The sequence below is a fragment of the Mesocricetus auratus genome, unplaced genomic scaffold (genome assembly GCF_017639785.1).
Source record: "Mesocricetus auratus isolate SY011 unplaced genomic scaffold, BCM_Maur_2.0 Super-Scaffold_100008, whole genome shotgun sequence".
Classification (NCBI taxonomy): Eukaryota; Metazoa; Chordata; class Mammalia; order Rodentia; family Cricetidae; genus Mesocricetus; species Mesocricetus auratus.
In genome coordinates this window covers 77,269,633-77,412,464 of record NW_024429192.1, presented here as the reverse complement: position 1 = coordinate 77,412,464, position 142,832 = coordinate 77,269,633, and the positions used below count along the sequence as shown (strand labels likewise).

Genomic DNA, 142,832 nt, shown 5'->3' with positions numbered 1-142,832 from the left:
CTTTTGGGGGTCAGCGTGCAATGTCAGCAGTCAGCAGCCTTAGTGATTAAGCTGAGGCAGTGTGTGGGGGTCCTCTCTGCTGTTTCTTTCAGCTTCGGTCCTGAACCTTGTCCTTGGTGTTTGTTGGCAGGTCCAGGCCAGGGAAGGACTCTGTCTGTCTCAGCTCTGAACTCAGTGCTCACAGTCTGCTAAGGACCTACCTACCACCCAGGCCCAGGGGGTTCCTAGACCCCAGATACAGTGCAATGCATGTCCCTAGTAGCCATACCCAAACCGGCCTTTTCTGTTGTCACCTGTAGAGAGCTAGAATCCAGACCATTGATCTGAGGCTACTCCTTGGGACATGGCAGTGCTGTTTGTTCAGTTTGTTTTGTTTCTGGATTTTTTTTTTTTGAGACAGGATCTCATAAGGACCAAAGTAGTTGTCTTAGTTAGGGTTTCTGTACTGTCCAGCCGATTTGTCCCAAAAGGAGGAATATGGATTGAGGAAAGAAATAAACAAGAAACATAAGATAGAGTCTGGAGGGCATCCAGTAAATACTGTGATCCACCCCAAGTTTATTACTCAAAGTTCTTATATACCCCAATCAAATGGGGGAAGCAAAAGACTTCCTTACCATGCATGATACAAGGAACAAACAGATGTAATTACCTCCTTAATACCCAAAACATCAAGTAACCACACCCTAAACCAAATACCTGTTGTCAAGGTGAGAAATCCATTAGCTACACCTCAGGCCAGATATCCTGTTGTCTAGGCAGGACATCCAGCAGCTACACCGTAGGCCAAACATCCTGTGGCTTAACCTTGAAGGAGCAATAACAGGCTCGAACTCTCTGACCTTATGTCAAGACAGAACAGAGCCACTTCTATGGGCCTTCACAGGTTTCTATTGCTGTGATGAAACACATGACCAAAAAGCTAGTTAGGGAGGAAAGGGTTTGTTCAGCTTTACACTTCCATATCTCTGTTCATCAAAGGAAGCCAGGACAGCAGCTCAAGCAAGGCAGGAACCTGGAAGCAGAAGCTGATGCAGAGGTCATGGAAGGGTGCTGCTTACTGGCTTGCTTAGCCTGCTTTTTTTTTTTATAGAACTCAGGACCACCAGTCCAGGGATTGCACCACTCACAGTGGTCTGAACCCTCTCCTATCAATTATTAATTAAGAAAATGACCGACAGCTGGATCTTATGGGACCATTGTCTTAACTGAGGTTCCTTACTCTCAGATAACTCTAGCTTGTGTCAAGCCAACATAAAATTGGCCAGCATGGAGGCCCTTAACTCACTTTGTAGCCAAGGATACCTTGAAATTTGAATCCTCTTGTCTTCACCTTCCAAGTGACAGGACCACAGGCATGCATTTTTGTACCTGTTTTGCATGTGACTGGGCATGGGACCCAGAATGTTTTGCATGCTAGGCAAGCATACTGCCAGCTGAGCCACATCCCCAGCCTAGGACACATTTCTAAAGATTTAGTTTTGGTTATGCGCATGTGTGGGTGTCTATGTGTGGGTATGTGTACAAATGTGCAGGTGCCCTCAGCAATCAAAGGCATTGGATCCCCTGAGTCTGGAGTTACCAGCGATTGTGAGCCTCCCAACACAGGTACAGGAAACCAAACTCGGGTCCTCTGTAAGAGCAGCATTCCCTCTTAACCACTGAGCCACCTTGCCAACACTCAGAGATGTGTTTTTAAAAGTTAAATAGTGTAAGTCAGGTAGGGAAGCCTGTACTTATAATCCCAGTACACAGGAGGCTGAAGCACGAGGTTGCTGTAAATTTGTGCCCAGCCTGGGCTACATAGTGAAACCCTGTCTCAAAAAAGACAAGTGAAGAAAAGCCAAGTAATTGCACTGGCAGGTAACAGTTATGTGATACCCAATTCTGGCTGGGGTGGGAATTGAGAGGCACAATCAGAGGAAGTCGTGATAAATAAAATCCAGACATGAGACAACAGTGCTGGGGTTATATTGGATCATTCAGTCTAAGAAATCTGTTTGGTTATATAAGTTTTTTCTAGGAGAGAAACCTATTCTCTCCTCTCCTCCAGATAACACCCCAACAACAGGCCAAAGTACAATTCTACCCAAGTTCAACCTGGAGAACCAATGAGTTTATTGGTGTTATTTGCAGAACATGCACGAAAGGGGTTACTTGCAGGACTATGGGTCATCCCAAAGCAGCCACAGCATGGAAAGTCTCCCCCCAGCGTGGGTGACGACTTCTTCATTGTTGCATAGATGGAGGCACCCCCCCCACCTCAGTTAACTGTCTACTCGTTATATATGCCTTCACCTTCACCAAAGCAATCGGGACAGGATTGAATACAGGAGCAGTGAGGGGTGGGAGGGAGTGGTTAGTATCTCCAATGATCCCCCCCCTTGCTTGCCAAAGATCTCAAAGGTCTCAGGAGAGCTGTCACAGCTGCTTCTGAGGGAGACAGTGGCTGTTATGTTTGAAAGACAGTGTTCTGTCAAAATTCCCATGTGAGGTGCCACAGTAGGGGGAACAGGACTTGAGTGTCCCGGAAGTATACCATCTCTGAAAATGGAAAGGATTCTAGAATAACGGTTTCTTGTAAAAACTTGAAAGGAAGTGACACAGGGTCTGGTGGGCCTCACTGAAGGTGGGAACTGTGCTCCTGTGTTGGTGTGATAAGATTTTACTACAGAGGTGCAGACCAGTGGCCGTGGCCACACCCCAGGAGAGGATGCTGAGGATGGGGACCACAGTGGGGTCCCTGGTGTGTCTTGAAGGTGGAACCATTGGAGTTTCTGACAGGTTGGACGTGGGACACATGGAGGGACAGGCCAGGCAGGTCCTCACCTGCTCCACAAAGGACAGAGCTGTGTGAATTGGAGGACAGCAAATGGGCGATAGATGGGGAGGTGGCATGTTCTTTGAGCATGCACATGTGTGGGCACATGGGTGGGGGTCACATGTACATGTGGGCACAGGTGGAGGCCAGAGTCAACCTCTGGTATTATTCTTCAGATGTTCACTTCATGTTTCTCAGACAGGGTCTCTCTCACTGAATCTGGAGCCTGCTCAAGTAGTCTAGGCTGGCTGGCCAGTAAGCACCGGGGCTCCCCCTGTCTCCGTCTCCCCAGTGTTAAAGTCACAGGCATGCACTGCCGCATCAGGCTTTTTAAACATGGACTTTGGGTCTTCACGCCTGCTCTCCAAGCACTTTACCAGTTAGCCATATCTTACCCCTCACCCCCAGTCAGGCTCATGCATTCAAATATGGAGTTGAGGTGGGAGCCAATTTTTGGGTGTGTCCCAGTGGTTTCTGGGAAGGAAGAAGACAAGCCTGAGTTCCTGCCTCTACACCCATCAACTCTTTGTACTCACCTTATGTTATGGTCCATCAAACAGGTACACTGGTCTGTAGGGTCCTCTGTACCCATCCTTCAGCCCCGACCATGGGGAGCCAAGGCCCTGATCCTCCTCTCCACAGTATTGTAGCTCCTTTGGTACTTTTTCTGCAGCTCTGTTTCCTGATGCCAGCTATTGCCCCGTGTCCGTTCCATCTCTGCAAACTATGGACCTTCTCGGTTGCAACAGTTCCCTGTTGCCTGTTTTTATCAACAAATACATCTTTACTCTTTTTTCCCTCTGTCATTCTTTTCCCCCTTTCTTAATTTTTTGTTTTTGAGATAGTGGTTCATGTACCCCCAGCCTGGCCTTGAGCCTCTGATCCTCCTGCCTCAGCCTCCTAAGGGCAAAGATCATAGGCACATGCTGCCGTGTCCAGCTTTCATTCTTTATAAAGGTTGCACTTTATCCAGATGTAGTGGCTCTTACCGCAGCCCCAGCATGCAGAGGCTGAGGCAGGGGGACTATCATGAGTTCAAGCCATATGCAGGCTTCATGGAAAATGCAGACCAGCCTGGGCTACAGGGTGAGACTGTGTCTCAAAACCACAATGAAAAGGTTGCATGACACCATATGACTGTTAGAAATTGTTCACCAATCTCCTGCTGGTGAGCTTCTAGAACATTCTAAATGTGATTGTGCATTCTTGTAGTGATACTATAAGGGTGCAAGACTTTGTTGGGGCAATGGGTATGCATGCTATTGACCTTGCTTGTTGATTGACCATAAATGCCACATGGTTCATCAGCTGCAGACAGCGTCTATTCCCCACTGGCCTGCCATGTGCAACACTAGCCAGTGCTTTGCTTCCTGCTAACCAGGCAATAAAGTGGATCCCCATTTCCTTCCTGTTCACATTTCCTGCTCCAGGCCAGGCCCCTCCATGGATTTAGCAAGATGACACTACTTCCTGAGTATCCTTGAGGACTGGGCACTTCCTGGGCTCTCTTTGTCATGTGTTTAGGATGTGAACTCACTGTCACTTCCTTTCTTGGTGGCTGTCTGGGTTTCAGCTTTGGCTTGTGGCTTTCTGACCTTGTCCAGATGAGTATCACACATTCTCTGCCTGCTGCTCTGCCCCACTTCAGAGTCTTCAACCTCACCACATCCTGAGTCCAGCAGGGCTGAAATTCCACCACTGTCCCAGCTGACCCGGCTGATGGCAAGCACACACGTATGTAGCGACATCTGTAGAATATACAAGACACTCTTTATTTTTGTATGTGTGCATGTGTGTGTCTGTGTGTGCACACATGCATAAAGGTGTACTCACCAGCGTGTGCAAATGGAGGCCAGAGACTGGTATCAGATGTCTTCCTCAGTTACTTCTCTGTCTTACCTTTGGAGGCAGAGTCTCTCACTGAACCTAGAGCTTGCACATTTGGTTAGTCTGACTGGTTAGAGAGCCCCTGAACCCCTCCTCTCTCAACCTCTCCAGCACTGGAATTACAGGTGCTTGCAGCTATGTTCAGTTCTTAAACCTCAGTGGGTGCTGGGGATCAAACTCAGGTCCTTATGTTTGTGTGCAAGCATTCTTATCGAATTGTCTTCCCAGCCTTTGGAACATTATTGAAAGGAAGGGAGTCTTAGTTGCTTTCCTATTGTTATGATAAGACCACATGATGAGGGGCTAGAGAGATGACTCAGTGGTTAAGAGCACCCACCACTGCTCTTCCAGAGGATCTGGGTTCAATTCCTAGCACCCACAGGGTAGCGTACTGTCTGTAACTCCCAGTTAGACACCAGACAAGCCTGTGGTAGACGTACACACAAGCAAAGTAATCATACACATAAAATAAAATATTAAAAAAGACACCATGACCAAGGCAACTTCAAGCAGAAGGAATTTATTTGGAGCTTACAGTTTCAGGGGGTTAGAGTCCATGGGCATCATGTCAGGGAGCATGGCAGCAGGCAGGCAGTCAGGCATGGTACTGGAGCAGTAGCTAGAGCTTATATCTTGAGACACAACCACAAGTCATAGAAAGCTAACTAGGAATGGTGTGAGCTTTTGAAACTTGAAATTTTACCCAGAGTAAAAACTTAGTTTAGTAAGTCCCCACTTCCTAATCCTTCCCAAGCAGTTCCAGGGGATCAAGCCTTCAAACATGTGGGCCTTTGGAGGCTACTCTCATTTCAACCACCACAAGGGCCACACAGGTGTTGGAGCAGCGGGGAAGGAGATCCTCAGCACTCAGTTGTTCAGAAGGTGCTGGAAAAGACAGGAAGACACCCAGATGCACAGCTGAGGACTGCGGATAGTTGTCACTGGGTGAGCAGTGACAAGAGAGTGAGTCACGCCACAGTGAGCTTCACCCTCAGGATCCTCAGGTTAAACACCACCCCCACCCCCATGGAAAAGGGAGGATGAAAGAAAACAGAGAAGTATAACCAAATAAGGAGGGGATTAAATACCATTCCCTTAGGCTTAAAAATGTGACACAATATTTTAGTCAAGAAAGTCACCAAGATTTCTTTGGGGTAGAGACAAAGTAACTGAGAGGTTGGAGTTGAAGGGACTGGAGTCATGGAGGCTGGGGTTAGAGAGAGAGACAGGTCAGGGAGGCTGGGGTCAGGGAGGCAGGGGTCAGGGAGCAAGGGTCAGGGAGGTTGGGGTCAGGGAGGCTGGGGTTAGAGAGAGAGACAGGTCAGGGAGGCTGGGGTCAGGGAGGCTGGGATCAGGGAGGCTGGGGTCAGGGAGGCAGGGTTCAGGGAGGCTGGGGTCAGGGAGGCTGGAGTCAAGGAGGCTGGGGTCAGGGAGGCTGGGTCAGGGAGGCTGGGGTCAAGGAGGCAGGGATCAGGGAGGCTGGGGTCAGGGAGGCAGGGTTTGCTCAGGCTGATCCCCTTGGGGGCTGGGATAAGGCTGGTCACTGCAACCTAGTGGCCTCCCCTCTTGAAAGTCTCCTCAAGCTCTTGACCAGAGCAGGGTGATGTTGTCCCAAGTGTTCCGAGTTCCCTGAGAGCCACCCCATTAGGTCAGTTGGCACCTGTTCTGGAAACAATGCCAGTGTCACTCAAACAAAGACAAACACCCTGTGTAAAGTTAGCACACAGATAGCTAGGGGCATTCTTTCTGCCTCCAGGGAGTTGCTGTGTACCAGAAAGGGTCAGAGTGCCACGGAGGCTCTGGCTCCATACTGACCACTCATGTTTAATGCGGGAGTCTTTCAGGCTTTTAATGAGGCTAACATGTAAGTGCAGGTGGACAGAAGCTTCCAGAATGCTGAGCCCATTTGACATAAACACAGGAGGTCAGGCTGGCCTCTGCGGTGCTCCACTCGGGCCTCAGGGCATCGGAAGCCAGGGACTCTAGAAAGTTCCCTATGTGCTTGTGGCTTCCTGGGATCTGGCTGTTCTTCATGTCCTTCCCAGGCCTTAAACTCTTGCATGAAGATGGGAGAAAAGAGAGTAAAACAGAAGTGGGGGGCCTTGAGAGCCCTGGGGCCTCTGCTGTCTGGACTGGGTCCGTATGTGGCAATTGGCTGGGATATCAGGTTCTGCTGAGGACAGGGACCCTCTCCAGAGCCAGTCTTGCTCCGAGACTCGGTTAAGTGTAGGGTCTGATGTTAAGAGAGCGGCTGTGTATGTCCGATGACCAATCAGGGTCTGGAGGGCATCCTAAGGTGGGATGGCTGAGAGAAGCTGAGTTGAGTCAAGTGCTTAAACAAGGAGAGGACAGGCCACACATAAGACTGTAAGGCCCAAGCACGGTGGATTTTGGTTTCAGTGGCCCAAGGATACCATGAAGGCCCTGATTTCTTTTTATGTCTGCCTTCTGCCTAGTTGGCCTCATTCCAAATCAAGCTGTCCCCCACGTATACACAAAAGAGCGGCTGTAGTTCCAGGTTTCACATCCAAGTGCCACCCCGCCCATGAGGGAGAGTTTATCTGTCCCAGCTGTTCACACAGAGACCCGGAAGGGGCCCCTTAGGTTCCATGCCCACCCTTTAGTGTATTTGTGTGTCGGGGGAGAGGAAGATGTGAAGGGCATGCAGGCGAGGGATGTGGGCCGTGGGCTGCTGGGTACATAGTGGTGACCTCTGCTGCCCAAAGGTTGGGATGTGAATATGGCCTTCATTGTTTGAACCTATTTCTCAGACAATAGTTTAAAAAAATTAGGGCAGGAGGAATCTTGTGTTAGCCAGTGCAGTAGAACTTGCCTGACACTAGAGCCTGGACATGGGATGTGGGAAGACGGAGGTGCTGACAAAACTCTAGCCATCTCTACTCAAGACATGCAGAGAACACACTCGGGCTGCACCCAAGACCCGAGGGGTGTGTCTCAGAAGACCTGCCCAGGTCAAGAGGTTTCGAAAGACTTTGACATGGGCGGAGTGATTGTGCCCGCTGCCTTCAGGGCCCTTCCAGGCTACTGAAGCCACTTACCGAAAGGTGATGACCCGGGGATGATTCATGTTCTTAGAAGCATGTATGAATTGTCTCTGGTGGAACCCTATTGATTGCCATTTGCGGACAGATGGCCGCATCATATCTAAGCTCACCAGGGCATTCCCGTCTCCTCCGCGCTGGCAGTCTGAAGTTTTACTGGCTTCCTCATTGCCTTGTAAGTTCAACACAATCTCCGCATGCCAGCCCCGTCCACCTTCCCTCTGCTATCTACCTGGTCCTCTGAAAGGTCCGAGCTCTGGAGTGAGCGGCTGGGGAACCTGGCAGGATGCCAAGGAAGGGCTTGCAGGTGTGCTGGCCCTGCCCTGCTGTTCCAAACACCGAGGCGGCCTTCTGGAGACACACCGCTCCCGTTGCTCACATAGGCTTCAGTCCTCTCGGGCAGGCTTCTGGCTAAGGAGTTCTTGCTACAGTGAGTGGCTGTGGGTGGCTTTCCACGGTATTGCTCAGGCATTTCTGCAGGCATAACTTCAAAGTCAGAGGACACTGACTGTCTCCCGTTTCTCCCCTCCCTGCTCCACACACCTTCGGCTCGTCTGTGGACGTGACCTCAAGCAGCAACTCTCAGGTTCAAAGTTTCTTCAGCATTTCTGTTTTCAAGGAAATTTTATATCCAGTGTCAGAGTACATTTGTGTGTTAGTACAAGACAGCCTGTAAGTGACTTCCCTCGGAGTGACATGGGTAGTCTAGGGACAGATTGTCTCTGCTTTTCCAAACCCTGTGGCTCTCTTAGGGGTCATTGTAGAGCAACAACTCAGCAGGAGAAGTAGGGACTTCCAGTCCCTCATGGCCAAGTCAATAGGGATTGGTCTCAAGGCAAGCAGAGTGTGGTCCTGAGGCTGCGCTGGGCTCAAACCTGCCTCAGAGACCCTAAGTGAGGTTCAGAGAGGCACAGGGTGTGTAAAATGCAAAGATGAAGAAGCCGGCAATGCTGTGAGCCTGCCATTCACAGCCTCCTCGGGACAGCGTCCCCTGGGACACCCCTCCTAGAAAGCCAGGGAAGTGGGAAGAGATCTCCAGAAACTGTGCAAGTCAAAGACCACCTAAGCACGGTTCAGAACCCAGTGGGTTCTAGGGTCAGCTCAATGCCTACCAGGTCCTGTGGCCAGATCTCATCTAGTGGTGAGGTCAGGTCTCCTGGGACTAGAGTCAAGGGCCAACTTTAGGATGAGTACCACGGTACCTACTGTAGTCACTGTTTCACCTTGGAAACTCAGGGTGGATATTACAAACTCTGATTCTACTAGTGTTTCATGAGAGGTGGCCTCATTCCATTACCTGTGTTGCCACAAGACAGCTTTGGCTGGTTAGGCTCTCTGCAAAAGGCCTGCTAGAAAAAGTGAGGAAGAGGGTGGGCTTCTGGGCCCACCCTGGTGTGAGAGCCTTCCACCCTCTCCCCCTCCACTATCATCTCATCCCTACTGGGTCACTTGCTGACTGACCCCAGATCATGAGGGTCTGGCTTAGGATGTGGGTTCTAAGGGGTCAGGGTGTGGCTTGTTTTGTGGGCGTGGCCTTGCCATAGGTCTGGGCAGTTACTGTGGCTGGGGCACCACGGTGTTGCTGCTCATGGCTGGCCCTCTGCTGCCACCTGGTGTCCAGCCGCGGCAACGTACCTTCTCTACTTTGGTGCGCGCTAGTGCGCGCATGCTCCTGGAGTGTGGACTGCGCAACAGGAGTCCCTGGGGTTACAAAACAAGCGTGTGTGTGCTGAGGAGGATGATGGGTTCTCTAAAGATCTGCTGGTCCAGGACTTGACGTTCATACACGGACAGTGCTTTATTATGGGTGCATGGCAAACTGGCGGAAGCTGCGCTGCACCTGGAGAGCCCGCCCCCTCGATCACAATGGGGGAAACTGAGTCCCCATTCCTCCTCTGCCTGTGGCCGTTTCCCTGGAGGCATTTTCGCCAGCCGTTCCTGGCCCATCTCGGAGCGCACCAGTTCCGCTGAGAGGGTTGCGGAGGATCAAGGTCGGCCTTTGGGTGGAGTTGTATTCTCCTGGGGAGGAAGCCAACGCAGAAAGTGCGCTGTAATGAATGCCCTCATATCCTATGATTTAAGACCACAAGTTCCTCACTGGGAAGTAGAGTTCAAAAGAAATGACAGGATGTGGGGAGTCGGGGTGCCATTCTGTAATCCTCCGGGATAGGAGGATGGGGAGCTTCAAGCTAGCCTGGGCTACCTAGCAAGGGCTGATCTTAAAAAAATAAATAAATAAAAATCAGAGTTTAGTGCTGTGGCTCAGTTGGTAAGGTACTTAGCACGCAGGACATCCTGGAGCCTGCAATCCCAGCACTGGGACCGTAAGGCAGGGGAATCAGAAGTTCACGGCCATCCTCAGTTACATAGCAAGTTTGAAGCAGGCCTGGGCAACATGTGATCCATTCTCAAATAACAAAAATAGGTCAGTGTCATGGCACATGCTTTTAATCCCAGCACTGGAGAGACAGGGGCAGGAATGTAAATTTCTATAAGGCTAATCTGGTCTATGTAGCAAGTTCCAGGCCAACCAGAGCTACGGAGTGAGACTTCGTCTTTAAAAAAATTAACTAATTAAAAATAAAGTGACAAGACACAGGGTGCTTCTGCTGCCCTGGGTTTATGTTGTGTGACTTGAAGGCCAAGTGGGTTGAAGGTCCTGGAGTCAGAACCTTCACCCTTGACACAAAACAGAGGGGGAGGAGACAGAAAGAGGCAAATGCCAGGGCCCAGAGCGGGCAGAGCTGCAAAGATGGGCTTTTATTTTAGGCACCTGATAGGATTTTATTATGGGGGCTGCGAGGAAGGCATGGGGCATGACTGAGTTCAAAGGTCCCCTGGCAACAAGAAGGCTGGCGGGAGGGGACACGTAACAGGTGCATGGCCTTGGTGAGCTCTGGGGTGAAAGGCCCAGGAGAGACTGGAAGAGGCTTCATAGTTCATCATAAAGGCTGGGGATACGCAGGGAGTGGGAGCCAACGAGGATTAGGGCCAACTGCCAGGTTTGAGTTGGAATCACCCACAGGTGTGATGGGATCCTAGCCAGGACACTGTTTAAATAGGCCTGTTTTTGAGCTTGGTGTTACATTCCACACATTATCTCAGTTACTGAGCATAAAAACCTCGGGCAAGGCAGTCCTTATCTCTTTCCGTGGCACGCTACCAGCTCTGTGAGTAAGGCTTTATTGCCCTTGTTGAAGGCACAAGGAAGCAGGGTTGGAGGTGACAGGTTTGCTGTTTCTGCAGCAGCCAGGGGCAACAGCAGTGACTTCATCCTGGGTCACCCAGCACAAGTGTGGGGTGTGTGCAGTTTCGGTATTAAGATGCAACTGGCTTTGTGGATGTTCGACATTTCAAAGCGCATAATCCAATGATGTTGGGTGCATTCTCAGCGTTGCATAACTATCACCACTACCTCACTGTGGAACATCCACACAGCTTCCAAAAGAAACTACGGGGCTAAGGAGATGATGACTCAGTCAGAGAAGTGCTTCCCATGCAAGCACAAGGACCTGAGTTCGGTTCCCAGTGTCTGTATAAAACCTGTGTGACAGCACATGCTTGTAATCCCATCTCCAGGGAAGCAGAGACAGGAAGATTCCGCGGCTCTCTGCTTAGTCAGCCAAGTGCAGTGAGAGATCCTGTCTCAAAATCCAAGGTGGTTAGTGTCTTGAGGAGCAGCACCTAAGGTTGGCCCTGGCCTCCACATGTACTCACACACACACACACACACACACACACACACATACACACATACACACACACACGTACACGTACACGTACACTTTAGCAGTTTCCCCAGCCCCTGATCAGGCTTTGATCTCTCTGGCCACATCCCGTAGCTTACACAGCGCACAACCCTTTGCACCTGCACGATGTCCTCAAGGCTCACCAAGCACTTCTGTCTCGTGAGGGAGTGGCAGGCAGTCTGAGGTGTGGTGTCATGTGCCATTTGGTTTTCCTGGTGCTCAGTGATTCCCTACATTTGTACTACTATGGTGCTTCTCTATTTTCAATTCTTGTGGGTGTGCAAGAGTATGAATTGAGGCAGTGGGGTCGTATATATAAAGTGCATGTTTGGAGGCCAAGGTACAGACTGGGTATCCTTAGAACATCTTCTACTGTTTGTTTAAGACAGGGTGTCTCACTGGCCTGGACCACTGTAAACCACACTAGCTGTCCTTCAAGCTCCATGTGTTCTTTGACCTTCCAGGTACCCTCCTGCCTCCACCTCCCATCCTGCTGAGCAGTGATTGTAAGTACATGCCACTTTATCCAGATTTTACAAGAGTTCTGGCTGTCTAAATTCAGGTCCTCGTGCTTGCAGGGAAAGCCCCTGTTTTCAGTTCTTTGGGTGTATCCCTAGGGGTAAGAATTGTTGAGTTATCAGCGAATTTGGGTTAGTGTTTTCAGAAAATGCAAATACAGTTTTCAAGGCAGTGTAGAGGGTTTCAATGTCTCCACAACCTCACCAACTGTTATGCTTATTTAAAAAGTTACACTCAACCAGGTGGTGGTGCACACCTTAAATCCCAACACTCGGGAGGCAGAGGTGGGTGGATCTCTGTGAGCTCTAGGCCAGCCTGGTCTACAAAGCAAGTTCTGGGACAGCCAGGGCTGTTATACAGAGAAACCTGTCTGAAAAAAAAACAATTACGCTCATTTGTTTATGTTGTGGGAAAAGCAGGACTTGCATTTTCCCTGGCGTTCATAGGAGACAAGTCCATTCTATCATGTGGGTCCCAGGAGTCGAACTCACATCATCAGCCTTGGCAGCAAGAGCCTTTACCCACTGAGCCATCCTCCTGACCAGTTTCCTCCTTCCCCAGCAGTGGTTCTCAACCTTCTTAACGCTGTGGCCCTTTATACAGTTGCTCATGTGGTGGTGACCCCCAACCATAAAATTATTTTCATTGCTACTTTGTAACTGTACTTTCACTACTGTGATCAGTTGTAAACATCTGAAATGCAGGGTATCTCATATACAACCCCTGTGAAAGGGTCATTTTCCGCCCATTGTGGTCATGACCCACAGGTTGAGAACCGCTGTCCTAAAGGATGTCCTAGGTAATGTCTCATGGTGGCTTTGAGTCATTTCCTAGTAACCAGTGACCTGGACAGTCCTCATGAGCTTGCAAATCATTTGTGTATCTTCTTTGGAGAAACTTGTAGTCAAACCTTTTGCCTGTTTTTATTGACTTTGGCTTGCATGTGGGTGAGTACATGTTTGTGGGCACAGGTACATATGCACACATGTACATATGTGCATGCGGAGGCCAAAGTGTCCTTCCTCACCTTGAGTGTTCTTCCTCACAAGATTGGAACTCATGGACTAGGGTAGCCTGGCTGACCAGTGAGCCCCAGGGATCCACTTGTCCATTCCTCCCCAGTGCTGTGATTAAAAGTGTGCATTAGTGTTTTTTAAATAAACAAAACAAAACAAACAAAAACCCCAAACCAGAGGTTTTGGAAACTGAACTCAGGTCCTCATGCTTGCAAAGCAAACAGTTACCAATCAAGCCATCTCCCCAGCCCCCTATGCGTGTGTGCCGGGGGAAGGGGGGGTAGGGTCGTGCTGGGGCTCACCCTTTCAGGTGACACAGGCTGTCCTAGTGGGGAAGGTGGGGGTGGGGCAGCAGTGGCAGGTCCTGTGTGTGGTGGTGGGAACTTGCAGCTTGGCCTGTACCTGTCAGAAGATGAGGAAGCAGAGGCTCCCAACAGAAGCTGATTGGCCTGGAAGATCATACTTAACAAATAGCAGCAGCCTGAGAAGTCTCTAGAAAGAGCCATTCTCCCGGCAGTCCTTGCTTTTTGGCTTGTTGTTGTTGTTTTCCTGCTGTAACACCCTGGAGGAAAACTTGGGGGTAGGAAACGGTGAGGGTGGGTGGCATCTCACGGACAAGCTCCTTCTCTTTCTCACAGTCCTCAGTGCAGCACCCATCCCTAAGGCACGGGTGCCTGCCCTTGCCCTCAACTCCTGCCTTGAAACGGGGCTAAGTCCCCTGCTGAGTTCTCCTGCTGTTTGTTGTAACTGGGGTTCCCTGAGTCTGGAACTGGGGTTTCAGGTCTAGGCCTGCACTTGAAGCAGGGAGGACACTGGCTCCCAGCAGCACCCACAACCACCTGGCTCAAAAGAGGCGCTGAGAGCATGGGCTGTGACCACATAGGGTGGCCTTGGACCACAGCTTGGCCTCTCATCGCTCTGAGATACAGACATAACTTTTGGCTTCTTTGTGTGCCCTTGACTGGATCGTGTAGTCAGATGAACCTCCAGGCTGGTTGGGAGCTCATCCAAGATTGGGCAGGTTCCAGACCTAGGACACTGTAAGAGCTCAGTGAACAGGAAGGTCTCACAAAGGCAGAATGTTACTAAATTCTCCTAGGGGGTGGGGGATGAGGCAGACCAAACTGGGGATGCATGCTGGGTGCATTCTGGGAATGTCAAGATGTGCCTGCTTCTGGCACCTCTGACTGCTAAGCACTGAGTTTGAGAAATGATTAGAGTTTGGTAAACATAGGCTGGGATGTGCAGTGGACAGCTAGGGAGGAGAGCAGTGCAAAACAGAATTACAGACTGCCTGTAGAAAAATGAGGGAGGCATGCTGTAGTCTGGGTGGTTGCTTTGGGGGTTTGGTTGTGGACCATTTAAATTGTTCAAAGATGTCTGTGGAAGCTGGTCCCACAGCTTTAGCTCCAAATGAACACACAGAGGCTTATATTAATTATAGACTGTTTGGCCAATGGCTCAGGCTTCTTATTGGCTAGCTCTCTCTTAATTATTAACCCATTTCTATTCAACTATGTATTGCCACAAGACTGGGCTTACCTGTAATGCTCCAGTACATTACTCCTTTGGCAGCTCCATGGTGCCTGTCTCTGGTGACTGCTCAATGCCTTTTCTCTTCCCAGAATTCTCCTTGTCTGGTAGCCCCGCCTATACTTCCTGCCTCGATACTGGCCAATCAGCATTTATTCATCAACCAATAAGAGAAATACATATTCACAGCATACAGAAGGACATCTGCCATCGTTGTGTACTGCTGTGCAGTCTGCCTGGTCACAGAATGGCAGCACAGAATGGGGTGCTGTGCAATGGGCCTCAGAGTTTTATACCTTTCAAGGCAGCATAGAAAGGCTCTCCCATAGAAAACACCTCCCACAGCTGGGTCCTGCCCTGAGAAAAAAAGAATGTTAATTCAACAAGCACTGCAGGCTCTGAGCTGAATCCAGTCCTGACCTGCCGGTACTGTTCAAGACATTCAAGGTGTGTGTGTGTGTGTGTGTTTGTGTGTACATGCACATGTAGGTATGTGTGCCTGTGTGGAGGTCAGAGGTTGGTACTGGATGTCATCCTCTGTCCCTCTCCATCTTAGTTTTTGAGAAAGGATCTCTCACTGAGCCTGGAGCTCACTGCTGGGCTATACTGCTGGGCAGTGAGCTCTGTGATCCATCTGCCTCCCTCCTCCCTAGTGCTAGGTTACAGACGAGTGCCACACAAGACTTTTATGTGGCATCTGAGGATCCGAACTCGGATTTCCTGTTGCTTGGCCATTGCTTTACTGATTAAGCCACCTTTTCAGTCTCTTCCTTCCCTTCTTTCTTTCTCTATTTTGAGACAATCTTAATGAATAGTCCAGACTAGCCTGGTGCTTACTTACAATGTAGTCCAGGCTAGGGTTGAAGTTGGACTCACAGAAATACCCCTCATCACTTCCAAAGTGCTGGCACGGCAGATAATAGCTGCCATGCCTGGCCCCAACTTGTGTTTCCACCATCTTCCAATGCCTCATCAAATTATGCACCACTGATTTATATGAACCTGTCAATGAAGTCATATCCCTCATGATCCAATCTCCTGCTCAAGGGCTCCCTCTGAACAATGCAGCATTGGAGACCAAGCTTCAACACAAGAGTTTGGAGAATATCTCAAGTTCAAACCAAAGCATAAATCATTTTTTCAAGTTTTTTTTGAGACAGTTTTTCTATGAAACAGCCCTGGAAGTCCTGGAACTCCCTCTGTAGACCAGGTTGGCCTCAGACTCACAGAGATCTGTCTGTCTCTGCCTCCCAAGTACTGGGATTAAAGGTGTGCACCACTACCATCCAGCATTATCTAACCAAATTTGGTGAAGGCTATAAATTTGCCTCTAGGTACTGCTTTGGCTACACCCCCACAAATTGTGCTACATTGTGTCTTCAGTATCTTTCAGGAAAAAACTACTTTGATTTCTTCTTTGGATCATGGATTAATGGTAATGAAGCTTATATTTTTCAGTCAGATGGCAGTTGTTCATTTTGAGATTAGTTCTATTGTATTTAGAGAATATGCCTAGACAGCAATCTTTTGAAGTGTCTAGAGGCTTTCTATGGCCTAACATATGGTCAGTATTGTAATGTTCTCTGTAAATTAGAAGAAATCCTGGCTCTGGGTCTTAGTACCTCAGGTTTTATGACAATCAGTCACCAGTGCTGTTCCATCTCCTCTCTCATCTGCCCATTCTCTAGTTGAGAAGCCAATTAAAACCTCATTTTAAGGTTGGGGAGGACAGATGGCTCAGTGGGTGTCTTAGATAGAGTTGCTATTGCTGTGAGGAAACACCATACTAAAAACAAGTAGCTCGTGTCAAGTTGACATAAAAGTAGCCAGCACTGTGGGTAAAATGCTTTCTGCACAAGCATAAGGACCTGAATTTGATCTCTGAGAACCCTCCTTAACAGAAAGGGAGAGAGGCCAGGTAGTGGTAGTGGTGCATGCCTTTAATCCCAGCACTCTGGAGGCAGAAACAGGCGGATCTCTGTGAGTTCAAGACAAGCCTGGTCTACAGAGTGAGTTCCAGGACAGCCAGGATTACACAGAGAAACCCTGTCTCAAAAACAAACAAACAAAAAACAAAAAACCCTCAAAATAAATAAGTAAGTAAGTAAATAAGTAAATAAATAACCAAAAGGAAAAAAGAAGAAAGAGGCTAGGTGGTGGTGGTGCATGCCTTTAATCCCACCACTCAGGAGGCAGAGGCAACTTTGAGAAGGAAAGTGTTTATTTGGTATATGTGTCCTGATGACAGTTGATTATTGAGGGAAGCAGGGGCAGGAACCTGGAGGCAGAAGCTGATGCAGAAGCATGAAGGAGCGCTGATTGCTGGCTTGCTCCTAGGGCTGTTCAGCTTGCATTTCTTTCTTTGCTTTCCTTTTTTTCTTTTCAAGACAGGGTTTCTCTGTTTAGTCCTGGAACTCACTCTGTAGACAAGCCTAGAACTCAGAGATCCACCTGCCTCTGCCTCCTGAGTGCTGGGATTAAAGACATGCACCACCGCCGACTGACTCAGACTGCTTTCTTCCTCAGCTCAGTACGTCCTGTGCAAAGGTGGCCCACAGAGGGCTGGGCCCTCCCACGTCAATCATTTATCATTAATGCCCCACAGACCTGTCTACAGGCCAACCTGGTGGAAGCAAGCTCTCAAATGAGATCCCTCTTCCCAGATGACTATAGTTTGTGTCCAGTTGACAAAAACCATTACATCACAGTCTGTATCAAATAGATAATGCAATTGCTCTAGCTGCCTGTTTATTATGTCTTGCACGGTATGATTTCCTGTCTTTTTATTTTAGCATTTTTGTGTCCTTATAGTTAAAATATATTTCATATAAGCAACATTTAACACCCGTGTGTGTGTGTGTGTGTGTGTGTGTGTGTGTGTTAGGGACAAGGCCTCATGTAGCTGTCCTTGAACTCACTTTGTAGCTGAGGATGACCTTGAACTTGGGCTCTTCTTGCCTCTACCTCCTGAGTGCTATGATGACATGTGTGCACCACTAGAATTGACTATGTAGTTCTGCCATGGCTTCTTGAATGTCAGGCAAACACCTTACCAACAAGTCATATCCTCAGCCCCAAGGGCATTCGTCTTCCAGTTGGACAGCCATTGTTTCTTGGAGTTTCTCTGATTAAAAGTTAAGGTGACAAATAGCTCCCATAGTGAAGAGAGGTGGGCAGAGCTGGTTGGCCCGAGTACCGAGAAGGAATGGCTGGACCCTTTCATCTTGAGTGTCAGAGAGCAGCTGTGGCCAAGATGGGAGGAATGGGGACGCAAAGAAAGGTCAGTTTGGGCAGCTTCCTGGAGGAGGTGGCCTTTGAGCTGAATCTTAGAGCTAGTCGGGGGAGGGGAGGCATCCTACCCAGTAGCTCTGGAAGTGACAGAGGACCCAGAGGGAATGCTGACCTTGGGAAGCTCAGGATGAGCAGGTGTAGTCAGGGCTCTGGAGGGGAAGAAAAGATGCGGCCACATTTATCTGCTTGCTGCTAAACAATGCAGAATGATTTTAAACAAAGAATTGGTCAAGCATGGTGACAATTCTTCAGTCCTTAATTTACATATTCAGTAGTCAAAGAAGTCTTAGTGGTGTGATGTCATGATTGGGTAGGTGCCCTTCCTGTGGGATTACTGCAGTCTTATGTGCACACATGCACATGTTAGTGGTGGCCTCGAGGTCAAGGCAGTCATCTTCCTGTGTCTATCTCCGACTTGCTTTGTTTTCTTTGTTTCGTTTTATGTGTGTGGTTGTTTTCCTTGTATGTTTGTATGTGCATTGCCTGTGTGCAGTGCTGGAGGAAGCCAGAAGAGAGCATCAGATCCCCTGGAACTTGAATTACAGACTACTGTGAGCCACCATTTGGATGCTGAGAATAAACCCAGGTTCTCTGGAAGAGCAGCCAGTGCTCTTAACCACTGAACCATCTCTCTGGCCCCTCCACCTTACTTTGAGTTTCTCACTGAACCTGGAGCTCATTAGTTGGGCTAGACTAGCTGGCCAGTGAGCCCAGGATCCTCTTATCTCCACTTGCCCAGCGCTAGGATTACAGACATGTACCACCATGCCAGGGTTTGGGGGGATTCTGGGGATTGCATGCAGCTCCTTGTGGTTGTGTGGCAAATGCTTTACCCAATGAGCCATCCTGCCAACTCCCACATTCATATGAGCACCCATTGACATATTGAACACCCATGTGCCGTGTGCACAGTCTCATGAGGGTCAATGCAAAAGGTATGCTCGTCATAAGGAAAGGCCTGCTCCTAAATCCTGGTGGGCCTGCTCAGATGGAAGTAGCATTCATTGTCTGCCTATGTGGAGAGAGATCCTGGCCTCTTGTGGAGCCCCTGCTGTGACCCAGGCAGGGGGCTGTGTCTGAGGGCTTGTCTTGGCCAAGCCTCTTGTGGCCTGGGACTGCCCTGTCGTGTGAGCTGAGCTCAGCCTCAAGGATGCCTGTGGACCAGCTGTTCTCCTCAGGGTACTCGGAAAGTTCTCTGGGATCCAGATGCTGTGCCTGTCAGCACCAAACGACTCCAGACCCAGCATCCCCCCATAAACCCATCACTGGCATGCACAGAGCAGCTCAGTGCAGAGAGGAGGACCGTCCATTCTGATGTGATTATGGACCATACATGTACAGACGATAATTTCTTTTGCAGCCTGCTCCGGATCCATGTGGGTGAGCCCTTCGCACAGCCCCCACCCCAAATTACATCTCAATCAGTGTTAAAAGCTGCCTGACATTTCCCTGTGATTTATGTATTAACCTTTACAGCGAGCGCCCAGCGCTGATGGCTGTCAGCCAAGCGGGGTAGCAGCTCCAGGCCCTCCCTTGCGCTCCTACAGCACCTCTCCTGAGAGGAGCCTCAAGGACAGGAACTCACGGGTGACTCAGGCCAGCAAGGGGAAGTGTGAAGCCAAGTACTGGGGACGGTGCCCCTGGGAGGTACTGGTGCTGTAGATTCTTGCGTTCCTTAAGCCAGAGGCTGTCAACCTTCCTAACGCTGTGACCCTTTAACACAGTTTCTCGTGTTGTGGTGACCCCAACATACAACTATTTTCATTGCTGCATCATAATTGTAATCTTGATACTGTTATGAACTGTAATGTAAATATCCCATATGCAGGATATCTGATAGGTGACTCCCAAAGGGGTTGTGACCCCACAGTTTGAGAACTACTGCCTTGAGCTTATGTCTTGGACTGAAGGAGACTGAAGACACTCCCTCTTTGGGGGCGTATCAGCCGCTGGAAAGCCAATGGACAGAGGATCACAACTCTATAATCCAAAGCCATAGTTGGGGTTCCCAAGACCGCCCCCCCATGTCTGACGTCCCCACAGCGGTGCCCCACAGATGTCACACCCGTCATCATTCACCCGCGCTTGCCACACCCAGTCAGACGTGAACCCTCAGCCCTGCCTGTGTGGGCACATGCAGCCGAATAGACCCAAGTAGTGGCAGGTGCCAGAGTCCAGGTCTCCACGAAGGTCACACCCTGTCACAACTATTTCTATAAGCAGAGAAGCCAGGGACATGGTCCCCAAACTGAGTTGTGCGTGAGAAGCTTGTGAGAGGCATACCCTGGCACCCAAAGATGGGTCCACACGGTGCTATTCCAGGGGAATCTAACTCCATGGCCTGTAGGCCTCGCTTCCAATGCCACCTTCTCCTGAATCTTCAGTATGAGCCATAAGTCCTCCGTTGAAGACATTTCCCTGACAAACACTGAAACTTTGGCATAATATCCCCAATTCGAAAACTGTGGGCTGTGACTCCATATGCAGTTGTGTAAATAATATGGGGTGAGGGTGTCCTTTGGTAACAAGGAAGATTTTGGATAGCCACTGTATAGTGACCCATTGGGAACCTCAGAGCATCTGACGGCTCCTGCCCCTGTTGTGTGGAGGGATGTCACTGCAGTCACTGCAGCCTTTCGGCTCTGAGCACACAGCGCATGCCCTCTGCACCACACACCGTCATGCCACACAATGTAATGAACACAGCCTGAAACAGCCGGTGTGAGTGCTAGACTTCCCTTTAATTCTTGAATGTCTTCATTCTATTGTGTGTGTATCAATTATTTTGCCTGCATGCGTCTGCGTATCACATACATGCCTGTTGCATCCCCTGGAAGTGGGGTTAAGGATAGCTGTCACCCACCATGTGGGTATTGGAAATGGAACCTGGGCAGGCAGAGAGCCTCCTGCCTCTGCCTCTGAGTACTGGCATTAAAGGTGTGTGCCACCAATATCCGGCTCAGAAGAGATTTTTAATGTTTCCCTTCCATCATTCCTCTGGTGCAAGTATCAAATTAGCGTATCTTTTGATTAGTTTGTATTAGCATATTTGATTTTTAAAACTCCCATTTGAGTTTTTGACTTGAGTCTCACCTAAAAACAAATCCATTCAAAGAATTTTGGCTTGGGGTTAAGACAGACTCTGCATCAATTTCTGGAATGTCCTTCAACACACATCTGCCCCCTTGTGCTTTATACATGTGTGACATACTGTCCTCAGCACAGATGATTCTAAAATCAAAATATTGACTAACTCTGAGAATGTTAAGGTCACTTCTGTATCTTGAAGTGTCAAATATTCCCTCAAGATTTTATGTAAAAATAAACATAGTTGGGTACGGTGGCACACTCCTTTAAATTAATCCCAGTACCCAGGAGGCAGAGGCAGGCCCATCTCTGGGCTCAAGGCCAGCCTGGTCTACAGAATGGGTTTTAGGACACCAGGGTTACACAGAGAAACCTGGTCTCCAAAAGCTAAACCAAACCAAATTAAACTAAAAAAAACCCCAAAAACCAAAACCACATTTATTTCGTTAGTATGCAAATTTACTTTAATCTTCAGCAAGAGGTAAATGATATATATACCAAAGAATTGTTTGAGAATAAAGTTACCTATGATTCATTATCCATAAATTTTAATTTTGTGTCTATTTTATGTAATTTTGTGTCTATTTTATATTTTATATACCTAGACTTGTATAAAACTTCTTGGACCTAAGGAACTCCAAGGGACTCCTTCAGCTGGAGGTGTCAGAGTCCAGTCACTTGCCATAAACACAGTAGAAAATGACTACGGGACAGATAGCTGGAGAGTACTCTAGTGTTGGCATGACTGGATTAGGGTATTTCCATCACCCCATCTAGCATCTATTCCCATGCTGTTCATTTTCTGGCAGGCTTTCCCTGTGTAGCCTCAGCCAGACCCCAGTCTACCCAGCAGGAAAGCCTCTTTCCCTGTCCTTACAGTAGAAGCCCTGGGGCTGGGGTCTAGTCTGCTGCTTTGGGGTTATGTGACTATCAAATCACCTGATCACCTTTAAGTCAATCTGCATGTGTGTGTGTGTGTGTGTGTGTGTGTGTGTGTGCAATCCCTTGTGCACAGGGGTGGGGACATGACAGAATGACAGATCAATCAGGGTGGTCATGTGCCAGGATGGGGGCTGGCCTGGGTAGGTTGTCACAGAGGATGGCAAAGTTATGTGACATTTGACTTTAGTCTTGTGGCCAAAGCAGACCCTCCTTACATGTAATTCAGAACAGTGGATTACAGGAGTGAATACCCCAGGAATGGGGACTGTGCCACTGGCCCTGGCACCCAGACCCCTCTGTTCTGGGGAAAGAGGCCTAGACACAAAAGTGCCAAAATGAAATGTCCTTTGAGGTCACTGAGCGGATGTCTACTGAGCAAAGCATCCAGGAGAGATGGGGGACATGACCAAGAGACAACTGAAACCGGATCTTCCACCTGCAGAGTGGGCAGAGGGCCTAGGAAGTTGGTGTGCCCACCCCAGTGGCTGGCCGGCCAGCTGGTCTACCCTGGACAGACCTCACCAGCAGAGTGGGGACAGGTCTATCTCCCTTTTGTCTCAGAGTCAGAGTGAGAGCTGAAACGTCCATGTGCTTCAAAGTCTGAGGACATATTTAGGGGGTTGAGGTTTGTGGGAGCTGATGGGATTCCTTATTCTGATGGGAGCTGATGGGATTCCTTATTCTGATGGGAGCTGATGGGATTCCTTATTCTGATGATGGGATCTGATGGGATTCCTTATTCTGATGGGAGCTGATGGGATTCCTTATTCTGATGATGGGATCTGATGGGATTCCTTATTCTGATGGGAGCTAGGGTGGCAAGGACAGGAAGCTGGGGCAAAGATGGCTTCCGCTAGGCAGCTAAGGGGCCACTCACAGGGTCTAGCATGGCTCCTACTCTAGCCTGGAGCTGCCTGGGCTTTGACACAGCCTTAGGTCTGCTCTCCTGATGTGGCTTGGGTCAATCTGTACCTCAAGGGGACTTTCAACTTCTGTGAGTTGATGGGACAGTGGGAGCCTGCAGATTCTTGGCCAACATCTGTCCCAGTCAGTTTATCTAAACAGAAAACTGAGAAATCATTCCAGACGTCTCAGAAGCTCTGGACACATGTGGTTTGTTCTGCCTTCATGTCTGGAAACACTGACCCACATCTGTGAGCCCAGGGTTTTTGAGGGGAAGCACGTTCCAGCACCTACCCAGTGCTGGAACAGACCTAGGTCCAGGAAGTCCGGATGGCAAGGATGTGGAGTCTGGGTCAGTTTGTTCCTGGGGTGACTCCTGCTCTTCTGTTAGCCTGTGTCCCCTGTGACCTGGGTGGGTGGTGGCAGGAATCCTGGAGCCAATGTGAATTGCTTGCCTGGATCTACAAGTCCTTGGGCAAATCTCCATACCTCTGGAGACAATGAAGTACCCTGCTCCCTACAGTTGCTCTTCACTGCCTGGTCTGGGCTGGAAGCTCTGCCCTGCCTGAGGCCACAGAGGCCTGGACTGAGAAGGATGTGTCCCTTCACTTAAGAGCCACAGGGGTGTTTATGAGGCCAAGCAGAGGAGGAAGGCATTACAACAAGGGATTGCATGTGTGAGGACAGGAGGCGTGACAGCAGCAGGTCAGAGAGAGCCAGCAGCCTACCCTGGACCAGACGCCATCTCCCGAGTGCTCAGGCCAGGCTGGCATCCTTGCTCTGCCATGCATATTTCAAACACCATATGCTTGCTCTGGTATGTGCTCATATGTGTGGCATGCACACGTGTGTGTGTGTGTGTGTGTGTGGTGTACATAGGTATAGGTGTGTGATGTGCATGTTTTTGCTGTGTGTGTGTGTAGTTGTATGCTGTCACACCTCCTGTCCTCACACATGTAATCCCTTCTTGTAATGCCTTCCTCTTCTGCTTGGCCTCATAAACACCCCCATGGCTCTTAAGCACAGGGACACATCCTTCTCAGCCCAGGCCTCTGTGGCCTGGGGCAGGGCAGAGCATAGCTGTATGCTTCTGTGTGCCCTGGTGTACATGCCTTCACATGTGTGTCCACACAGGCGTATCCATTTCCACTCGTGTGTGTGTCCAAGTGTGTGGACCTGCATGATTGTGTCAGTGCACAGGTACATGAATCTGCACCCCGTGTGCATACCCGAGTGTCCTGCCCTTGAACTCCAACTGTACATGCAGAGCCCAGAAAACACTTGCTGGCTGGGGACAAGTGCAGGTGTTGGCCTGGGTGGGAGAGAACTCAGATCTCTTTCTTCCACTCGGATGTAGCTAGGCTGGGAAGATGGAGGTCTGACTGCTTACTGTGATCCTCAATTCGCCTGTCTGAGGAGACCATTCATTCAGGGTGCTAGGTGAGGACACTCTTTGCACCTCACACTAGGGTCCTTTGCGCTGGAGAACGCTCCCGGCCCCATCTCCCCCTGACTGATGCTGCCTGAAGGCTGGCTTTTGTTGTTTCACAAACCTTCCAGAGACGCAGAGGCTAACAAGGCCTTCTGGCCGTCTTGCTGGAACTCTCAGGGTCCTGCAGTGACCTCCGTACCCAGTGTCCAGCTCTTCCTCCAGCTGTGTCCTCTACTCAGGGCTCAGCTATTTCCTGGTGTGTACAGAGCCCCAGCCACTGCCCCTGCCTCCCAAGTTCAGAGGTCACCCTGACCACAAAAGAGCTAGCTTGCCCACCCAACTTTCTGTCATGGAAGCAAAGCTAGCCAGGCCTTCCTGTCACTCTCATTCACTTCTACACCAGAGATTTGTAAGAGGGGGAGGCCTTGGTGCTGATGTGTCCTGGAAGGTAGAGTAGCCTTTCATAGGGCCCTTCCCACCAGCCCAGGGATTAGAAGATAATGGTATATGTGGCCTCCAAAATACTGTAGCACATTCCTTGTTCCCTGGATCAGAGTGGGTACATCTCCATCAACACCTACAGAGAGAGAGTCTGGGAGCTGGGGGCTCAGCTCAGTGGCACAATACTTGCCAAGCAGGTGCAATGCTCTGGGTTCCATTTTGAGCGCAGGTAGGCACAGGGGGACACACAAAGAGTCTGAAGTGGTGCACACCTGTACTGCCAGCATTTGGGAGGTCAAGACAGGAAGGTCCCAAGTTCAAAACTACCTCTGTCTCAGAAGCAAATGTAAGCCTAAAGGTAATATATCAATCCTCTGGAGGCTGAGACGAGATTGCCTCAAATGAGAAGCCAGACTAGACTACACAGAGAGCTCCAGTGGCAGAATCCAGGGCAATGCAGGTGCTCCAAGCTGGGTCACCCTTGGCCAATGATTCCTCTTTGCCACCTGGATTCAACACAGAGCTCAGGGCCAAGCTGAACAAAGTCCTGCCATTCCCATTCAATTTCCTTTCCTCTTGAGAAATGGCAGTGCCATGTGACCTCTCTGTGTGTTTATTATAAATCTAATACCCCGTGTTTCAGTTCAGTGAACGCACATCTTATTTGGAACCTGGGTTTGAAGTCGCCTAAAGCTGGCCTGAATGTAATTGTACTGGTGCATACAAGATCCTGTTAATTTCTGTCGGGTCTCATGAGCTCCGCACTGGTTTGGGGATTGTCCCTTCTGCACAGTGGAGCGTGAGGACTAGGCACTTTTTGCCCAGGATGTGACTGGCATTTTGTACAGAATGAAAATGGAAATTCAGTTTTGTAACTGTTCACAGATTGGACAACAATGAAAATAATTACATCACAGGTCACAGGCCATGTACTTTCCCCTTTCTTCCTTCCTTCCTTCCTTCCTTCCTTCCTCCATCCCTCTCCCCTCTCCCCCTCCCTCCCTTCCATCCTTTCTATTCTTTTTATGTAACTCCCCCAGAGAGGGTGGGCATTGGTGATGTCCCATTAGAAGGGACTCCCAACATCAGCAACTCAGCAGCTGGGCCACAGTGAGGATGCTGGGCTGTTATAGGTCACCTTATCCCTGGAACAGTACTTCAGTTAGTAGATAGTCTACTTAAAAAGTATTACATTTATTTATTTTGTGTGCTCATGCATATTTAGGTAAATTGTGGGGGTATATAGATGTCACAGAGTGCATGGAAGTCAAGGGACAATGTTTAGGAATTGATGTTTTCCTTCCATTGTGTGGTTTCTGGGGACAAAACGCAGGTAGCCAGGCTTAGTAGCAAGCACCTTTAGCCACTGAGCATCTCAATAGGTTTTTGTTTTGTTTTTGAGGTAAGATTTTACTATGTAGCCCTGGTTAGCCTGGAACTCACTGTGTAGACCATGTTGGCCTGGAACTCCCTGAGATCCACCTGCCTCTGCCTCCCAAGTGCTGGGATTAAAGGTGTGCACCATCAAGCACAGCCACAGGTTTAATTTTAATTATGCAAATGCATGTTCATCTGAGTGTGGATATGGGTACAAGTCTGAGTGCCCATGGAGGCCAGAGGAAGGTATGGGGTCCTCTGGAACTGGAGTTACAGGCAGTTGTGATATAGGTGCTGGGAGCTCAGGTCCTCTAGAAAAACTGCAGGCTCTTAGCCTCAGAGCCATTTCTCAGCTCAGTAGACAGTATTTCTAACTCCAGTTTACTATACCCTCAAGGAGAGACTCTCAGAGAAGTTCCAGGCAGAGAGAAAATGTGGGTGTTGGATCTGTGATTTGGAGACCTGTCTGCCTGTCCCTCAACCCTGTTGCTGGGTTTCCAGGCTCCTGTGGATGGTTGATGCCCCCTCATTGCTCTTCCCCCCAACCTGTGTGCTGGATGCAGTACCCAGTGCTGCAAGGGGCAGCTAGCTGCCCAGCATTCCCATTCCAGGGGTGGCTCTGTCACCGTGAACCTGGGCAGATAGATGTCTTTGCTCTGCAGCAGCTTTCTTACAGGTCCTCAGCCTGATAAGAAGGGACACCTGCAGCCTCTCTCCAGTCCAGCCACTGCCTTCTCTGCTTCCCATGAGACCTTTGATGGCTCTCACAATGTAGGAGACACAGATCAGCTGCCCTGGGATTGTACCCCAACATCTGCTCAAAGGCCAGAATCCCAAGCTATAGAAGTTGACTTCTCAGATTCGAGTCAGTAAACACTCTATATGGGGCAGACTAGCAGATTTCAACAGAACATGCAAGGCCATCAGGAAACTGTCTAGGTAGAGACAATGACTAGTAGAGGGGGGTGGGGCATGCATTCAGGATGGCGGGAGTCAGACAAGATGGACCTGACATTGGAAGGGACACAGGATTGCCATGGGTCCCATGATACCTATCTTCATTTTTACACTTTTGAGAGAAACAGCTTTCCAGCCTGTGTTCTAAGCTTAGCATGCTTGTGCTGAGACCCTCAGGCTTTGAGATGAGCACACTCTAGGCTTGACCTCACAGCCCAGGTCTGGGGGTGGGGTTTCCTTGTAACATCATAACTCAGGAGATGGAGAGAGAACCTGGCTTTGGTGAGGAAACTGAGGCAGGGTGAAGCGGGGAGACCGAGAACAGGAGGTCACTGCAGACCATTCCACTCTTGTCTCTCTGTCTGCCCCAGATGCCCTGGGAACACTGCAAGCTAGCCTATGTGAGGAGTGGGAAGTGGCTTCAAGGACGTGAGGTGCCCAAAAGTGCAACGGGGAGGCCACTCAGTCCTCAGCCCAAGATGCAGTCCTTCCCAGCCTCCTTCTCAATCCTGGGTACCAGCAGTGCAGAAAAGGGTGGATGTCGAACGATTGAAGCCAGAGTGTAAGGGGGAAAGATCTGGTGTCAGTGCAGGAGGAGTCATCCCAAGGTTAAAGAAGGGCCAGTCTGTGGTAAGCATGGTGCCCGGGCCAAGCCGGGATCTGTTCCTAACCCTCCCTGTAGCCACATTTGTTATCTGATCTGCTCCACAAGCCTCCATCTTTCCAGCCTGGCTGGGCTCCCAAAAGCATCCCTTTTCTCAGGGTCTCAGCTGTTGGCAGTGTCCTGTGCTTCTGTAGGCCATGGTGGTGGCTATCGTAGCGTGGAGTGTTTGCTACATCGACTAGTCAATAGCTTCCAGGAGGCAGGCTGCACCTGGTGGGCAGGGGAACCCAAAGGTACATTCTGACTTGCTGTGGGAAACGACTCTCATTCACTGCCAGCTAGGGAGGTTCCTGGGCCTCCTACTGGATCCCACATGGAGAACTACAGTCTGGATTAGGTGTTCTGCTCTCTGAAGCTGCCTGTGCTCTCTCCACTTTCTTCAGGGGCTACAGACATTTGCAGATCAGCCCAGGAACTTTGGTTGGGACCATGCTAACTCCCATACATCCCTCCCCTCCCCTGGAGCTTGTACTTGGCAGCACCTCCCAACTTTGTTAATGGAAACCTACTGATCCGTGACACGCGCGTGGCAGACATCTGCTCGGGGTAATGCGCTGGTAATGTACGTATCGATGATCAATCTGTGGATTTGCAAGAGCGGCATAAAGTATTTAATTATAATCACGTTGGGCGAGTCTGCATGGTGGCAGCGACATTTGAATAGGTCACGGCCAGCCCTCACCCCTGTTATGTTATCGGTATTAAATGCCACTCACTCCTGACGTCCTGGGATAGCATACGCTGGCAAACTGGAAATGTCCCTTTGCTTCTAAGAACATGACTGATAGCCTCTGCAAAGTGACCACCAAACCTCAAGGCACACCAGCCTCACCTGGTACCGTCCTCACCTTTGCCATCCGTGGCTGTGGAGATGGTGTTTGGCAGTGAACCCCTGTGCAGAGGGACTGAGTCTCCCTAAGCCCCTCTGTCTTGCTCAGGGCAAGGGGCTTTCTGCTTTCAAATTAGACTTTGCTAACTAGAACAAACTGTCAGAAGCAAGCAGGCATCCAAAAGATGAAACAACTTTTATTTGCTCAGTTGGTAGCAGAGAAAAAAAGTGTATCTTCAGACACTGTCGGAACCACCTCTGAGATGTGTACCATCTGTGTCATAAGCAATCTCGAATCAATGCTTTTAGCATGCCTGATGGACGGATATACAAAACAAGGACATAGACAGGAGCACAACAATAGCGAACATGTACACACACACACACACACACACACACACACACACACGAGTGCAAGTGCATAGGCACGTGCAAACTCACAAAGATGACCTTGACAGAACAGACAAGCCAGGACAGAGGAGAGGGCCTGCGAGGAGCAGGCACAGGTCTGGGTGCCATGTCATGCCTGGCCATAACATGGCAGAGCCCACAGGCATGCTGGACATGTCAATGGCAGCCGCAGAGTTCTGGAAAGCCACAGGGGGTGTTGCAAAGGGCCCAGGGAGCTGCATCTTTGGAAAGGGCTTTGCAGGAGGGCTCCCTCTCCTCTTGCTGGACTGGGCTGGGGAATAGTTTCTAGGCAGAGGCTGTGTTCAGCAGGACAGAGGCCAAGCTAACTCCTTAAAGGAGACCCACAGCAGGGCCCCAGAACCCCTTCTATTTTCCCAGGCCAGTAAGGGCCCTATGGAACAGGCGTGGAAACAAAGGGATCAATTACTCCATCAGGTTGAAGGGTAGCTAGGCCTAAGAGATCTCTCCTGTGACTCCATCCTGCCTCTGCCCACCTTTCTTTACCCGAAGCCTGTCTCTAAACCAAGCCAGGACTGTAATTCTCAATCGAGACAGTCAGTCTGGCTGGGGAGTGACTTTGTCATTCAAGGAAATAGTCACTGAGATTGCTAACGTTCAAATTAAGTCACAGCAAACAGTTAATGCAGCGAAAAAAAGCAGGATGGTGAAAGATGGGAATGGTGGGTATATAGCTTCACTGTGCCTAATTGTGGTTTTTAAACTGCCCATCTCAATGGTAATACAATCATTTACATTTCAAATGGAGTACACCTCCACTCCGGTCTTAAGCACTGCACTGTGCAGTTCGGTGGTACCATTCCCTGCTGGGTCCCTGCACGCAAGGAAACTGGTAGGACTGAGTAGAGCCAGGATAAAGTTCCTTTCCCTCTCCACTTCCCCTCCTTTCTTCCTCTCTTCCCTGCATAGAAATTACACTTACACTTCAAGTTTTTTGTTATCTTTTTATTTTGAGGCAAGACCTCACTGATATTGCCCAGGTGGGCCTTGAACTTGTAATCCTCCTGCCCCAGCCTCCTAAATGTTGGGATGACAGGCCTGTGTCCTCATGCCTAGGCAGGGAGGTATGTTTCTTCTGAGAACACAGGACACTTCTGATTATGCTTGACATCATTGTAAGCCTTGGGGTAAGTAATAGACACAGGGCAGATTAACATCTGTCTTTGCTGTTTTAAACCTCATTATTTTTACTGGGAAGGCCTTAGCCAGCTTCATGAGTGAGTTACTGAGCGCACTTTAACTTTGGAATGGGGGTGTCTACAAAGCCACTTGTCACATGACTAAAAACAAAATACTACCTGATTCCAGGGAGTCTCTGGTGGTTTTACAGCTTTGTGTGGTGAGGTTCAGTGAGTCCCACAGCGAATCTTGGAGTGGAGCTGAATCCGAGCCAGGTTTTCCTGTGAGAGAACTGTTTTTATTCACATCACCACCATAAATACCTTTTAGAAGGTCTCCAGATCTTCCCTCCAAATGGAGAGCTGAGTCCCCGGGGCTGTCTGGGACGAAGTATGCAGATGTGGCAACATCCAGGGTTCTTGATTCAAGATGCCCGGTTCAAGTCCTGCCTTCAGGGGAGGATCAGGGCCCAAGTCCTCAACTGGCCACAGAGCTCCAGAGGCTACCTTATGTTGCCCAAAAATGGAAACTCATTTGCTGGGTTTCCAGAGCTGGATACCTGGCTTCCTGGGAGTGACAGTGTGACCTGAGCGCCGGGAAAGGGTCCGGGGAAGACAGGATATAGTCGATGCTGAATTTGATGTCTCTGTGTGTGGCAGGGCTGGCCTGAGCCCCGCGGTCTGGAGCTTGTGCGCTGTCGGGGCCCGGGGACCTGCGCTCTGTTGGCTCGAGGGGACCCGGGGGGCCCTCGCGCTTGGGGCCACGTCGCCTGCGTCGCCGACGGAAGTTGCCATTCTCGAAAAGGTCCAGGAGGGACTCGCAACCGCCCGCGAACGTCCAGTAGTTGCCTTTGCCCTTATCGTGGCCCTCGGTCCGTGGAACCTGCGGGAGTGTGGGGCTCAGCTAGCGTCCCCAAGCCCGGGGCAGGAAGCCCCTCTGGCAAGTGTGTCGCGGGTCCCCTCGGGTGTATGCTAGCAAGGAATTTGTCCCTCTGCAGGAGGTGACACTCCTCCCCCCACCAAGGATGACTGGGGACACCTGAGGGTCCAGTGAGAGCCGTGGGCGGGGGAGGGGCTCACCTTAACGAAGCAGCTGTTGAGCGACAGGTTGTGGCGGATGGAGTTCTGCCAGGCGCGCTGGTTGGCGCGGTAATAGGGGAACTTGCGCATGATGAAGTCGTAGATGCCAGACAGGGTCACGCGTCCCGCGGGGCTCTGCTGGATGGCCATGGCGATCAGCGCGATGTAGCTGCGATAGGGGTGCCAGACAGAGGGGCTGCATCAGGAGGGGTGGTGCTGAAACCGCAGAAGCGCTGGTGAACTCAGTCCTGCCCTGGGGCTGGTTGGACTCCTTGAGACCAGATTGACACTGCCCCACGCCCCCATCCACTGGGCTCCAAGGACCTGCCAGAGCTCTGCAGCTAGCCCAAGCCTCTACCGAACCTCTGAAGCCCTCTAAGATCCGTTAGTTTCCCGGACACTCTGAAGCACCCCTTCCTTCTGTAAAACCTTTTACCTTCTGAAGCCACCCAAACCCGCTTGGGACCCCCAAGACTCTCTGGACACTGAGACCACCTGGAACCCCCGAAGCCTTCTGGAGTCTCCAATACCTTCTAGACCCCGCAGGACCTTTTAAAACTGCCAGTGGCCTGATGAAATGAATCCCTTTCAGCTCCCCAGGACTCCCGCGGAGCGTTGGGGTGCAGAAGAAACTGCATAATCTCCTTGCTGCTCCCTACTTCTATCCCCACTAACCTGCTCCCCTCTTGGTGGACCCCCCCACTGGCTATCTCCACAGTGTACTGGAACGTGTGTCCTTCCTCAAAGACCCGCAGAAGGAAGGAATCCCACCTCTCCCTAGTCCGGGTCAGGTCCAGACGACCCAGCCCTCTACCGCTTCTGTGGGCCCTGTCACCTGCCCCGGGGTCACCTGTATGCTGGCCTCGTGAGCCGTTTTTCCTCGTCGGAGCTGCCGGCAGGGTAGTCGTCGGCGTCATCATTGAAGCAGTTATATGGGTACTGTGAGCTGTCAAACATTGTGGCCACCCTGTGCTGGCCCGCGCTGGCGCCGCCACCGCCTCCGCCGCCGCCTCCTCCTCCGCGCTGGCCGCCAGCAGTGGGCCCGGCACTGGCACTGGTTTCCCTTGGCTGGGCAAACAGCGTCTGCGTGCAGGACGCGGGGAGCCTGGGCTTCTGGGGTCCCCGCCCGCTCCGCCTGGCTCTCTGGCGTCCAATCCCAGTGCGGGGGTTGTCCCCAGCCACCACAGTGTGGGGAGCGCAGAGGGGGGCGTCGCTACCTTCTGACCCGCCAGCAAGGGAGGCCTGGTCCCACAGGCAGTCTCTGTCTGTTCTCCTCTGAGTCGAACCCTGAGCCTGTTGCAGGGCCCAAGGAATCACCATTCACAGACTCTGGGCTCATCGCTGCACTCAGAGCTAGAGGTGATGGGGCCAGTCCCAGAGAGCTGAACTGCTGTCCCTCCCTCATAGGACATAGGCTGGCTGCTTTCAGCCCTAGGGCACAAAGCCTGGTCCAGGCAGATGGGAGCTCCTGCCCCATCTTGGCTTCCTGTTTCCTCATTGCACCAGGTGGATGATGGCACCAAGGCCCAGGGTTTCTAACAGCATCCTGAGCCCTCCTCCCGCTGTGTATCCCTGCCTAGAAGTAGCCTCCCTGGGTGCTCTGGGTGGCCCAGGACCACAGAGATTCTTCTGAGCTTCCTACTGGCTCTCTGGCCCCGGGAGCGGAAATTGCCGACATAGTGAGGGGGCATCTGAATCGGAGACTGGGAAACCGTGGTGAGGTGGGATGTTTTGGGGGAACCTTGGCATTCTTCTTTCCAGTAATTTGCAGGAATCAGACTAGGAGCCATGTCTGTGAATCCAGAGAGATGAGAAATCAGGGCAGCGCCTTCAAGGTTACTTCATTGTGCTACCTAGTGCTACCTCTCTTATGGTAACGAATGGTCATCTAGGTGGATGATATTGAGGTTCTCTTTGGAGAAGCTTGGGTGCAGCAGGTCAGGCTGCTTTGTGCCATGGTGGCACGGCTACTGTGCCAGTCCAAGCTACACTCAATAACAGAACTCAAGAATTTGGGGAAATAGGGGCTGAAGAGACGGCTCAATGGTTAAAAGCACTAGCTGCTCTTCCAGAGGACCCGAATTCGATTCCCAGCAACCATATGGTGGCTCACAACCATCTACAATTCAACCTGGTGCCCTCTTCTGGCCTGCAGGAAGACATGTAGGCAGAATACTGTACACATAATAAATAAATAAATAAATCTTAAAGAACACTTTACTGGAAACATCTTCTGATTGGAAACACACCTTTCAACAGGTGTGTGGTCAAGTCAACTATGCTATAGATGAGTACTACACTGCCAGTAAAAATGAAGGGATTCTCGTTATATGCAATATTCAGGTTGAACCCCCAAATGGAGCAAAAGAAGCATTCTCAGACGTTTACCTGCTTTATAGTCTGACTCAGAGGACATCTGAGAGACCAGGGAGATGTAGCATGGCCTTATGGCTCTGCTGCTTACTGAAGGCACCATCTCCTTCCATAGTCACAGGCTCACTCAGAGATCCAGGCTGCTTCCAAAGGGAGGAGTATAAGGGTACATTGTGAGGAGGGCAGTTGGGATGGATGGTGCTGTGCAACCATTTTTGCTTTGTGAGGAGAATAGATGGATATGCAGCCACCTTTGTAAAAATACAACACTGCTCTGGAGGCCTGATGGTGTGACAGGAATGGCCACAGGGAATGGAGGAAGACGGGAGAACATTCTGTGTAGCATGAACCTACAGACCCAGCCTGCAAGACCCACATAGAATGATTTGTCAAAAACTGAATGGCATCGGATAAGGGTGCTGATCTTCCATCAGATGTAAAACTTGCCCGTGATCTCTCCCAACCCATGACTGTCACTTGCTCCCTTGAGTGTGTCCCTTGAGAGACTCTAACATGTTTGATTTTGACAAAGCCCAATTGGCTTATTTTTCCTTGCTTTGCTGGGGTGTTGCTGTCATTGAATCCAAAGCCATGATTTCCAGCAGTGTCTTCTGCTGAGAGCTGCACTTGCTCAGCTGTAGACAGGGGTGGCACCTGTGTCACAGTTTGATGGACCCCTGAGGATGTCCTCAGAAAGAAATCAGTATGATACAAAGTCTTAGCTTAACTCATGGTGCCTGAACCGGGCAAATGCAGTTAGAAATGAGGTTATGAGCTTGGTTTGGAAATGGTGGCATGTTGGCAATTTTTGATATCATGATGGTCTGTAGCACTGTGACTATTTTAAGGCTATCGAGCTGCACACAAAAAGGTATAAAAATGGATCATATCTCCTATATCTCATGACAACCAACACATTTAAGTGAGGGGCTGGGGGTGTGGCACAAAGGCCTGAGTTCCATCCCCAGCATCAACTGTGGGAGTGGACACGATAATCTTATCATTCAGGAGGCAGTTCAAGGTCACCTCATTTACATAGTGAGTTGGAGGCCAGCCTAGGATACATGAGACCTCAAAAAAATTGTTTAAAAGGGCCTGAAGAGATGGCTCAGTGGTTAAGAATGCTGGCTGCTCTTGTAGAGAACCTGAGTTCAGGTTCCAGTCCCCAACTGGGAGCTCAGAACTCTCTAACTCCAGTCCCAGGCAATCTGATGCCCTCTTCTGGCATCTCTGGGTACTGCATGCATGTGTTACATAGGCATGCAGGCAGGCAAACACACACACACACACACACACACACAAATGCTTACAGGTTAGAGTATTGGGTGTGTTAATAAGTCTAACACCTGCTTAAAATGGAGGGTAAACTAAGAAAGATTAACAGATGTCAGAGTTTGTGTGTGTATGGGAGGGGAGGTTGTGTATATATGCCCAGGTCAGAGGAGGATGTCAGGTGTCATGTTCTATCATTTTCTACCTTCACTCCCTTCAGACAGGGTCTCTGGCTGAACCTGGAGGCACATGGGCAGCCAGAAAGTCCCAGTAACCCTTGTGTCCCCATCCTTCGCAGGACTGGAATTGCACACACACATTCAGCCATACCTGGCTTTTTATATGGGTTCTGGGGATCCAAACTCAGGTCCTCATGGTTGTACAGTCAGGGTTTTTGCCTGCTGTGCCATTTTCCCAGACCTCTTTGTATTTATTTGTTTATTTATTGACATAGGGTCTTACAGTGTAGTTCAGGCTGGCCTGAAACTTGAGATTTTTCTCTGCCTAAACCTTTGGACCACGGGGCTGCAGATCCTCAATCCAGGGGTTCCTACGTGGCACCAGAAGTGTAGGAGCAGCCTGGGTGGCCCCCTCCCACTGTCCCCTGGGACTTGTGTCCTATTGGAGGGTCCGAGGTGTAGGGAGGTGTGTGAACAGGAACAGTGGGAAGCAGAGCTGAGGTGCCAGAGTGTAAAAGGGAATTGAGGGTCAGAGGAGACCCCTGAGCTGGTGCGTAGACACTGCTGTCATGGACAGGAGGGAGTAGGACAATACGTGTAGGAAGTCTAACACCTGGCCTCACAGACAAGGGCACATCTGGATCCTCCTTCTGTCACTAGATGACTTGGACTGGCTACTCCATTCAGGACCTATCCCGTCTCCTATCTTGCCTGGGTATACACGTGACCCTAGTGAAAGTCTTACCTGAGTTCATATCTTCCTCCTCTAGACTGTTATGAAATGCTGGCATGAGTTTACATTTGCCAGAGTACTACACATCTTGATATTCCAGAACCATCCACTCATTGAGACTTTTTCCCTTATCTCTGTAAGTATCATGTGGCTTTTCCCAGAGAGATGTGAACAAGTCCACCCTAGACAGAGCGAGGACAGATTAAAGAAAACATTCCACCCAGGTCTAGCTTAGTGAAGCATCGAGTTTATTGGAGTTTTCCTACAAGCACATGGCTCAAATGAGTGACATTCAGAAAAGTTTTGTCCTTGGAGTTCGCTGTGAGACTAGGCCAGGTTTACCCTGTGGGATCAATGTTACTGTTTGTGTTACCCTGGGGAAGGTGCCTTGTGGAGCCTGTAAGTTTGAGGAGCCGCCTGAAACTTGTGAGTTGTTTGCTTCCCGGGTCTTAACTAGTGGTCTCCAGGAGGGAATGGTTTCAATCCTAGGAAAGAGTTTACCCACCAGGAAGATAGAGTTTTTGGACAAAACAGCATTTGTCTCAGTGATGCTCTGGTAGAGGTAGCCAAAGATGACTGTGATGTCTCAGACTTCCCAGGTGATTATGGGACCATGCACTTCATCTAGAATCTCTGTGCTTGCACATGCCAAGAGCAAAATCCCTGCCCCCATTCTCATACCCAGACAGCATGACATCCAATGATAGTTTCTCATGGCCCCATGCAAACCTGCATAGTCATGATAAACACAGGTTTGTGACTCATGACCTGTGGTGGTTTGAATAGGAATGGCCCCATAGGCTCACGTATTTGGATGCTAGTTGACAGGGATTGGGAGGTGTGGCCTTGTTGGAGTAGGTGTGGCCTTGTTGGAGGAAGTGTGTCACTAGGGGTCGGCTTTGTGAATACAGATGTGGAACTCTCAGCTCCTTCTGCAGCATCGTCTGCCTGTGTGCCACCATGTTTCTTGCCATGCCCATCATGGACTAAACCTTTGAACTGTAAGCCAGCCCCAGCTGAATGTTTTCCTTCATAAGAGTTTCTGTGGTCATGGTGTCTCTTCACAGCAATAGAAATCCTGACTAAGACATGACCCAAGTTCCAGGTCCATGCATTCCTGGAACATATGTAAAAGTGTACTGTCACATCACCTGTCCTAAAACAGACACCCACATGTATGTTCATGGGAACCAGGGACAAAAGAGACAGCTTGTCTATTCTACTCAATGCAGATAACATTGACTGTGAATCTAGTTTTCATTTGTTTGATTTTAGTTTCTTTTCTTTGCTTTTCTTTTCTTTTTGAGGTAGAGTCTCATGTATCCCAGGTTGGCCTTAAACTCACTACATAGCCAAAGATGGCCTTGAACTTCTTTTTAATAATTTTTCTTTTTAAAAAAGATCTATTTTTATGTATGTGTATGTGAGTGCATATATGTGCATGAGTACAGTGCCAGAGGTGTCCAGATCCCTGGAGCTAGAGTCACAGGTGGTTGTGAGTGACCTGACGTGGGTCCGGGGAACTGAACTCAGGTCTCCTGCAAGGGAGATAACCACTGAGAAATTTCTCCAGCCTTGTGTTTATTTTGAAGACAAGGTCTCGTATATCCCAAGATCTGGCTTTAAACTCATTATGTAGTGTGAAGCCTTGGTTTTCATCCCAAGCACTGCATAAGCCAGGGATGGGATATGTGCCTGTGTTCCCAGCCTTGTAGAGGTGGAGGCAGGAAGGTCAGCAGTTCAATGTTCATCCTCAGCTATTAATATATAGCAAGTGTGAGGCCAGGCTGGGCTATAAGAAACATAATATTAGAAACAAAACAGAACAGATGGTGGGCATACATGAGGTCATCCAGGCCGCCTGTCCTCGGCCCTTGAGTACCTAAGGCCTAGAGATTGAACAGGCAGAGCCAGGAGCTCACAGCTTGAAGCCCCCAGAACCAGGGCCCTGTTGCTCCTGGTTCTAGAAGCCCCAGGACTGTGCTTCCAAGTGCTTAGGTTGGAGACTTAATTGCTCTGAGATTTAACCATCAGTGACGCTGGTACTTGGCAGCTATTGTGGTCCTCAGCTTTTGGCAGCAGTGAGCAGCAGCAGGAGGCAGCAGTGTCACAGCTCAGTCACAGTAGTGTTAGAGTCACAACTTCCACACAGACCCTGGGTGCTGGAACCCTCAGCTCTACAGCAGCCAGGGTTTGAGCTCTCAAGGGCTGGGCTGGGTGACCTCACTCTTCCATCCTTGGGCTCTCTGCCCTCTCTACTTCTGTTCCCTCTCACTGTCTCCATTGCCTCTGCTTCCTGGCATTGCTTTTCCGCTGGGACTCCCAGCTGTCCTTCTGTGTCTATCACTGAGTCGTTATCATCATCACCATCACCACCACCATCATCACCATCATCATACCATCACCTCCATCATCATACCATCACCTCCATCACCAACATCATTATCATCACCATCAGAGCAGTGCTTCTCGACCTTCCTAATGCTGTGACCCTTTAATACAGTTCCTCATGTTGTGGTGACCCCCAACCATAAAATCATATCATTGCTCCTTCATAACTGTAATTTTGATACTGCTACGAATCATAACTATCTGGTATGCAGGATATCTGATGTGCCACCCTTGCGAAGGGGTTGTTCAACCCCAAAGGGATTGCGGCCCACAGGGTGAGAACTGCTGGTCTAGAGTAAGGTGTTTAATAGCCACAGCCAGGACAGTGTCTTCGGAAGCCAGAGTTGTGCTTCTGCAGCAAGCGTCCGTGGTTGCTGGGTAGCTTCCTCAAAGTATTTGTGGTGTGCTCAAACCAACTGGACTATGAGGACTATCTGACTGGCTATTAGCTGGCAGTCTTCTGGTCAGTGCACCCAGGCGTCAGGATGGGTTTGGGATCAGTTGACTGGGCCATCAGATCACCCCAGATCCTAATGTTTTAGTTTATTAAAGGAAAACGAAACATGAAAAGGTGTACCGGCAGCTTTGTTCACATTCATGGTGATTTAACAGTGTGCAGCTACTCTCCCTGGGTTCTTGAAGTCTGTCTCACCAGCTCACTAAGATGAAAGTCGGTGGAGGTGTGAGAGAGGGCAGGATACACTGGCTCAGAAGGCAGTAGTGGGCTAACAGTGGCATCTAATTTCCTGCCCACCCTTGTTGCAAGCTTCCTGAACAGAGATGTGGGCCACCTATGCGTTTTCTCCCAGGAAGTGGCTTATTGTGCCAGCACTCTGGCTTTCTGTGGATGAATATCCAAAGGCTGTAGAAGCCCCAGTGTAATGTGGGCATGCCTCTAATACTACTTTAGCTTCTTGGCCTCCCATACTGGATGGTTTACAGTCTGCTTGGGCACTTTAAATTGCTTGGCAGTGGAGCAAAAACATAATGTGGAGGAAGGGGGGTGAGAGGATTGCAGAAAAGAAACAGCAAAGCTGAAAGCGCACATGGACACACAGACTCCCACGGACACTGACTGGCACCACCCAGTTTCTACATGGACACACAGACTCCCACGGACACTGACCGGCACCACCCAGGTTCTCTCCCTTGGCTCTTTGGGCCCCCTGCCACATCCCAAGTCACTGGACATCATTTAACTTTTTATTTGTAATGAATATGAGTGTTTTGCCTATTTGTATGCAAGCCTCGTGTCCCTGGAAGCTATGAGAGGGTATTGGATCCTTTGGAACTACAGTTATAGATGGTTGTGAGCCACATTGTGCATTCTGGAAACTGAACCCAGATCCTTTGCAAGAGCAGCTCTGAACCACTGAGCCATTGCTAGAGCCCTATTACGTACTTTTGAAATTTGTTTTATTAAGCGTGTGTGCATGCTCACATGTGTGTGCATGTGCGTGCATACATGAGGAAGCCTGGTGCTAACCTGAGGAAGGCCATCCACTCTCTCACTGGAGGGCCTTCCCTCTGCTTCCTCAGTGTTGGGATTACACAGGGTCTATTTATTGTGGTAACTGAGGGTTTTGAGGACATTGTCCTGGCTTTAAGACCTGGGTCCTCACAGTAAAAAGGACATTGAGATTTGAACCCAGAGCATCAGAGAGATACCCAGGACACACAGTTACTTCAAAGGCTATATGCCAGTGGACACCAGAGAGGCCACAGGCAGAAATGATCCAGAGCAGACAGAATGATCAATCCTGTCCACATGCTGGTTTCAGTCTCACAATTTCCAAAACTGTGAGAGAACATGTTTCTGTTGTGAGCTACCCAGGTTGTGCTCCCTTGCCATAGGTGGGACTGACCTTGGGGCACTGGGCAGCCGCTGCTAGAGTCTACTGTGAAACAGCTGTATTTGGGTCATTGCATGGACCTGTGCAGTAGCTCAGAGCAGTGAAAACAGTAAAGATGTAAAAATGCAGCCGGATGGATGATCCTCAGGTCCCTACAGGTGAATGTGAGCAATTACAAACTGATGGGAAAGTTTATGTAAAGTAACGATTCTCAACTTTCCTAATGCCGTGACCCTGTAATACAGTTCCTCATGGTGGCCCCCGAACTAAAAAACGATTTCATTGCTACTTCATAACTGTAATTTTGCCACTGTTAGGAATCATAATGTAAATATCTGATACGCAACCCTAAGGGGGGTGCAACCCACAGGTTGAGAACCACTGATGTTAAGCCATAGCATGGTGTAGTAGTTATCTACCACTGCAACAAGCAACTGCAACTTTGCTGGCCTTAGCTAACAAGACAGGTGCTTACTTCTTTATTTAGCATGTGTATGATATATGTGTATATGCGTGTGTGTATGGGTGTGTGAATGTGTGTGTGTATGTGTGTGCATATGGGGGCAAAGGTCAACACCAGGTAGCTTTCTCCATCGTTCTTTACTTTTTATCGCAAGATGCTGACTTGACTGAGCTCACTGATTGGCTAGCCTGTTTGGCCAGTGAACTTCCAGGATTTGCCTGTTCACCCCTCCCCATGCTTGGGTGATAGACATATGCCACAGAACCTAGCTAGGGCTCTGAACCCAGGTCCTCATGCTTGTGTGACATGAATGTTATGAACTGAGCTATCTTCCCAGACCCACATGGAGCCTGTAGGCCAGGGCTCCTCAGCCCTCATGCCTTTCTGCCACATGGAGATAGCTTCCCACAGAAGAGGCCAAATGTACAGCAGCCCATGCATCTTGTAACTTGGTTGCCGTGGGGCTCATTGGCAGGTCCTCCTGCGGTCTCACAGCTCCTTGGATTGGGGGTAAAAGGCAGATGTGAGTTTTAGGCATTAAGGTTCTTTGGACCCTCTAGAGACTTGTACCCACAACAGGGACTGTGGGGGTAAGGATGACTGCCCAGAGGGATGAAAAAAAAAGCAGGTGTGGCCAACCTACCTCCTGTGTGAGCAGGCTGAGTCGAGGTGCCATGAAACTCAGAGAGGGCAGAGAAGACAGGAAGACTGTGTGACCCTGGGCCGCCGCCAGGGTTTTGCACCAGCCTGAGTCTCCTTGCTGTCCAGGAGTGGGTACAGCAGATGCTCATGGGCAGAAGACTATGGATTCCATGCCCTCTCACTGACTGCTTGCCCTTTCACAGGGAGGGAGGGCATCCCAAATTCTCTCCTTCACCCATGTAGTCCTGGAGATTGGACTTTGGTTATCAGCCTTGGTGGCAAGTGCTTTTACTCACTGAGCCACCTCACCGGATTTCTTTTATTTTTGAGATGGGATTACCAGCATGAGCTGCTATACCTGGCTTGACCGCATCTTATAAGGACCCGTGACAGTAGATTAGGGCCATCTGTGTGAGTTCATTCACCCTTTTCTCCTCCATCAAGGTCCTGACCCCAGTCATACTAGGACTTGGACATCAACCTGTGGAGGTGGGATGTGCCTGATACCCTCATTACTTATGGGATGTCTGACCTGGGTGATGCCTGTCCATTTGCAATTCTCACAAGCCTAGTGACTTGGTCACATCTCTATCTCTGTCACTTATGTAACCCCGTGATGAAGACACACCTTCCAGCCTGGCCTGCCACAGGGCTCCATAGGCCTGTTAATAGTGGAGGATCTTGGAAGGACTGGGGTAACGGTGGTGAGATGTCCTAGGATCCCTGAGGTCATGGATAGGGCATCTGCACAAGCCAGCACTTATGTCCTGCTTATTGGAAGCTTGTATTGGAGCTGGCCCACTGGGCAAGGAAGGTTGGCCTGTCCTTGGCCAGACCGCCAGATGGTGGATCTGTGTTTCCTCCCTGAGGCATAGGGCAAATACTGGGCCTTTTGCTGAGACAGGAAGTGGGAGGCAAGTTTGGGGGCCTCTGGATCAATGTTTAGTTCCCTTGTGGTTCAATGATCTTAGGCCATCTGCTGGTGTGCTGTGCATAAGGTTCTGAGTCCAGGTGGGGACTTGGGGTCCAGCAGGCCGAGTGTCTAAGTACCTGGCACTGGGTTTGCCATCTCAGGAACCTACTGGCTTATGGTCTGACTTCCTGCATCTGAGGCTCAGTTTCCCCCACTAAAGGAGAAAAACTGGGCTGGGGAGACAGCTCAGGCCATGAAGTGCTTGCTGTGCAAGCTTGAGGCTCTGAGTTCTGTCCTCAGAACACACATGAAATCAGGCATGGATGTACACATCTGGAATCCCAGGGCTGGGAGGCAGAGACAAAAGATCCCGGGCACTCACAGGTCAAACAGTTAAACCAAACTGTGAGCTCCAGGTTCAGTGAGAGAACCTGTCCTGAAAAACAAGATAGTGGGTGATAGAGAAAGATACGAGACATCAACCTCTGGCCTACACACACACACACACACACACACACACACACACACACACACACACACACACACACACACACACAGTGGCATGTGAATAGGCCACAAGGTGACAGCTGGGAATGCCTGGAATAGGAGCAGGCCATATTATGTTTTTGGCATTCTTGTGACTTAGGAGTGCATCGGTCCATAGTGGGTCCTTGCCACTGTCCTTTCCTGGACTCTGCTCCTACAGGAGGCTCAGCCCTTGCCCAGAACAGCAGCAGCTCACTGAAAGCAGGTAGACCCTTCCAGCAGAGGGGGATCTGTGGTGGTTTGAAAGAAAGTGGCTCCCAAGGGGAGTAGCACTATCAGAGGTGTGACTTTGTGGAGTAGGTGTGGCCTTGTTGGAGGGAGCGGGTCACTGTGGAGGCGGGCTTTGAGACCTCATACCATACCCAGTTCACTTTCTGTTGCCTGAATATCAAGATATAAAACTTTCAGCTCCAGCCAGGCAGTGGTAGCGCACGCCTTTTATCCCAGCACTCGGGAGGTAGAGGCAGGCAAATCTTTGTGAGTTTGAGACCAGCCTGGTCTACAAGAGCTAGTTCCAGGACAGCCTCCAAAGCTACACAGAGAAACCCTGCCTTGAAAAACCAAACCAAACCAAAGCAAAACAAAACAAAACAACAACAAAAAAAACCAAAACCTTCCCCCCAAAACCAAAAAAGTCCCCAACAAAACAAACAAAACCCTTTTTCAGCTCCTTCGCCAGCACCATGTCTGCCTGCACGCTGCCATGTCCCACCCTGATGATAATGGACTGAACTTCTGAAAATGTAAACCACCTCAACAAAACGATTTTCTTTGTCAGAGTTGCTGTGGTCATGGTGTCTTTTCACAGCAATAGAAACCCCATCTGAGCCCTGGGGCCAGCAATGCAATTGCTTGCCACTCTCACTGGGCCACTGGGCAAGCCCTCCATGGCTCCTGCTCAGGTATGTTATGGCCTATGTAGAGCTGTGTGGATGCCACCCTTGGGGGACCTTCCTGCGGCTCAGAGCCCCAAGCTTTGCAGGAGTGGAGCAGGAGGAAGCTGACCCCATATCACCTCCTTAGCCCTGCCCCTTTGGAACACAGGCCTCATCTAGCCTGCTTATCTACTGGGGACCGGGCAGGCAGCTCCCCTCACAGCCCTAACATGCTGAAGACCCAGGTCACACAGACACCGTAAGAGCAGACCTTGGCCACACTGCTGGGCTGTCTAGGAGGGCAGCAGAATCAAAGAGCTAGTCCCCACCCCAAAGAGCCATGACACACGCTTGCTGTATCTTTATTGCACTGTTACCTCCCTGCAAACTACTCCACAAAAATGTCCCAAGGTTAGCCTGCTGTCCTGGGGCCACGGGGCCCTGCACAGTGCCTTGACACCAATTGTCCAGGGCTCAGCCCAGGCAGGCAGCATCCACCACCAACTAGTAAGACCTGGCTACTGTGCATCAGCAAACAGTGGACAGCTGGTCATTTGTATCCAGAGAACCATTCTCGGGTGCTCATCTGCCCCCACACGGGCCATGATGTCCGTCCGAGCTTCCCCTTCCTAGAGCTTTCCAGCCTCTGAGGGAGGAGGCCCTGGGAAGGGAGAGCAGAAAGTGGGTTGCAATTGACGGAGAGTGTGATCACATCACAGTAGGTCCTCGAAGTGGCCCAGAGGTGATCTCTGGTCTGCTACGTGGCTCTCCGTTGACAGGAGTGTGAACCTTTTGTTAAGTACAAAATAGTGGGCAAAGGTCCCTCTGCTGCATGTCCAGAGGCCCACACATCCCTATCAGAGCCATGAAGGAGACCCCACACTCCCTGCCGCAGGTCACCTTATGGGGATGACCTACCCCATCCGAATTCACTGAATTCACAGGTGGCTAGGCTCTGTGCTCCTCCTTCCTCCTGGGCAGCATGGGTCACTACCTCTCAGTGGAGGCTCTGTGCTTGGTGGCGAGGTCATCCTCCACCACACTGCTCAACCCGTCCTTCTCCACGCAGTCTCGAATGGCTTGCAGCACTATGCGCAGCCGACGGTCCAGGGCCTCCAGGTGCAGCTGGTAGAGCACAGGAGCCACCTTGTCACGCTGCAGGGACTCGGCCATCAGCAGGCTCAGTTTGTGCTCCTCCTTGGCCAGCAGCTGCAGCTTCAGGTAGGTGGACCTCCGGATCCTGCAGAGAGAGTAGGGTGTTACCGCCCGGAAGAAAAGAGGGTGAGGGGCTCGGGCTGGGTGGCATCTGAAGAGAGAGACAAAGACATGGAAAGACAGGGACATGGAGAGACACACACATGGAGAGAGACACACACAGAGACATGAAGACAAGAGACAGACAAGGACAGACAGATATGTAGAGAGACAGAGTTCAGGGACAGCGATGGAGACACAGCCAGGCAGTGGGGGTGGGGGTTAACTGAGGTAGAGGAGACATGGACAGAGCCACAGACGTAAACAGAGGGAGACGAACACAGTGGAACGCGGAGGTCTGAGACCCCAGGCCTCATGGATTTAAGTCATATGGAAATGGGTCATTCTAGATCAGTGGTTCTCAACCTTCCTGATGCTACGATCCTTTAATACATACAGTTCATGTTGTGGTGACCCCCTCCCCCCTCCACCACCATACAATTATTTTCATTGCCACTTCATAACTATAATCTTGCTTCTATTATGAATTGTAATGTAAATATCTGATATGCAGGATACCTGATATGCAACCCCTGTGAAAAAGTAGTTTGACCCCCAAAGGGGTTGTGACCCACTGGCTGAGAACTGCTGTTCTAGACACTGACACTGTCCTGTTCAGAGGAGCAGGTGGCAGGACAAGTGCCCCAAATCCTGAAGGCAGACCTAAGACTGGGCTAACTGCTGACCTGGAAGACTGTTCCTCCTCAAATGGCCAGTGGCCCTGGCCAGAGGCACTCTGTGTCTCCTGAGAGACGTTAAGTAATTTGCTCTGGGAGCCTATGTCCAGCCACTAGGTGTGTGTGTGTGTGTGTGTGTGTGTGTGTGTGTGTGTGTGTGTGTGTGTGTGTGTCTGGGGGGGTGTTGAGAGGCTGTGGAAAGTGGGCAGGATGAGGCTGGCAGCCATGGCAGGAAAGAAGGATCCTTTATCTGGACTTGCAAGCGCTGAGAACCCTTATGAGTGGGAGGGGCCCACGTGAGGCTTAGGGAAGAGGGGTCAGCAGGAGCCACGGGCAGTGAGGTGGGATGGGCTTGGTCTATGGATGTCTGCCCACTGGTGCTACAATGGGTGGGGCAGGCTCTACCCCTGCCTCTCAGGTAGTGATGGCTGCAGCTGGGGCAGGGAGAGGTCTGGCCAGGCAGGGACTCATACCTGCAGCACTGATGAAGAGGCGCTAGAATGGAGAGTTCATCATGTGAGTATTTCCCAAACCTGTGGGAAGAAGGTAGCATGGTCAGAGCCCTAGTAGCTGGAAAGCCAGGCAGGGCACAGTCCCACTTCTCGGTACCATGGCAACACTGTGAGGATCACCGGTGTCAAGGCCGACCCTGGCCATGCCCAGCATTGATTTGTTTTTTACATCGGGGGTGATTTCTGCCTTTTAAAGCAGAGGTTAAGGGCCTCTCCCAGGGAGAACTGACTGCTTGTTGGCCCTTCTCTCAGCCCTTCTTGTCAAGCCACAGGCTCTCTGGCCTCAGTTTCCCCAGGGTAACAGGAAGGTATGACAGGAAGTACTCATAGCGTCACTACCATAAATCCATCACCCTGTGGGAGTCTTCCCAGCTGATGCACACCCTGATGCACGCTAGACCCGGTCTCTCAGGTGACTCCCCTGCGCCAGCGACTGCTTCTCAGGCTAGGCTGGTTCCCCCGTGGGTGAGGATGGCTGGCTTCCCAGGGTTTCAGGGGCACAGGAGACCCACCCGCGCCCGTTGTCCAAGTGTATGATGAAGGTCTCATTCCCGAACTTCTCAAAGGTCTCGTAGTGGTGTCGGTCCATGTTCCCTGCAGGGACAAGCAGGCACAACTGCTCAGAGGCCTTTGGCCCTCCTGAGCTGTGGGTCACCAGGTGGTGCCCCAGTCAAAGGTGTTTAGGCGTTCCTGGCAGCCAGCACGCCCTGCAGGACGTACCCATGAGGAAATCAAAGACAGTCATGTCCATGATGTCCAGGATTCGGTGGCCACTGTCGTAGGGTGGAGTCTGCTTCACCTCCTCACAGTAATCGGGGTCCACTTCCCACCTGTGGTGGGCGGAGGGGGGCATAATGAGACCAAGATTGAGGGCCTCTTCTCTGAGGGAAGAGGGCGGTCAAGGCCAGATTCTTGGTGCCTCCTGGCTCAGCAGAGCAAGGGGCTCACATTTTATAAGTGGGGATGGAGTGTCTGCAGGGACACATCTTGGGACAGGCTATGAGGCTGAATCAACAGGAGTAGGGGCCTGGGAGGTGATGAAGCCATTCTTCCAGGCCTAGCAGGGACCAGGGCTGAAGGCACTGTCAGTTGGCATCATGTTTTTATGGGGATGCACTGTCTTTTCTAGCACCTGGCAGGCAGGGGGCTGGGGGAGTTGGGTTTGGAGAGACCCAAGTGGCAGGCCAGCACCTCTCCCACCTCTTAGACAGGAACTCTGTGGTGGGTAATAGTATCAATTTGACTGGATTTAGAATCACCTTGGCAACACATCTCTGGGTGCATCTGTGAGGGCGTTTCCAGAGAGTTTTTAACTGAAGCAAAGACCCACTCTGAATTTGTGTGGGTGGCACCACTCCCTAGGCTGGGGTGCTAGGCTGAATGAGACAGAAATCAAGCTCAGATGGCATGATCTCATGTTCCCATCTCTCTCTGCTTCCTGACTGTGACCAGCTACCTCAGGCTTCTGCCGCCACGCCTCCCTCATGATAATGGACCGCATCCAAGTCATCTCTGTCAGCAATAAGCCACCAAGACGCACGGCTGCCACTCTCATAGTGGCACAGGCGGAGCTGCCTATGCACTGTCCTTGCTGCCCCTTCTGACCCTGAGCCACAGGTCACTGACTCCCGGGGGGGCGTGTCCTCAGCTGTGCAGTGGGCAGAAGCTGCCCCATTAAGTCTTGGGGGTGCCCGACTCACTCTGCCTTCTTTCGCTTGTGGTAGGAGCGACGCCAGGGGTTCCGCCACGTCTTCCTCTTGGCCAGCGACAGGTCAGGCAGGAAGGCCGCCAGGGAGCCTTCGATCTGGTCGGGCCTCCCACACAGGGCATGCTCCGTGGAACAGTAGTAGGAACACTCCCCGTAGAAGCAGATGTTATTGGCTGAAGAAGGGTAGATCCAGTCAGTCAGTGGCCACCACCCCTAGAAATGCCACAGTGTTGCTCCAGAGGCACTCCTGTTCTCACAGCCAGGACTTGCCACGCAGTGGCCGCCATCACCCCCAGATCCCACACCCCAGAACACCCTCAGAGCAGTCACAGCGGGTCAAAGTCAGACCCTGTCAAAGTCAGAGGTGCTTGCTGCTCACACTCCAGCCCCCTCAGATCGACTCAGGCTCCTGAGAGTAGAAAAAACGCCAATCACACACCGGAGGAAACTCTAGTATTTACCTGCAAAGAACACTCACAGCCCAGCCATGAAAGGAACCACTTACTAGGGCAAATACACAAAAAGATCAGGTTCCAAAGAAATGGGGTCTAGTCAGGCATAGATCAGTGGCAAAGGCTGCCACAACCATGAGGATCCGAGTTCCAGCTCTAACACTCATGTAAAACCCCAGGTATGACAGCACATGCTCACAACCCCAGCACTGGGGAGGCGAGGACAGGAGGACCCTGTGGCTGACTGCTGGCCAACCTGGTCTACTTGGTGAGTTCTAAGTAAAAGTAAGAGATCCTGTCTCGAAAGTAAAAAAGAAATACCCTTAGATTAGAACATAGGCACTCACAATATCACATGTTAAAGGGGGAGCCTATTTATTGCCCATACAAAGGACACCTAGCAAATGGAAAAATAAGATGGACAATGAGTCCATACCACAGTAGGAAGGCTGTTTCACCTAAGATCTGGGAACCTCGTGTCAGAGATCATACCACAAGATGTTGCCTTTTTAAGAGGATTCCCCAGCTTTTGAACCATAATGTTTTTCTCCTATCATTAAATGTATTAAGTTTCTACTTCAAAGTAGGGGAGATAGGGATTAGGTACCATAAGAAAAATAAAGACAGCTCAAACATGTCCCTTCTTGTCCCAGTTGTAAAGTTGGTAACTTCAAATGTGGTAGAGATCATCATATTTTGCATATTCAAGGACATACAAAATGGCAGGTAGGGACTGGGAAACAAAAGAAAAAAATTAAAAGGTTGATGGTAACTGAAGAAGAGCCCCCAAAGTTAACTTATGGTCTTCACACATATACATACATATGTATACAGACACACACACACACACACACACACACACACACACACACACACACACACACACCATCAGCCAGCCCTGGAGAAAAGGAACAGCTTGCTTTCTTTTTCTGTTTTTGAGATAGGGCTTCATGCAGCCCAGGCTAGCCCTTGGATTTACTATGGAGCAGATGAACTTGAACTTGCATGTGCAGGGAGAGCAGAGGACAACCTTTGATGCCATTCCTCAGACACTGCCCACCTTGTTTTGACAGCAGGGTCTCTCCCCTACCTGATATTTGCCAAAGTAGGTTGAGTAGCCCTATCAGGTTCAATGAGAGACACTGGTCTTAGAAAATAAGGTGGAGAGACATCGAGGAAGAGTCTAATGTCAACCTTTGGAACACACACTGTGGTAGTTTGAATGCATTGACTTCCATAAGCTGATAGGGTGTGGCACTATTAGGAGGTGTGGCCTTGTTGGAGGAAATGTGGTCTTGTTGAAGGAGCTGACACACATCTTTAATTCAGACCTTGAGGCTGGAGGGCACACCTTTAATCTGGGCCACACCTTCCGTTGGAAGTGTGTCACTGTGGGGATGGACTTGGCGATCTCTTTTCTCAAGCTTCACTCAGTGTGTCAGTCAGTTGACTTCCTGTTGCCTATGAGATGTAGCACCCTTAGCTCCAGCACATCTGCCTGCACACGGCCACGCTCCCCTCCATGATCATAATGAACTGAACCTGTGAAGCTGTGAATGAGCTACCCTCAGTTAAATGCTGTCTTTATAAAGAGTTGCCGTGATCATGGTGTCTCTTCATAGCAATAAACATGGGACTAAGACACACACACACACACACACACACAAAACATAAAACAAACCCTGCAAAGCACACGTAGGCCATACAGCCATCAGCAGGGAAGGAGGATGGAGAACAGCCAGGATGGGTCTGGAAGGGGCAGGGGTGGAAGGGGTATGTGTTATTTATGATTCCTGACACAGCCGTGGGCACACAAGTCCTGGCTGGTCAGGCTCACTGCCTCTTCCTTTCCCCTTCCCTCTGGGCCTCATCACCCTTCCCTAGTCAGTGCTGCATAATTAAGGTGGAAAGGATCAAAAGGAGGCCAGCCCACTGCGGCTCCAGGTGCTGAGGCAGTTTAGCCAGCTGCCCCCGACTGAGCCACTCCCCCACCCTTACCTAGGGCAGAAAAGCAGTGGAGACCAGGCTAAAAAGGATGGTCTTCAGGAGGAAAATTTCTATCCCGTCTCTTGTTGGCCAGAGCCATGAAATTGGACGCCTGTGTCAACCTGCTGGCCCTATCTAAGCTGGACTCAGAGGCTATCGTGTTGAAAGAGGAAAGGAGCCCTGTCTCTGCTCCATGCAGCCTGGGTCTCACAGAGGCATGGATGACTTGCAGAAACAAACAGGGTGGGCACAGACGACAATCATGTGAGTAGAAACAGAGACAGCAAAGAAATGTGTTCCTTAGAGTTGGGGGCTTCAGAGGCCCTGCCTCTCAGCTGTGTGGTGCTGGGGCACTCAACTGCCCTCTCTGAACTCTATTTCCCAGTAGCTACCCTACAGTCAGGATGGAGCTTTTGTAGGCTCCATGCCAGAGCTTACAGAAGTCCCCTGCTGAGGCCTGCCCCTTCCACCTGGAAGGTAGGGGCGTGCACCTCTCCTGACTGACCCAGAGCCGAGCTGCTCAGAAGTGTAAGGGTGTCTGCTGTGATCAAAGGCTTTCCAGCTGCACTTAGCTCTCAGAAGCAGCAATGGCAATTTTGGCAGCGGAAGGATCTAGAAGCGCAAGCAAAGCAGAAACAGTGAATCCAAACAGACCTAGCTTTCTAAAAGTAAGATCAAAGCTGCCTCCAAAACCCCCGTGCTTCAGAGCTGGAAACCAGACATCTGGAAGGTTCTCAGAAGAAATCTGGCTGACGGGGCAGTGTGTGGTCTGGCAGGGACAGCGAGGTGGAGGTGGCTGTGTTGAGGAGTGGCCAGTGACACCCAGCTCTGCAGAATGCTAAGAGTGAACCATCCAGGCCAGATGAACTACCTTAGGGGGCCCTGAAATCCAGGGAAGATTCTCGGGGTTCATGCGGGGAGCAGTCGACAACTTGCAACTGACTGGCAAGCGTCACCAGGAGCTGTGGGCCAGCTGATGGAGCAGCAGCTGTGGGATGCGGGGGGGGGCATGACAAGTGATGCTCACCAGCAGCCCCAGTGGGGGATGCTCAAGGCGATGAGCTGAGGTCCCCTGCTGAGGATGGGAGGGAGCTCCACACCAATAAGGATGCATCATCTGCTCAGATGAGTATTCAGTTCAGCCTTTTGTTTATTAAAAACAAGCAGGGCCCCTGAAAAGATCAGCTGTAACATGCTTGCTGAATGAGGACCTGAGTGAGATCCCTGGTACCACATAAAAAAGCTAGGCACTGTGAACCACCAAGCCTTTAATCCCAGCACTTGGCAGAGGCAGGGGTGGGGAGGTGGGGGGTGGGGGTGGGGCAGAGGCAGGCAGATCTCTGTGAGTTCAAGACCAGCCTGGTCTACAGAGTGAGTTCCAGGATAGTCAGGGCTACACAGAGAAAGTCTGTCTACAAAAACAAAAACAAAAACAAAACAAAAAAGCTAAACACTGTAGCTCACACCTGTAATGCCAACTTCAGGGAAGGTGGAAATGGTTGGATTCCTTCGACTGACTGACCAGCCAGCCTCGCTGACTCTGTAAGCATCAGGCTCAGTGAACGACCCTGGCTCAAACACAAGGTGGAGAGAGAGCGAAGAAGATGCCTGACGCTGACCAACTGGCTCCGCACGCACCTGGTTGTGCGTGTTCACACGTGAGACAGAGACAAAAAGGAAACGAACCCCAGAGTCTGTCACTATTTCAGAATGACTAAGCCCACAGTAGATTGACTCTGCAGTGGATGACCTTGGTGGCTCCTGTCTCAGAAGCCCTCATCTATGCCTGCTGCTTGGACCCCACATACCCTCACGAGCTGTCCACTGTCTTTCTGCGGGGCTGCTGGGGACCTTGAGCCACAGAAAACACAGTCAATAAGTTCCCAACTTTCTGCTTCTGCCTTCTTCCCGAAGCTCTGGTTCCCCCTGTTCACTTCGGGTGACTTCCTCACTGCATCCACCCAATGGCACCAGCAGGTGAAGAACCAAGCTGGATGTGGAATGCCACTGGCCGCAAATCATCTCCAGGGAGACTTTAATGAATTCTGATATTTGAGATCCCAGTGCCAAGTCACAGAACCAAAGAGGCCATGTTGGGCCCCCAAGTGGAACAAAGCAGAGGGAACACAGTGAGCCATTTGGGACAGAGGGCAGCATGGGCCTTGCAAGGGGCAGGAGGCTGAGGGTGCTGTCCTGGTGGTGGAGGGAATTCACAGATGTCTGTAATTAGAGCACTGAGCTTGATAAACAGCATCTTAAATACTACATGGAGGGCCAGGGAGGGTGCAGTTACTGGAGAAGCATGAAGATCTGAGCTTCATTTCCCAAACCCCCATTAAAAAAAGAAAGCATGCTGGGTGTGGCTGGTATAGGCTTATCCCAGCACTGGGAAATAGAGACAGGAGGCTCCCTGGGCCTACTCAGTGAGCTCCAGACCCTGCATTCAAAAACAAGGTTAAAGAGTCCTGAGGAATAGTGGCCAAGGTTGGCTTCTGCATACATACACATAAGCACACATGTGCACATACACTCCCACACACAATCAAATACCTACAGAGAAGCACAGGTATACACAGAACATCATGAGTCACTCTAAAGCAGGGCCACGGTGACACCTTCCTCACAGACGCATCCAGGAAAGCAGCAAAAGCTAAAAAATGTGCTGGGAACTCCTGACCCCCTGCTCTGGCACCTGGACTCTCCCCACCTAGAGATATGGACACCCCGTTGTCAGGAGGAAGAGTGCAGCCCCTCTGTGTCCCCAGCTGTGGACTTCCCAATGGCTGTCCTGCTATCCACATGCTGTTTGAGAGCTCTGGGGGCTGTGTTACCTAGGCCCACAGCTGCAGTGGGTGAGACCCTTGCTGCTAGCCTGGATGCTGGGCCAACAGCTCTGCTCTGAGTGGGTGGTCCACTCCGAGTGACATTATCCAGCCCTCGTGGCCTCAGAAGGGGGTGTTCTCAGCAGTGACTGAGTGACTGGCATTTAGACCCCTGACTGACCTGCCCAGGATTATCTTTGTTTCCTGTCCTCACTTGAGAGCTCAGGACTGATGCCTGAGTGGAAATGCAGAGTGCTGGGGCTTGCGTAGCTGCGGGTTTGCTGCTGCTAAACAGTGCCACCTCCAAGAACAGGGTGAAAAGCACCATCAAAGTTGCAACCAGCCTGGGGAGATGATTCAGTCAGTTACGGCCTTGCCACATAAGCGTGGGAACCTGAGTCCATCCCCAGAACCCGTATTTAAAAAGTAGTGAGGACCAAGAGCATCTCTGGGGCTCACTGACCAGCCAGCCTAATGTAATTGGTGAGCCTCAGGTAGCGGTGACAGACCCTGATTTAAAAAAATAAGGTGGATATCATCTGAGGTAGGATATCTATATGAACATGTACATACGAACACCTATGTGAATGAGTGCACACAAACATGAGTACACACATACACACACAACATAAGAGTACATCCAAACATGAATGAGTGTACATGCACACACAGAAATGAGTACATACAAACATGAATGAGTACATGCTTCTATGGGTGAGTGCACACAAACACCAGTGGGTACATACACATAAAAATGAGTGCATATAAATGTGAATGAGTGCATACACGAGTTGAGTTAAACTATGCAGCAAAGGACAAGAAACAGTGAGGTCTCTAGACTCAGCTCAGGTGCCTGAAAGGCATGCACAACTGGGATTGTGGCCGTCTGTCCCTGTGGGCAGTGGAAGGAGCTGGAAGGCAAGATGCTACTGCAGAAATGAGCGACCACTGGGCCCGTCCCTGTGCCTGAGGCAGGAAGAGGTCAAGATGGGAATCTCAGCAGAAACCCAGAGGTCCCAGGCTGAGGTGGGCTTCAGCTCTTTGAGAGAATATTCCTGTCTACAGCACAGGCTGTCTCATGGGCCCAAGCAACTATGATGTACTTCTGTCATAGCTAACCCCAGAGACTCTCCACCCAGGATGGTCCAGCTCTTGATAGATAGTCACATGGGGGCCAGGCACTAGGGACCCAGGAAAGATGAGTGTGTGTCTCTGCTTAAGGAATTCCGTGTGTGTGTGTGTGTGTGTGTGTGTGTGTGAGTGTGTGTGTGTGTGTGAGTGTGTGTGTGTGTGTGTGTGTGTGTGTGTGTGTGTGTGTGTGTGTGTGTAGGCTAGAGTAGGATGTTGGGTGTTTCTCACTCTATCTGGAATCCCAGTGATCTTCCTGTCTCTGAGGTTACAGGTATCTGAGGGTCCATGCCCGGTCTTTATGTGGGTGCTGGGGGGTGTGAACTCACAGCCTCATGCTTATTCAGTAAGCATTCTACCCGTTGAGCCATCTCCCCAGCTCCCCCATTTCCTCTTATCAACGTGATGGGAGATGGTGGGTGATGGCAGTGCAGCTTCAGCGAGGCGTGGGTTCACGGCCTCAATTCTGACACATTTATGACCGCAGCCAGGAAAAGAACCGAGAGTGCTGATCTGCAAAGGCAACAAGCAACAGCTTTTAGGTCGGCTTTTGTGCGCCTCCAAGACTGAAGATAAAGCTAATAAAGGTGTTAATCTGTGGGAACTGCAGGAGTGTGAGGCATGGTGGAGTTCTGGCCTGCACCATCAGGAGAGTGTGGCTCCCAGGGAGCAGCTACTCAGCACTCCCTGCCCCTCCCCCAGCCCGTCACTTCATTCTGTGTTGCAGGATGTCTGCGGGACCCCTGGAACCTTCAGAGTGTATAGTACAGAATATATAGTACAGTACAGGCTGGGGATGTAGCTTAGTTGGTAGGGTGCTTGGCCAGTATGAAGGAAGCCCCAGTTTCCATCACTAGCATGGCATAAAACCAACCAACCAATTAACCAAACAAACAGGTGTTGACTCACACAAATGTCATGCCAGCACTTGAGAGATAAAGGCAGGAAGATCTGGAGTTCAAGTCATCCTCTGCTACCTATCGGGCTAGCCTGGTCCACATGAGATCCCATCTCAAAAACAAAAAAGGGCCGGACATTGGTGGCACACACCTTTAATCCCAGCACTCGGGAGGCAGAGGCAAGAGGATTTCTGTAAGTTCGAGGCCAGCCTGGTCTACAGAGCGAGTTCCAGGACAGCCTCCAAAACAATACAGAGAAACCCTGTCTCAAAAACCAAAAAAAGCAAAACAAAACAAAAAACCACAATAGGGCCCAAGGACATGGCTCAGTGAACAAAAATGTTTACTGTCAAACATGGGGGCTGGAGTTCTGAGCCCTAGAAAAAGCTGGGCTGGTGTGGAGGCCCCTTGCAGCATTATCACTCAGTAGGCAGAGACAGGTAAGCTGGCTAGCTGGAATGGTGGAGACTGGTGAGATTTTGGTTCAGAAAGAAACCCTGGCTCAGTAAAAATGGACATCGACAAATCAACTGAGGAATGTCCTCTGTGATCAACTTGGACCAACACACACACACACACACACACACACACACACACACACAATGCACACCCCATACACATATATACCAAACACACATTACACACACACAAACATGTACACACCACACGCACATACATCACACGCACATCATACACAGTATACACACACCACACAATACACACAAACACCATATATGTGACACACACTGTACACCCCTCACACACCAGACACACACACACACACACACACACACACACACACACACACAAATAAGAAATAGCAAACAGTAGCACAATAGGTAGGAGGGGCACTCCAGAGCCCAAGGAGACATCAGAGAGACCTGAGATAAACAGCTTGTCACAGGCCTGGTCCACAGGGAAACTCTGCTTCCTGACTGTGGATGCCATGTGACCAGCTGCCTCATGCTCCTGTCACCATGCCTTCCCCGCCATGATGGACTGGACCCTGGAACAGTGAGCCACATAAACCCTTAGGGTGCTTTTGTCAGGACTTTTTTTTTGAAGCAAAAAGGTTCTTAAACAAAAACTACCCATTGGCAAGATTCATAATCTTAAGGTCACAGTATAGATCAGGTGTTGTGAGATCTTTTCAGATGTATAAAGTGACTCCACAGCCCTTGTCAGGACATTTTATCTGAGCAACAGGCAGAGTAATCTAATCCCTAATCTCTTTAGAGTTGACCAAGGCCAGCATGTGACCTAAGCCACATTAGTCCTGTCCTCAGCAAGGTTACCTGGAGACACAAAAAAGGTTCTCCAGAGCTTCTTATCCCGTGTGACATCCCGGATCTCCTTGGTCATGTTGATCATCCTGCCAGCCACTGGAGGGACTCTGCGGAAGTCCAGGATCCTGGTGAGAAAAGGTGGGGAGAGGGGTTTTCATTCTCTGGGGCTGACTCTCACTGTCGGCAGAGGCCAGCCGCTCTACCATCACTCCCCAGTCATCTGCTACCTGAGGCTCTCGGGCTCAGCACAGTCCAGAACCATCAGTGCCAGGAAGGTGTGCACCCCAGAGGGACTGAAGCCTTTATGCATCATTCACTGACTCTGGCCCAGCCTGATAACTAAAATGTGCCCTCATTCCAGGGCTAAATTTAAAAGGAAATTAAATTAAATTACCCACTCTTAATGGGGCTCTTTCTGCACACATTACAGCTTGCTTAATTAAATGGAGATGCCCGATGCTTGATTTTTCCTGCTGACACAGGATGTAGAAAGGAGTTGTCCTCCGTGGAGGGGTGGACAGAAGGGGAAGGACAGACTACATTCCTGTGATGGGGGTCCCAGGGCTTCAGAGGACAGCCACAACCAGCATCCTGCCACCTCAAGTTTCATGGTTCTGTTTACATGTGTGTGTGCACACGTGGGTTCATAAATGGGGGTGCAGCACATTAGGTCAACCTTATGTTTTCGAGACAAGGTCACTCAGCAGCCTGGAACTCACCAATTGAGCTAAACTGATCGGTTATCAAACCCCAGAGGTCTCTTATCTCTACCTCCTCAGCCCTGGAATTGCAAGTGTGTACCGGCATGCAGTCTTTCCATGTGGGTTCTGAGGATAGACCCTACGTGCAAGCGCTATACCAACAGAGTCATCTCTCCAGCCCCATGGCTGGTTTTGAGGTGGTAATCTGAGTAACCTCATGATGTAGAGTCATAGGTTCATAGATTCTGGGTGCTTGAATGTCTGACTTCAGGGAATTTCTAGTTCCCATGTAAGGTTTATGATCCACACAGTCTCCCAGGATCCTGTGAGAAAGCAGATTTCTGGCTCCTGGGTCTAAAATGGACCCTAGACTCCACAGTCTAGTCAGTCCCATGACAGCTGGGTTAAGATCGATGTCTAGTCATGGCTGTGGTGCAGTCAGGACGGTCTCAGGGGCTGAATGCAGAGCCTTACCCCTCTGCTATTGTCTGGACAGAGGTCCCTCTGTACCTCTCAGAGATGATGTCAGGGTCAGGCCTGTGAACAGTGCCTCAGGGCACAGACAGGGCCACTTGGAACCTACAGTGAATCAGGTTCTGCTGGGTCAGGCGCTGTCCCTTAGGAGACAGGTGACAGAGCCTCCCACCTATTGTCACTAAAACACTACTTCCTCCAAGGTGCCTTCCTGATCTTCTAAAAACCCATAATGCCCAGAGCTTCTCTCTGCCCTCATTTCTTTCCCCTTTATTTCCAAAGATACTATCTGCCATCTGCTCCTGCTGCTCCTTTCTGGGTACAGGGGGGTTGGTGCCTACCAGGATCATAAATGTCATGAGGGCAGGTTGCTCTGGTTAAGGGTACGGGTGACTGGTTCTCCTGGGGCCTCACTTTCTGGTCTGCAAGATTGGTACATGAGGCTGAGGAGCCAGCATTTCCTGAGTTCCTTATCTAGCAATCAAGTGTGGGCAGAGAGAAACAGATTCCTGGGGCTCACTAGCCAGCTAGTCACCAGCTTAGCCTAGTTGGGGTGTTCCAGGCCAGTGAGTGTGAGAGTTCCTGAGGAATGATACCTGAAGTTCTCCTGTGTAAGCATGCACACACCTGTGCACGCCCCACATATAAACACACACACACACACACACACACACACACACACACACACACATACTCTCTCTGATGGGCTGTGGTGATTTATCATGGAGCAGTAATGGAGGTAACGATGGTGGCAGCATGGATCCCTAAGGCCAGGCCTGTGCCTCTTTGTTGGTAGTATGCATGGGTACATAGATAAATCAGGATCTGAATGGCTTTGGTAGTGTGAAGGGAAGGGACTTACCTGTTGTAGAACATTAGTTGAAGATGTGTTGCATTCTTTTATGTTGCATTTGTTTAACTCTGTAAAGCTGTTACTTTGCCTGTCTATAACACCTGATAAAATGCTGAATGGCCAATAGCAAGGCAGAAGAGAGAAATAGGCTGGGCTGCCAGGCAGAGAATAAACAGGAGCAGAGGAAGGATCAGGAAAAGGAGAAGGAGAGGAAGATGCCAGAGGTCAGCCACCCATCAGCACAGCCAGCTATGGAGTAAGAAGGAAAGGTATATCGAATAGAGGAAGGTAAAAGCCCAGAGACAAAAGGTAGATGGGATAATTTAAGAAAAGCTGGCTTGAAACAAGTCAAGCTAAGGCCAGTCATTCATAAGTAAGAATAAGTCTGAATGTATTTATTTGGGAGCTGGGTGGTGGGCCCCCAAAGAGTTAAAAAGCAAACAAACAAAATCAAACCCAACAAACTCACCTGTCGAGGTGGAAGGCAGCGATCTCTGCATTGTGCCTCTCGTAGTCAGAGAAATAAAAAAAGTCAGGAGGTGTCTCTTGCTCCCTCGTCTGCCTATAGAACACAGATAGACAGAGTCTGTCACAGAGGAGCTCTGGATGGAGGGGACAAGCTGAGGTGTGGGTGCAGCTGGAACCCAAGCTGACACACATTTCCAGATGTTAACCAGGTAAACAGCTCATCACCAAGGGCGAAATGAAAGGCCCAGCGAGATGGCTCAGTGGCCCAATGGATAAGAGCACTTGTTACCAAAGCTGAAGATCTGAATTCAACCCCAGGACCCATATGACAGGAGAAAACCAACGCCTAACCATTGTCTTCTGACCTCCACATGTGCTGTGACACATACTGCCCCCCAATAAATAAGTATGTTTCTCTACAAAAATAAATTACAGGCAGCGGGGAGATGGCTCAATGATTGTAGCACAGGCTTTGGATGTGTTTGAGTTTGATCATCAGGACCCATATTTCAATTGTCAGTTCTGGGGAGGCAGACAGGAGGAGCCCTGGGGCTTGCTGGCTAGCCAGCCTAGCCTACTTGGTGAGTTACCAGGCAGAGAGAGATAAAAAAGCAAGGTTGGCCAGGTGTGGCACATGCTTTTAACCCCAGTACCCAGGAGGCAGAGGCAGGCAAATCTCTCCGAGTTTTAGAATCTGCTCATGAGGAAGGTGAAGTTACACTTGGACCACTCATGCCTTTATGCCTGGTCAGAGTATCAGGAATGTTTGAAAGAGTATGTTGGATACGTCTAGCCTTCAAGCAGATGGTCTGGTGTCACTCAAATCCACAGCTACATTAAAGCCCCCTGCATCATTAGAGCACCTTCAGATCCCTTGGAGCAATGCTCTCAACCTAAGGAACTTCCTGTATAAAAGGGTATGAGGTCTTGAGTCTTCTTGAGGTGGTCCTGAGCTCTCAGAAGTGTGGGAGACCAGTTGAGAAGAGCAGGAAGCTTGCTGGATGGGCAAGGGGACCCTTAAATCTCCATAAGGCCCTTCCTCAGTCAGGAAGCCTAAAGGACAGTTGGTGCTGGCCAGGGGCTCCCATGCACCCACCCTGGACCCACAGGCATGTGACTGGTCAGTCAGCTTGGGACTTAGCCCCATGCCTGGCTTTCTCTGTCTGTCTGTCTCTGTCTCCCTGTGTGTGTGTGTGTGTGTGTGTGTGTGTGTGTGTGTGTGTGTGTATGTGTGTTTGCGTACACTCGAGCACACATGCGCACCACTGGCTTAGCCATCCTCTCTGGACACCAACACAAATCCTTGGAGGGTTGGCACTTGACCCTCCCTGTCTGTTTGCCAGCCAAAGGAACAAAGCCAAGTGACTTCGAAAGGTTAGTGTCATTCCGCAATACTCAAAGTTCTCCCCAGTGATGCAATTTGACCTTAGCGATGTGGAATAGTTAGTCTGTCATTGCCTGAAATCTGTTCTGTCCCCCCCTTCCCCGCTCCCAACTTCCACCCTAGGTCAGACAGGTGGGAATGCAGCCTGAAGGATCACCTCCCAGGACAGATCTTTCAACAGCCATGCTGTTTTCTTTCCAGGTGTGCAAATGAGGGCCTGGGGCTCACCCCAGCTCTATGGGAACTGGCAAGAAGTCTGGGCCTGGATGCTCCCACAATGGAAGCACACACACCTTCCAGTCTAGACTCTTCTCTATAGATACACAGCTGATGTTGCTTGGCCCTTCGAGTCCTCAGCCCCACCGTCAGGTGAGGCTACTGCCCCACACACTGGTGAATGATGAGATTTATATACAAGGTGTGTACAAGGCTTCCTGTGGTTTACAGTGGGCTTTGGGTAGCAGGCAGTGGTCAACCACCTCCGACAGTTCCCTGAGCAAGACTTGATCAATAATCACATCCCCTCCTCGACTTCCAGAAGCCAGCATGGGAAACTGAGTGAGTGTGTATGTGTGTTTCGTGGGGGGTAGGGGAGCGTAGACCCCGAGACTCTATGGACACACACCTTGACAGACTGAAAATAGCAGTGGCTTCACGCATGCATGTACATGAAAGCTGTAGGACAACCCTGGATGCTGTTTCTCAGGAGCTGTCCATCTGTTTGGCTTCCAGTATTGTTTGTTTGGCCCATGGCAAATGTGTCAGTGACCGCTGAGGACAGGTCTCGGAGAGTTGCTGGGGGTGCCTGGGACCAGGAAGGGTTGGGCTAGGCTATGGTTGCCGAGGGTCCGTGCAGAGCTGAGATGGTTAACTCCCACCACCCACTACAGGCATGCATATACAGACACATGAGTGCTGTCACATACACACAGGAATGCTGTGCACATGTGTGTGACACACGGACACCCTAGGTGCAGGCTGTTGGGGGACTTTGGAAAGAAGGGATTAAAACAAGCTCTTCCAGGTCCATCTGTGGAGGGAGTCTTGAAGAGGCAACTTGACTACTCCCACCCACCTGAAGAGCCTCAAAGCCCGGAGGAGGGAACAGATGGGGGAGGGGCAGCGGTGGGAGTGGGGGGTCTATCCCAGTGCCACATAAACCAGGCATGATGGTGCACACCTATGGTTCAAGCACTTGGGAAGTGGAGGCTGGAGGAACAGAAGTTCAAGGTCATCCTAGGCTACTTGAGATCCTATCTTAAGTTAAAAAAAAAAAAGGAAAGAAAACCACAAAACCTGCATGGCCGCTTCTGCTGACATAAGCCCTCTTCCCTCCCACCTCCTGAATCAGCCCCAGGAGGACAGTCGAGACCCCCCTCCCCTCCGACAGCTGGCCTTAGCCTGTGCAGTGCCCTCTCTTTTTCCCTTCTGGGAAGCTTGACTTGGCTGTGTCCTCTGCATGTCCTATCCGATGGGGGCAGAGGCAGAGTGGGGGCTGCCTCCCTGGAGCACTTGGCAGGGTGACACTGGAGGGCATTGTTAGCCAGGCTCTGGGAGAAGCACAGGGGGTGAGGGTGTTCCCTTCTAGGGATCCTGAGTGCAGTCAAAGGCTTGCCTGGGAATTGCTCTCTGAGACAAAGAACAAGTGACCAGCTGACCATCACCCTGCAGTCACCTCCACTCACTGACCTGGGGATGACCGGGCAGTGGACCAGCCCCTCCTGTCCACAAACCCTCTCACTGCCTGCTCCTTTGAGGTGACATTTCTCAGATCCAAGTGGCTTAGAGCCCTGTGACTCCCTGGAAGGGCCTCTGGCGTGACCTGATTCTTGGTTCCGCATCCTTGGGTTCACACACTCACCTTCTACCCTCCACGGAAGCTGGCTGATGTCCCAGACCCTCAGCAACACCCCCTCCATACACATCACAGCCTGCAGGTGTCCCTGACTCCTAGGTACCTGCTTACCTGGAATAACCCAAGGGTTCACAGAAATGAACCGCAAGACCTGGGACTCCTGGAACTTTGTACTTTCTTCCTCTCCAGAAGGCTCTAATGCTGCCCCACGGAACTCTGCCCCTGAAGAGGGGCAGGAACAGTGCTTGCCCCTCAGGCCTTGTTTTTCTCTTTCTGCACAACAGCAGAAGTACAAGAAGAGCCCAGAGTGGCCTCCAGGTGGAGGTAAGGTAAAGGGAGGAAGGGTTCGCAGATGTCCCCCAAATGACCCCACGCCAGGGTTCCTTTCCCCAGACCACCAGCCATCCTCTGGCTCTCACTGCACTCACCTGGAGGCAGTTTATTCCAGACTCCCCCAAGTCTGGGATGCATGTGGGCTGTAGGTCCCCCTGGGTCCCTCAGAGCACTCTGGTGATATGACTGTGGCTTTGGACAGATTCCACAACTTAGGGGGCAGCTTCTCTTAAAGCTGGGTTCTGAGGCTACCAGCAACCAAACTGTCCTTGAGTATGTGTGTGGAGGGGTCTGTTACAAATGAGGGGTCCCACACACCACTTCTGACCTGCTGGGCCAGAGTCCTAGTGCTGGGGGCCCAGGAAGCTGCATTTTAGGAAGTTTCTATGATTTCATGCGCCCAAAGTCAGGGCCACTGCTGTGGGCATCCCATGGAGGCTCTGACCCCTGTAGGCTGGCCCCTTATCAGGCATAATGAATACTGACTTGCCTGTACCCAAAGCACACTGGTAGTCTCCCAACAGCTCAGAGTCTACTATAAGCTCCCAGTGGCTAGGGTTCTATGATCAAGGCCATACTCAGGGCTAGAGACATTGCCATCCTCAACTCTCTACCAGAGTCTAGAGGCCTCTGGTCCACTGGCATGTTGGAGGCACCAGGCCAGCCAGAAGAAGACCCAAGACTTTAGTTACTTGATGCAAGTTACACGAAGGGCCTGGCAAGCATGTACACAAGGGAAATAAAGAGGGCCAGGACACAGAAGCCATTCTCTGGTTCCCAATTCTCCAAGACGCAACCCCGAGGCTGCCACCCAATAGATTGACTCCAGTTTCCCCCACACAACAGGTCCCTCAGACACAGGGACCCCCCTTATTTATCAGTCTCGTCCTTGAGGCTAGGTGGTGATCCTGCTATTGCTTTGTGGTGGCCCATGCCTATTATTCAAGCACTGCAAAGCTGAGGCAGAGAAATCACATGTTCAAAGCCTTTGCCCTACAGAGTAAGTTCAAACTCAGCCTGGGCAACTTAATATGACCCTGTCTCAAAAGACAAAAACAACATAATACTGTCATGGTAACTTATGCCAGCCACCATGTGCACTGTTGACCTGCAACATAGCAAACAGGCCTTGGCCCATGGGAAGCAAGGCCAATTACACTAGAATCTGCTATGCTGAGGTTACCCTTGGCCCTAGAGGCCTCTAGACTCTACTCCTCGGCTGAACCCTCCGAGGCTTCTGGAACCTGCCACAGACTACACAGGCCTCCTCCACACCACGGTGTTCCTGGGAACTGTTTCCTGCCCTTCTGAGGCTGTGATCCTACAGCAGGGCTGATCTGTGTTGAGGAGGCTTCAGAACAGAACTAACTCGGGTTCTGGAGGTCTGTAGGACAGCTTCCCAGTGGATGTAGGCTCAGGAGAGGCAAGAATGGGAGAAGCTGGGCCTTCTGGAAGATGCTGACAAAGGACCACTGTGTCAGGTTTGCACTGAGATCAGGTAGGAAGTGAGGACCCTCTTTAGGGGACACTTGAAAGTGCCCAGAACACAACCTTCAGCCTGGCATCTAGCAGAGTTCCCAGGGGGCAGCTGGGCTTCAGAGCCATATGTCGCCAGAGACAAGCCCAGGTCGCTGAACAGTGACATGCAGAGGCATCTCTGGAGTTACTGTAGCCAGTGTTGCTACAAGACCTGGATGTTGCCCCTCATGCCCCTTCAGAGACTTGCTGCCTAGTGCCCTCTCGCCTCTGCCTGGCAGACATTGGCTGCCTTTGCTCAGCAGAGATAAAATACCTACCTCTGGCCAACTTAAGGGTGAGGCTTTGGAAAAGTACTAGGCCCGCTGTGCCCTGCTGTGAACCCAGTCACTCAAGTCTCAAGAGCGCTCAGGTATGGTGGGCAGGTTCAAGGGTTGACCTTTTCTTCCAGGAGGGAAAGATGTTATCAGACATTCAGTTGGCTAGGTACCCAGAACAAGGAACTGCCTGGACCAGGGGAGGTATAGGGCCACCAGGATGTGTGCTTCCTGGAACAGGAAGGGTCTTTGAGTAGACTGGGAATCCATGGCCCAGGTTGGCCACCAACAGCTCCCTGCAGGTTAGGCCCAGCCACATGGCCTCATTGTGGCAGAGCTAGCTGCCACCAGCTGGAACAACATAGCTATGCTCCATGGGAACATGGAACCATGGGAAATACCAAGCTAACCCAACAGGCTTAGTATGGGCAGCCTGCTTGTGTTTTCTTGGGGTTGGGAGAGATAAGCAAGACTTTAAATTTACAGGAAAAAAATGAAAATAAGTTAGTAACCAACCAGGCATGGTGTTGAACTCCTATAACCCAGCTTTCAGGAGACAGAGGGACAAGATGGCCACAAGTTCCTGGCTTCCATAGGGAGTTCCCGGTCAGCTGGGGCTACAGAGTAAGTAAAATCAACTCCCCCAGAAGAGTCACCTGATGTAGATATGAAAAAAAAAAAGACTCCTCTACTAGGACTCATTTGGGGAGGGGCTTTGTGTGTGGTTGTCACAATCCACACGTGTGTCCCCAGGACTGTGGATGACAGTATATCGGAGTGACACACCCTCCCTTTATAGAAAGAGCTGGAGTTGGGGGGACCATTTGCTTATGAGCATGGGTGTTCACAGTCTGTGCTGAGGATTTGTTGTGACACTGTACTCATTTCAGCCCTCCTGGAACCTCTGAGATATGAGTGGCCCATAAGTCATTTTCCCAATGGGCTGCAGTGGACCCTGGCAGTGTGCCCGAGGGGGCTTCAAGACAAGGTTCATGGTCCCTCTGCCCTGGCAGCATGGTCGGGCTCCAGAGCTTCAGAGTGCTAAGGAGGCTAGGCTGTCCTGTCCCCTTCATGTTCTCATATGATTTCTGGACCAACAGCTCAGAGTAGGAAGGGCCTGCAGGAAACTTTTGAACACTTGCCTTTTGGTTTCAAGTGCACACAAGATAACCCTATGTGGGGGTATCAGCAAGGTGCTGGAGATGCCACAGGGCATTGTGACAGCTCCTCCTCTCCTCAGCAGACTAGAGTCATCCCCACCTGTAGCCAAAACCTAGGGAGACCCAAGGACTAGTTGGTCAGTGGGCATATTTCCCCTAACAAGGATCTGTTAGTCACAGGGAACCCCTGCCTTGGCCTCTAAGATCAGAATCAGCTCTAGACAGCCACACCTAGCTTTCATCCTGAGGCCATCGTCTGCAGGAAGTAGCAGATCTGGCTTTTTAAACCACCAGATGGGGCTGGAGAGGAGGGCCATGAGCCATGCTCTGTGCTGGTGGCGTCAAGCAGGGTAGTCTGCACTACAATCACCTTCGATGGAAGAGGGAGGGAACCCAGGAAATTCTGAGCAAGGTGCTTGAACACAGGGATGCTTATAGCATCACACAGCTCCACACTGGTCCCCAAAGACCACTAGAAAGGCAGGCATCAAGGTGCCTACAACCTTCCACATTCTCTTCCCCTTGTCTCAAAACACCTAGTACTCCTTTAGAACAACTTCTCTGAGCTCTAATGAAAACACAGTCAAGTGTTGATTGTGTTTGTTCATAGTGATATTGAGAGTGAATCCCCTTATGCAATCCACTGGGCTGAATAATGATCCTGTAATGATGTCCACACTGGAATCTCCAGGGATCTGAGCACACAGCTCCTCAAGGGAAGAAGGAACTCCTGGAACACACTACTTAGGAACTTGACATCATTTTCCTCATGGCATAGCTGAGGAAACCAAGGCAGAGTTAGGAAATAATCTGCTCCAGGCTAGGAAGAAGTGGAGCCAAATTTTGCAGCTGAATGGGCTGACACCCCAAGTCCTGGCACTGAGCCATAAAGCAGTGCTGGCTACAGACCAGGTCTGGGCCTGGGGCTGACTGCCCACGCCCTTTCTGGGGCCAGCTGAGGCAGCAGCGATGCTTGGCTAGAGAGCAGAGAACCAGCTGGGACCAGCCTGCTCCCGCCTGGCTGTAGTGCCAGCAGGCTTCTGTGGACCTTTCCAACGGCTCACAATATACATGCCAATCAGCTTGTTGTTGACAACTGTGAATACCCACAGAGAACCTTCTAGATGTTGGGCTCTGTCCTCAGAGTGTGTTGCCTCATTTGTTCTGTGAGCAGTGGTGTCAGAAGCCCATTCCACAGATGGAACTCGAAGAAGATGCCAGAAGATGGAACTCAGAGATCTGGAACTCAGAGAAGGTGCCAGAGGACACCAGCTGGGAAGCTGGGAAGTCAGAGATGGGCTGTCTGCCCAGCCACTGCCTTCCATCCACCCAAGGCCTCCTGTATGAACCCGGCCATCCAGATCAGTGGTTCTCAACCTGTGTGTGGGTATTGATCCCTTGGAGTCAGAGGACACTTTTACAGGGGTCACCTGTAATGCTTACATTACAATTCATAATAGTAGGAAGTAGCCATGAAAATAATTTTGTGGTTTGGGGGTCACCACAACATGAGGGTTGCATTATTAGGAAGGTTGAGAACCACTGATCTAGATTGTGGAAGGAGCTCTCTGTTGACTTAAATTAAAAGGAACTTCTCCTGTCTGGGTGATGGAGGATCAAGTCCAGGATCAAGACTGGGCAGGGATGCTTTCCCTCCCGAGATGTCAGACACCCCTTGGCTCATGGCTTCATTACTCTGTCCCTGCCTCTGTCTTCACAGTTTGTCTTTTGTGTTCAGCACCTCAAACTCCCTTTCAGCTCCTGTGCAATGTATAATTCTAAGAGGAGTGCTGGAAAATCCAGGTACTCACCCCATCCCCAAATTCTTATACACATCTTCAAAGACTCTATTGTAGAATAAGGGCATGGGGCTGGATGGAGGGGTGCATTAGTAGGGAAAGTGTTTACCTTGAAAGTACAAGGACCTGAGTTTGATTCCCATACAACCTGTGTGAAAATGACTCCAGGTTAATTGGTGAGTCCCAGGTCAGTAAAGAGATCCTATCTCAAAAGATGAGGATGACTCCTGAGTCCCCCCCCCCATGAATAAAAAGATAACGGTGCATTTGCAAGTTCCAGGGATTAGGAGCTGATGTTTTGGGGTATTCCCTACCCCAGGGCTGATGTCAAGGACACAAAACCTCAAGGAAGACAAGACACCCCCTTTCCTGCTAAGTGCACAGTGGGTCCCTGACTCACCAAATGAAGGCGTGGAGGCAGAAACCAGCCCTTCTGCTTCCAGTAATCTTCCTGTCACTCACAAAGCAGAAAACAGCCCCCTTGTCATTAGGGAGATATATTAAGCTATTTAATACCAGGCTTTCTGCAAGTGAATGTTCTGGAAGGTGAGGGGGCTTCTCCTTGGCAGAAGATCAGTGTGACCTTCAGTCCTGAAGTGTTCAGAGATGCTTTATGCTAAATGTGGCATTTCTCATTTCAGGCCCGTGGGTGCCATTGTGTACTGGTCTTGTTTAAAGCCTCAGGCACTGTGTTTGCACAGCAGTCTCCCTCTGGTGGAGCACATATGGGCCATGTCTAAGCTGGAGTGAACCACATCTGCAGACAGTAGTGGGACCCATGGGCTTGGCCAGGTGGCTGCTCTTTCCTGGTCTTTCTACTGGCTGCGGATTAGAGGGAGCCCCAGAGGACTGGGTGGGTGGGTGGTGGCAGTGATGTGTCACAACTGTTTGTGCAATGGCAGGAACATGTACTCAGAGTCCCCAGAAGGCAAAGTTCTCACAGTGAGGGGAGACGTGACTCTGTGTGCTCCACCCTAGAAGTGGACCAGTTCCCTGTGTGTCTGGTAGCAGGATAATTCCTGCTGGCTGCCTCTGGATGGTCCTCGAAGGCCATGGGCACCCTGCCTGTGTGCCTGCAGTGCTTCTTGCCCAGATGGCTTGAGTACCCTAAGGCCTCTCAGTCGCCAGCGGAGCTCCAAGGCCGTGGTAGGTGAGCTTTCCCAGGTGTGGTACCTCAAGCAGCATGGTCTTGGCCAGCATGGTTGGCTTTATAACATGGAGGCCATTACATGCCAGCACATGTCAAAAGTTTTAATGCTAAGTGGTGACCATTTATTGGGCTTCCACTGTGGAAGCAAATGAACACAGTTAGGGACAGTGAGACTGACAACCCAAAGAAGCTGCTTAAGCAATGGCCAGATGGTGTTTTGCTTCTCCCTGGGATGGCATTACACCACAGCTCTGTAAGAATGGCAGCCCTCAGACAGGACCCATTGCCCTTCCTTGCCCACAGGTAAGAGGTTTGCATTCAGGCAGACTCCATGCCCCACTGAGTCATGACTATCTTTAACACAGTCTTCTGAACAGCTTAGGGGTGTCTAAATCAGCAGGGGGACCTGAGCTTATAGAGTTCAAAATTGTCATAATGCAGGGTCCCAGTGACTTTGCTACCTGGAAGATTCCCGGGTCTCTACGGAGAATCTGTTCTAAGACCCAGGGCCTAGAGGCACCATGGCACCCCTGTCCTGCTTCTTTATTTTGACTGCTCTATTGTGGTGCTAGGGATATTACCCAGGGCTTCATACATGATAGGTGGATGCTCTACCACTAAGTCATACCCCAGTCCTTCATTGAGGGATTCTAGGCAGGTGCTCTACCACTGAGCCACACTCCAGTCCCACACTGGGGGATTCTAGGCAGGTGCTCTACCACTGAGCCACACTCCAGCCCCTCATTGGGGGGATTCTAGGCAGGTGTTCCACCACTGAGCCACACTCCAGCCTCTCAATGGGGGATCCAAGGCAGGTGCTCTACCACTGAGCCACACACCCCTAGCCTTCTTTTTACTTTAAATTCATGAGACCAGGTCTCTATAAGTTGTCTAGGCTGGCCTTGAACTCACAGTCCTCCTGTTTAAGTCCCCCACTGGGCTTGGATGATTTACTTGCTTGTTTTGGGTTTCACAAGGGACACATAGGGCAGAAGGTCTTCCTTCCATTCTTCTGTTACCTCCTGAGACCTGCACCCCAGCTGTGACCCTGCTTCTCCACTGGCTCTGACAGTCTGGTTATGCAGCCAGAGCTTCAGAACCCCGTGGGGGAAATGCTGGTATTCAGATAGCCAGAACCCTTCAAACTCCAGGCACAACCAGCTCTTCACCGTGGGGGTGGGGTAGGAGGTAAAAACAGCTGGCCTCTTCATTAACTGAGGGTGAACTGGAGCAAAGCCTACCTGCTAAGGTCAAGTCAATGAAAATCAATAACGACTCAAAGGTTTGTAACCTTGGGAAGTTTGAAGTCATGCCAAGATGATCAACAAGAGGCAGACTAGGTTTGAAAAGCATAGGGGGAGGCCTGGGGGAGATGACTCAACCAGTAAAATGTTGCTGCACAAGTCCGAGGACCTGAGTTCAAATCCCCAGCACCCAAGTAAAAAGCCCAGTAGTATCACATGCAGCTGTAATCCTAGCCCTGGGGAGGTGAAGACAGAAGGATGCCTGGGGTTTGTTGGCTGCCAGCCTAGCAGAATGGTGGGATCCAGCTTCCGTGAGTGATCCCATCTCCAAAAATAGTGTGGAGAGTGATAGGGAATTGACATGCACACACATGTGCACACACACCAACATCCCCCTCGAAACAAAAGAATTAGGGCTGGGGACAGGTTCACTGGGTAAAGGGCCTGCTGTGCAAGTGTAAGGACCTGAATTCAAATCTCCAGCATGCATGTAAATACTAAGAGGGCATGGTGACCCTCAGTGACTCCAACCCTGGGAGACTAAGATAGGGAAGCCCAGACATAAGCTGCCTACCTACACTAACCAAATCTTCAAGTTTTGGGTTCAACTGTCTCAGTATACGAGGTGGAGATCTACACCTACCTCTGGCCTCCACATGTGCACACATGCTTGTGTACACACACGCTTGCATACCCCAAATAAAGAGAATAAAATAAAATGGCATAGGGTGGACATGTCTGAGGTAAAAAAAAAAAACTCTCATAATTTTGAAACTCTCTGCAGCTCAGCTTGGAGGGGAACAAAGTAGAATGAAATGAGGCTCTCTCCAGGGGCACCTGTGACCTCAGTCAATTCATTTAAAGGTGATATATATATATATATATATATATATATACACATATATGTGTGTGTGTGTGTATCCATACATATATACATATATATCTGAGACATCAGTAATGCCGAAGCTGGGGATTAAATATTTAGCACAAGTTCTGCTATCATCTTGTTTCCCCTCCAAGGAGCCCTTGATGTTTAGAAAATATCAATAGGGGAAATAAACTGAGCCCAGAGCCAGGAGCTCACATCTCAGACCATTTTCTGGGTTAAGGAAGGTCTTAAATCTAGAGTTTCCTTTGGGGGCTATTAAAAAACAACAAAACAAAACAGAAGACTAAAAATGAGCAGATCTAATCGAACTGCTTTGGAATGAAACCCCCCTGACTTTCATTTTCTTCCTCTGGAATGGAAAGAGGAAAATGAAGATAGTGATTCTTACCCTCCTTTTAATTGTCTGCCCCCACCCCGACACTGTCATAGCTACAGAAAAAAGAAAGATGACACTTTCCGAGTGGCTGTCAGGAACAACTTGGGAGAAAATGACTGGCTGGAATTTTCGAAAGTGTAGGGGGAGGGGGTGGCTTTCCCTGGAGTCTCTGGAGAAAAGTCCCAGCATGAATGGTGCTGAGGTCCCCAGGAGGTCACGAAGGGCATGAAGGCTCTGCAGGTGCAGCCTGTGGCTTTTCTCTGAGCTGGCTTTGCTGGGTTTTGTAATTCATTCTTGTCCCTGGCCTGTTTTCCAGCATTGCTATACGATTTGTTAATAATTCCTTTTTGTGGTATTAAGTAAATAGCCTTCCAGCTGTTGAGTGAGAATAGGAGCTGGCTAACTGCTGAGGTCAGCTTCAGACAATGTCATTTTGTCCATCTGGGAACCTTTGGGTGCGAGGCAGGGTTGGGGGGGCTTAGAAGTCCGAGGACCATATCTCAGGCATTAAGATGGGGGCATGGCTGGGGATATGGCTCAGTCAGTAAGGTGTTTGCCTATTATACACAAGTCTCTGGGTTAAATCCCTAGTAACCAAAACCAAGCCAAGTCAAATTAATCAATCAGCCAACCAACCAACCAACCAACCTACCAACCAAATAAACAAACAAATCCAGAAGATTGATGGCGCATACCTGTAATCCCAGGCCTTAAGACGTCAAGGCAGGAGATCACAGGTTCAGTGCCATTCTCAGCCACATATGAGTTTGAAGGCAGCCTGACATGAGACTTGTTTTAAAAGAGAAAAAGAAGAAAGAATGATAGGAACAGCTTGGAAACCTCTGCTGGCCAGACAGGGGTGAAGGCTACGGTGAGTCCTAGCTCAGCAGATACATGGTCCAGGAGCAGTTCCTTCTGTGCTCAGGGTCCTTGTCTGTGGATGTGTGAGGACGCCATGGCTCCTGTGGGGCTGGCTGAGCCCTCTTTACTGAACTGGAGTTAGCATGGGTTAGTTCCTGACCAGTCTTTTCTAGAGGTTCAAGAGGGGTAGAGGTGGTAGTTGTACCCTGCACAGCTGGAGCCGGGGACCCTTAGACAGAAGGAGAAAGACTACAGGGCTCCAGCTGGCCAAGGCAGGGATGGCAAGGGAAACGCTTTCCCAGTGGTCCCATGTGGCACTCAGATTGGCCAGCTCCACCCCTGCCTTTCACAAAGATCATCTGCAGATGTTGTGGACCTCATTAATGTCTTCTTGTTCTGCTGATAATGGACCGACCTCAGCAGCTAGCAGCTGTTAGAGGTGCAGGCGGCAGGCTAGGAACTGAGGGTACATGCCTGCAGGAAGGCTCCGAGCCCAGGCTCAGCTGAGGACAGGTTCCCTGTGGGGGGCAGCGCACAGGCCTCTGAGGCCCCTGCACCCCTGCTGTGCCCCAGATCATCTGCTTCCTAGATCTCTAGGCTGGCTCTGTCAGGGTTATTGCTTGCTTGTTTTTGAAATTAATACAGATCATGTTCTTATGACTACAAACATAATCCCTAGATCTGGAAATGACCCAATTGTCTACACCTGAGCCAGTGTTGTACTATCCAAGGCAGGAAGGTCACACTGAGTGCTGCAAAGACAGCAGCAGCTAGGAAGGCCCTCGACACCAACAGCCCCCTCTGCAAGGTCACTGCAAGGACATGTCCATACCCCCACAGCATCTGCCTCACAAGTCCAGGTTCCAGCTGCCACTCTGTAGACACCACCTTGGCTCTGACCCAGATAAGTGTGCACATGTTCACACACAAGCAAGCACATGCAACACACACGAACACACATGCATCAGACAGGAACAATGCAAAAAACACCCATATGCAGAATAAACACCCATACACACAAGCACACCCACGTAATAAACATGAGCACATACAACCCATACCTACACATAGAAGCATATACATGCAATTCACACATGAGTATATACATGCATATATACTACATACCCATATAAGAACACACATACAATATATGCCCACACATGTGCAATACATACTTATACAAGAACACATGCATGAAGTACACAAACACATGAACATGCATGGTATATGTACTCACACAAGCACATACACATATATATGTAAACACAGCTGTACTCTCTGACGAAGCATGTACAACCTATGCATCCATGTTTCCCACATGCTGTGTACCCTCGCACTGGGTGTCCCTCATGTCTCAGTTACCTCCACAGGGCCTCTCCCCTCTGCCTTGCTCAGACCTGGGTCCTGTCTCCAAGCTCTCAGCAAACCCCAGTGGTAACTTCCTCCCTACCACCCCAGCCCTTGGTGGTGCAGGACTTTCCTCACCAGTCATCTGCTCCCTGCAACAATGCCTGGAAATCAGCCGGCAGGCCTCAGTGAGAGGCTTGAGAAATCAGACAGAGGCTAAGATGTCCAGAGGTACCCTGGTTCCCTCCATCCCCCTTCCCCGGTGGGGCCCACCCCGTTGCTCATGGGATGTTCTCGAACACAACCCCCGCCCCCAACTGCCCATGCTCAGCTGAGGGTGGCTCTAACCAGCAGGTAATATCACAGCACAAATGCAGACCCTCTCACATTCCTCTGGCTCTCAAGTCTTTGAGTGGCTTCCATCATGGCTCCCATCCCTAAGCCGCCCACTGTTCCTGATGCTCGTGTCCTTGGTATTCCAGGGTCTCCCTTGTCTAACTCCTCCCACAGGGTCACAGAACTGCCCACCTGGTCGCAGCTCTTGGCAAAAAGGTAGCTCTTGGCCCTGCGTCCGCAGCTTTGCCTCTGACACCATCTCCTGCTCCTGCTGCCTAGCGTCGTCCAGGGAGCATCAGAGAAAAGACTGCCATAGCCCATGCTCCCACCAGATGCCACTCAGAAAGTACCTTGGGCACCTTTAAAGCCCCCTGTGCAGTCACAGGCCCTGCCTGCAGTCCGTCTCCCCCTCCAATCCTGTTTGGAGTGTTCTCAGAGTCTATGCCTGCTCATGAGTGGCTTCTCAATACAGTGTATAGAGCTGGAGGCAGGGTCACCCTGCCAGTCCCTACGCCCTCCAATACCACGTTCTATGTTCCTCTGTCTGGACGTGCTCCACTTACAATAGGACATACGGCCCTCTGAAGCGCTCGTCTGTGTCGACTGTCTCACAGGGCAGGCATATGTGGCTTCCTCATGGTGGTTCAGAAGAGAGAAAGCCCAATGTACATGCCAGGTGGGGGCTGGGGCCATACACGGAACTTGGAGCAGGCCTTCCCCATGGACTCTGTCATTCAGGGTTAGGAAGGGTACCTTTCAGGCAAGTCCCATGTTCCAGAAGCCAGCTGCCTTGAGCGAGCAAGTCACAGAACAACCCAAACGATATGAGGGGGCCCAGGAGGCCCCTTGATGAATGAAGAAAGGTCTAAAGTTCTGACCTGGAGTTCCCACTGAGGAGCACATGGAAGCCTCAGGAAGCCAAAAGGCCAGGCCACAGTACAGCCAAGGATGGGCACAGGCTGGGAGGCTAAGTGTGGGCTGACAGTATACACAAAAGGGTCCTTGTCTACTTCTGGTCAGGCCCAGGCCTCTGCTGGCTCCACACCTGTGACCAGGATTGGGCAATCTGTTTGTTTTTTGGGCTCAGTGAAGGTACAGGCAATGAAAGCATGAGCTGTTCCCCACACGGCCAGGACATCCTTGGAAATCGCTAACCCTGCTCCTGGACTTCAAACATGAGTGTTCCTGAGCCTTGTCACGGCCGTCACTGTCACTGTATGACCCTCTGCTCAGCCTGTCAGACAGAACTCACTGAAGTCCCCTGCCTACCCCAGGAGCATGCTGAGGTCCCCTGCCTACCCCAGGAGCATGCTGAGGTCCCCTGCCTACCCCAGGAGCATGCTGAGGTCCCCTGCTTACCTCAGGAACACAGTGAGGGTCCCTGTTCACCCTAGGAACATGCTGAGGTCCCCTGCTCACCCATTCCTGACTTTAGGACTTCTTTGAAGTCTCCTCTTCAGCCCAGGACCACACTAAGGCCTCCTGCCTGGGTGGCTCAAAACTCTGTTCCTTTCCTCCCAGTGTCCTTTGTCCTTCCTAGCATTGAACAGCCTTGACCACAGGATCCTGCCCTTCAGAGTGGATTTCTGACCCCAAGCCAGAGCTCTCTGCCTGAGATGTTTCTGCTGTCTCAGGCACTCCTTTTTTTTCAGATTTATTTTCTTATTTTATGTGTATGACTGCATGTATTTATGTGCACCATGACTATGTCTAGTGCCCAAGGAGGTCAGAAAAGGGTATCCGATTCCTTGAGAATTAAGTTTCAGATGGTTCTGAGCTGCCGTTGGGTGCTGAGTCCTGGGCAAGAGCAACCAGTTCTCTTCATTGCTGAGCCGTCTCCACAGCCCAGTCTCTTCTGCTCTTTACTCTCATCCTTCACCCATGCACCAGCTCTTCCGGCCAAACCTGAGTTTGTGCATCGGTGACAAGGACAATGTCTCCACCCCACCATTCCTTCTCCACTTTCCGCCAGCTCTTCCCCAAACCTTCCTTACTGGTGACCAGGCTTCCGGTCACCAAGAAAAACACACGGGGAAAAACGGGTCCATAGTGCCACATCCACCTTCCCCAGATGGTGTCCAAAGGCAGGTACTCTGTGGATGGCCTGTTAGGATGACACTCACCGTGTGTCTCAGCTGGGCCCCCTTATGACCTCAGAGGTTTCCGAGCAAGGCATGCCCCATGCCCATCTGGGTTTAGGTTGTACCAGCATAAGCTGTAGGTCTCCAGTCTGTCACCTGTCACCTCCCACTTCCTGACCAGTCTGGGGTTGAGCCAGGACATGATCCACAAGAAAGCATGGGAGACCATCCACAATCCTTGATGTTTGCCATGAGGACTAACTAGACTCAGTCTAGAGTATGAGGTTCCTACTGTGATCTCACTGAAGACAGAGAGTCACGTAGTAGTGTCAAAGGGTCACGCTGCTGGGACCAGTGTAGATCACTGAGGTCACCAGTGTACTGCTCAAAACAGGGGAAAACGCCAGTGGGGCTGCACATGGTGGTACATGCCTATAATCTTAGCACTCAGGAGGCTGATACAGGAGGGTCACTGTGAGTTCAAGGCCAACCTGAGGTACAGAGTGAGTTCTAGGACAGCCTGGGCTAGAGTTGTTATGCCACTTTATCAGACAATGTCTAGATCTAGGCTCAGGCAGCCTTTCCTCCAAGCACTAGTGCCCAAGCGCCTGGCACCTAAGTCCAGAATCCTGGCTTCATACCCTGGCCTGTGGCCTGCTCCTTGTTTACTTTTGCCCGTTCAAGCCTTGTTCTTCCAGCATTAAGGAGAGTCCATCACAAAATAATATACATATGTGCTATCTAGGAAGGTCAAAGATCGTGATGTGCGCTAGGGTTGGCATTTACATAGTCACTCGACTGCCCACAGTCACACAAACTACCCTGTCACAAAACCTCACCTGTGACACAGCCACCCAGTCACAAGACCACCCATAGTCACAACCCATCCAATCACACAACTGCCTGTAGCTACAAAACCACCCAGTTACACTACTGCCCACCTATGGGCTTCCAAGTGATCTGTAAGTACTCAACTGCCAAGTCACACAACCACCCACAGTCACAGCCAGGACATCCTAAATCAGACCCCTTCCCCATGTGAGGTCCACTTAGGGTGGCCCTTCTCTACACCACTGCAGACACCTCAACCCCAGCCCACAGGTATGGACAGCTCTCAACGGTGGTGGGGACCTTTGGGCCTGTCTGGTCAGGAACCAGGTAGGATGTGGGATATGCTGTCACACTGGCCAGAAGCAGAGATATTTCCCAGGCTGGTGTCAGCCTCCATAAGCCATCTCTGGGCCACTCAAGGTGGATGCTTCCTGAGAGTCACTCAGCAATGTGGGGAATGCTCTCTCCAATCCCTTGGGAAATGGAAGCAAAGGCAGACAGGAATCAAATGGGCAAAACACAGGTTATGTGTAGGATGGATTCACCGTCCCCCTGTCTTGTGGAGTGACCTCCTCCCTGGAGATGAGCCTTCTGGGAGGGAAGGGTCCTGGACCTCATGCCCCAGCTGTACACGGAGGGATGGGTCACACAGTAAGTTTTGTGGCTAGGACTTGACCTAGAGGTGTTCCTCTGTGCTCTGCCTGAATGTCCCAAGTGGGTCCCCACATGCCATCAGACACAGGGACAGAGGCTCTCTCTTCTTTAGTTGCTCCCGTGTCGCATCACTGTGCCCAGAGAAGGGTCTGTACTGGTTAGTCTTTGTCAACCCGTCATAAACTGGAGTCCCTTTGGAAGAGGAAACCTTAACTGAACAACTGCCTCCATTAGATTAGCTGTGGGCTTGTCTATGAGGCATTGCTGATTGAAGTGAGAGAGCACAGGCTCCGCCCTTGGGCAGGTGGTCCTGAGCTGTGTAAAAAGAGCAAGCTGAGCAAGCCATGGGTGTCAAGCCAGGGTTCCTCCATGGCTTCCAGTTCCCACTTTGAGCTCTTGCTTGCCCTCCCTCAATGAGGAACTATAACCTGCAAGCCAAACAAACCCTTTGTTCTCCTAGCTGCCTTTGGTCAGTGTTATATCCCAGCAACAAAGAACCGACTAGAACAGTTTCCTAGATGTCTCCGATATCACACTGCCCGGCCTCCATGGGTAAACTCCTCCCCTTCCTAACTCTCCCACTGATACTCCCCACAGCCTCCTTCCCGTCTCCCATCCTGTACTGAGGCAGGAATTGTGCACCCTGACATCCCAAATACTGATCTGAGCCAAGGGCCAATGTCCAGGCCCTAAACGTACAGTCTCAGATCAGGCTGCTGCCCGACTCACTTAGTGATCATGTCTCTGTTCAGACCCCAGACTTTCCCACCAGACCCCACAGGAATGTGTGGCCCCTGTCTTCCAGCACGGTACCCCTTCGGCATGCAGGCTCCAGCATCTGGTAAGCAGCTGGAGGTGGAGGGGGGGAGAGGAGCAGAAGTCCACTGTGGGCAGCTGGGTCCAGTACCTGACACACTGAAGCCTCCGTTTTAGACAGGGCAGATGAAACCTTGTGGGGACCCGATCCTGATGGTGCCAGTCAACCCCTTGGACTGTGCACACGGCTCCTCCTGTGGCCTGGACATATCTGACTTTCAGGTGACCTTCACACTCCCCTGGCCTCCCTGAAGGCTGCTTCCAGCAGGGTGTTCTTTTTTTTTTTTTTTTTTTTTTTTGGTTTTTACGAGTCAGGGTTTCTCTTTGTTGTTTTGGAGGCTATCGGTCCAGCCCGGCCTCGAACTCACAGAGATCCACCTGCCTCTGCCTCCCGAGTGCTGGGATTAAAGGCGTGCGCCACCACCGCCCGGCTCCAGCAGGGTGTTCTTGTAAGGCTGTCTTTCCTTCCAGCCCTGACCCTCCTGACCCTCCTCGGGGGAAGCCTGCTGGTCCCTCTGCCCACCCCACAGGAGCTCATTCTCCCATGCATTCTGTGCATGACTGCATAAGCAGCAGCCACAGCTGTCGTGGTGGGCTAGACACACACACTCCCTCATGCCCTACTCAGCACCCAAGTGACCCATGTCCAGGGCTCACAGCCCTGCAGCTGTCCCATGAATCATGTCTGTGCCAGGCCCAAACCAGAAGCTCTGCAAGTGCCTGCGGCTGCTAGGTGAGTGTTTCTGCCATGAGATGGTCATGCTGCATCAGGGGCAGCCTCAGGCATGCCTGGAAGGTTCTTTTCCAAGAAACTACTTGTTGTTTGTACTGTTGAGGCCTGCAGCTGACCCCACCCTGCTGAGCTTTGCCCCTGCAAGCAGCCTCTGGGGAAGCATCTAGGGCATATCCTAGCCTAACTCCCGAAAGGCAGACTTGGGATGGGCCATCAGACCTTATCTTACAAGGCTTTGTGAGCAGATAACTAAGTCCCAGTGAGGCCTCATGGCTTCTCTGACACACACACACACACACACACACACACACACACACACACACACACACATTAAAGTTTAAATAGCTCACCAAAAGCACAAATAACAAAAAAATGAATAAAATGGACACCCTAAAACCTGAAAACCTATACTTCAAAAGACACCACCTATGCGATAAGAGTTATCTAACCCTTTGACAACAAAGACAAATAGCCATAAGAGATGGCAGGAGTGCTAAACTGGTGTATCTCCAAAGAAGACATATAGAAGACCAACATGCTCTTGAGAAGACTCTGGTCTCCTTGGCTAGCAGGAAGTCCCTTCTCACACTAACGAGGACAGCCACCATCAAAGGTAGATGACAGGATGTGCTGGTGAAGACTGAGGAAGCTGACACGTGGGCTGTGCAGGTGGGATTATAAATGGCACAGCTACCATGGAAACTGGATGCAAACAAATGAGAGTGCTAAGAGAGATCCAGTGGCCTTCCAAGGCTGTGTCTAAGAGACCCAAATCATGGGCACAGCCAAGTTGGTAAAGTATTGCTTTGCAAGTATGAAGAACTGGGACTGGTACCCAGGACCCAGGTGAAGATGTAGCCTGGTGGCCCATGAGGGTAGCCCCAGTGCTGGGGAGGTGGAGACAGACAGATCTCTTGGGCTATCTGGCCAGTCCTCCTAGTAAATTCTAGGTCAGTGAGAGACCCTGTCTCAAAGGAGGCGGATGGTGTTTCTGAAGACAACACCCAAGGTTGTCCTCTGTATAGCAACCATACATGTTGTTATAAAATGGGGTTCTCTGGGCAAAACAAACCCATTTTCACTGGGTCAGCACTGCATGCTGCAAGAGACTATTGTGAACAGACCTACTGATGTTCCCTTGGAGAAGGAGTGGATTTGGAAGGTCGTGGGACCTCAACTGAGACTCCAGCTGCTCTCCCAGACATTTCATGCATTTCTGCCCTAATTGCATGTGGCAATTTGGGGCCTGGGAGGTGCTAGAGTCTACAGCAGTGCTTCTCAACCTTCCTAACGCTGCAGCCCTTTAATACAGTTCCTCATGCTGTGGTGGCCCCCAACCATAAAATGACTTTCATGACTACTTCATAACTGATTTTGCCGAGGCTATGAGTCATAATGTAAACATCTGATGTGCAGGATATCTGATACATGACCCCCAAAGGGGTCATAACCCACAGATTGAGAATCACTGTCTGTAAGTTGGGGGAGGTTGGCTGAAGTGGCGGGGGGAGCGAGGGGGTGAGGGGAGGTTCCATCTGTGCAGCTATGGATAAGCTGCCATCCATGCTGGGTGAAGACTTCCAGGTGTGGTGCCATGGGATCCCTCACCCATACTCTGTAAACCCAATAAATATACTGGCTCCCCAGGTGAACGCTGATAAAAATTGTACTGCGTTTTGTTGTTAGAGAAGACAATCTACAATGTTTACCTCTCTCCAGGGAGATTATTCTCACAACCCACATGAATCCCCCAAAATACATCCATGCGTCCAAAGATTCAAAGCGGCATTATTCATTACAGATCGTGAGAACAATCCAAGCCCATCAGCAGATGGATGGATAAATAGGGTGTGGCCCGTCCACACAATGGAACATTATTCATCAATAAAAAAGGCAGGGAAGCATTACCACATGTTCCATCATGGATGAACTATATCACTGTAGACCAGACAGAAAGCACTGCCCACTGCATGATCCCATGCCTACGAAAACCCAGAATAAGCAAATCCACACAGCGAGACAGGAGATTAGTGGTTGTCGAGTGCTGGGGGAGGGGGAGGGAGAGTCAGCTAGATTTTTAAGGAGTTTCCTCTTTGAACAATGAAAACTAGAGGTGAGAGATATATGAGTCGATCAGTACCAGAAGCTAGGGACTCAAGCGAGTGGTTCTAGAAGGCATGGTGTGCATTTGTCGCCGGGAAGGCCACTTTTAAACTTAACGGAAAAAAAGAAAGAGAAAGGAAGGAAGGAAGGAAGGAAGAAAGAAAGAAAGAAAGAAAGAAAGGAAGGAAGGAAGAGATACTTTAAAGCAAAGGTTCTCAACCTGTAGGTCACGATGCCTTTGGAGTAGGGGATTAGAATGACTCTTTCACCGGGTCACCTAAGACCATCAGAAAACACAGATATTTACATTGTGATCCATAACATTCGCAAAATTACAGGTATGCAGCAGCAATGAAAATAATTTTATGTTGGAGGTCAGCACGACACGAGGAACACCAAAATGACCCAGACAGAGAACATGGGAAGTTTACAGCAAACTGTGCCACCTGATGGCATGGGGACACCCTTCACATACTCAGCCTCCTCCCACCATGCTCATTTGGAAGAGAAAGGCCAGGCTGGCCTCAGGCTGTCTCTGGCCAGCCTTTAACACATTATTTCCCTTTCTGAGCCATAGTTTCCTTAACCTGTTTCCCCAGCACACCCTGACCTGGCTGGTACCTCCCACCCAATCTAGGCCACACACTATTTTTCCCTGCTCCAGTCACAGCCCTGGAAGCCCTCCAAAGCCCCTCAGATAATCTGGAGATGTGGGATTCTAAAGAGGTTTCTAAACTCAGCCCCTTATATGATCACTCAGGGATATGGTGGTACCCACCAGGTTGAGGGCTCCTTACAGGGCTTTGGATCCCCAACTCCCTCAGCACTCCGGGTTCCTTGTTTGTATGTAGTTATGAACAGCCTGTCTTTAGACTCCATTGTGGGGATAAAACAGAACACGAAACCCTGAGTGCAGTGCCCCATTCCTCTCCCTCTTCATGGGACACGGGCTGTTCAAGTGCCTGGCAGTGACTGTGGTTGCAGCTGTCCACAGCTGGACATACCTTCCCCTCCAGCTACTCACACAGAGCCAGGACACAAGCCAGAATCCAGAATCACCCCCATCTCCACTGATGTGGCCATCTGGATCCCCGGGGCTTGCTGTCCTGAAACTCTGGGCCACGCGGAGCCTCTCTGGACAGCCCTGGACATGTCTGTAAATTTCTGCCAGGCTTGAAGATACACTTCTCAGACAGGAAACACAAACCTGCCTCTTGGAACCCAGGCCTGCGGAACTTGCCTGAAAAGGAGTCATGTTTGCTGTCATTTTTGTTTATTGTCCCCAGATCTTGGCCAGCAGCAGGCTGTCCTGATCCATTTGTCACCTGGCCTGGCCTCGGCCTCTATGCAGGCAGGTTCTCATGGCACTGTCCTTGCTGAAACCAGAGGCCTTAAAATATCTTGCTTTAGGAGCTGAGACTGTGGCTGTGTTGGTAAAGCGCTTGCTAAACGGGCACAATGCCCCAGGTTCCTTCCATCTTCAGTACTGCATATACAGGGTGTGGCGGCACATGGCCGTCATCCCAGAACTACGGATGTGGAGACAGGAGGATCAGAAGTTCAGGAATATCCTCAGCTACAGAGCATGCTTGAGGCCAGGCTGGGCTCATAAACCTCTTTACCCAAGGAAGGAGAGTAAGAAAGGGGGGAGGGGGCAAGCCTCCTTTAAGCAATAGGTGGAGGTATATATCTGTAACGCCAGTACTCTGAGAGGCCTGAGGTAAGAGGTCTGCTGAGTTTGAGACTAGCCTGGGATACAGTGAGATTCTGTCTCCACTAAATTCCCCCCTTGAGAAACCACAGGAGGCCCTGTCCTTCTCCCTGGCATCTGGCCCTCTAGGACATCCTGGGATGACCACATAGGCTACAGGTTATGTGGAGACCTTCTGCTTGCTCCTAAAGGGCAGGGATGCACAACGCTTGACTGCACACACTACTCCCAAGTGGTGGCGTCCAGCCCATGGCTCTTCTCATGCCAAGTTGACATCACTCCCTGCACAGGACAGATGCTTGTGGGACATAGAAAAATGCCACTGTCTTGCATGAAGAGGGAAATAAATGCTATGCTCTCAGCCGTGCGGCCACGTGGCACTCCCGGTCACTCCACCTCACAGGCAGCAGCATAGACCTCACTGTCTCCTGGTTTAAGCCCTATGACCAGGTTTTCCTTTGCCTGTGGGAGTGCATGGTGCTCAGGTCTAGGCTCCTGCAAGCCTGCATATGAAACAGGCTGATTGTCCTTGAGAAGCCAGGGAAGCCCACTTTCCCCCCTGAGCCCATCCTGGTCTGCCTGGGAACACAGGACAAACAGGAAGAGCCAAGTGCCTTCCCTGCTTCCGGAGTACTTACTGGTGTTTGGTTTTTGTTTCCTTTCTCTCTTTCTTCTTTCTTTCTTTCTTTCTTTCTTTCTTTCTTTCTTTCTTTCTTTCTTTCTTTCTTTCTTTATTTCTTCCTTCCTTCCTTCCTTCCTTCTTCCCTCCCTCCCTCCCTCCCTTCTTTCTTTCTTTTTTTTTTGAGGATTAAATAGGAGGGAAAGCTGGGTTTGAGGTAAAATCAGGGCGGATAGCAGAGACCTGGTCAGTCAACACAGCTGGGCTGTCCCTGGAGGCCTACACCCCGCAGCCTGCTGCACGGAAGCCTCCCTCCCACAACTTGCATGTCCTCCGTAGCCTTTGAGGCTGTAAGCCATGCTCTAAAGAGCAATGGTCACAAAAATGCCAAGACCTCGGGCCAAGCAGGGGAGCCAGCCTGTGTCAACAATGAGTTGCATGCTCTAGCAACTCCTGAGTGATCACGTGCTACACAGCACTCCATCACTGACACTGGTGATGAGATTTCTACCTCTTCTGTGGGGTGGGGAGCCCACTCTAGTACCACTTCGTGTTAGGATGAAGTTGCATGTGTGCGCATGCACACTCTCCACCTTATATTTTGAGGCAGGGTCTTTCACTGAACCTGGAGCTCACCAATTCAGTTAGACTGGCCGGTGAGTGACAGGCATCCTGCTGTCTCCGCCACCCCAGCACTGGACTACAGGTATGCAATGCCATGCCTGGCTTTTTACGTGGGTGCTACAGATCAAACTTGGGCCTCATGCTCTTGTGGCAAGCCCTTTACTGATTGAGCCATCTCCCCAGGATGAAGTTTTATGATGTACAGGCTACCCTTACTGTGTCCCACAGTCACCTGGACTGGACAGCAGGCTGAGTGAGAAACAGGCCATACCACCTGCAGAGCTTTGGACAGTAACATTGGCCCTGTGTAGAGTCCCCCACAGCCTCTGAGCTTGTTAGAAAAATGCAGTCTCCCCTCCAGGGGTTTCTTGCATGCCCACACTGCCAGTCCAGTGTTAAATGCAAGCATTCTCCCTCTCTGAATAAGATGGACAATCATCCCCAGTTGTGTAATGATGGTGTTAGGCTGGAGAGGGACCAGGAGTGTGTAGACAGCCTGGCTACTCACTTAGCCATCACTAAAGTTCACCCCCAGATACATGTTGCCTCCCTCACCCGGCCTTATACCTGCACACTGTGGCCCGGCCTCATGCCCACCCTCGTGTCGGGCACTTACTTCATGGGTTTGAATAGCGCCTGCCCGTAATTCTGGAAGGTCATGATGAGCTTCAGTTGTGTGCCCCCTGACTTCATGGCTGCAGGAGGGAGGGAAGAAATAAACAGGGTGACTCAGAGGCTGCCTTAGGCCCCCGACTGTCCCCAGGCAGCAGAGCCAGATAAAGGGCTCTAGCCACCAGCCAGCTGGGTCTTCTTTATGTGGCTAGGGGCTCCCATTGTGCCCAAGAAGTTAGGGTTTGCAGTAGTGATGCATGATGTACCCCAGCTCACTGGAGGTCCTCCTAACGTCCAGTAGGGTGTAAGCAAATGCCACAGTGGAAACCTTCAAAGGCAGGAGTGCAGCCACACACACACACGCACCTTCACACAACTGCACGCTCCACAAACACACCTACACACACCCAATGCCCCCATGAACAACACCTCCATACCCACAAACACTCACACCTCCACTCCCATATAGACATCCCTATACTTACACACCCTCAAGAAACCCCACCAGCATCTACACACACACACACACACACACACACACACACACACACACACACACACACTTCTTGCCTAGGTGCAGGCAAGCTACTAGGATTTAGTGAAGGTCTGACTGGTCACTCTGAAGAGACCCCCCAACTACCTTTAGGTTAGAAGCTCCTACATCATTAGGACATGGAGGGATATGGAAGCCTCAGAAGGTTCCAGAAGGCACACTGTTCTGGCACCTCACCACGTCAGAAAGCATATGGATTTCCAAAATGACCTTTCTTCCCCCAACCTTGGATTTCCCTTTTGCTGATGAAAGGGCTAGAAGGAAAGCCAAGGGAGCTTTTCTCTTCTAGGTCAGCTATGGCAAAGGCCCCCAGGTTGTTCAAGGCACAAGAGGGACAAGAAGGGGCCATCACACTGCACAATGTGGCCAAACCCGTACACATGAGAGCCTGTAGTGTGTAGAGGCATCCTGTATTCATGGCAGACTCAGAGCAAGAGATAATGCCACAGATGTAACAATGTCAGAGCCTGCATTGGACATGTGGGTAGATAGGAGGTTACAAAGGGTGAGATAACTTTAGACTCCCTGGTGTAGGAGGCAAAGCAGGCACATACTGGGGCCTGAGGTCATCGTGAGAGCCACTCCTAGGAGAGAGAAGAATAGGGTTGGTCACCAAAGAACAGACATAGGTCCTGGCGGAGGGGGGGGAGGCAGGCAGAGGATGGAAATCCCCCACATGAGGCTGAAGACTGGTGGTGGTGACAATCAGGGGACATGCTTTCACCATTTGGGCAGGTATAACAGGACTGGCAGAGGACTGACTGATGGCACCAGGTCAGGGGAGGCTCACAGGTAGGGGTGTGTGTGTGCATGTGTGTGTGTGTGTGTGTGTGTGTGTGTGTGCGCGTGCGTGCGTGCGTGTGTGTGTGTGTGTGTGTGTGTGTGTGTGTGTGTGTGTGTGTGTGTACACCACAGAACAGAAAGTTTGAAGGTTTGGTGGAGCTAGGCATGGTGGCACACATCTTTAATCCCAGTACTTGGGAAGCAGAGACAGATGGATCTCTATGAGTTCCAGGCCAGACTGGTCTGCATAGTAAGTTCCAGGCTAGCCGGGGCTATATAGTAAGACCTTTCCTCAAAAAAAAGAAGAGAAAAAGTTTCAGTGAAAGAATGACCATTGTGGTCCACTCTGATCTAGACACTAAAGTCTGCTTAGCTTCTCCAGGCTGAGCATCCTGGAAGGAACCTTTACTTTTTTCTGCCTCAATTTCTCCTTCTGTAAAATGGGGCCACGGATGCTTGCTTATCCTTGTGTGGATACTTCCTCCAAATTAAAACATTTCCTCCTGGCTGGTTGTGGTTGCGCATGCCTTTAATCCCAGCACTTGGGAAGCTGAGGCAGAGGCAGGTGAATCTCTATGAGTTCATGGTCAGCCTGATTCACACAGTGAGTTCTAGGACAGCAAAGGCTACATAGTGGGACCCTATGCCAAAAAACTCAAATAAGCAAAAAGATTATGGTGGGAGGCTCATTAAGATTCAGGAAGCAAATGAAATTTAAAAGACATAGGAAGTCCCTGAAACTTGCAAGAATCACAAGGCCCCTACTCCTAGTTTATATAAGTAGTAACAGCTGATGGGGAGAGAGGACCCTCCTGCAGGCCAAACTGCCTGTAGGTCAAACAGGGGGCTGCAGGAATGCAGTTTTCATGAGTCCCCCCTCCCCACCACACACCAGGGTGCCCTTTCCTATGGTACAGTTGCCTGTGGGTCATCTATACAAAGTTACCCAAGTACTCTCATTGGCTCACTAAGTTAGCTAGACTTGGACCTGTCAGTAGTGCCCTATCTAGGAAGATTAGGTATTTGCTCATATCCCCTCAGAGAAAGTCACATGATACTCCTTCACAAGGTTATGGGGAGGATCAGGCTCACCTGTACAGTGGGGACAGCCCCTCTGTTGATAGTAGCAGGGCCTTTCTGGGTCTAGGGGACCACCTTCATGGCTGTTTGCTGTGTATGACGGGCTGCATCTAGGACTTAAGACTGATTTTGGGCTCCACAGGCCAGAGTGTCTGGTATGAGATTGTACCCTCCTCAGGCCACCACACACCTCATGCTGCAACCACAGTGCTAAGGGCAGGTGGCTGGTGGTGACCCTGCCAGATGTGTGACTACCACCCCGCCTTCCCCCTGAGTGACATGGCCAAGTGCTTACGGTTTGACTCTTAGGAAAGCTGCTTATGAAACATTCATGCTCCAGGGACCTCATTTTCCCCTGGAAGACAGGGACACATGGAGTTTTCAGCCCTGATACACAGACCGGCAGCAAGCCTGCACCTCTCCCTTGGGAGCCTGGCAGGGGATTTTAATTTTCTGTTTTTCCTTATCTGTGCTTTCTAAATTTGCACAACGCACACCCACCGCATTTCTGGTAAAGTGGAAAAGAAGGAAGTGATTAAAAAGTTTGTGGCACCATTAAGTCTGGGTGCATGGCCCATTTTCGTTTAATAACAGAGACTCCTGGGTTTAATGATTCCTCCCTGGGCCAGGCTCTTTTTAAAGTTTGTAATCCTGGCTTTCAAATAGCAAAATATTGTGTTAATCTGGGCAGCTTGGTCCATCCCTGCCCCTCCCCTGCCACCTGCTTTTCTCATTTGAATAGGTTCTCATGTAACTGAAGCTGGCCTCAAACTTGCTATAGAGCTGGGGATGACCTTGAACTCCTGACCCTCTTCTCTCCACGTCCTCAGTGCTGTTTATGGACCCAGGGCTTTGCCCATGCTAGCCAAGCACTCTACCCACTGAGCTACATCCAAGCCTGGTCAGTCTTTTTCTAAGAGGGTCCTGTCTGCCTCCCTGTTGCCCTGACACGGCACATGGCCAGTGCTCCTGAGGAGGTAACCAGGAGCTCTAGAACAAGGAGATCTGTGGTCACTAAAGTACAAACCGTGAAGCTGTCCTCACTGGGCATTAAGGAGATGGGCCAGAAATGGCTGGTCAGGGCAGGAGGAGCAACAGCTGGCAGGGCCAGCATACAGAATGGATTTTCCTCATGGAGACAGATGGGAGGTCATGGCTAGAGGAAAGACCTGCTCCTTACGGAGGCAGAGAGGAGGCTCTGTGAGAAAATGAGACCCAAGCTCCAGGCCTGAGAGCCTCTGGGCACCTCTTGACAGAGGTGGTTTTCAGTGGACTGAGGCCATGTTTTCTATAAACTAATCTGTTTTTGCAAAAGACCTGTTGGAGGCTGAGGATGTAGTGTAGTTTGGTAAAGTGCTTGCTTAGCATGTCCTGGGTTCTTTCCTGTGCACCGGGGAGGTGAAAGCAGGGGATCGGGAGTTCAAGGTCATCCTGTACTTCCCAGAAAGCCCAGGGTCACCCTAGGATAAAGAAGACTATCTCAAAACAAGCCAGCAAAGACCAGTGGGTCACACTTGAGACATTAATTGATGGCCCTCGGAGACCATCACTACTGCCGGGCTTGACCTTGGTCGTCTCATCTGGGTGAGGGGATTGGTGATTCTGTTTGGGGTCAGTCAGGCAGCAGCTTGACTTCACACACACACACACACACACACACACACACACACACACACACACACACACACACCTTGCTGCCTTTTAAGGTACAGAGCAGAGACTGTTCCAGAAGATTAATGGAGGCAGGTGTTTGCATTGTAAGTGAAGGCCTCCCTAGGGAAGACTCACATTCAGAGAAAATGTCACTTAGCTTTTCCTGGCTTGTCTCACATGTCTCTGAACTGAAGAGGCATGTCCATGGCTCAGATGTTGGGCACCCACAGAGTCACCTTCCGCCTGCAATCTTTGACTTGAGGAAATGGGCATGGGGCACATTTAGGCAGATTCCCTGAGGCTGGCACCACAGGCACTCACCCTGACACGAGGAGCTCGACAAGCTGAGCGAGCAGGCATTGACAGTGGCTGCAGCCAGGTCTTCAAGCTCCTGGCCTGTAGGAGGCTTTCAGGCTTCAAGCCTGTCACTGGCTCAGACCAGACACACATGGGGCAGCTTCCGCCCCAGTGGCCTCCAACCTGGTGTTACTATGTCATGCTGTCTCTCAGGCAGCTCACTTTTATTTTCAGTGTGGCAGTCACAAGAAACCCCAGAAATACCCTGATGGAGCTTGCTCCATCCTGCAGAAAACCAAGACAGTGGGAGCTGGGCTCGATCTGTGCAGCTTCCTGGCTGCACGGGGAGAAAACGGGGAGGGGTGGGGTGGCGCAACCCAAGCCCCCACTGGAGAACACCCTTTGCTCTTGAGCTTCCATCCTATGGCACTGAGCAAGGAATAGCCATTTACTGCCTCCCTGGTGCACTTGGATCCTTGTTATTTCAGGAGACCCTCTGCCATTGAGGTCTGTGACCTGTAGTAACGCTCCCCCCCCCCGCCATGCAGGCTCTGAGTCAGAGGCAAGGACCTGTGACCCTGCTGAGGTCAGCACTGCCTCTTGAGAGCTGGAGCTCTGTAGCATCAGACGGGGATGAGACGCCCTCCCCCACTTCACAGGCAGCATTTCCAGGGCGCCCCAATCATGAGCCCTTTGTTCCTTGACGCTCACAGCCAATTCTTCCAGATTTCATCTCCATCCATTCTTTCCCTCCGGCAGATCAATTAGAGGCAAGGACTTCAGTCCTGTGGAGTCATTTTTCTTTTGTTCTGCCTTGTTCTTGAATCCACGGGCCTTGATGTGACCTAGATGGAGCTACCTTACAGATCTCTGCTCAGGCCAGAGGCTGCCTGGATTCCCCGCTTCCAGGAAGACTTCTCCCTCAAGCAACTTCAAGTGTAGAGCGTTTGCATCCATAATTGTACATGATAGTGATTTGACTATCACCGGTCCCAGCCAAAGGCATGGCGGGCCTGATTTCCAGCTGAGCAGAGGTGGCTGTGTAGAGCCTCTTTCTTTAAAGGCAGCAGTGGCCTGTTACCAGGCAGCCTGGAGCCTGGCTATAAATAAACTTCTATTGGCCTTGGCCAGCTGTGCTGTGGGCCACACAGAGCCTCACAAAAAGGAGCAAGAGGTTCTAAACAGGCGAGAGTTAATGGAACCATTCCAAGAGGGCGTGGACCCCCCCCCCCCCGCACCATTTTCCATCACAACAGTTATTTCCCAGTTCCATTTTTCATAGTGAGATGAATAAGTTGAAGATTAAAGTCATCACTCCACTCCTGTGGCCAAGGGGGATGGCTCAGTGGTTAATGTGCTTGCTGTGCAAGCATACAGACCAGAGTTTGCAACCCCAGAACCCAAGTAAAAACTGTACAGATGTGGTGACTGCCTATAATCCCAGCCAATGAGGCAGACAGGGAATCCCCAGAGCAAGCTGGCTAGTTAGACTAGTTAGAGCCAGAAAGCTCCAGATTCAGTGAGTGACCCTGCCTCAACAAGTTAAAAATGAAAAAGAATTGAAACACCTAATGCCAACTTCAGACCTTCACACTATGGGCACATATATATGTGCATATACACCTACAAACATAGGTGTGCACACCTATACACACACGTGTACAGACACTAATAAACACAAACAACACACATACTCATACATGCTCCAGTACACATACACAAAACTAAAAATATAAAAATAAAGTCGTCACTGGTGGGCCACAGGGAACCCTGAGTCAGAAGCAAGAGGACACTACCCACAAGTAAATCTCCCTTCTCTGGAGCCTCAGTTTCCCTAGATGTAGGAGGAAGTTGGAAGGCATGACTGGCCTTTGAAGGCTCCACTTTACTCCAGATCACAGGCCCCGGGCAGAAGCAAATCCTATGTATGGGCGCCCAGCTTGTCACCTACCCAGCGACTATGCTATGATGGATGCCCAGAAGAGGCTATGTCTCAATGAGCCAGGTATCCACTCAAAACTATGCCTGGATCTTTACACTGATGACACCCTTTGGGGGCAGTTCGAGATGAGTCAGGCTAGCTAGAGTAGCAGGGGGTTGCCTACAACAGGCAGCCTCTAGGACAGTGTGCAATCTCCAGGCCAGCATGCTGTGACCCTGGCCAGCCATTTCAGGCTACTTCCTACAAAGTAAGATGTCTGGGCCTGGCCCACTTCTGTAGGGGTGTAAACTCTGCATCCCTGAGAAGATATGGGTGCCTGTTGGACTCCAAGTCCCCTAAGCAAAGAAGCATGGCATGCCCTCAAACACGGTTGCCACACGGAGATCCACCAGGTAGGCGCTGTCCAGTTCTGCTCTTGCCGCTGACTCATATTTACACACTGATGCTTTCTCCATTTGTGGGGCAGGTGTCACATGCCTGAACCTTCTGGGAAGCAGGATTTGCGAATCCAGAAAGGAAGCATTCCAACTACTAGCAGGAATCCCTAAAGCCAAGAGGTCAGAATCTTGCAATCAACATCCCCATACACGAAGTATGCGTGATTTCACCTTGAGGAAAAAGTCACTTTTTACAATGACCTCAGACTCATGTATCACTCCCAGATGCATTCAGGTTTTGCTGCCTGGTAGCTGTTTGAGTGACTTCATTGTGGCTAGTGATTGGTACATCTGGGATTCCTCCACATTCTGGGAGGCAGTGTCCTTGTCTGCCTTGGGTGATGGCCATCCCCACCCATCTACCTTCCAATAGCTTCTGGGCACCTGCAGATGAAGGACTCAGCATGTCCACAATGGGAATGGATGAAAACCACCTTAGCCATTGTGTTCCAGCACATCACTATAGGATCCACTCAAGCATCCCTTGGCCCAGAATGGTATTGGCTGATTTCAGAATGGCCCACCAGACCAAGGCCCAGGCAGGGTCAAGGCTACTCCCCCATCAGCAACAGAGCTGCGCATCCTACTGTGAAGTCAGGATCTCAGCACCATCATCTTCCTGAGTAAATGAGGTCAAAACGGGGGGGGCTCGAAGTTAAGCACATGAAGATGGACAGAGGTCCTTGAGATGAGCACAAGTGCTGGCGAGGCCCTGGGACCCCAGTCTCCCCTGATCTCGGAGATCCTGGGGCAGATCTGGTCACCTTTGCACAGAACAGTATCAGTGAGAATAAGGAATGATAAACTGAAGCACCCGCAAGGGGCTGGCCAGCTGTGGGCGTCATTTAGCACTCAAGCATCCTAGACTTGTTTTTGCACACTAAGGATGTCACCCTCTTCAAGGTCACTCTAGTACATGTTCCATACTCCTCAGCTGACTGGTCCACAGAGGCAGGAGTACCTCTGAAAGTTGGTCTTACCACTAAGTCCTTTCACTTGCTAGGAAAGTGCTCTCCCACTCAGCTGTGTCCCCAGCCCCTCATTGGAGGATTCTAGGCAGGTGCTCTTTCAGGGGGCCCACTGGAAGATTCTAGGCAGACGCTCTCCTACTGAGCCACACGCCTAACCCCTCACTGGGGGATTCCAGGCAGGTGCTCTACCACTGAGCCACACTCCAGCACCTCACTGGGGGATTCTAGGCTAGTGCTATACCACTGAGCCACACCCCCAGCTCCTTCTGAGCAGGATTCTACTATTACGCTACATTCCCAGTCCTCTTTTCAGTTTCTGTCTTAAGAAAGGGTCTTGTTAAGTTATCCAGGCTGGCCTTGGACTTTTGATTTTCCTGTCTCAGCCTCCTGCATTGTTAGATGACAGGCTTCACCCTCATGCCCAGCTTGGGTATTTCTTTAACAGTTGTATTATACTCCAAAGAGAAAGGGGCATGGATTGTGGCTCCTTTATAACAAAGTCCCTGTGTTAACAAGGACTATTCCCCACTCATCCTGAAGCCTCTAGACTCCACAAGAGGCATGACAGGGCCAGGTGGGGGTGCATTCAGACCTCTCTGGCAGGAGGAGGGACGGTAGAAGACCACTAGCTTGCACCTTTTCACTAAGTGATCTGACTAAACCCTTGGGGAAACTGTGGGTCCTGGCTTTTTTGACCAGGCAAGAGCCCAGCACACAGATCAGCAGAGCCCCAGACACCTCTAAAGAGGTGGTTGCCGCAGGCAGGCAGCTTCTAACTGCTCCATGTCAGCAATTGGCCCAAAGCCCATAACCGGAGGGAGCCTGTTAGCAGATCTGCTTTCAAGACACATGGCAGGCTACCCAAGCACGTGCAGCTGGGCACACCAGGGCCACCCCTGCACAGCCCCAGCCCTTGGCCTGTCCTATGCCACCTCTCAAGACACAGTGATTAGCAATCACTCACAACCTGATAACAACCCCCAAATCTGCTCAGAAACGGCCCCTGATGTTCTGCTGTTTTCCTGAAATTGAAAACTGGATTTTTTTTTGGCTTATTAGATCACAAAAACCTGGAGATGTTCCTTTTAAACTGCTTCATCCAGGATGCGCAGGCTTCAACTTTGTTCCTCCTTTGACCTGGTGAGATCCCTAGCCCCTACTGCACTCTGAAGGGAGCGGGCTCAGAACCTCAGGCCCTGGTTGAGCCAAGCAATCTAGCTGCCGCTGCAGGAGGGACAAAGATGGCCCATGCATAGGTGCTGGCAGGAGGTGCTACAGCCACTATGGGTCACCGGGTCATTTTTATGCAGGGGAGGGAGGTCCCATATGTCTGCATATATAACTTTACCAGGGGTCAAAGTGGTGACCCTCAGTTTCTAGCAATGAGCCTTGAGGCATCCATCTGGCTCCTGGATTACCAAGGTGGCCATCCAGATACCCTAGAAAGAGTGGCTCCCTTGTCAGTGACCTGCATAGGCAGCCAGCTTCACACAGCCCTGGTGCATCCACACCAAGGTACACTTGCACCAAAGGCAAGCAGGTGGCCACCTACCGACGCTGGTGATCTTCTGAGAGCCAAGGTCCTGCAATAAGGCATCGATGGCCGGGTTGTGTCTGGAGTACAGCTCATACCGGTTGATGCCGATGTGAAATTTGAGCCAGTTAGGATAGAGGTCCACGGCTGCCTCACCAGTAGGCAAGAACTCTGCTCCTTCAGCCCCTTCATGTGGCCTGCAAGGAATGAAGGCAGGCCATAGTCAAGTGTTAAAAGAGAGGCAAGAGGTGGAGGAATGTTGGGGAGCTGGTCCTGAGGGTCAGGGCTTGTGACTTTGGGTTCAAAGTACAGGCTCACTAAAAGCTGCCTTCACACTGCCGTGTCTGCACTTTCCTCCCTGGCTGCGGTTCTACCACCTAATAACACACCTTAAGGCCTGTAATTCCTGTTTACACTCTAGAGACGCCACAGACAACCCTAACTACCACTGGCCTAGACCCAGAGTGTCAGCGCTATCCCAACACCTCTGTCCGGGGGTCACCAAAAGTGCCCCAACAAAAATGATGTCAGCTGGGAGTGTGTGGGAAGGGACTGTCAGCTTTTCCTGGGACCAGACAGTCCAGAAGTCTTAGGCACACCCAGCCAACCAGAAACCTCCCTAGCTTGCTGCCTTTGTTCCAAAGACCAGGGGTAGGGATGATGCAAGGGACTAAATTTGATTTTAATGAGTGAAACCATAGGTGGGGAGAGCTGGACGAAGGAATCAGTCACTCCAGCCCAGGTTCCGAGGGAAGACCAGCTGCCTGCCTTCGCTAGCCATGCGTTGTCTGGAGGAAGAACAGACCCTCTGGGAGCCTGCTAGGCTGGAGGGAAAGAGGGCCCTGCTTAACTGACAGGTGAGGATCCTTCAACTCCAGACTGTCCTACACTAGAAGCAAAAGGAAGACTGGGGTCCTCCAAGAAGCCACACCCTGACCACTCACTCTCTCGGCTGCCTCTGCTGAATGGTTTCTAGCCAGCACAGCCCAGAAGCCACCAAACAGCTCATATGTGCAGGCCCAAGGCACAGGGCCTGGTCATATTCCAGGGGGAGAAAGGATTTCTGAGGCTGTTTTGGACTGGTAGCTCTCTCTCTCTCTCTCTCTCTCTCTCTCTCTCTCTCTCTCTCTCTCTCTCTCTCTCTCTCTCTCTCTCTCTCTCTCTCTCTCTCTCTCTCTCCCTCTCGCTCTGCTGCTCGGGAACCTTTGCAGGTTATTTGCTCTAGCCAGCTGGTGGTTAATATTTCACTCTGCCGGGCTTATTTGGATCTGTGCAGCTGTGGGGGTGGGGGTGGGCACAAGGCTGGGCAGCCTGGAAGATAACTCCAGGATGGCTCGTCTTCCTGCCCACAGCCGGCCAGGGTGGCCCTGGTTCACACCCTTGCCAGGAGGCCTCTACACTGCCAATATCACTTCTCAGTTGCTTTTGTCCCCAGTGACTGGGTTTAAAAGACTTATTAGGCATGTTCAGGCTTTCTGGAGGTGTCCACCCCGAACAGCTCACCCATCGGTCTCAGAGCCAGAGCAGCCCAGCCCCTCCCAGGGGAAGGCGGCTCCCACTCTCCCTGGCTGACTCTCTCAACATATTCATTCATCTGCTTCCTCAGCCATCGCCAGGGCTGGCCAGCATGCTTCCTTGTAGGTGGAGCACTGGGCTTCCCTGGCTCCTGGTGGGCCGCCAGCTTCCCACACCAGGGTACTGGGGGGCCTCCCAAACGCCATCAGCCCTTCTCCCTAGGAAATCATTGTGGAGACAAAGGCAGGGCCCAGAGCAAGAGGCACATCTGCCCCGCCCACGAGGCGTCCCTACCCAGCCTCCTCAGGGTCCCCAACGACACACAAAATTCTTGGCCTGTGCAATAGCTTTCTAAGGGGGTGTCTTTATTCCCGGAAGGGTCGGGCGCGCCAGCCCCACCCCAGTCTCCCAGTCTCTGCTCACCAGTCTGAATTCTCTGCCGCTGCCTTGGGGTTAAATCTGATGTCGCTGTTTACATTAAACAGGACGTCGTCCTCTGTAAGAGGAGGTACAGCCCCCTGGTAGAGTGGGTGCTCAAACAACTTGGCTAAGAGTGATCCGTCCCCGCTGGGACCAGGGGGCGGCACCCGTGGCCGGGGCCCAGGGTCTCGAAGCAGCGGCCGGTGCGCAGGGTCACGGGGTAGCGGAGAGCCCGGCTCCTGACCCCGTGGAGTGTGATCAACCGGCTCCGCTGCAAGAGGCAGCTTCTCCAAGGAGTGGGAGGTTAGGTTAGAGGCTGGATCTGAGCTGAAGTCTTGCAGGATGCGCAGTGTGTGTTTGTTGGGCCAGCCTGCATCGCCACCGGCGGACTCCCCCGGGCGGCTCCTCGCTTGGGCCCAGCCTGGGCCAGCTGCCTCTGCCGCTGGCTGAGCGCAGGAGCAGCCGGGCTCCCCGGAGGATCGCACAGAGCGCCGGTCCAGCTTGGGTAGCAGGTCAACAGCAATGTGCAAAGCGCAAGCCAGTAGGAACACCACCAGGATGAGCACGCGAAACCTGCGCACCAGTATCATCTTCATGGCCACGCAGGCCAGCGGGCTCCGGGGGTTCCGGACGCGCGCTCCACCGGTGCCCCTCAGCTTGGCACCAAGCCGGCAACGACTCACGGGTCAAGGTCCATTCGGCGTACGAGCAGCTACCAGCTCGGGGGCTGTCCCCAGGCTGGGACGTCGTGGAGAACACCCGCCACCAAAGCACTGACTCTCCAGGCCATCTCGGGGGGCAGCCAGCGGCCCTCGTCGGTGGAGCTGGTGGCAGTGGTGATAGGGAACCCAGCAGCGGACGAGGGTCTCCGGGACAGGGACAACATTCATTGGGTGTGTAGGCAGAAGACGCGGCTATTCATCCCTGTCGAGGCGCGACGGATCCTATCCAGAGGGCAATGCTCCCGCTGGGCCACTCTGGGTGCTGGGCGCGTGACAAGGTGGCTCCTCCGCGTTGTCAGGCTGCGGCTAGGAGGCCGGGCTGGAGAGACAGGGGCGAGAAGGGAAGCGCGCGGGGGCGCGCGGGGCGAAGCCGCGATCTGGCAGGTGCAGCGGGCCGACCCGGAGCGCAGCGCCCGCACGGCGGAGCTCCAGGAGCCCCGCGCCCGGCCCGCTGATATCCGAGCGCCGCGGAGCCGCCCCCCGCGTCAGCGCCCGCAGATTGGCGGAGCCGTGGCCCCGCGAGGCCCGGCCGGTCCGGCGCTCGCCCGCGCTCCGCTCTCTCCTCCCCTCGACCGCGCCCCGCGGTGTCGCTGCGCCTCCTCCGTGCTGAGCCTGGAGCTCCAGAGGCCCGGCAGGGAACTCGCAGCCAGCGCGGGCTCCGGTTCTGCGCGCACGGCTCTCGGCCTGGTCGCCTGAGTCCCCGAAGCTCCGCGCTCCGCCAGCTGCAGCCGAGCGGCTCCTCCCCGGCGAGTGGAGACCAGAAAGCAGGCCAAGTCCCTCCCCGGAGCCCGCGGGGCGTCTGCGCGGCCGGACGAGCTCCCCTCCGGGCGGTGTCCTGGCACTCCGGTCCCCGCAGCCCGCTAAGTGGAGAACGAAGGGGCGACGTTGCCACGCGGCGGAGAAAACGGTGGGGAAGCGTGTTGAGCCCCAATCTGAGGGGACGCCAGGATCGCGGCAAGACTGCCCGGCCCACCCCACCCCAGGGGACACGCCTGCGCCTTAACCCTGGCAGCGCCGCGCCCGGCCTGGCTGAGAGGCTGGGATGCGCGGGCGGTGGGCGGGGCGCGTCTCGCTGCTTGCCCTCTGGGATGCTAAATCGGGGTGCACATTTTAGGGAGATCTGTTTCTACCACGTGGCCTCATCTGTCGCCACGGGGCTTCTGGTCCCCACCCCCCAGTAGGAAATAGGAATCCATGGGAATTTCCGCCTAAAATTCTGGGAAGGTAAGCGGGAGAGGGTCTCACACAGATCCACAGGCTGAGCAGACCTCCGGGCTTCAAGCACCTGCAGACTTCCACAGCAGCCCAACCCAGCTGCTTTTGTAAGGGACCGAGGGGCGGAGCCTGTGCGCTGGGAGCCCCTCTTTGTCATGCTCTCCTGGCTGTGCTCCCAGGCCCTCTAATGCTCACAGTGAGCCTGAGATCTCTGTGAATCGAGTGCACAGAGTATGGTATTTCTGAAAATTCAACGATGAGTCTGTGGAAGCCGACATTCAGTAGATGCCCTCTAGCTTCTTGTTAGGGAGGAAGAGGGTCGCAGCCAGCTAGCTGGTCAGCAAAAGTGCCTCCTGGGCAGTTAGAAAGCGAGAGAGGGTGGAGTTCCATACCCCTGAAACAGGAGCTGATGCCTGGGTTGGACTACATAGGGGAAACGCAAGAGTGCAGTGGGTGGGGCCTATTAGAGGTGCACCCCCGGGAAGGTATGGCTTACACCAAGGAAACTGAGACACTGCATTCAACCTTCCTCCCACTCACACAGGCAGTGAATTTGTGTAGATCAATTCCAGAATGGCCAAGGAGGTGGTTGGTGGTCCTGAGGTCTCCGGGAGGAAGCACCCCAATTAGGACCTCTGGGGATAGATGAATGTCCTCCGGTCAGAGGCACCGGCTGCTGGACTGAGGAATGGGAGCATCAGTGTGAGGGCCTCCCTGGGGCTCCCTGTCTCCCGGTGTCCTGGACACTCCATTCACTTGAGCTGTGAGGCTCCCTCGGGGGATTCCTGGCTCCCTGGCTCCCACTGTAGGGAGGCGGGATGTAGTGGCCAGTATGTGTAGTGGGCCTGCCTGCTGTTGTTTTGCAGCAACACCTGTTGCTGTCTGCTAGTAGGCTTCCCTTTAGTTACTCTCGGCCCCTCCTCTCCCCAGGACGCACACACTTCTTGGAGGGTCTCCGAAGAGATTTAGCTCTCATGGCTCCACCCAGAGGCCCCAGGAAGGCCAAGGTGACTCATGCAGAAGAGGTCTCAGAAGGCACAGTCCTCATACAGAGGAAGGCATGACACACTGTGCCCCAGCTACTCTGAGCTGAGGAGGAATTTAACACGGACACTCACAGATGACACACTCGAGGGAACACTAGGTAAAACGACACAGATACACAAGGACACAAGGGCACATAGACAGACTGACTCGGACACACAGACACACAGGTGCACATAGACATACACAGACACGGGCATGCAAACACAGGCAACACACAGATGCAGACATGGGTTCACAGAGAAACACACACACACACTAAAGAAAATGGAGCCTCATAAAACCTCTACCTTATGGCTTTCTGGGCACATGCCCCACCAGGCTAGGTGGGGCTGCCCAAGGAGGACCCTGATGATGGCATGCAGCCCCTGCCAGAACCCAGGACGTGACTCTGGATCATTTTTGCTTCCAAGCTGGAGCTCTCCCAAGCCGTTTTTCAAACGTGTCAAGATCGTACAGGCTCAGCAGCTGTAAGGAGACTGCTACCTTATCAGGGTGGCCATAGAAGCCCAGACAGCACACAGATATAAACTTGTACATGAGGGAACGACCCTCTTGGCAGTCTGCATATGGTGCTCGTGTAAGAATTCCTGTGCAAAGGCCCTGGGCCACACCAGAGCAAGAAGACCCATGGAGCTTGTGCTGGGTGAGGGGTGTGAGTGAGGGGCAGGAGGGAGATTGAGGCAGTGTGTGTGAGGGCAGGGTGGCCCCTTGGGAGGCCCACAGGTGACTGCCAAACAGTGAAGTATGTCTCAAGTGAGGCAGGCCATGGGAAGATAGGGACCAGACTAGAATGGTCATGTGCCTAGCTGTTGTGTTAGTGGTTTGGCCACAGAGGGGTAGAGATGGTTCTAGAAAAGGGAAGGATCTATAGGGTGAGCAGAGGGGGACACCAAAGCCTTGGGATCGAGTTGCTACCCCTGGAGGCACAGATGTGGCTGGATCAGGAATGGATTGGGGATTTCCACTTGCTGTAGGCAGGCTTGGTCCCAGGAACCAACCCAGTAGAGAAAACTAGAGTCCTCAGAACTGGGCTGGGGCCAGGAGGGACAGGACCTTGTAGGAACTGTAGCTAGCATAACCCCAAGCAAGAAATCCCAGGGCCCCAAAGCACCTCAGGGAGTCAAGAAGCACCTTAGGACATTGTGAGCAGCAGGAAGAAGTGTAGTGGCATCTTGCCTGGCCAGTGAACTTGTGGTGGTGGCCACACCCTTTGGGTGTGGTTTCAGGTGCAGACTTGACCCATTCTAAGGTAGAGGAGGCGCTGGCTGTTGGGTTGTGGAGAGCATTGGAAGGGCAGATACTCTTTTTTTTTTTGTTTGTTTGTTTTTTTTTTTGTTTTTACGAGAGAGGGTCTCTCTGTATTGTTTTGGAGGCTGTCGGTCCAGCCTGGCCTCGAACTCACAGAGATCCGCCTGCGTCTGCCTCCCGAGTGCTGGGATTAAAGGCGTGAGCCACCACCGCCCAGCCAGTGACAGATACTCTTAATCTCAGAAGTGGGAACAGAGCCTGGAGAAGGGAGCGGCATTATGCCCCATACAAGACCAAGGGTGTGGGAGGCCAGGGAGGGCAGCTTACAAAGTTGAACCTGCGATCACTGAAGGTACCTTAAAAAAACAAAAACAAAAAACCAAAACAAAACAACCCACCAAAACCAAAACTGGTCTCTTCCAAGTGTAGGGAGAGTTCTTAGTGCTCAGAAACCTCCTCCCACAGAAAGAGACTCCTCTTATTTCCAGAGCTTCCCAAGAGCCTGTCATGCTGAAGAGGCACAGTTGAGGCAGATCGGAATCTCATGCAGCCATGTGGAGGCACAGTCCCACCCCTGAACTCACAGGGACATTTTGATTCCCTGCTTTCATATAGGGACATATCCCTGTCCCTTGCTCTCATGGGCCATGCCCTGGTCCTGCACTCATATGAGGGCATATCCTGGATCCCTACAATCATATGGGGGCATATTCTGGTGTCTTATAGTCACATTTGTCACCTTATTCTGAATTTTACATGAGAGAGAGTGGGGAGGGAGGGAGGGAGGGAGGGAGAGAGAGAGAGAGAGAGAGAGAGAGAGAGAGAGAGAGAGAGAGAGAGGGAGGGAGGGAGGGAGGGAGGGAGGGAGGGAAGGAGGGAGGGAGGTTGGGGGAACTTGGGGTCTGCCCTTTACTCAGGAGTTCGTGGAATTCTCTGAAGACATTTTAATGAGCACCTCTCACCATCACCCATCATCCACCAGCTTATGTCAAGAAGATCTGTCTGTGAGACCTGGGTTGCCTGAGTCGGGAGCTGCCTTCGCACTCAGGAAGATGGCTGGGAATGGGGGTGAGACACGGGGCCAGTGAGGACCCCCAGAAGATTGTGAAAGGACCACAGGCACTTTGGGGACTCCAGTGAGCTGGTGGCAGAGCCCCGTGGGCAGAGATGGCCTGCGTACAAAACCAGAGTGGGGCTCTGTCACTGGGGCCAGCTGGAACAGTGGGTTGAGAAGTGGTCTCTCCGCTTCTGCCCTTAGTTGTGCATTGCTCTTGGGACTCCTGGAGTCAGAGGAGATGCTGTGTGGCCTGGAGTCTCAGGGAGCTGTCAACCCTGGCTGGGCTGCCTGGGGGCCATCACTGATCTCAGTAGCAAGGCTGCTTGCAGGTGAATGAAGATGACACAGAAGCATAGGCCCAGTGAGCCTCCATGTGACAAAGAAAGAAGCTGGGTGTTCGTGGCTGCTTAGAATGACGGAACATGGAAGAGAAAAATCCAGGCATTGGTTATCCAGGCACAGAGGGCACCACAGCAAAGGGAAGAGGGTTGGACTAGGAAGTTTCAGTGTACAGTGAGTGCCAGCCAGTAGGATGTACTGTCCGTGTGCGGAGTTCATGGATCTCCCAGGCTCGCTGAAACCAATCAATTGTGGGATGTCAAACATTCCTATGAAACAGGTAGATGATAGTCTGGATAGGCCCAGGACACCTTCCTGGAGAAGGGGAGAAGTGTAATCCAAGCTCTGTCCTGTCCCCTGGACTTCCCACCCTGGTCGGACTTGGAACTTCTCAGCTGGCAGTAGAGGGGCCATTGGGCCGCACAGGCCTGCCCTCACAGGATGCTGATATCTCTCTCTTTGAGGCTTCCTTACTCACAAGTCTCACAACTACTGGGGAAATAGGATCAGGTTCACCCTGCAGATCTAGTCAAAGTTCTCAGGGGAAATAAGACCTCAGTGGGATCTGTGTCCCCTAGGCCAAGTCTGAGGGACTATGGGAGGAGGGTTCAGGCTTGACTGACAGCCCATGCAAGGCCGCTGACCATCCCATTGGTTAGCATCTGAGACATCCTTTCCCCAGCCAAGGTCCAAGGATTCTGAAAAACAGGACTCCAAGGAACAAATCCAGAAGCCAAAGAGGCTTTGGGGACACAAGCTTGGTGGAAGTACTGGGGAGGCTGAGGTAAGAGGAGGCCAGAGCTACTGGCCAGTACAGCCAGAGCTACTACTGTATCAAGGAAAACTTGGCTGAAGGAAGCACCATCAAAAACAACCCGAAATCACACAAACGTAACAATTAAAAAGCTTGACTTCATTTTATACATACTGTATGCTTTAAATACAGGGTTTATTTTTCCTCCCACCATGCAGGAAGTAGTCATAAAAGCTGACCATCTTTGGACCATAATAAAAATGTCAAGGAATTCCAAAGGACTGACAAAATTCCATGTGTTCACTGAGCTGTGCAGACATGCATCTGGAAGGTTCCTGTGCATCATGTGTGCACTAACGATGCTCCTGTTCATCGTCAGTGTACACATGCATGCTTCCTAAGCCCTGGACAGGTGCACATGTGTATGTGCATGCTGGGGTGTGCTGCACGGGTGTACATACATGCCTGGCACACTCACTTGGCAGGGTCGTGCGACTCCCCGAACCCCGAGGCACTGTGACAGCGTGGAAGCTTAAGCTTTAGAAATATTCCCACCTGGAAATTGATATCACAAATAAAACCACAATTTTTAGGCGATAAAAGAATCTGAAAGGGAAATTAGAGACTATTTAAAAATGCACACAGACAGGAGCAAAACCTATTAAGATCTGTAAGAAGCCGCTGCAGAGGGACTTGGAGGAAAGCCGGAGGGAGGGCTTCGTTTATTAGAAGTGATAATGACTCAAAATGAATGGACTGAGCTTTCGGCCTGAGAAAGTAGAAAAAGAGCAGTAAAATCTGCCCTCCCAGAAGAAGGGATGGAATTTCATAGAACAGACGGAAATGAACACAGAGGAAAAGGAGCAGTGGTGGGGATGGTTGGAAACGTGAAGGCCAGGGGTAGAGAAATGACTCAGATGTTAAAGGCTAGGCTCACAACCAGCACATTAAAAAAGGGAAGGCCTGGGGCTGGCAAGATAGCTCAGTGAGTAAAGGCACTCGCTGCCAAGCTGGGGCCCGGGTGGCAGAGGGAAAGAGCCAGCTCTTCCGGAATCATCCTCTTCTCACACGTGCTGCATTATGACGGCACATGCGTGTGCACACACCTTTTAAAAAATGTCATTCATTTTAAGTGAGGGCGCACACCTGTAATCCCAGCACCCAGAGGTGGAATCAGGAGGACTAGAAATTTAAAGTCATTCTTAGAGACATAGTGAGCTGGAGGCTAACACTGCCCAAAAAAAGGCAAAGAAGTGGAAAGAAACGGAGTGCCATCATGCTAGGATGCCAGGATTCTGTATCCAGCCCAGATGGGCCCTGGAGAGCGAGATGCCTCACTCAGTTCACAGAGCAAACAGAACACTCGATATTCAACAAAACCTGAAGAACTCCTGCTAACATCCAACACTGGACACTGTTGAGCTTCAGCAAATCAGAGCAGCAAGGTCTCCTCACTGTGGCTGAGGCATCTGTGGGGCCTGTGGGGACCCCTGGGTGCTTGCTTCATGGGGAAGGGCTGTGGGAAGATGCACCGGGTATGCCCCCACCCCTGGAAACTTTCCTGAAGCATTTCCCAGGGCCACCTCTGATAGTAACCTTGACTGTACATCCTGATCTCTCCTGAGTGGGACCTGGTGCCTCATGTCCACTAGGCAAGCACGGCATTTCTGAGCTACACCCCTAACCCTTTTTTAAAAAATCTGTTTTGAGACAAGGTCTTTCTATGTAGCTCAGGCTGGCTTGGGACTTGCAGGTTCCCTCCTGCTTCAGCCTCCAGAGTACTGGGATGCAGGTGTGTGTCACCATGCCCAGTCACCAAGACCACCTTTTCTGCCGCTCCTTAGGTTTCTTTGCGACTACCATCTTTGTTCTTGCCCTGGATGAGCTGGCTGTGGTTACTCTAGGCATCCTCCCATGTTTGTGACACGCTTAGTCACTTTGCTCAGGGCTCGACACTGATAAGAGCCTCCACACGTCCAAGGCTGAGCTCACCCCAGCGCTACCCCCCCACTCTCTTAGTCCATTTACTTAGCCCATGATTGCCAAGCCACAAAGCCATACTTGATGAAAGCCCAGTGAACTCAATTTCCAAAACATGTTTCAAGCCAGGACTCCTTACCAACTCCATTGTGTGTAGTCACCCTCTCTCTCTGGGCCAATGACAGCAGCCACTGAATCAGCCTCCTGGATTGCCATCTGCTCCCAACCAGGACCATCAAACCTTCTGCACACACTGGCAATCTTACTGACATGAACTGCACAAGCTCATGCTCTACTCTGAGCCCTGTGCTTGGCTTCCTTCTGGGAGTGGAATCCTTGGTCATGACTCCTGGAGCACCCTACCTTCCCAAGCCGCTCGCCTTTCCTTCTTACTGGACAGGTTGACTCCTGCCCCAGGATCTTTGCATGGCTGTTGTCCTGCACACAGCTGCATGCTCCCTCACTTTTCACAGATCTTCATATGAACGCCAAGTTTTACCAAAAGGGTCTTCTCCTCCACCGTACCTCACCCATAGAACCCTCTTTTCCCCTTATCAGGCTTCATTGTCCTTCTGATTTCACCACCAGTAATTGCAACATTGATATGGCCTGTGTCTTCACTACATATGTATCCATGTGGTGCGTTACATTTATCTCTGCTGCTTCTGAGAGGGTGGGAGCTGGGGAGGGGATAGGAGTCACTCAGAGGTCACAGGTCAGCACCAGCTTTCCTCAGGATTGTCTTTATGATAGTGTACTTTTGTTCTTTCTTTGAGCTGCAGCTGCCTGGGTTCAAGAGGCAGCAGGTGTTCTGGCTCCCATGTTGCATTGCTCCAGTCCATTTGAAAGAGCAGAGTCAAAGGTCCTCAGGACATTCTAGAAATATATGGCGTTTGTGGGTGAGTACTGGGTATAGTGGGTAACATATGGTCGTATGTGAGATTACAAGTCCTTGGGTTTAGCTTTGAAGGAGGTGGGATGAGGCACTCAGATTCTAGAATGTTTGTTGGGGGTTGAGGCGGGTGGATGGGGGTTGCTGAGGGGTCAGTGACCAGCTGGTTTCTGCTTGACTGCTATGCCCCCCATGTGTTTGTGTGTGTGTATGTGTGTTTGTGTTTTTGTGTGTGTTTTGCATGTGCACACATGCATGCAGGTACGAGAGAAGAGGGTATGGGTACATGAATGTGTGCATGTCAAGGCTAGAGTGCAACCTCAGGTACCATCACTTTTTTTTCATGAGACAAGGTCTCTCCTTGCTCTAGGGATCTGCTTCTCAGCCCTAGCACGATAAGCATGCCTTATCAAACCACATTTTTAAAAAATCTGGGGGTCGAACCCAAGTCTTCATGCTTGCAAAGCTAGCACATACTGACAGAGCCATCTTCTTGGCCCCTTTCTCGTTTCTCAAAACTGCCTCTGCTGGCAGGAGGGGAGGCCAGTGACCACAGCAACTCTAGGGCCTTAGCACTGTCTCCTGTGATTTCCACACTGTAGGCTTCATCCTGACCTCCAAGGGCCCTTTCCTCGTCTTTCTGGAAGTGACCAAAGGCCCCTCCGTGCTTCTGAGACACTCTGGCCAGAGCTAGAGTGAGGCAGAGTAAGGCAGATGAACTCCACAACCGCTAGTTACCAGGAGAGATGGGAAGGTGGGCAGACCCTGGCAGGAAGAAGGGACACAGCCCTGTATCTCAGCTCTGCCGGCCAGGCCTTGCCCAGATCAGCCCATAGACGTGACACCACTCTTTTTTAGGGCCCCATTTCCTTGTGGGATATGCTTTGCTCTCCCTCACACGCAGAAGGTGCAGGTGAGGGAGGAAACAATGAAGATGTGTAAAATCCTTCAGACTCTGGTATCAGGGAAGATTGGACAAGATCCTGACTAGTTAAGGAGCATGCAACCCTTGGGACAAATTCAGTTCCCTGTGAGTGATACCAAGTGCAGGGGGTCTATGCCTTGGCTTTAGTGTTTCATCCTTGGAAAGAAAACTACTGTCCTTCATGCCATGGTGTAGACTCAAGCATGACCGGACCATCACATGCCTGCTCACAGAGAAACTCAGGGGCCTCTGGGAAGTTAGGGCCTCTGACTGGTACCACACTGGGTCCCCCAAGATCAGGGCTGGAGTTGGGCACCCCAGGCTCACAACTGTACACACTGTTCATCTTGTTACTAGAGTTGTTAGGTCAGAGCCGAGGAGATTTATTAAAGGTGATCACATTGAGAAGATGAGTTAAGAGAGCCAGTGCTCTCCAAGTCCATCACTTTCAAGGAGACTGGTTTTCTTCTGGCTGGCCAGGGCTTCAGCCTTTTCCTTCTCCCAGTGTGAAATTCCTGGGGGAAGTTCCAGTTTCTTGGCACCCGTTGTTTCAAAAGTGTGATAGCCAAAGGGATGGACAGATGTGTCTCTTTAGAAAACCTCCATTAGTGAGATGTAGTATCCGTGCTTAGGCTCCATTGGGCTTCCTGTGGGACAGTGGGGATATTGCTCTCACCCCTCAAGGGTTGGGGTCCACTGTCCATCACAATGTGAAACACCCCAGCTCTAGGAACCAGGTGTGCCCAGTGAGTTCCCAGGAGCCGCAATCTGCTTCTCATGGAGTAGAGCCCACAGACTTCTCCGTTCCCTCCAGGGCACATTTCCAACAGCAGTCAAGTGCCAGGTCTGGCCTTAGGGTATTCTATGTGCTGCTTCTGTCCTGAGACTACCCAGCAAGCAGACACTGAGCTGAAGTACTGCAGGGGAGGGGAGCCATATGAGCAGTAAGCCTTGAGGACCGAGGGACCCAGCAGAGGTGACGCTGTCCCCAGCCTTGAACAGAGCAACGGGCACCTCCGAGGAGCAGGTGGAGCCCCTCAGGTTGGCCCAGCGGGTGTCAGAGACAGCGGTTCTCATGGCCATCTTTGCCCAGCTGCTGGGGCTCAGCCTCACTGTGGATCTAGTGTAGCAGGGCCTGGAGACGGCAGCACATGAAGGAAGCCAGTTGGTAGAGAAAGAATGGAAGCCCTTTCCCACGTGGGCTTCATGCAATAAATAGAATGCTCAGGCCAGACAGGAGGAGTTTCCCTCCACTCCCTAGCCCATTGCAAAGGAAGACTGGAAGACACTTGTCACCCAGGCTTCATGAATGAACAGAGCATGTGTGAGATGAACCCGCTGTGTTAAAAAAAAAAGACAGATGCCATGAAAATAGCCCTATCAAGGACCAAGTGCCTCACAGACTTGTGAGGAGTTTCCCTCCACTCCCTAGCCCATTTCCACTTTAGGGAGCACGTTCCCTTGCTTATTAAGTTTTTACTTTTTTCTCTATTTCTAACCGTGAGCTGCTGGTATAATCCCTTGTCCCGGGATGTAAGAGTCTGGAATCCTGTGCCCTCTGGACTCAATCAGCCAGACACTGAGCACATTTTTCCTTCTCTTTCTCTTTTTTTCAGACACTGGCTCAAAGCCTATGCCTGCTGTCCCTGACAGCCTGGCCTTTCTTGTGCCTGGCTCTGACCTTTGTGCCTAATTTAAAAGGCTCTCGGCCTTGTCCCTCCTCTCAGCAAGCTACAGGGTTGGCATTTTGCTTCCCTGCTGTTTTTCTCTCCATCTCTACTAAAATTGTCCTGGAGATTCCTGATTCTAAATTCATTCATTAAAGAGACTAAGAACCCCAAAGGGAACACACCCCCCTGCAACATCGGTAGCCTGTAGGGGTATAATCTTTCCTGTAACCATGCAAGGAGGCAGCTCCAGACCCAAATAGAGCTACATGTGAAGAGTACAGGGGGCTGTTGCTGAATCTTACAGGAACTGTAGCTCCGCAGCACAGAGGGTCAGAGCGTGTAGATGGAGACCCAAGGACAGGAGATGTTGTCTTGTAGGTTGCTGGCTTTCTTAACAGGTAGATTCAATTGTCTTCCAACGCCTACTACCTAGCCTGGAGAAGCAAAAACAGATTAAGACTCGTAAAAACACTTTATCACAAGTTGCTCACGATGCCATTCCTTCCCTGCCCCAGGCGCCCGCATCACCCCAGAAGGAGGCATTTGGTAAAATTAAAAGGCATTCGCTACATATTTTTTTATGCATGAATGCAATCTGAAGGTTTGGTGATTAGAGTGGGAAAATGCAAATATGAGACAAATGAGATTGAATATTTAGAAGCAAATATAAAATTTAAGTGGGTGAGTAAATCATGGGAAACTGCACCGGTGCCCTCAGTTTCAGGCCTGGAGCTGGCACAGGTGTCTGGTGTGCAGAGAGTGGGGCTCCACGTAACAGTAGCTCCCTCCTCCTGGCCGCTGCCCATGGGTTGGATGTGCTGACAGGTGAGGGGAGAGATGGTCCAGCTGCAGGCCCCACAGCCAGTCTCCTGCCCCCCCAACTCTGAAAAATTCCCCTCCTGTGAAGGGGATCACAACCACAAGGCTCCAAGTTAGGGTCATACAATCCACTAGGAGAACCTGTTTTTCCCCAATACCACCCACCGCCGAGAAAACAAGAAACTGTGTGCTTCAAACAATTCCTCTTTCCAGGACCCTGGAGGATGGGAAGGTGGACATAGCTTGTAGCCACCTGCATGTGTCTGATAGCAAAGGCCTGGCTGAGCACAATTCTGTTATTCATCATTAGAGAGCAAGTCCCACAATTGATCAGCATGGCACAGACGGGACCAGGCACTGTCACTGGAATAGTGCTGGGTGTGAAATTATTGCATGCAGATAAATTCTGCAAACAGCTGCCTGCAATAGCATTTATGTTGGAAAGTGTGCACCAGGTCATTATCCAGGGTTTTATAGGCCATTCCTTGGCTCAGCCCCAGGGCTGCTTATGGCTTTGTAGAAAGGCAACATCACACTTTATGAGTGACAGATGGCATTTATCACACCTTGCATGATTGTTCATGGAGATGGGGCTGGGGCTCCCTAAAGATGGGACCTGAATGGATGCCCATGGGCAGAGCTGCGCTAGCCAGAGATGGGACTCTGCTCTTACTCCAGCCGTCCCACTGGCTGGCTGAGTCACAGTCATAGCCTTGTCACTGTGCCTCATGATTTCTCAGTTCTGAGGAAGGCCAGTCTCGATTGTGTCTCTGAGCTGGTTTTCATGTCCAGTCTCTTTGGCTCTAAGACAGCTGTATAGACTTCCTTGTCCAGGCCTTACTGTCCTTGAAGAAGGTCCCTCTCGGGACACACTGAGCAGTAAAGGCCACGGTCCCTTCTGTTGCCTCAGTCTGGATGCAGGCTGAATAGTCCTCCTTTGGGTTCAGGACAACAGCTGCTCAGATCTGCCTGGTGCGGCTTTGCGGATATCCCAACAGAATTAGGAAAGTAGGTTCAATTTACTTGGCTCATACAGTCAACAGCTTAAGTACCACTGAAAGTTAGCAGCTCCTTATTGTGCCTCTGCTCCATAGGTTCAAGGAAATATGGTGTGGGAAGCTGGGGCTGTGCTTCTGTTGACAGAGTGTGTGCCTAGCTTGCACAAAACCCTGGGTTCCATCCCAAGCATTGCATAAGCCAAGCAGATGGGTGAATGGAAGAAGTAAGTGGTGGAGATGGAGGAGGGAGATCAGAAGTTCAAGGTCATCCTCAGTTGTATAATGAATTGGAGCCATCCTGGAAAACATGAGGCCATTTCTCAAATAAATATATAAGTAAATAGATGGATAAATAAATAAGAGCAGGCTAGAGAGATGAGTCAGCAGTTAAGAGCACTTACTGTTTTTGCAGAGGACCTGGCTCTGGTTTCCAATACCCACAAGGCAGTTCACAACCATCTGTAACTCCAGATCCAAGGAAGTCAACACTGTATTCTGACCTCTGTGGGCATCAGACACACACATGTGGTGTACATAGGTCCATGCAGGTGAGATACTCAGACACATGAAACAAATCTTATTTTTTAAGGCCGTATGACAGATTTCAAGATTAGAAGGACATGTGGCTCACTCTTATGTTGACTCCCTCACTGAATCTTGAGGTCTATACCAGGACCCTAGGACTCCCGAGAGCCCACCAAGCTTCTCTAAGCCTGCACACATGGGGTCTTCTCTCCTTGTCCCTCTGGGTGGTGCTGCTCTAGGCTGCTGTCCTCTGAGATGATCTGAACCATCCATGCTCTTTTTAAGGTCAATGGCATCCTCCCACTGAAGCACTATGGGTGACTTAATTTCATTAGTGGGTCTGGGGATCCCAGGACTGTGGGATACCAGCTGCTCTTTAGAAAATCCCTCAGCTGTCATGCAGATGATCTGAAATAACCAGAGCTTCTGCTGTTGCCACAGGGATGGAGTGTTGTTTGGATCCTCACTGGAAAATGTATCTCCTTCCCCTGGCACTGACAACAGGCATCATTTCCTATCTACAACTCCAGTGATGATACCCAGGTTGATGGATCTGTGGACTCTGGGGGCCTGGATGAGATTTAGGGGGCATGTGGCCATGCAGCAGGACATCTCACATTATGCCAGGACCCAGCCAGACAGATCGTTTCTGCCAGAGGCTGCAGGATGTGTCGGGGCCTTGGAGACGAAGACATGCTGGTTAATTTTTCCCACTTGACACAAACCTAGGCAAATCCAGGAAGAAGGAATCTCAGTTGAGGCACTGCCTTCATCATACTGGCAGGTGAGGCATTTTGTTGATTGCTGACTGACGAGGGAGGGCCCAGCCCATTTTGGGTGGTGCCATCGCTGGGCGGATGGTCCTGGGGTATATAAGAGGGGTAGCAAAACAAGCCCGTAAGCAGTGTTCCTCGGGGTCACAGCTTCAGGTCTGCCTTGTGTTTCTGTCCTGATTTCCCTCAGCGATGGACTGTGACCCCTAAGCTGAAGTAAACCTCTTCTCTCCATGGTTATTTTCTGGCCAATGTTTTGTTACAGCAGCAGAGAAGCAAACCAAACAAGGACAGTTTCCAGCAGTGCCCTGAAACTCAGGAGGGAAACCGTGAAAGTTGATCTTGACTGTCAATTTGATGGGAGTTTAGAATCATTACGGAAACAACCTCTGGGCATGTCTTAGAGGGAGTTTCTAGGTTGGCTAGATTGAGGTGGAAGACTCGCCATGAATACAGGTGGCACTGTTCCATGGGCTGGGGTACCGGACTGAATAAAAACGAGAAAACAAGCTGAGCACCAGCATCCGTCTCTCTCTGCTTCCCGACTGAGGATACCATGTGACCAGCTGCCTCCTGCTCCTGCTGCCATGCCTTCTCCATCAAGGCTGCCTGTAACCTCCAACTGTGGGCCACACTAAACTCTTCCCTAAGTTGCTTTTGTCAGGTGTTTGTCAAAGCAGTGGAGGTAACTAGAATAGAAACTGTGTCCCAGTCAGGTGTGTTTGGGGGAGGACTCTGTCCAGATGAACACTGGGAAAGAGAGTCCCAACACAGCAGCAAGACACTGGGGCAGGACTTGGAGGGGCTGGGGACTGGGAGGGTCCCTCTAGGAGGAAGCTCGCTCTTTAACTGTTCTGGCTGCACCCTGTGGCATTCCCTATTCCTGGAAGGGTTTTTGCCCATGATCACTAGACACTGACTGTGTTCTGGCACTATTTAAGTGTGGAAGCCACATTGAAGTCATGTAATCTGTTCTGTGGAACCCCATCTAGTGACAGGAGATGGCAGTGAAGGGATGACAGCCCACTACAGGAATCTGGGTTTGCAGGAGTCCACAGCAGCTGCTATGCTCCTTTGCACTGTGTGTGTGGGGGGGGACAGGACAGAGGGTCCAAGGTCCACACGACTAGGAGAGTGGTGTTGCTAAGCCATGCCCAGCAGAGCATACCAGGAAGGAGCTAGGGACAGACAGAGTCATGTCAGGTGGGGGTGCCAGCAGGGCAGGTGGCTCTTCAGGCATAGGTTTGTATCTGGGTTTTCAGCTCTGAAGAAGAAACGGCTTCTTGTGTGGAAATGCCCTGTATAAAGACTAGATGAGGAGAAAGAAGAAGATGAGGTGATTCCACCTAGAATCATGGGATAGAGTGGAGGCGGGGGTTACAGAGAAAAAAACCTTCAGGTTTGAGTGAGCAGGGAGGCTGAAGTTGGTGGGGTACCCCATTCTATCACCCTTCTGCCCTGACTCTGCAACAGGGATCCATGTTTCTGCATAAGAGGCCTGTGACCCCAAAATTTAAAAGTCCATTTTAGGCTACTATTGAAGCTTGGTTGCCTAGCATGCAGGAAGTCCCAGATTCCATCCTCAGACCTGAATAAACCACAAAATGGCTTTATATGCTTGTAATACCCAAACTGGGAGAGAGAAGGATCAGGGATTTGACCCTGTGCCGTTTCTATTTCTCTTAGACTAAATGAATCATCTTACCCCTGAGTGGCCTGAGGGCTGTTCCAGGCAGTTCTCAAACTAAGTTTCTTGCAGGAGGAAAGTACACCTCAGTGTTTTGGGTTTTCGAATTATTTTAGTAATGTACACACACTCATGTGCATGTGCTCGTGTGTGTGTGTATGTGTGTGTGTGTGTGTGTGTGTGTGCTGAAGGCCAGAAGTCAATATAAGATATCATCCTTGATTACTCTCTACCTCATTTTTTTTGGGAGGTCCTATCACTGAACCTAAAACTCACTGACTATAGACTGACTGGGATCCCTGTGTCTCCTCCACCTCCTAGTCCTGGGATTATAGTTGCATGCTATCATGTCTGCCTTGAAATGGGTGCTGGGAACCAAACTCACAAGGATGCTTGTGCATAGAGCATTTTACCAACTGAATCACCTCACCCCTGGTTTTTTGTTTATTTGTCTGTTTTGTTTTGTTTTTTGAGGCAGGGCTTTACTCTCTAGCTAACTAACTGCAAACTCTTGGCAGTCTTCCTGCCTGAGACTTCAGAGTGCTGGAGTGTCTTAGGTTTCTTTTGCTGTGATAAAACACCATGATCTTTCAAGCAATGTGAGGAGGAAAGGACTTATTTCAGCTTACAGTTCATAGTCCGTCATGGAGGGAAGTGATGGCAGGAAGTCAAGCAGGAAGCTGACGGTGGGAACTGTAAAAGAGGCAATACAGGGATGCTGCTTACTGGCTTGCTCTTCGTGGCTTACTCAACCTGCTTTCTTATACCATGCAGGACCACCTGCCCACGGGCGAGACCACCCCAGTTGGGGTTTGTTTTGCTTGCATTTAAAGGCAGGGCCTTACATTGTCCAGGCTGGCATTAAACTGACTGTCTAGCCAAGGATGGTCTTGAACTTCTGTCCTCTTTCTTTCACTTCCCAAGTGCTGGGATTACAGGTATGTACAATCAAGTTGCATTTATGTGGTGCTAGGATAACATGCTAGGCAACAGTCAGGCAGCTGGGCTACATCCCAACCCCTCTGACTGTGTGCACTTATGAAGCCACCTCCTAAAACGTTCTAGAGCCCCACATGTCCATTCTTGGTTTGCTGCAGATGCTGACTGGACTCTTCCTATTCCATAGAGCAGTTAGTGCCTTGAATGCTCAGAGAGGCAAAATGTTTGCTTACAGATTCATTCAGGCCTGGGACACATATCAGGTCCTTTTCCAAATAAGGCCCCTGGCTGCTCACAGGCCAACTAGCTGCTCGGAGGCTTCAGGAAGTTGTAGAGATGGAGGATGGTTGTACCTTTGTAGTGGGGTGCACTGTAGTCTCCTGGGCCCATCAAAATGAGCAGCTTGTAGCACAGGGGGCAGTAACCTGCTCTCTCTGGACCCAAGAACCCCCAGGGAGCTGGGGATGAGTGTGTTGTCTTCCAACAGTTTACTGGGATTGAGGGGGTTGATGAGGAGACAGCCAGGATGGTCCTAAGCAGGTTGAGAATGGTGTCCCCTACTGAGAGACCCCTAAGAAGGGGCTAGTTATCATAGTTATCAGAGTCACCTCTAGCTCCCTAACAACTCAGGATTGGCCACTAGTCCCGAGTAGGGCAATTAAAAACACAGTTAATAGTGAAAAACAGACAGGAGATTAATCCAGTGTGACCATATTGGGAGGAGGAACAATGAGTCCAGTGATAGCCCTTCCCCCCAAATCCATTTTCAGGGTCCTAGCATGAGGTTTAGGTTTAAAAAGCAAAAGATGTGTAAGACTGAGCAGTCCTGGTCACCATTGTCCCAGCTCCAAGCTCGCCTACAAGGTGATCTGAGAGTCTTTTTTTTTGTTTTTTGTTTTTTGTTTTTTGTGTTTTGTTTTGTTTTGTTCTTTGTTTTTTGAGACAGGGTTTCTCTGTGGCTTTGGAGACTGTTCTGGAACTAGCTCTTGTAGACCAGGCTGGCCTCGAACTCACTGAGAGTCTTCTGAATGGTGTGAAATCTCTTTCCTAGAGACAGGATCTCACCTCTGGCTGCCACCAGGTCTCAAACCTCACTCTACTATTAACCCCAGGTGAGACTCCTGCAGGAAAGCAAATTCCTGGAGCCCATTGTTTCAGTAGTCTGGTAGCCGCAGGGAGGGGCACAAATGTGCTGTTAGAATGTCTCCATTCAGGAATGTTAGAGACTTTCTTCCCACCCCAGACTCTAACTCCCTATAGGCTGCTGTATTCCCACCACATTTTAGACCCAAGGATGTGCTGGGGACCAGCCATCCAAAATGGTATCTTTATAAAGAATACAGAGCCTGAGTACAAGTGGGCCAAGCAGAGATAGGAATATGAGGACCACTTTCAGGAACCCAGATCCAGTGGGGGCAGCTCAGGCTCCACCAGGCCCATGCTGCTCCAGAGGGATATCCTCAAGGGGACCCCTCCCAACTCACTCTACCAGACCGCTAGGCCCAACTTCTGTCCTTGCTGCTGGGCCATCCTCACCCACAAACACCCTCAGCACCATGGCCTGGCACATCAAACTGCAGGTGCAAAGATTTAAATAGCATCCAGAGAGGTCACAGTCTAGACTCTAAATACTGCATAATGAGAAACAGGAACCTGAGGACGGGACTGACTTGGGTGCCGGAAGTGTTGCCAGGTGACACACACTTTCCAAATGGTCCCACGTCCTCAGATTCCAGCCCTCTGGCCTGTCCCCATTGCCCTCCCCACTGGCCTTGTCTGCAAGGCAGACAAGGAGCTTAGCATTCCATAATAACACTGCTGCCTGTATTGGATACAGCAAAGATCTTTAATGCCTCCTTTCCCTGAATGTGGAGAGGGCTTAGATTGGCTGAGCCAAGGATCACTGGTAGGGGTACTTGCTCCTGAATCCCAGTGAATTGTCCCCAGAAACGTGATTTACATAGTCTCCACCTCCCATGGTTCCAACACTGGCTGTCAGTGTTGTCCTGTGACCAGGGGGACCCTGGAGATGAAGGAACCAAGCTGCATAACAGACCCTGGAACCTCAACCTTGAAGTGTTTCTACTGCTACTGGCTTAAGAATAAAGCAAGAATGTGGCTTGTGACCGGGCTCTGTTTTAGATGCCTGTGGGGCCAGCTGGATCTGGAGGCGAAAGTTGTTTTCTGAAATGAGCCAATGTGAAGGGAGCGGAGCTGTTCTGATGACCCCGGGCACCATGCTGTCCTACCACCCTGGGCCCTTGGCTCAGCCCTGTGAGGCAATCGCTTGTGTAAGCAGCTGTGCCTCGCACTGCCTGCCTCTCTTGGCCGAGTGTATGTGCTCTGCAGCCCATTTGCCATGGGTGGGGGTGGGGATAGTGTGAAGAGCTGCAGGCATCAGGTATGGTGGTACACACCTAATTCTAGCAATTGTGGTTGAAGCAGGAGGATGGAGAGAGTTCAAGGTTGGCCTGGACTGCTTAGCAAACCCCTGCCTCAAAGCATCCCCTCTGGGAAAGAAAAAAGGCAGAGAGAACACACCGCTCTCACCCCATCTCCAAGACTCCACATGTCCTGAAGTAGACAGAGGAGACAGTGACCTTCCTGAGGAGCCACATCCTGTCCTCTTGCTCCATACAGAGATAAACAAGGGGCCAAGGGGTTGGGGATGTAGCTCAGTTGGTACAGTGACTCCTTGGCACTCACAAGGCCTGTGGGTTCGGTTCCCAGTACTTCATAAACTGGGTGTGGTGGCACAAGCCTTTGATCTCAACACTCAGGAGGTACAGCAAGGAGGATCAGACATTCAAGGTCACCCCCAGCTATATAGTGAGTTTGAGGTCAACCTGGGCTGCATGAGACCCTGTGTCAACAAACAAAAAGCAAAAGCAAACAAACAAAAATCCCAAGGGGTTCAAAACCTTGGAATAAGAGTGAAGGTGAGTGACCTTGAGGTCTCCTGAGATGAGGAAACCCAAAGGGACGCCCTAGAGGAAGCTCCTATGAGCAAAATTCCTAGACCACTCCTAGGGCATCCAGGCAGTTTATAGAGCCACTGGTCTATGTCTTGTCCCACTTCCTGCCCACTTCCCAGCCATCTAGACCTTGCGGGAACACATCAATGAGCCATTCCTCGCAGGGGTTAAAAGCAGCCTCCTTAGTGTTAGTGTTAATGACAGGTCTTTACTGTAAGTGCCACTTTTATTATTACTTTTCCTTAAATAAGCTAAGATGTCTGACCCAAGGCAATTTGACTTCCATTTGAAAGCTGATAAATCCATCCCCAGTGCCCAGTTGCCTTCGAGCTGATGACTATCAACCAAGCAGCCAGCAGGACAGCCGTATGGCAACTGATAGCTTTGAACACTTCACAGGTACCTTGGTGAAACTACTATACAACCACAGTTGCTTGCTGGTGAAGCACAACTCCAGCTCCAGATGATACTGGTTCAAACAGCTTACACTCAGCCTTTTGTCTTCTCTGGTCTCTAGCAGCTGTTTTCATCCACAGCAGAGGAGGGACATTTCCCTTGGTGCTAGCCAAAGGCTGTGGTTGGTGTAAACATAATACTTCATTTGCATGTGGGACGGCTGTGATTGGTGCAAATAGCCACACTCTTTTTTCTCTGACTATATAAGCAGTCTGTGGGTCAACCAGAAGATACCCGCCTGGGCTCCCCTGTAGTATTGTAACCTTAGGGCTGTGGTCTTTTCTGATGGACTTTCAATCTTTGTCACTAGTGGAGTGGCCTGAGCTGGTAGCATGAAGGGGAGAAAATGGCGGAAGTAGCAACAGAAGTGGGAACAGAGTGGCCAAGGAGCTTGAAAGAGCAGAGGCAATGGCAGGAGTGGTGGTGGGAACAGAGTAAGAGGGGGGTGGGAGCCAAGGCCGAGGAAGGGTGGATGACTGTGAACAGCCAGAGACGAGAAACTGCAAGTCACAATGGATGGGAGAGTGTCAGGGAGCTGCCAAGCCCTCAGAGCTGCAGGCTGAGGGTCCCAGCACCTGAGGCCTGTTTTGGGAGCTGTGGCAGCGGCAGATACTGCCCTTTCTGTTGCCTATTGCTGCTGTTCCCTCTGCTGCGGATGCTGAGGATTACAATAACTGCCAAGTGCCAGGGTGGCTGGTAGTGAAAGCCCAGAGCAATAAGCTTACAGTGTGAGCACCCAGCGGCGTAAGCCTGTGGCTTAATGGTCTTCTGGTTCTCAGGGTTTGGAGCTGTGTGATGTGGAGTAATGCTCTTGTTCACTCTAAAGATTCTGTGCATTCGTCAGGGTTCTCTAGAGGGAAGGAGCAGCAGAATGGGGACTTCCTAGATGGCTTTCATAATGCAGGCTGGGTAGTCCCACAACGGCCGTCTGTACGCTGCTCAGTCCAAGAGACTAGATGCCTTAGTAGTTCTCCCAATCTGGTGTAGAAAGTCTGGAAGATTCCTGGTGAGCTGCTGGTCTTCAGTCCACATAGGAAGGCCAAAGAAGCTGGATTCTGATGTTAGTGAAGACCTAATCTCATCAGATGCTAGCAAAGGATGGGGTAGCAGCACTAGCAACAGCCGCAGAGTAGGCGTTACTCACCAGCAAGAGCAAAGGTGGGCGGGCCGAAGACAACACTGCTTCTTTCCCCCCAGACCCCTTTATATCTGGGTCACGGGTGGAGGGTGCTGCCCACTCCGTGGCATGGTCTTCCCCACCCAGTTAGTGCTTCTGGGAAATGTTCTCACAAACCCAGCCAGAGGCACACCTCTGAGTTGATTCCAGATCCAGTCATGTTTACAAACAAAATTAACCATCGCAGAGCTGCTAATCTCTGGTTCTGCTGGTACTCAGGGACTCAAGGGCCTTGAACGTCCAGCCTGGGAAGAGGTGTTCTCCTCCCCCACCTACTGTTCCTATGTGGATAGATAAGCACTCCAGAGAACATATTAATGACATCACCAGGAAGAAGGGAAGCTATCATACTGCATTTGTTATCTGCAGCCTAGGTGTTTCTTTGTGCTCATGAGACACTTGTTAGGACCAAGAGACTTGGAGGCCTCTGTCCCCAAGCAGCAGTTTCAGTTCCAGTACTAGTGAATATGTGACATCCACTGGTACCTCTTGCTGAACATAGCAGCCATTGCCATCTTCATGAAAGCAGGTGTAAGTACAAGAGATCCTCAAGATCTGGCTTGTTGGCCTTCTATCATTGAGGGAGGGAGTAGGAGGGACATCACACCTCACCTAAGGTTCCAGCTCTGTGTAATTCTGCCCCGGCTATATATGGTCTTGGGAGTGTTAGCATGTACAGAGGGTGAAAGACTGGCAGAACGAGGGACTCCATCTATGCAGATATACAGAAGGAAGTCACAGTCCATACTGAGGTGAGATTTTCCAGGGATGTAGCTGCTTTGGGGTCACCCATACTCCTGAAAGTAGCCTTTCGTTCATGCTCAATAAGTAAGTCTAATGAACCATTGCTCATCATGTTGGACTCACACACTGGTCTGTCATTGCTACCTTGTCTAGGGTAAGAAGACCGCATTTGCATCTCCCCAGGAAGAGTTCACGTGACACCCAGATCCTTGGATTTGTTCATTATTTCTCTCTATTTTCTCTCAGGCCAATCTTAGCTTCCTGTCCCAGGAATGCTGTCTCTAATGTGCAAGCTAAGAGGCTGATGCTCAGGATTCACAGCCACAGAGTGATGGGGAATGACTCCACGGACTGTCGCTGCCACCTTCATAATGGGCAGGAACACACCTGCTAGGGGAGGACAGGAGAGAGGCCATGTGGACCTCAGGCCCTGGCTGCATTTGCCACCAAAGGCTGCCAGGGAGATGTTAATGAGAACCTTGACTGTATCTTCCTGTCTGTCCCCCAGGCTGGCTGACCCCCAGCCTCTGTATGTCTCCATGTTCCCTTCCGCTGTGGATACACACGTCTCTCCCGTCTCTACCCCTTCTTTGGTTCACGGTGGCTAAGCTGAGCAGCCAAAAATGCTTCCTACCACCACAGCACAGCCACAGTTTCCACACACTTCCACAAGGGTGGTTTGGGGAAATGACCTCTTGTCCCATTCAAACAGGACCACAGAGAACCACCCAATTGCCACTTCCTGTTGTTGTGTATTCACTGGGGATGGAGTTCCCAGGAGGTTGGAAAGGTCACTCAGGGGATGTGGTGGGCTCTGCCCTGTTAGTGTCATGTGCACTGGTGAAGGTGGTTAGTTCCATCAGCTTGCAGAGCATATGCATTGATAGGCCAGACAGCAGCCCCTCAAGGGCCACAAGCTCCTTCTGGTCCTTTCCGTCTCCTGGCCTATAGTGGTGAGCTGGCTTTTTAACAGTTACCTCCATAGTTGTCTCTTTGTGCAGAGGGCTTAGATAAGGCTGGGAAGGGACTCAGCACAGCTCTGGGGCTACAGACGGGGTGGGTCAGAGCTGGGGTGATGATGGCAGCCATCTGCCCCTACATACCGTGCAGACTGCCCACCTCACCCACCTGCCTCCCTGCTGAATAGGTAGTGGTTTTAAAGCAGGACTTGTGTACCTCTGAAAACTCTGCTTAGAGCCTGGAGTGACCAGACATCTGAATCCCAGCATGAGTGGTTTCCTGGGTTCTGAAAAGCTCCTGGTACAGGGAGTGTCTTGATGGGCTTTGGCTGAACTGCCTTTTCTGGAGTTAGCTACCCAGCTTTCCGGATTGACCAGTCATGATCGGCAGTGAGGACATGTTGCAGAATGGGATCTTCTGAGCAAAACAGCCTCCATTTTCATCAGATCAGCTGCCTCTGTTTCCAGGAGTTTGTTACAGTCTGGTCTATGGACTGCTGACATTCTCTTGTAGGACATGGAAGGAGTCACTGGGCCTTCATCTGCAGTCCACCCCTCCAGTCATTTGTAGTCAATCCTACCATAGCTGTAGGGAATGTTAGAGTATATATAAGCTAAGGAGGTTATTTGAAATGAGTGCTATATTTATGTGGCTATGGGAAAGCCATTATTTGGGGGTGTGGTGGTTGAAATGAGAATGACCCTCATAAGCTCATATATTTGAACGCTTCGTCTCCAGTTAGTGGACCGTCTGGGAAGGATTAAAAGGTGTGGCCCTAGTCGGGCGTTGGTGGCACTCGGGAGGCAGAGGCAGGCGGATCTTTGTGAGTTCGAGACCAGCCTGGTCTATAAGAGCTAGTTCCAGGACAGCCTCCAAAGCCACAGAGAAACCCTGTCTCGAAAAACCAAAAAAAAAAAAAAAAAAAAGTGTGGCCCTGTTGAAGGAGGAATGTCACTGGGGGGGGTGTTGAGGTTTCAGAAGCCTATGCTGCCATTCCCAGTTTTCTCTCTCCCTCCCCCCTCTCTCTGTTGTCTCAATATGTAACCTCTCAAGCTACTCTTTTAGCGCCATGACTGCCTGCCTGCTGCCATGCTCCCTGCTACAGTGATCATGAACTCTTCTCCCTCTGCAACTGTGAGCCCACAACTAAAATCTTTCTTTTCTAAGTGGCTTTGGTCATGGTGTTTTGTCATGGAAATAGAAAGGTAACTATGACACAGGGTAAAGACTTCCCAGTGCAGCTGCTTTGGGGTCATCCACTCTCCACCTAGTAACCCCTTACCCTTATTAGGTCTGTAAACCTAATAACCTCACTAGCTCCCTAGGGTGAATTTTAGTGAAACTGTACCTTGGTTTGTCCTCAAGACCTTATATGGAGGGAGCTGACATTGTTTAACTCTTCCCTGGGTAGGCATTCTCTAAACTGACATCAAGGACCGTGGGAGAGCCAATCTTGTGTGTGTGTGTGTGTGTGTGTGTGTGCTCGCGCGCGCGCATGCGCGCGCGTACATGTATATGCATTTGGGTGTGTGTGAGCAATGTGTGCACATGCGTATATAGGTCAGGGATTAGCCTCTGGTATTGTCCCTCAGGACAACAGTTTACCTTGTTTCTTTAGGACTTAGTGGCCTGTCCATTAGCCCAGGCTGGCTGGCTAGGGAGTCCCAGGGATCTTTCTGTCTTCATCTACCCTTTGCTCAACTTACAGGTGAACACCATCTTGCCTGGCTTTGTGTGTGGGTACTGGGGACCAAGCTCAAGTCCTCACACAGACAGAGCAAGTACTTTAGAGACTGAGTCATCTCTCCAGCCCTTCCTGCCTCTGTCTTAAAGGCACCTTGGCTTTGTGAGACTCAGTTGTGGGTGTGGAGGAATATTGTTCCCTCTGGGCCTGTCCTGGCTCTCTGCTGTTCCCTCCTGCTGGGAATCAGGAAACTGCCACAGCCATGGCTTGTAAAGATCCAGGAAAGATGCCTGGGAGACTGGGGAGGCAATTCATCAAACTGGAGTCACATTGGCCAGCCTTAAGGTGCAGTTGGCTGACTTAATCAGAGGAACAAAGGAGAAAAAACGTGAAAGTGAAAGACTAGTTGTCATGCCGACCAACACCCTGGGAATTGCCTGAAGACAAACCACCTAGTGGTGAAGGTTTGAAGATGTTAGATCCATTCTAGGTGAGAATCACAGCGATTTAATGATTTGCACAATCCTTCAGGGATAAGCAGAATACTTCCATCAGTGCTGAGCCAGCACAGACACTGAAGTCACTATTACAGATGCCTATATCTCCATTTTAATAAACGTACTTAATCAATTGTTTAGAAAATACAAAAGAAAAACACTTTGCGCATCACAGACAATTCTGTAGGGCTGGGTATCATTTGGGCACATTGTGCATCCTTATTTCATGTTCCTGACTCATGAGAAGTCCTGAGAATGCCATGCAACCTATTCCCATTGCTGCAAACCTTCACAATGAGGCCACACCTCTCTCCATGGTGATGGTGGAATGTACCACCAAGGACTGGCCTGAGAGGACTTGCTAGGCAACAATCTCTTGGTTACATGACATCTCACTATAGGCCTCTTGATTTTTCAGGGGTAATCCAGAGACTTCTCCTTCAAGGGATTTAGTGAAGAGAAAGTAGACATTCTGGGTCTCGGGGAGTGGCTTATGGTGGCACACTGCAACATACATGTGTTCACATACACATGCATACAAATGCACACTCCACACATGTTCAGTACATGTGAATGCATGCATGCCTAGAGCAAGAATGTGCCCAAGAGAGACCCTCTCAAGTGTCTTCTGAATGCCTCAGCTGCCTGCCACAGAAGAGTGTGATCACTTGATGAGATTGTGAACCATGCTCAGATACTGTGGGGTAGGCGAGAACACATTCCTAGAGCTTCATGAAAGATGTAGACCAACACTGGATTGTCTGGGGCTTGTACTTGAGAACCACAGAGATGGATGTCTGATCAGGTATATGCACACACACACACACACACACATACGCATGCACACACACACTTCTGAATGTGTGTGCCAAGGAACACACACAGTATATGTGCATACAATAAAAGTGCCCTATTAATTCTTATATGTGTGTATAGTCAGATATGTGTATATACCTTGCACATACATGTACATGCATCTGTGTATAGACAGCCATGCATATACTTGTGTATATACATGTGGAGCTACTCCCATCCAACAGTCAGAACAATTGGATGGACACAGAGGCTAAACAGGAGGTTTGGTAGTGTCTCTGGCAGCCTTGGGGACTATCCAGAGCCTGCAGGGGGGTAACGTATGTAACACATTTAACATATAGAAGCCTTGTCTCTTGGCACTTCCATGGCTGACTTTGCTGCTGCCCCACTGTAGACTGTGCTGATTCAGTGTCCTGGGCTACCAGCCTCAGCTTCACTGTGACAAAGCCCTTTACACTTTTCCTAACAGAGGTGGGGTTGAGGATATGTGCCACATCTGAAGGCAGAGGCATGATCATGAGTCTAGGCATGATCATGAATCAAAATCCTTGGAGACAGATCATGCTTTAGGACCAAGGGTGGTGTTCCAGCTCAGTCCCAGGTGCCACAGATAGGGCCTGTCCTCTCCCTATGGCCTGGGACTCCAGTTGGAGCAAAGGCCATGGTGGGCATGGGAGTAGTAAAAGGAGGTACATTGCCCTTGAACTCTGAGGCAGAAGGTATGTGGGATACCTGATCTTTCCCAGTGCAAGCATGTCTTTCATTCTTACCATGCATTGCAGCTTCTGCTCCCAGGAAGCTGGGGTCCTGTCCACCTTCATTCAGCCCCACCCAGAGGTACCGAGGACTATCAGAGTCGACCAGTGTCCCAGGGGTCTTTGCACCCTGCAATGGGGTGTGGTTAGCTTAGAGTGGGATTTTGTGGGTCTTGCACCTAGACTGGTTCATTATGGTGGCTTCCAGCTAGCTGCCATGCTAGTCTGCAAAGCACCTGGACTGGACTGCACCTGGCGCCTGCCAGGCTAAAGCACAGGGCATGATGCACAGAAAAAACCAGGCAGAGCTATTCTGCCACAAATACCTCTCCAGCTCTCCTTTATAAAGAGAAGAAAAAGTCAGAAACTTTTTCTCCAGGCCAAGGATAAATTAGCTAAGGACAAATGCAGCACGATGATCATTTATCATCCAGCCCAGAGAGGATGCTGGGAGCTGTCCTGGCCTGTGACTCAAGGTTAGAAGCCTTGCTTTCCCTCGTTATTTCTATTTTTAACAATTGCGTTCAGGCCTTCTGCAAAAATAGCAAGAGGTGAGACCATTTGGAGAGCTAACGTGTTCCCTTTTGTCAGGAAACCGCGGGATGCAGGGAAAACGTGGCCAGGACTTCAGCAAATGCCAGAGTCCTCCACCCACTGAGCTAAAACTGGCCCTGAGCGCTACTCTGATCCATGGCCAAAGAGGCCAAGTGGATAGACTGAGGCCAGAGAGGACAGCGGGTGCTCAAGGCTATCTGGGGAGTGAAGCCCCTGTTCAATGCATGCAGACATGTGTATGTCTGCACACATGTGTATGCCTGGAGCAAAAGCATGCCCAACAGACCCTCCAAATGCTTCCTACATTCCTATCTGCCTTCCAGATTATGTGGTAATTTCCTTGTGATGGGACCCTGACTGGAACCCAGTTGTGTTGTAGGTGAGGATGCATCCCCAGAGGCTGTTAAGAAGACATACTGCCACACAGGGCTGTAGAGAATGCAGAACCTCTGGCGATTCTGCCATGCAATGTAAGGGCTCGAGGGATGAGTCCTGGCTATAGAATGTAATTGACAACCGGTTTCTGACAGCCTGTCCAGAGAAAGGAAATATAATAACAGGGAGACACTGTCTATGTGCTACATTCTCTACTGCCCAGTATTGGTGGCATATCCTCTGGGTAACTTCTGGGAATGTATCCTCTCCTACCCCACAACTGGGTACCAGTCAGGGTCCCATCACAAGGAAATTACCTTATATTCTGGAAGGCAGATAGGAATGTAGGAGGCACTTGAAGGATCTATTGGGCACACTTTTGCTCCAGGCATAGACATGTAGGCAGACGCACATACACTTGCATGCATGGAACACTTGTGGCGTGTGCCTCTGTATGCTTGCTTGTGAGCTTGTGTGTGTTGCAAGTATGTTAGCCACTTTCAGAGACCTGGAACACTAAGCTTCTCCAAATGCTTCAGGAGGCTCTAGCCAAGATCTTTTTGCTCAGTAGGTGAGCATCGGCCCTTGTGCCCAAGGGCTGGACCTGTGAACCTATGGTGTAGAGTCACTGAATGGAACCATGCACCCAGCTGCAGAGCCATGACCACATGGCTGAGCCCTGTGTGCACTGCAGGGCCTGGGATCTCTCACATCCATCTCCTAAACACAGTTCCTCTGGTCCCCTCTGTTCTGCTTGCTCACTCTCTCTCTCTCCCTGGGAGAAAGGGTTGACCCAACATGACTAGAGGAAAGGCTCCTTAACCACTGATATCCCCTGGGATCCTTAGAGAAGGGCTGCTTGAAGTATTGGTGGTGTGTGTGGGAGTCCCTTGTCTTCTGAGCACCCCACCTAAGCTGGATGGCGACCTGGACCCTGTCTGCCCTGCTTGTCTATGACCTACTCTTGTGTCAGAATATTTTTTCGGAATTCCTAAATTTCTGACTGCCTGTGTTGCACTCCCGACTCCATGGTGGAGCCAGTGTGATAGAGGGGCCTAGAATGGGCCACTAGGAGGTCTGTCTCCCTGCCAGAGCCTGTCTCCACTACTTGTTCCCAAGGCTGCTGTAGCAACTGGGACTGAGACCCCTATCAGGGGTTAATGACATACAGCCCAGTTGGTATAGGGCTGGGTCCCTCATCTTTCATAAACCAGGCATGGTGGCCTCATCTATAATCACAGCACTTGAGAGGTAGAGGCAGGAGGATCAGAGAAGTTCAAGGTTAACCTTGGCTAAGTAGCAATTTAGAGTCTAGCCAGACATCTATGAGACCCTGTCTCAAAAAACAAAAGGGCTTAGGAGATAGCTTGGTTGGTGGCACAAACACACAAACCTGAGTTGGAGCCTCAGAAATCACATTTTTTAAAAAGCAGGACATGGTGATGTGTGCCTGTAATCCCAGTGCTGGAGAAGCAAAAACAGGTGGATTCCTGGTGCTCACTGGCCAGTCAGTTTAGCTTACTTGATGAGTTATAGGCTACTGATTGCCCGTACTTAAAAATAGGAAGGAAGGAAGGAAGGAAGGAAGGAAGGAAGGAAGGAAGGAAGAAGGAAGGAAGGAAGGAAAAAATAGATGGAATCTGGGAAGAGACACCCAAGTTTGATGCCTCTACACACACACACACACACACACACACACACACACACACACACTTGAACCTGCACATAAACACCAGAGAGAGAGAAAGAAAGAGAAAGAGAAGGCTCCCATCAACCCCATCCCTAAGAAAGCCTACGTCAGAAAAAGCAGGCTATGGTGGTAGAAATCAGGACAGTGTCATCTGAGGGGTGAGGGGACAGATGGCAATGGGGAGGCAACAAGATGAAGGGAATAGCTCAGGCATCCTGTCCACAATCTATCACTGAGCTCCTCTTTCTCCAGGCTCCATCATATCCTGGACTTCTGAGGAGACCCACAAAGTGTCACCCTACACTGGTGCCTGAGGCATCGAAACTGCTACGATGCCCTGAAGCTGTTTATTGTCACCCACAAGGGGAAGAGGCTGTATGATGGATAAACAAACAGAAACATAAAAGCAAAGAAACTTCCATTCCTGGGTCGGGGGCCACCTCAGATGGTGGAGTGCTTTCTTCGGAATTCTGAGGAGAGCCTGAGTTCGATTCTCACAGCTGACATCAAAAGCTGACCCTGGCGGCGTAGGCTTTCAATCCCTTTGCAGGGAGTTGGGGTGGGGGTGACATGGAGACAACTTAGCTGAATTGGAAAACTTCACACAAGTGAGAGATACTGTCTCAAAAATCAAGGTGGATAGCCTCTGAGGAACAAAACCCAAGTTTGATGCCTCTACACACACACACACACACACACACACACACACACACACACACACACAACCTACATCCCTAAAGATGTTGCTGGCATATATTCCTGTGGGGGCAAGTCCTGTTTTCAGCATTTGAGGCTATAAAGGTAAATGATGACTTATGAAAATTATTAGAATATGATGTAATTCTTCACAGTAATAGTTTTCAAAATGACCTAGATCCCAAAGAAATAGTGCTGATTATAAATTTTAGAAAGTTGTAAACTCATGTCTGCATTAGTTCAAGATCAACCAACAGAATGTGCTTGTGTGACAGACGTGGGTATGTGCGGGGTCTCAAAAGTAAATTTGCTTAGGAGGGAGGCTTTCATACAGCTCAGACTGGCCTTGAACTCACTGTGTGGCTGAGGGTGGCCTTGAACTTCTGATCCTCACACTCCTACTTCCTGAGCGGCAGAGAGATGCTCCACATCATGCCATGTTTTCAAGTCTGACAAACTAGTCTTGTTAACATTTGACTGGTAGAGGTCTGGGGCCTGGATAAATAGAGTGGTCATGCAGGATGCTGGTGAGAGCAGTTGGAAGTGAGGACAGAACCCCGGGAGCCTGAGAGCCATCGGCAGAGCAGCTCAGGGTGCCCTGGGGGTGAAAGGCCTGTACTCAGCTCAACCTCTGACCCAGGCCGCTTATAATTACAGCAACCAAGATCAATGGTGTGAACATTCTCCCAAAATGAGGCAGGAGAAACTAATTACTTAGAGAAAAAAAAAGCTGAGATAATGGAGAATGAGGTGTGTGTAAATATTTTTATCTTCTAATCAACTGTGATTAGAGAAGCCTGACATCTTAGCAGGAGTCTAGGGAGAAGTTCGGCCTTCCTCCCATCCTGGCCATTACTTAACCAGGGGGCTGACAGCGGGGGAAACAAATCAGGGTTGGTTCATTTTACGGCTCATTAACCAGCATAACAGATACCCATTACTGCTTTTTGGCATTAAGGGGATTTTGAAAATGTATACATCGCTAATGACACTGGAGTTAGTAAGGTCAGAGCGAACATTAATGGAATTCTCTCCGCACAGCCTAAGTGCTCCCATTTCCTCCTCCTGGAAATGAGTGGTGCTATTAAAAGCAGGGCTGAGCCCACACTGTGTGGATCGACTGCGCCCAAAGCCACCTATCACACCATCCACCCCACAACTCCTCCAAGAGGGGTGGGGGCAGAGGCTGTGTCCCTCAGGGTCTCAGTGAGAACCTCCCTTGCTCCTGTCCCTCTCAGAGCCTTCCCCAGGTGGGGAAGGCTCAGCTTACTCCCCTCTAGAAACATTCTCTTGATTTCAGTTCTTCCTAAGGTTGGTGGCATCTGACGCCTTGTACAGTTTCTAAGTAAATAAGTAAACCCTCGAAGGTTTGTAAGTAAAACTGGACATCAGAATGGTACCGCGATGGGAGCTGCCCGCGGTGCGGCTGCATGCCTTCCCTCTTTGCGCCCCAGCCCTATGCATCAAGATTTCCTTCTAGACTAATGGACTCCCAGACCCTGGACTTGGGGAGTCCCATTGTCTCCTTGGATGGGTTGCCAGCCCAGATGGTAAGCAGCACACGCTTTCTTCCGATCAGAAATTGAGAAGGACACTCACTGACTGGGGTCTCTTCCCAACGTCAAGAATCACTGCTAGAGAGTGACATGTGGCTGCATGGTGCGTCCTGAGCTAGCCCAGCATCCATAGATGCCTGCCTGTACCCTCTGCGATGGTAAACTGCATGGCTGGGGTGAGCTGGTATTACGGGCTGTCCTGAATTTAGCTTCCCAACACTTCCAAAGCACATGCAACTCAGGACCAACCAGAGCAGGCTAACTTGCTCTACTCACCCACCGTACAGCTCTCTCTGTCCCCAGATCAAGCTTATGCTCTTCCCCGCTCCCGCCCCCATGGCACCCAGCCACCTCTTCCACTGCAGAGCTCATGATCTTTTGCTTGATGTTGACCTTGACTTCAAACAAACAGTCATTGAAAACATCATTTTAGGGTCTATGTGCCATAGTATGTGCCATAATTACAAAGAAGGGCTAGGGAGATAGCTCAGTGGGTAAAGTAATTGCTCTGCAAGCATCAGGATCCGATCCCATATAAAAAGCAAGGCATGGTGGTGCATGTGTACAATCTCAGTGCTGGGGAGATGAAGACAGGCAGATCCCTGGGGATCACGGGCCAGCCAGTTGAGCCTAAATCAGGGATCTCCAGGTTCACCGACAGACTCTGTCTCAAAAAGTAAGGTGGGCAATGCCCAAAGAATGAATGACACCAGGGGTTGTCATCAGGCTTCCACAAGCATTCACCTTGGGTTTGATCATTAGCGTCGCATAAGTCAGGCATGGTAGCACATGTCTGTAATTCCATCACTCTGGAGGTGGAGATGGGGATTGGGAGCTCAAGTTCATAATTGGATACATAGTGAATTTGATGCCAAGTCTTGGATACTTGACAGCTGTAGAAAGAAAGAAAGAGAGAGGGAGGCAGGGAGGCAGGGAGGGAGGGAGGGAGGAAAGGGGGAGGGAGGGAGGGAGGGAGGGAGGGAGGGAGGAAAACTCCAAGCAGAAAACTGGGGCTGGAGAGATAACTCAGTGGTTAAGAGCACTTGCTGCTCTTCCAGAGGACCAGGTTTGTTCCCAGCACCCACATGGCAGCTCACAGCCATCTGTAACTCCAATTTCAAGGGATCTGATGCCCTCCTCTTACCTCCATGAGTACCAGTCATGCATGTGATGCACAGACATACACAGAAGACAAATGCCCATACATACAAAATAAAATATAAAACAAAACAGAAAACCTAGGCATGACTGGAAGAAGAGTTTTCTAAAGTATATGTGTTATTGTTACCCCAAATCTATTGTCAAGCCAATATGTTGCTTTTCTGATGAGGATGCAGAGGGTGGTGTCTTGTTACTTTTCTATTGCTGTGATAAAACACTATGCAGAGCCAACTTAAAGAAGAAAGCTTATTCAGGGCTTATGGTTCCAGAGATAAGAGTCTATGATGGGAGATTGGAAGTAACAGGGACTTATGGGGGACATCTCATCCCAACTACCACTCTTCATTCCCTGGCCCCCATAGTTGCATGGCCACATCATAATATAGAAGTTGGTACCAGAAGTGGGGCATTTGCTGTGACAGACCTGACCATGTGGTTTTCTTGGAGTATTGTGAAAGACTTCAGGACTTTGGAGTAGAAAAGCAGGTGAACACTGCAAACATAGTTTATTGGTTATAGGAGTAAAAGTTTGGAGGACAGTAGTGCTGAAATCTAGGTGGACTTTGGAGCCCTCGCTTAAGAGGTTTCATAGAGGAACAATATTAGCAATTGGCCTGGAGATGGTTCTGAGGTATGTTGGCAAAAAAAATGTAGCTGCTTTCTGCCCTTGTCTTAGGAATTTGCCCGAGGCTGAATTTAAAATTAATGAGGTAAAATTTTGGTGAGGGAGGCTCCAAGACAACCTCATATTGATTCTGTTGCACGATTATTAATAATCACCCTTACACAGGTCTACAATGAAAAGGGGTGAGCAGAAAGAAAGAAATACAAAATGTACAGTTTGGCAAAGAAAAGGACATTGACAAGCTAAATGTCACAGACAGGTTGGAGAGGTAGCTCAGTTGTTAAGTGCTCATACTGCTCTTCCAGAGGACCCAAGTTTGATTCCTAACACCCACACCAAGGTGCTTAGAGCTACCTGTAACTCCAGTTCCAGGGTATTTGATGCCTCTAGCCTTCAAGGGTACCCATATTCACATGTATATACTCGTGATTAAAAATAAAATAAATCAAGTTATAGCTAAGGCTATGAGAGGCTGTCATTATTAAGGAGATTAGTGCCATTAAGGAGAGGCCAAATCTGCATCATAATAAAGGAGGGGTACCTTCAGGGTAAGATCCCACCCTGCCAAGCTTCTAAGGAGTGAAAGGAAAAGGCCAAAGGAATTTTCTGCTCTCCAAAAGCAGCCACCAAATAAAAACTGCTGCTAATGTGGTTCAAGGAGTTCAGAATTCAACCCAAGCCAAACTTGGCAGTGTTGCCCATGTAATGCTGGTTTCAGGGTCATGAAGAACCTGTGAGTAAATGGGTTATGGAATCTTCCATGAAGAGGAAGATGCTAAAGCCAGTCCATATGTGGCAGGGCAGTCCCAGTGTGCTGGCCTTGAAGGCAAGAGACACTGGGAAACCGCTATATGAAGCTAGGAAAATGAAGCTTAAGTTATGTTGGAGAAACCAAGGTATTGGAGATGCCAGAGCTGTGGGCTACCCACTAAGGAGACTTGAATGCAGAAAGTGGAACCAGCCCAAGAGAGAGATGTATTTTACAGGCAACAAAGCAGGAGAGGCAGCACCATCCCTTTGACATCTGCTGTGGAGCTACAAGGTTTGGAGTTTGCTTTGCATGCTTCAGAGGTAATGTCCTTTTAAGCATAATGCACTGCTGCAGGCGGGATACGCACCTGCTAGTGGTTACTAGCCTGTTGCCAACTCCATGGTGATGGGAAGATGCCCTGATTCTGGTACCCACCCATGGGGTATGCCCTGGTAGTATTTGCCTAGAGTAAAATTAAAATGCCCATGATGTTTCTACAATGGCTGGAGATGACCACACATGCATCATCCTCTCTAAAACACTGCATTCACAAGCTGGGTAGAGGGAGACAGAGAGGTAGAGCACTTGGCATTGGCAGAATCTAGAGATCCATCAGTTACTTCGGAGGAGAAGGTAGAAACCATGAGCAGGGAGATGACGTGGAAAGATCCCTGGAGGGTGGTGTCACACCAACTGTGACACCACCCTCCATGCTTCCTGTGATTCAGACAAAACACTGTTTCTTTTAGCCTCTGCTATTGTGGGCTTGTTTATGCAGCTGAAGCTAATCACAGGGCCACCAAATGACACTGGCTCGGCGCAGTATGACAGTGCAGTTTCTCAAAAAAGCACCTTCGTTCCCTTGCCGGTATCCCTGTCACACCCCAGCTCCATGGCACACAGTGACCCCTCAAGCCCCAGGATGCTATGTCAGAGCATCTGAAAGTGTCCCTGCCCACTACCCACTCAGAGGTAGGTCTCAGGACCCACACAGCCACTGCCTGTGGAGCCTTCTTCCAAGCTTGGGGATCAGATGTAAGGGCTGGGACCCTGGGAGCCAATGGCTTGATTTAGTTCTTACTTCTTTAAAAAGGTTTATTTATTTATTTGTAATGTATGCAGTGTTCTGTCTGCATGTTTGTCTGCAGGTCAGAAGAGGGCATCGGATCTCATTGCAGATAGTTGTGAGCCACCATGTGGTTGCTGGGAATTGAACTCAGGACCTCTGGAAGAGTACCCAGTGCTCTTAACCTCTGAGGCATCTATCTCTCCAGTCCCAGTTCTTACTTTTGTGCTTCCAACTCCATTAGCCTAAAGGGGCAAGTTATTCTTACTTCATTGTTTTCAGAGAAATCAATCAGATAACATGGTCAGCATCCAGGGGTGTCCAGAAGCTCCGGTGGGCTGTGCCGGGTAAGGATTCCAGGCCTGTCTTTGGTTTGGTTCTGGCCCTTCCAGGCTGCCTGTTCCACAGAAAGAATGAAGCAGGCAGATGGCTCTGTGACACCCACACAAAGCTTCTTAAACTGTTCCTGCTTGATACTCCTTTTCACCTGAGAAGGGTGTGTGTGTGTGTGTGTGTGTGTGTGTGTGTGTGTGTGTGTATGAGTGTGCATGTGTACAGGCATGCAATGTATTCATGTATTCATGCACATGTTCACACTTTGTGTGAGTGTGGTTGTATACACGCCTGGTGCATGTGTGGAGGTCACCTTTGTTTGAGACATATGTCTTTTGGTTTTTTTTTTTGTTTTGTTTTTTGTTTTTGTCTTCTGAGTCCAGGATAGCTGGTCTGCAAGCTTTCAGGGATTCTCCTAGCCTTCTCTGCCTCCCAGGCTTTCACAGGAAAGCTGGGAATACAGACACTTGCTCTGTGAGTGCCTAGATTTTGTGTGGGTTCTGGGTACTCAAACTCAGATCCATGATGTACAACAAGCATTCTACACACTGATCCTTCATTCCAGACTTTGTCTAAGGGACTTTTTTGCAACCCTATGTTGTGTGACACTGCTCCTGGGGAGACATCAGTAAACACCTACTCTCCTCAGATAGAGAACTGATGACAGACCAAAGTAACAAGACCTCTAAAGTGTAACTTGGTGAAGCAATGAATTTGTTGGGGTCAGTTGCAGGAGTGTGGATGAGAGGCTGCTTACAGGATCAGGGACCACTCAAATGCAGCTGTATCACAGAAAAACCAATGTACCATTGGAGACATCTGGAGCTCTGGAGTTCTCTGCATGACTTGCAGCCACTCAACAGGTGAGTAGTCATCTCAGCAGTCCTTACTGCTTAAAAACATTGAGGAGGGTGGGGTGTGCATCTGCTAAGTGACAGGAGCTTCCTGAGACTTGTGAGTTGTTACTTCCTGAATCTTAATGAACATCCCTCTAGGGCAGTAGTTCTCAACCTTCCTAATGCTATGACCCTTTAATACAATCCCTCATGTTGTGCTGACCCCTCTAACCATAAAGTTATTTCCTTGCTACTTCATGACTGTAATTTTGCTGTTGTTATGAATTGTAATGTAATTGTAACATGACCCAAAGGGTAAACCCACAAGTTGAGAACCACTGCCCTAGGGTGGAATGTTTTAGTTCAGAAGAACAGATAGACAACACTTTAGATAGAAAGATATACATGTATATAAAACAGGTACATAAATCAAACATTTATTTATATAAAATCGTAAAGAAATTGACTTTAAAGTAATTCATACATATCTATAAAATCTTACAATTTACTAAAAACAAAACAAAATTTACATACCAATGAGATGGATATACCTGTTTGCTGAATCCTATCCAGTTAAAAAGTATACTACTTATGCTAATGCTTGCATGATAAGGAATGATGGTAGGAAAATATAGGAAGTCTTTGTTTTCTGTAAGAGCAGAGAACATTACATGTACAGTAAAAAACACTACAATTCATAACACCCAATTTTCTCAAATCTAGCCAAGATGTCTGAGGCAGCATCTGTTGCATGCATGGTATGTGTGACAGCATACACAGTGCATGCTGTCTATCAGATCCAAAGCAGTAAAGCTTCATGATTGCAACATGGGTGAACACTATCAGAAACACGTTGAATTCCTAGAACATTTTATTTTTTAATGGAGTGTCATATAGCCTGGGCTTCCCTAAAACTGACTATAAAATCAAGGATAGCCTTGAACTTCTGAACCTCTTGCCTCTATCTCCCAGAGTTGGGATTATAGACATGCACCACCATGCTTGGTTTATGCAGTGCTCTGGTTGGAACCCAGGGCTTTCTGCATAGCTGGGCAAACACTCTACCAGCTGAGCTATACCTCTAAACCCTCATAATGTGTTTGATTCTTCCTTTTTTAAGAGATTTTTCTTTATTTTATTTTTTAATAGGGTCTCCATGCAGCCCTGGCTATCCTGGAACTCACCATACAGACCAGGCTGGATTTGAACTTGCAGAGATCCACCTGCCCCTGCCTCCTGAGTGCTGGGGTTAAAGGCTTGTTCTATCACACTTGGCTAAGATTTATCCACTTTTATTTTATGTGTATTAGTGTTTACCTGCATGTATGTATATGTAGCACATGTATGCAGTGCACAGGGAGGTCAAAAGAAGGGATTGAATCCCCTGGAACTGGAGCTACAGATGTTTGTGAGCTAACATGTAGGTGCTGAGAACTGAACCCGGGTTCTCTACAAGAGCAGCAAGTGCTATTAACATTGAGTTATTTCTCCAGTCCAGATTTGAAAATAATTTTTTGATTGTTCCATGTTCAGAAACGTTTTACTCTTGACAAATTTTCTGTAACTCCCATGCTGAATTGTGCTCCCTAGTGTGATTATGTCCCATAGTTTAAGAAATTTTTGGCCTAAGGGCAACAGGACAGCTGCCATCTGGCCAGGTCTATGAAGGCTTTCATTACTCCATGTCTTTTGACAGCCTTCTGGTGTGGGTATGTTTGATGGTTAATATCTTATGGTTTCTATTCCTATGAAGAGACACCATGACCATAGCAAGTTTTATAAAGGAAAATGTTTAATTGAGGTGGCGGTTTACAGTTCAGAGGTTCAGTCCATTATCATCATGGCAGGGTGCATGGCAGTGTGCAGGTAGACATGGTGCTGGCTACATCTTCATCAGAAGGCAACAGAAAGTGGGCTGTGACACTGAGAGTAGCTTGAGCATAGGAGACCTCAAATCCCACCCCCACAGTGACGCACTTCCTTCAACAAGGCCACACCTCCTTATGAGCTCTTGGGGATCAATTGCATCCAAACTTCCACAGTTAATATTGACCTTCAACAGGATATAGAATCATGTACATAATTAAAAATACAATCGGTTTTTAAATTAATCTGTTTAGGCCCTGACACATATATGGAAGCCAGAGGACAACTTTGGGGGTTGGTCCTTGCCTTCCACCTTGTTTGACACAGGGTCTCTTAGTTGCTTTCCACTGAGAATGCCAGGCTGGCTGGCCCATTGACTTCTAGGAATTCTCCTGCCTCTGTCTTCCATCTCATTATAGGAATGCTGGAATTGCAGACAGATGTACTACAGCGTCAGTTTTACATTGGTGCTGGGGATTGAACTCAGATCTTCATGATTGCAAGGCAAGCACTTTACCCACTGAGTCATCTGCTTAGGCCCTGGAGATTGTAACTGGAACACCTTCTCTGCATATTGGTGGTGCTATTTGAGGGCTTCATGCTCTTAAGTTTCAATGGCATTTATCATTAGCATTTTCTCTATCAGTGATGTCTCTCCAGTCCACAAAGCACTAAGCCACAGCTTGATTCATGACATCTGCCAACACCAGCAAAACATGTACTCCTGTTGGGACTGCTGCCAGAGCTGTTTGTGTTAGAGCCTGGGCTTCTGAGCTGCCGGAACAGCCAGCCTCTGCCACTATCCTCCACAGACCAACTACACAAGTCATAGGGAAAACACAAAAGAAGGGATTTACTCAATGTGGCTGTTATGCTGGGGAAAAGGAACAAACAGATCCATGGCCCTCAAGTTCATCTTCTAGGTGCTGACAGGAGGTTTAGATTTAAATAGAGGGCAAGAGGCACACAGAGCCAAGAGTCTTGTCAAGGTGTCTTGTCTCACCAACCATCACCGGCGGGGCTCCAGCCTTCCTTACAGGGTGGTCTGACAAGCTGTCAGAAGTATGAATTCCGTCTCCTGGAGACAAGCTGCTGCTCTGGCTGACACCAGGCTGCAACCTTATCCTTTGAAATATTTCAATTTCAGAACTCACCTGAACACCCAGGAAAGACTATTATGATATAACAAAAGCCTCTCAAATTATGCTGTCTCCAACACAAGCAGACCCTGCTTTCAGATAATAGATGCTCCCTAAACAACCCATGTAGCCAATCTAAACTTCCCTGGCTCCTCTAATGAACTCCAAACAGACTCCAGGTAAGTTCGCCAGCCAACCAATAACCTAAGTCTTCTGCCAATTGCCTATTTTTTTTTTCAGTGTGATCGCATGCAGAGTGGCACATGCCTTTAATCCTAGCACTTGGGAGGCAGAGGTAGGTGGGTCTCTGTGAGTTCGAGGCCAGCCTGGTGTACAAAGCAAGTTCCGACACAGAGAAACCTTGCCTTGGAACACCAAAAAAAAAAAAAAAAAAAAAAAAAAAAAAGAAGCAGTCAGAAAGATGCCCACTTATCCAACACCCAACAAATGATTAATAAAACAAAAAGGTGGGAAGGAAGGGAGGAAGGGACTCTGGCCAACCCGAGCATGGCAAGCATAGCTCTGGCAGGCCTTGCCCTTCTCCCATATCCCCTCTGCCTTGCTAAAAACCACTAGACTGCATTCCTGAAACTAGCCTCCAAGGTCTATTCCCTTATTTGGCTACTTCCTCCTCCTTTGGATACCCTAATTAACATGTCCAATTACAAGTTAATCCTAACACAGGCTTTCCCCTTTTTCCTTTATAAATTGCCATTTGCCTATGGGCCACATCTGTCTCCTCTCTATCTAGGGGCATTTCTTTGCCACTCCACGACAAATACCCCTTCCTCCTCTCCCTTGTTCCCTTCTCCTTCCCTTTTGCCCTCAATTCTCCTGTATTTGTCTCTTATTCCCTGCCCTCTGTCTCTCTGGGACAAATAAATCTCCTTGTGCTGAGAACTTGGTCTTGCGGTGTCTTATGATGCATTCTGGTCCCTTCATCCTTCTCTTAGGATAAGATTTCTGGGGAATTCCAGCTTTTCAGGTCCATTGTTTCAGTGATCTGATAGACAAAGAGAAGGTTTTGTATGATGTTATTCCTAGGGAGACAGAAGCAAATGTCTACTCACATTTGGGAACTAACAACAGGCCAACATAAAGATGCCATCAAAGACCACTTTGAAGAACCACAAGTTTTATTGGGGTTACTTACAAAATATGAGTGAATGGTTACTTAGAGAAGCAGCAATGACTCAAAGACAGCTGCATCACCAAAGCCCACCCCAGAACAGGTGACAGTTTATAAAGGTGGATATTTTGGGGTACACCATACAACCTGCAGGCAGCTCCATGGGTTTGAAGGTATCCTTTTCCAGTGGCTCTGTTGGTCTGAGTCTCTTCCAGGCAGATCAACTTGAATGAGAGTCTATGTTGCAGTTTGTCTTATCTGAGAGTGACTCACACAAAAGTCTTTACAGTTACATACCTGCTTGGGGAGGGAGGGACCTAGTGAATCTGATCAGCTTCAGGGACTTCCGGAAGGTATTTTGAGTTGTTTGCTTCCTGTCTTTAGGAACTTTCCCATAAGGTGGGATGTTTTGTCCCCCCTTAGAACACACTGCTGTTTCACTTTCCTGTAAGCATTCTGAGTCCTAATGAATATACCTCCAAGACAGAAGATTTTAATCTTGGAGGAGAGTGCCATACAACAGAGAGGTACAGAGGTCTCTTTAGAGCAGTGGTTCTCAGCCTTCCTAATGCTGGGACCCTTTAATACAGTCCCTCATGTTGTGGTGACCCCCCAACTGTTGTTCCTTTGCTTAAGTTAGGATAAAGCTGGAAGGGGGTTCCTGCATGGGGGACCATGACAGATTCCATGGCAGGCGAGGGTGACAGAGGCAGGGAACAAACACGCCAGGCAGACAGAGCTTGAGTGAGTTTTATTAGAAAGGGGAGGGAGGGGGAAGGAAAGAGAAAAGGGGTGAAGAGATACAGGGACACAGAGAGAGGACAGAAAAGAAGAGGGAGACAGGAAAAGTCCTGTCTGCCCCAGGGGAACAGCGGGAAGACAGCTGGAAAAGAGCAGAAAGACAGGAGAGCAGAGGGAGAGAAGAAAGAACAGAGAGAGCCAGAAAGAGAACAAGAGAATGTAAGTGGGCAGGTGGTCTGTCTTTTAAATGGGTCCTTTGTACCTGTGTGCAGACTAGTACTTGTGGAACCCTGGGCTGACTAGAGTATGTACTGCCAGAGTGCATTCTGCCAGGTGACGGGCAGGCCAGCATATGCCTGAATCCTTACATTCTTACCTTTACTTATTATTAAAATGGTAAAGAGTTAGGCATGACAGGTTAGGGAATTAGGATGTTTGAGTTCTCAAGACTATTTCCTTCTGATCTGGGGGGCATTAACCATCTTTGGGGGACCTGAGAAAACTGGGGTGGTGCCATTCCCTGGGTGGCTGGTTGTTTCATCATAGTCCAGACTGTATGGAACTCTCTGGCACCTCTTAGACCTGAAAAGATGTTGCAGAGCAGAGTACAAAGTTTAGGAAAAGAATTTGTCTTAGGTCCTGGTACTTGAGGGAAAGAGGATCATAAATGGGCTAATGCCAGCTGCTGGCCTGTCTCTTTGTTATGGAAAGATTTTTTTTTGTTTTTTTGTTTTTTTAATGAGACAGGGTTTCTCTGTATTGTTTTGGAGGCTATTGGTCCAGCCCGGCCTCAAACTCAGAGAGATCCGCCTGCCTCTGCCTCCCGAGTGTTGGGATTAAAGGCGTGCACCACCACCGCCCGGCTATGGAAAGTTTTTTAATAAAACATTTTAAATGCCATATTCTCTAGATCTCTGAGCATCTGATGGCTGTCTGTTTCTCAGCAGACAAAATTTGTCTTTTTTAGTTACTTGCCTTAAGCACATAGGTGGCTAGGTAAGGTTTTATCACTGTAGTTAATTAATCTGTACTTAGTATGGCTACAATGATATTGCAGGATCTGGATTGAAGCTGAGAGGCTGTGGAGGGATGTTTTACTCAGAGTCCTCCCAGCCTGACTGTAACTGGTTTTAACTTAGGAGGTTAGATTTATGCCTGTAAAGGACAAAGAAGTAGAGAAAAATCCCCTTTTGTAATAGAAGCTTAACCTTTATAAACAGCTTACAGGAGGGATTAAGTGGCATAAATATTTTGTTAATTTGAAATAGATCTTTATAACCTTAAGTTTTTATCATCAATTGATAGTATATTTCAATTTAAGATAAAATTTTTATCATCAAAGATACATGACAATTTAGAAATATTTGAGACTTAGCACAGTTGAATTTAAGTTGCATATAGAGTTACATTTTTAAACAGTAGCTACATGTACACGTACACATAGCCATATTAAACTGGACCAGATAAAAGTAAGAAGAACCAGAGTGTGATCTCTGATTTGCACGTTGTAGAGAACAGACAGGAGATTTAAAGAGACACAGTAGACTTAGAACTGCCAGCGACAAGAAAGCAGATCCACTGCAGATGGAACAGGCAGGGTTTTTGCGTGAAATGTGTTCCCTACTGGGCCCTGGAAAGGTACACCATTACACAAACAAGCCATCGGTAACAGAGCCAGTGAAAGAAGAAATTAGAGACAAAAAAAATAAGAGGCAAAAGGTAAATGAATTATGTCTGTCAGCAGGTTTTGTCAGCAGAAGCTGGCTAAACTGTCCCTCTGCCCAGGCCGAGGGAACGGAGGAACCCATAGAGTGGGCAGGCCTACAGCTAGGCCACGTGGTCAAGATGGCTGCTTCCTATCTGACAGAAGTTAAAAAAAAAACTCTCAGGGCATCCTGAGTAGATGCTGCTTCGGGCCAGCCCACTGCGAGCTACTGTCATCTGTATAGAGAAGAAACACAGTAGAAAGGCAGCAGAGATAGGACAAACAGGAGAGTGAGAGACATTTGAACCGGAGCATAAGAGGTCTAGTGAAATGGGACATTCCAAGGTGGACGGAGGTTCCTGCCCCCAGACGGGCTTAGCCAGGAAGGGAAGTGATACTGCTGTCTGTGGTAGGCTGCAGAGTTTTAGCATGCCGGGAAGAGGAGAGAAACAGACAAGTGAAAAAGAGTAGAGACCACACTTCCAGCTATGGATCACTGGCAGAAGGTAGGGTGCCAATAAGTAGGCACATGGTTTGATATGGGAGAAGCCCAGCTTCCATGAGAGATCCAAAGCCTATAATCCCAGCGTCCCAGCGACTAAGGAAGGATCAGACATAGAGGCACAGGCTGATTTTGTGGTCTGTTGAGCACAAACCAGTGGCCAGGGCTCCCGGAGCCTGAGAGACACATGGTCACCCAGTGCTGGGATTTTGAATGGGCCAAAAAGGCGAAAGACCTCAATACAAAAGAGTCCTAACTCATGGACGCATGGCCAGAGGTAGAGCAGAAGGGGCGGGCTTACCAGACATGGCAGTGGTAGATGGAAGAATCCAGAGCTCCTTAGTTGGAAAAGTGACTGAGTTGAAGGTTACAGGGTCCCAGCACATCTCATATTGCCACGGGCAGGAGCAAATGCCAGGAAAACCTGCCAAGCCATGTTCACCAATGTTGTTCTTTTGCTTAAGAGAGGATAAAGCTGGAAGGGGGTTCCTGCATGGGGAACCATGGAGGATTCCGTGACAGGTGAGGGTGACCAAGGCAGAGAACAAACACGACAGGTAAACAGAGCTTGAGTGAGAAGTTTTGTTAGAAAGGGGAGGGAGGAGGAAGGAAACAGAAAAGAGGTAAAGAGATACAGGGACACAGAGAGAGGACAGAAGAGAAGAGAGAGACAGGAAAAGTCCTGTCTGTCCCAGGGGAACAGCGAGAAGACAGCTGGAAAAGAGCAGAGAGGGAGAAGAGCCACAAACAGAACAAGAGAACATAAGTGGGCAGGGGTCTGTCTTTTAAAGGGGTCCTTTGCACCTGTGTGCAGACTCTGTGGGCTGACCAGAGTACTGCCTGAGTGCATTCTGCCATGTGACATGGGCAGGCCAGCATAATGCCTGAATTCTTACACCAACCATAAAGTTATTTTTGTTGTTACCTCATAACTGTAATTTTGCTACTGTTATGAATCATAATGTAAATCTGATATAAATCACAATATAAATCTGATATCTGATATGCAGGATATCTGATATGTGACCCCCCCAAAGGGATCAAAACCCACAGGTTGAGAACCACTGCCTTAGAAGGTCATTATACATGCCAGGAGGGTTATAGGGCCAGTTGCTGGTAAGACACTGGGCCCAGAAGAGGGCAAGCCTGTCCTTCTTATCAGTGTTGAACAATGGTCATTTAGTTATAGTCACAGGACATAACATGCAGATTGTAGCCAGTTTGCAAAATAAAGGTACTCATTTGATAGGGTTTGGGAGGGAGGGGGTGTTGTGAGAGCAGGGACCACCAGATGTTCAAAAATGGATGGGAAAAGCAGCCACTATTACCAAGGAAAGCAGCCCTGCCCCCACCCAACAGCAAAGGGCAGTGGGCCCTCATCTCGGAGGAGTATTGGTACTGGCTTGTGAAGATGGGGAATGTCTGCTCACCTCTGTCTGTGCCTGTGAGCCCAGAATCCCTGCTTTGTTTGATTGGTCCCATCTGCCCTGGTGGCTATCATGTTGTCATGATGCTGTCTGCTCTAGTGATTGCTGTCTTGTCTCCGAGGCCATCTGCCCTGGTAGCTGTCTTGTCACAATGGCCCTGTCTGCCCTATCTGGTGACTTCTGTCTTGTGATGATGGCCCTTTTTTGTTTTGGTAGCTACGATTCCCTCTTGGTGTCTCCTCTACCCCTATCATTTACCTTCCATGATGAATGTTACAAAACAGCTTTTCTTTATTAAAGTCCATTTATCCTAATGCTTTCAGGCAGTGTTAGATTTTTTAAAAGAATAAACTAGAGACTATAGACAAAATAGAAAATGTCTGCCAGTGAAATTTCACCTAAAGGGTGCCACTTTCTAGTCTTCTCTACCATAGTGGATCACAGCCAGCAAGGACTCCTGGACCTGCATAGTGGCATTTTGCCTTGCCAGTGAACTTGTAGTAGTGGCCCTTTGGGCGTGATTTCAGGTGCAGACTTGACCCCTTAAGAGAGAGGAGGAGCTAGTGTGCACTCTCTTGGGTCGCAGAGAGCATCGGAAGGGCAGTGTCTGCATCTTCTGGAGCAGGAAGGTTGCAGTGGTTATTTATTCTTATCTGTGTAAGTTCTTCCCTAATAAAACACATATTTATCATTTATCTTTAAACCTCACCTTCAGACCTGCATCAGGGAAGGTCATTTTCTTATATATCTTTTTAAGGCACTCCCAGAAATCAATCAAGAATAGATGGGAAACAAACCGCCAAGGCAAGGAGGTGTACACCTCAGAGCTGAACACTTGGGAGGCAAGAGGCAGGCCAGTCAATCTTTGTGAGCTCCAGCCTAGCCTGGTCTACACAGCGAGACCCTGTGTGTTGTTTTGAGTGAAAATGACCCCATAGGCTCATAGATTTTAATATTTGGTCCCCGGTTGTTGGAACTGTTTGGTAAAGGTTGAGAAGTGTGACCTTTCTGGATGAGGTGCGGCACTGTTTTGGGCTGTGAGGTTTCAACAACCCCCACCGTTCTCTGCGTCACGCTTGTGGATCGGATAGAAACTCTCAGCTGCTACTCCGGCATCACACCTGCCTGCTGCCGTGCTCCCTCTGCAACTGTAAGCAAGGCCCCAGTTACATGCTTTCATTTAATAAGCTGCATTGGTCAGGATCACAATAGAAAAGCAATTAAGACACCCTTGTCCCAATAAATAAATAATTAAATGGCTAAATAAAATAAGATGAAAGCAATGAAACAAACAAAGCTCTGATATTGGGATGTAGACGGATAAAAATAATTTCAGCTCTGAGCAGGTCTTCCAGGTAAGGAGGAAATCTTTGCAGAATTTAGCGAGAGCAGGTCTGGAGGTATGCTGCTGATGGAGTTTTCCCCTAGCCCCCAGGCAGACATTGTTTGTGCTGGATATGGAGATGGCCACACTGAGGGTGTCTCATCTTTGCTCTCTGACCTATGAGCACTTGCCAGCTCTCTAGAATCCAGTGAGGGGTTCCTGGGGCAAAAACTGCGGAAGCTGCCCTTGTGACTGGAGGCCTCCTGCAAAGGACCAGTGAGTGACTCAGACCTGCTGGGCTACAGATATCCAGCAGGCCAGTTAGGACATCAGAGGCACACGAGCTTGACTTCACCCTCTATTTGCAACATAATAGGAACTGTATTACAACACTGCCAGAAACCCCAGAATACCACTAATCAGCCAATCAAAATGTAGTGTATGGCCATCTTGATGAATCAGAACCTATACAGTTGTAGACACACCATCTGTTCCATTAAAAAATATTAACGTGTCTCTGTGTGATTATTGCGTATTTAGGTGCACTGGCCATGGCCCTGGTGTGGCGGTCAGAGGACAACTTTCAGGAGTCAGTTGTCTCCTTTGGT

General features: G+C 50.2%; 2 protein-coding genes and 1 long non-coding RNA gene across 11 annotated transcripts in view; 1 reads left to right on the top strand and 2 right to left on the bottom strand.

Annotated features, from left to right (window-relative positions):
- Positions 1–28,687: 28,687 nt before the first annotated feature.
- Positions 28,688–32,122, bottom strand: Foxl3 (forkhead box L3). Of its 7 annotated transcripts, none has more exons than XM_040750337.1 (5): positions 31,909–32,103; positions 31,138–31,306; positions 30,618–30,940; positions 30,238–30,350; positions 28,688–30,060 (listed from the first exon to the last, which is right to left on the bottom strand). In XM_040750337.1, the coding sequence occupies exons 1-5, from the start codon at positions 32,055–32,057 to the stop codon at positions 30,050–30,052; spliced, it is 765 nt and encodes a 254-aa protein (XP_040606271.1). In that variant the 5' UTR covers positions 32,058–32,103; the 3' UTR covers positions 28,688–30,049. The 7 variants fall into 7 exon arrangements, with proteins under 7 accessions (XP_040606271.1, XP_040606274.1, XP_040606272.1 ...); XM_040750340.1 differs by having other exon boundaries at positions 30,238–30,339; positions 31,909–32,101; XM_040750338.1 differs by having other exon boundaries at positions 28,688–30,350; positions 31,988–32,122.
- An 11,601-nt stretch (positions 32,123–43,723) lies between these two features.
- Positions 43,724–96,223, bottom strand: Fam20c (FAM20C golgi associated secretory pathway kinase). Its single transcript, XM_005080004.4, has 10 exons — positions 95,097–96,223; positions 93,177–93,355; positions 83,913–83,991; positions 58,599–58,691; positions 56,111–56,226; positions 47,521–47,701; positions 46,541–46,650; positions 46,333–46,414; positions 45,782–45,841; positions 43,724–44,617 (listed from the first exon to the last, which is right to left on the bottom strand). The coding sequence occupies exons 1-10, from the start codon at positions 95,687–95,689 to the stop codon at positions 44,368–44,370; spliced, it is 1,743 nt and encodes a 580-aa protein (XP_005080061.1). The 5' UTR covers positions 95,690–96,223; the 3' UTR covers positions 43,724–44,367.
- Positions 96,224–139,322: 43,099 nt separating this feature from the next.
- The window catches only part of LOC110342764, a 12,300-nt gene continuing 8,790 nt past the window's right edge, over positions 139,323–142,832 (top strand). Inside the window, exon 1 of one of the 3 annotated variants that reach the window (XR_002384929.2) lies at positions 139,323–139,477. This is a non-coding gene — a long non-coding RNA (uncharacterized LOC110342764). Of the gene's footprint in view, positions 139,478–142,747 lie in introns of those variants that run through there. The other 2 variants (XR_002384930.2, XR_005879032.1) reach the window with 2 other exon arrangements.

Bases quoted from the DNA above. Each gene is read 5' to 3' on its own strand.
- Fam20c (XM_005080004.4), bottom strand. From the start codon at position 95,689: ATGAAGATGATACTGGTGCGCAGGTTTCGCGTGCTCATCCTGGTGGTG. The intron at 47,702-56,110 runs GTAACCTTGCTG...ACCCTTCTTCAG, and splicing joins AACCTTTTTTGTGTCTCCAG to CCAATAACATCTGCTTCTAC. The intron at 46,651-47,520 runs GTGAGTCGGGCA...CGCCCACCACAG, and splicing joins CACAAGCGAAAGAAGGCAGA to GTGGGAAGTGGACCCCGATT.
- Foxl3 (XM_040750336.1), bottom strand. From the start codon at position 32,057: ATGATGACGCCGACGACTACCCTGCCGGCAGCTCCGACGAGGAAAAAC. The intron at 31,307-31,908 runs GTGGGATTCCTT...CCCCTATCGCAG, and splicing joins CTGACCCGGACTAGGGAGAG to CTACATCGCGCTGATCGCCA. The intron at 30,941-31,137 runs GTGAGCCCCTCC...ACACTCCCGCAG, and splicing joins TCAACAGCTGCTTCGTTAAG to GTTCCACGGACCGAGGGCCA.